The sequence below is a fragment of the Lissotriton vulgaris genome, chromosome 4_1 (genome assembly GCF_964263255.1).
Source record: "Lissotriton vulgaris chromosome 4_1, aLisVul1.2, whole genome shotgun sequence".
NCBI classification, from domain to species: Eukaryota; Metazoa; Chordata; class Amphibia; order Caudata; family Salamandridae; genus Lissotriton; species Lissotriton vulgaris.
Window position 1 is genome coordinate 2,031,811,910 of NC_141691.1, and position 144,179 is coordinate 2,031,956,088.

The 144,179-nt window shown below is 43.6% G+C and overlaps 1 protein-coding gene across 1 annotated transcript; it reads right to left on the minus strand.

The window, feature by feature from the left end:
- Window positions 1-3,048: 3,048 nt before the first annotated feature.
- LOC147724912 (lymphocyte antigen 6D-like) lies at window positions 3,049-114,977 on the minus strand. The gene is made up of 5 exons (XM_086918130.1): window positions 114,950-114,977; window positions 104,096-104,224; window positions 97,525-97,641; window positions 78,354-78,525; window positions 3,049-3,319 (listed from the first exon to the last, which is right to left on the minus strand). Exons 1-4 carry the CDS (start codon window positions 114,975-114,977, stop codon window positions 78,356-78,358), a joined length of 444 nt encoding a protein of 147 aa, XP_086774256.1. The 3' UTR covers window positions 3,049-3,319; window positions 78,354-78,355.
- Between the last annotated feature and the right edge of the window lie 29,202 nt (window positions 114,978-144,179).

Below are 144,179 nucleotides of genomic sequence, written 5' to 3' on the forward strand. Positions count from 1 at the left end.
CCGTAAAAAATCCTGGCGTTCTGCATCGCCGCCATATTTGAATGTCTATTTATATACAAGAATAGTGGGCGCCATCTTGTAATGGTCAAATTTTAGCGTGAATTAGTCTTCTCATGTATTGTTCAATCTAGTAGTCATGAACTTCACTTCTCTTGATTCGCCGCCATATTTGAATGTCTATTTATATACAAGAATAGCGGGCGCCATCTGGTAATGGTCAAATTTTAATGTGAATTAGTCTTCTCAAGTATTGTTCAATCTAGTAGTCATGAACTTCAATTCTCTTGATTCCGTATAGTACTATAGTTACCTTTCCCTTATATCAGTAAATAGCTTCTCATCCGAAAAAGTTTCGGCTTTTTATATCACCGCCATATTATGGTATCTATTTTGAAGAAATGAGCGCGGGCCATCATGTAATGGTAAATTTTCGCCGAGAGATTTATTAGTCAATTATTATACAGTAAAGTAGCTATAATTATCAATATTCCTATTGTAATAACTTGTTCCTATACTGACCTAAAATCGTTTATTTATCTCAGTGTATTTTAGTCATCATTAGAAGAGGAATCACGTTCTAAAGTCAGATATTCTGTGCCATTAGTACAAATTTAACGTCATAAGAATTGTTCTATCCGATATGCTTTCGTACCAGGAACCTAAGAGTAGTCATCCATGGGACTGTTATATCTCGTAGATGCACTAGAGTAGTGCCATGTATTGATACATTTCTATATATGGCTAATAAGGGCTCATCCTGAGCATATTTCATAATCTTAATACTTATATAGTAACCTGTAATATATATTCATGTTTCTTATTGAATCAATTGAAATCATATAGTTGTAAGAGTGGGGATAAAATAAATAATATTAAATAGATAAAGTATCTGAAAAGACCAGAAAAAAAGTTGAGAGGTTCCGGAGAGAGGAGAGATTCCATAAACATCTCAACATTTACATAGTTACATTTTTGTACAAAAAGGAAAATGGCACGCATTCATCATCAGGTTATTCAAATCTTACAGGATAACAACAATAGCTGTTATTTTTAGTCTTGACCAAGGTAATATTCCTGTTCATTATCTACATTCAGCCCCAGCTCAGCTTAGCTGGGGCTTGGTCAAGTCTAAAAATATCAGCTATTGTTGTTATCCTGTAAGATTTGAATAACCTGATGATGAATGCGTGTCATTTTCCTTTTTGTACAATAAGCTTGGATACAGATAACCGAGAGATACAAGTGGAGGACTATTATTTTACATACTGCAAGTGCTCGGAGAAACTTTTGTTGTAATTCAAGATCACCGGAGAGTGGTTGTATTTGGGGTTGTGGTAACTGACCCTATCTTCTTGGAGCACTATCTTGAGACTTGAACATTGTGACTTACCTATACCTGCTGTGCGCTCTTATCAAACTGTTACCCCCATTTTTTGTATCTTTTCCTGACAGTCCGGGATTTTTATACCACCCTGTGCGGCCCCTGATGGGTGCTTCGTTGCACAGCTGGCCTCCCCTGATGTTAGATTTGGACCGCTGCCTGCGCCGCTGCTGTTATCCAGAGCCGCCGTGGATGCAGGCTCCGAGCGTCATTGTACCAAACAGCATGCCGATCTCTGAACCCTTGAGGCTCCGAGCCAGTCCGCCGCCGTCTCTCTCTCAATCCTGGACTCAAAATCGGGCCACAGCATGCAGCAAGTGCCGCTGAGTTTGGGCCACGGGCACCTCGATGCCACCGGCCATCCTGATCCTGGTGCCGGACTGCTGTGTTGCACCGCCGTGGATGCTCAATCCCCTCTCAGCCAGGTAAGATCGAGCGGCCGCCGCTGTTTTCCCTTTCTGACTTGTGGAGCTCAATTGCTGGAAAAGCCAGGTATAGCGTGTTTCATTCCTGATGCTCGTTTTCTCTCCAGGTGGGCATTATCCTTATTTGTGTTTCCCCTTGGGCAAGGAACTCGCAACTGAGCTTTTCAGTCAGCCGCCATCTTCTCTCACAAGTAACGCTCTCTTATCGCAATGCAATCATGTTTTACTCCAAATCTGATTTTGTAGCACACATTTGAGAGATCAAAATATTGTGTGGGCTCTTTTTTGCTCTGACATAACGGATAGCAAGAGGTAAGCAAGGTGTAAAAAATGGTGAACCTCATGCCACAATCTCTGTTATTGACCTTCAATGGGTTGAAGACATCACAAGAACCATCGAGTGTAGGAAAAAAGTCATTTGCCCAGTCTTGAATCACTAACAATCACCAATAGTATGCTTTATTTGATGAGGCAAGCTTGAGGTTTGAGATCTAGTGTGACATCATTCACCGGATGGATTCTGTTAGTGAAAGGCAAATGGAAAATATGATTTTATGTCTAATATTGCAAGTACTGGACACACTTTAGAATTACACAATGGAAGTATTTTTAACTAGTAAATTGAATTTACACATATGATCTCAGTCATCTCTGATAAAGTAGTAGAACTGAATTTATGAGTAAAAGAAGATGCACAGGAGGCCTCATTACATATACTCTGTCCTTTATCTTTGTATTATCTTGCAAAGTGCAATTTCTGAGTTCTGCAGTTTTTCATCCAAAAAAATTCCCCCGAATTTTATCTAGTGAAACTTGTTTAAGGGAAAAAAACATTGCTATCATTGGATCTCCTGGAGAAATCTGAATCCTGATTTTTGCAGGAATTACAGAGAATCCAGTGTGTCTATAGGAATCCTAAATTTACCACCACAGCTTTGAAACCTAATGTATGGTCAATTTCACCTAACTCTGTGTGAACAGTCACATACTTCTAGTGCTACAGTTTTCATAAAAGAAGTGAACAAAACACCCATAACTGAAAGACATCTTTATTTCCAGAAATGAAGTGAATAAAATACCAATAGGTGAAAGAAAATCTTTATAACCAGAAATTAAGTGAGTAAAACCTCAATAAGTAAAACAAATCTTTATTACAATAAATAAAGTAAGTAAACACTAATAAGTGAAAGAACATCTTTATTACAAGACATGAAGTGATCAAAATGCCAGTAAGTGAAAGAAATTATTTATTACAAAAAATGAAGTGAATAAAACACCAATAAGTGAAAGGAAATATTATAAATGTCTTGCATAGGGACCATACATCTCCTTTCATGTACATTTGTTCAATGACAAAAAAATGGAACAATACATTGTTGCATATTATTTAATGACCAGGAGATATGTAGGTATATGATCCATAAAGATTGTTCGTCATCCATTTAGTAGCCAGAATTTTTGTTTATTAACCATGGAGGACGCCACTGAAGCAGAACATTTGAAAAACATTGGTCTGGGGATAGAGAGAAACATGATAAGGATATTTTACCATGAATGAGACAACAATGTAATATGTACAAATCAATAAACAGGCATTTTTATCATAAGATCAAAAAAGTAGGAAATCTGCACCCACAGATTTCCTTCTAGGTGCGGGTACAGATTTACTACTTTTTTGCAATTCAGCAAATGCAATTCTACATTTGGAGTGATGTACTTTGTATTTTCCTTTTCTCTATTGGGAAAATATTTTTTCCAGTCAGGATTGGCCTTTCCCTACCCTGCACCTGATTGGATGTGGGGTGATCTCTTCTCATACCCACCTTGGAAGATGAGCTACTAAAGCACTCTGCTCAAATAACTTTCAAACAATTATCACATGGACAATGATCAGATCTAAGTTGGAAATGCGAACAAAGTTCCATGTTTGTGGGCATTCACAGACTTTCAAGGTAAGTCACACCTTAAAATGCCATTCTTCAACCCTTTTGTGGATTTATGGCTGCTGAAATCCCTGCTTTATTGGAGGAGAGCTCCTTCCCCATAAATGGGCCTACACTTGCCAGAATACAATTTAAAAAAGCCTGGCTGGCACAGAAAAAATAAATATGGTAAACATACTTTTACTACCCAATTTACCTTTGTGATTAAGGCCCAGTGTTTTCTCAAATTACTCAAGGCACCGCCTCATGTATATCCTAAAAACATACGACAGCCATTCCCTCCGCCTGACGCATTTCGAAAATATTCTTTCTTCCTCAGTGGCTCATGGGTCTGGGTACGTGTTGCCGGATTTAGTCCATAACTTATAAGAATTACGCCCCCAGATGGGCTGGCCACGCGGACTGGTATACAATGAGCTGCTTTGTGGAACACAGGCACAGGATTTAAAGAGGACACTGTCTGCTGTGGCCCATCTGCACGCTTGAAAGGGTAACAGAAATTAGTGCTATCATCTGTGAGAGTAAATACTTCAACAACCATAATGCTTCGTAGTGATAGACCAACTCATTCTGGGGCGTAATTCCTATAAGTTATGGACTGAAACGAGACTCAAGAGCCTCTGAGGAAGAAAGAATACTTTCGAAATGCATCAGGTGGAGTGAATATATATATATTACCTACTGGCGGTCGCCAGTAGGTATATATAGTTAGGATTTTTTCCCTATGGGATTTCTGAAAATTCTATGCCTAATAACTTTTGCGTTTGTGGACGGAATTGGCTGAAATTTTCAGGAAAATGGCACATTTTGTTTCTGAGCAGCCCTTGAAAATTTGGGGGGGTTTTGTGGAGGGGGGGCCGAGAAAAAAGGGGGGTCCCAAAACGCCTTTTTCCCATGTTAATTTCCATAGGGCGGTTGGACTCACTTTTAGCCCGAACGGCTGAATGGATTTTCACGAAACTTGGCAAAATTGTAGGGACTGTTAGCCCGATGTGCCTTTGCTAGGTCTCAATATATGTGCTTCAGTGGATTTTGAGAAATTAACGTTTAAATCAAGATATATATCTGTAACAGCGCTCCGGGCAGCGATCCGGTTAGCGAACCTTTCGCGTATCGGAACTTTGCGATGCAAAGCTGATTGGCCCTCCGGTGTCTGTCAACATTCTAAACAGTCCGGAGCGGCCGCCATCTTGTCTCTCGGTAGGATCGAGAGACAAGAGGAGGCCAAAACAAAGGGGGAAATTACCATAAGGGGGCATAGTAGATCCTCGTTGACCCCCTAGGTTTTATGTGGAGGTTTTAAAAGGGCCTAGGAGGGTCCAAAAAAAAAAAAAAAAAATTTTTTTTTTGCGTGGTAAGCGCCAAGTTCGCGAACCGGAAAGCGTTCTGGGCAGCGAACTTTATGGATAAAAGAATGAAAGACTTTTTTAATACTGTATGTTAATTGTTTGTTGTTTTTCTTGTTTTTTTTGTTTTCTTTTTTTTAAAGTGTTTTTTTTATTTTGATTCTTTTTCATAATTTATTAAACTTTCTAACATTTCAGTGTCTGAAATGTCATTATTTTCTTGAAATATTGTTTGCAATCTGTGAGGTTGCAAAATGTCCTCATTTGCAAGGAGGACATCTACTGCTTGGACACATTGCAGCAGTTCATTATCCAAGCTTTCATCCATAAATTCCATGTCAATTTGTTCAATTAATTCCTGGCTGCTCTCTTGCAGGTCCATCTCAAAAGAAACTTGCTGCTCGCCTTCCATTTTGCCTGAAATTTGGATTAAAAAAATATATATTAGTAGAGATAGGGCACTGTTGGGATTAATTTTAGATAGGCAGTTTTTATCAGTGAATTTATCTTTTGGCAGTGTATAGTATGAGAGTGGAAATAGGACTATAAAAAAGTGTATGTGATTTAACCAAGACAAGCCTTACTCCATTCATAACTATAACAGAGAAGTCTATCTAAATACATTACTACTACAGAGGGATAGTGTATATCTAGCAGAAAAAGTCTACTATATTAAGTTATAGTGCACAATATATTAAATTTTAACTTACCTTCACAAAGAAGTTGAAGTTTTTTGAAGCTATTGAAATAGGAGGTACAACAAGAAGTAGTAGTCAAAATGGCTGTGTTTCTTTCTCTCCCTTTATATATATACAGGTATATAACCAATCAAATGTCAGGTAATAAAAGTAGAAAATGAAAGTAACATTTTCATTGGTTGTCAATTCCAACAATTCAGATGTGTTTTGTGAAGTAATTTACCTCACGGTACTTGGAGAGGTCTACAGGCTAAATGGCTAAATGAAATTTCAATGAAATTTGTGAGAATGGAAGGGATTGTTATGTAGTATGAGCTAATCTATATTTGGTGAGAGTGTCTCTAGTCGTTTTTCTGTAAATTACTTTCCCACCTTTTTTTAGGACCGCTTTCCGGAAAGCGGCCCGGTTAGCGAACCTTAAGCGTCACGGGAGTCCACCATTTTGTGTTTCGGTCGCATTAAGATACAAGATGGAGGGCAAATAATGTTTAGAATGGGTAGAAGGGGTCATGGTAGACTTATCTTGACCCCCTAGGTTTTCTGAGCGTGGCTGAGGAGGCTTATATGTGCGGGAAAAAAACTTTTTTTAAAAAAATCTGCGAGGTTAGCTTTCGGTTAGCGAACCGGGTAGCGCTCCGGGGAGCGAATTTTGTGGAAAATTAGTGAAAAAAGTTAGAGAAAAATAATAATTGTGAGTGATCAGATGTAGGGTAGCTCTGAGAAGAGCTTTTGGGTTTATGGTACATTTAGGTACTTATAAGTAGGTACCAATGCACAGTCTTAAATTCAGAATGAAAATTCTGTTGCCCTCATCTGAGAAGTGAACTCCATCTCCTCTGTAGATATCTTGCATGTAGTAACGCAAGTTATTGTTGTACAGAGAGCCCATTCCATGGTCTCTCATGTAAGCTGAAACAGATTTGTTTACATGCTTCCTCGCTTTCTCAATTTGTGGACAAAATTGGTTGGACCACCTCCATTTCTGTCTTTGGCATATATTGGAATATACCAAGGCAGTTTGAGGAAAAAGTGCCATTAATTGCTCAAAGGTGTCCTTTAAAAGCATTTCCAGACCTACCCCTGTCAAAGTGCCCAAATCATTACCTCCACAGTGCACTATTAACAGGTCAGGTTTTGGCAAATGCATAAAGGTTTTCACCAATGGTATCAATTGGTGACATTTTAATCCTCTTTGGCCCAACCACTTAATTTCCACATCTTGTAAATTGAGGTTAGGTAAATTTCTGCTCTCAGCATACCTTTGAGCCCAGTGGATGTAACTATGTCCAACAATCCAGACCTTAAACATGGTGGGAGAAGGTTGTTCTGCAGTCAGATGAAGTGTGGTAATGAAAGGGCAGTTGAAACAGTAGGAGTTTCTAAAGAAAAAAAACTGTGGATTTACAATGCTAATGATTCATTAGCAGTGATTGGTGCATTTCCATTTCTGAAAACAGAAAGTTAGGGTGCATGGATGTGTTCTTTGAAACATGTAATTTGAATGGTCAAGGAAGAAACATTTAATGAAAGATTGCTCTGGATACGCAGGTGCACTGAGAGTTCAGAGTTCAATTGAAACATTGTTGTGTGAATTTGCAAACATGAGAGGTCTTCCAGGAGGTGGTTGCTATGGAAACAAGGCAGAGAGGGCAGAGGGGGGAAGGGTTTTGATTTGAAAAAAGTGAGGGAAGAGGTATGATTGGCTAATATGAGAGATATGTGAAATGAATATCTGTATTTCTGTGCTTTCAATAGCTGCAGCCTTTGGAGTGCATCCTTTTTCTTCTGCTGAAGACAATTTGGTGTATTTCTGAGACTGTTTTCAAAACTCAAAAAATATTTGCTAAGGTGAGAAAAGATTTATTTAATTTAGATAGAGAATAGTATGATTTAAGGAGAAAATGATGAAGAAAGCTGTGTTTTTAAAATATGGTTTTGTCTCTAGTGATATACTAATAGAATTAGTTTCATAGAGAAATTGTAATTGCATATTTGGTGTAACATTCTGGCATGCAGTAACACAAGTTATTGTGGTACATGGAGCCCATTCCATGGTCTGTTATGTAAGCTGAAACAGATATGTTGTTTTTAAAAACGATTTAAGAAATCAACTACATTTCTGGATATGTACTGCTAGAGCTTCATAGGTTGTTTTGAGCCATATTTATAAGGTATTTGAGTGTCTAAGATGTTATGTTTTCCTTTTAAAATGTAAAGTGTTCCTCATGGGGCAAGTGTCTTGTAAATACGCTCCCACTTGTGCTTGGCAAATTTAGATTTTGATTATGGGAGTTACCTAGCCATGTTAATAGTGTCCCAAAAATGGTGCTAGGGCATTCCAGAAAACACTTTCATGTGTCTCAAGAACATTTTTTGTCATTTCTTCATGAATGCAGGTATACAATTGATTTATATGCTGTGTTTAAAAACGAATTTTGAAATCAATTAAATTTCAGGATATGTACTGTTAGAGCTTCATAGGTTGTTTGGGGTCATATTTAGAAGGCATTTTAGTGTCTTTGATGTTATTTTTCCCTTTTTAAATGGAAAGCGTTCCTCATGGGGCCCTGAGCAGTTCTTAGCCATGTTATTTAATAGGAAGTGGATAACATGGCTAAGAGCATTTGCTGGAAAATGCATGAATATCGCTGACTTTTCTGCGATATTCATGCATTGCGGCCTTTTTTTTCGCATTTGCGAGCAGTTCTTAGCCATGTTATCCAATGGGAGGTGGATAACATGGCTAAGAGCATTTGCTGGATAATGCATGAATATCGTTGACTTTTCAGCGATATTCATGCATTGCGGCTGTTTTTAATCGCATTTGTGATAAACAATTACATTTCTTGATATGTACTTTTAGAGCTTCATAGGTTGTTTGGGGTCATATTTAGAAGGCATTTTAGTGTCTTTGATGTTATGTTTACCTTTTTAAATGGAAAGCATTCCTCTTGGGGCAAGTGTCTTGTAAATACGCTCCCACTTGCGCTTGGCAAATTTAGATTTTGATTATGGGAGTTACCTAGCCATGTTAATAGTGTCCCAAAAATTGGGTTAGGGCATTCCAGAAAACACTTTCATGTGTCTCAAGGACATTTTTAGTCATTTCTTCATGAATGCAGGTATACAATTGATTTATATGCTGTGTTTAAAAACGAATTTTGAAATCAATTAAATTTCAGGATATGTACTGTTAGAGCTTCATAGGTTGTTTGGGGTCATATTTAGAAGGCATTTTAGTGTCTTTGATGTTATTTTTCCCTTTTTAAATGGAAAGACATCCTCATGGGACCCTGAGCAGTTCTTAGCCATGTTATTTAATAGGAAGTGGATAACATGGCTAAGAGCATTTGCTGGAAAATGCATGAATATCGCTGACTTTTCTGCGATATTCATGCATTGCGGCCGTTTTTTTTCACATTTGCAAGCACTTCTTAGCCATCCTGAAACAATCATTTAAAATGTTAGACACAATTTTATGATGGCTTTACATCTTTTTTGCGCTGCAATTGCATCACTATTGTGAGACATTAGCAGTGCAAAAAAAGCACCATGTTCCAAAATAGGCCTCAGTTCATCAACATCAAGATACAGTTTCTTTAAAATATATATATTTAGGATTGTGTAGGGGACGTAGAGAAGCAGAGACTTCTGTAAATGTCCAAGTTGTTGAAAAACTGTTTGTTCTTGAACCTTTTCCCTTGTCTTTTCTAATTTTTAAATACATGTTTTAATATTTTTGGAAATGTTTGTTCTCTGTTTTACAGATTGAAAGTATGAAAAAATATTTTAAAAAGGTAACAAGAATTATAAGGTACATGTTTTCTACTCTTTTTACCCGCAATGCACTGCTGATGATGTCACTGACACTATCTCTCATTTACTCTCTATAGCTGTCTTTCTTTTTACATTATTCTCTGTTTACTTCCCTTATACTAACTCTTCTTTTTTTAAAAAAAATATTTTTTTGGTTCGCTTCCAGTTCGCGAACCGGTCAGCGAACTTGAAGCGAACCAAAAGAAATAGAGCTTGCCAGAGTGATAAACATTCTAGCAATTTTATTTGAAAGGGGAGGTAGTTCTGAAAAGAACTTTTTTTTTTGTTTTTGTTGTTTTATATATATATATTTTTTTTCTGAACATTTTTTGATTTTTTTGTATTTTTAGAACAGTTTTATGTTTTTTTTGTGTTTTTTATGGAGGGGAAACAACAAAAAAACAGGCATTGAAAACGGCTCAACAGGAGCAAAAAAAAAATTACTGCTTGGGTGCATTAGGGCACTTATGGTTTTCGAACACCATATTAATCAAGTTGACGCTCATGTTCCCATACGACAACATAGCACCACAATATATACAAGTAAACCTCATATGTTTAAAATTGGGTTAAATGTTTGGCACAGTTTCCTGTGCCTCTCTTCCTGTCAAAGACATTGTTGAGGTAGATCTGGCCACAGGAATTGTCGGGGGATTGTCTTGTAGGTCCCTTAACTCAGCCCGGCTGTAGTTTAAGGGATGCCACCTGGTCATATGTCGATGCATAGTATAGTTGCCCATACTATATTTTTTCTCTGTGCCTCTAGACAATCTGTAATCACAGATGAGGCAGGTGGCATATTTCGCGTTCACCTTCTTCTCCCCTGGAGGGATGGAAAAAAACTGCCAGATGAAACTGGTTTTTCTCTTAGAAACACGGGGCAACTCCGGGATAAATTGTTGTTGATCTGTATCCTCTTCTTCTTCTTCCTCCTCTTCCTCTTCTCTGTTGGAGGTAAATTGACTTGGTGGTCCTCTCTTCTTATGAGGAGGTGGAGGTGGTGGTGGGGGTGCACCAGCTGCAGCAAGTATGGAAGCCATTGTTGAACTCCAGGTAAATGGTCTTTCTCTCACCAAGATGAAAGTCAGAGTGAGGAAAGAAAGAGGGGTTTACATGATTTGGGAAAAGCAAAAGTTCTGAACCAATGAAAAGTGTTATTTTTAGGTCACATGACCTAGTCATACATCATTTGGAAACCAAAAGTGAAATGAACCAATGAAAAGTTTGATAAACAAGTCACATGACCTGTTCCGCTTACGTTACGCGGTCCGCGCCGCGTCTCGGATCGCTTCCGGTTAGCGGTCCGGAGCACTTCCGGGAGCGCTAACGCAGCGCGTCATTAGACGCATTACGCGACAACGTGATACGTCGCGCTTCCGCGACGCGTCACAGTTCCGCTAACGTAACGTTGACCGGTTCGCGGACTAGTTCGCGGCATCAAGATGAGCTAACGGAAAGCTTCCCGGTTCGCGAACTAGAAGCGAAGAAAAAAAATATAAAAAAAAAAAATATTAATAAACATCTAAAATATATTTTAAGATTTAAAGAAGAATACATTTTACAGCTACAGATGTTAGCTTTTAAAAAACCAATGAAATTCACAGAAAAAACCATAGGTTATAGACCATATATAGTTAGGAATTTGCATTTACAAAACCTTGAAAATTCAGTGAAAAAACCATAGGTTATAGACCATATATAGTTAGGGATTTGCATTTACAAAACCTTATTTTACTCGCATAAAACCATTGAAATTCCATATATAGTTAGTTGCGCTAACTATATATCGCGCACCCGCAATCCACTGCTGATGATGTCACATATTACATCATTCATGACATGGTCAGTGACATCACTGATGACATCACTGATGACATCTCAAATGACATCACTGATGACATCACTGATGACAACTCAAATGACATCACTGATGATATCATTCATGTGATAATACGATGAACCTCTTCAGACTCTAATATAACCTTAGATACAATCAGTGTAAACAGACACTCACAGACTGTCACTCATCCATGGAGTTACTCACACACCTAGTCAGTCATGCAGAGAATCAATCACACCTCCATTTCCTCAACTATACAGTTATACAAACTTTACTTATTCAAACATATACTAACACATATTTACTCTCTTATACAATCCCTGATACAAGTTCACAATGATCCATACAGCCACTCACACATTCACTGGCTCTTATGCACAGTTATTTATATATGTCAACTCTCACATGTACTGTGTTTTACATATGTACTTACTTTGACATGTAGCACTGAGATATCCATTCACTCACCAATACACTCATGCACACAGTCAACCGCCCATACAGCTGTTTCCACATGCACTTTTGAAACCATACACCTAGGGAATCAACTGCTCACACATCTATGCACAGAGTCATACACCTCCCAGCCACCCACACACACACTCAGTCTCTCATACAAATACCTGGGCTACCAATCAATAACCCATATAGTTACTCATATAGCTACTTATCAACACATGCAGCAGTTTACAGAACAACAGACATAATAATGCACAAATTAAGACAGTTTAGTCACTAACCCATGCACTCAGTGAGACATATTTAATCACTCACTCATACAGTCAGTCATGCACCTACTAAATCCTTCATCCAGACACTTATACATCCACTCATTCTTCAATATGTAAGACATATTTACACTTTACAGAAACATACAGTCACTGGATGTTGTCATCAGTGATGTCATCAGTGATGTCACTGACCATGTCATGAATGATGTAATATGTGACATCATCAGCAGTGGATTGCGGGTGCGCGATATATAGTTAGCGCAACTAACTATATATGGAATTTCAATGGTTTTATGCGAGTAAAATAAGGTTTTGTAAATGCAAATCCCTAACTATATATGGTCTATAACCTATGGTTTTTTCACTGAATTTTCAAGGTTTTGTAAATGCAAATTCCTAACTATATATGGTCTATAACCTATGGTTTTTTCTGTGAATATATATATATATATATATATATATATATATATATATATATATATATATATATATATATATATATATATATATATATATATATTCAATGAAAAAACCATAGGTTATAGGCCATATATAGTTAGGAATTAGCATTTACAAAACCTTATTTTACTCGCATAAAACCATTGAAATTCCATATATAGTTAGCTAACTATAAGCGCTAACTATATATCGCGCACCCGCAATCCACTGCTGATGATGTCACATATTACATCATTCATGACATGGTCAGTGACATCACTGATGACATCACTGATCAAAACAACCAGTGATTGTATGTGTCTGTAAAGTTTAAATATGTTTCACATATTGAAGAATGAGTGGATGTATAAGTGTCTGGATGAAGAATTTAGTAGGTGCATGACTGACTGTATGAGTGAGTGATTAAATGTGTCTCACTGAGTACATGGGTTAGTGACTAAACTGTCTTAATTCGTGCATCAGTATGTTTGTTGTTGTGTAAGCTGCTGCATGTGTTGATCAGTAGCTATAAGAGTGGCCATATGGGTTATTGATTGGTTGCCCAAATATTTGAATGGGAGGCTGAGTGTGTGTGTGGGTGGCTGGGAGGTGCGTGACTCTGTGCATAGATGTGTAAGCAGTTGATTCACTAGGAGTATGAGTTCAAGAGTGCATGTGGAAACAGCTATATGGGCGGTTGACTGTGCATGGGTGTGTTGGTGAGTGAATGGATTTCTCATTGCTACATGTGCAAGTAAGTACGTATGTAAAACACAATACATGTGAGAGTTGAGATATATAAATAACTGAACATAAGAGCCAGTGAATGTGTGAGTGGCTGTATCGATCACTGTGAGCTTGTATCAGGGATTATATAAGAGAGTAAATATGTGTTATTATATGTTTGAATAAGTAAGATGTGTATAACTGTATAGTTGAGGAAATGGAGGTGTGATTGATTCTTTGCATGACTGACTAGGTGTGTGAGTAACTCCATGGATGAGTGACAGTCTGTGAGTGTCTGTTTATACTGAGTGTATGTAAGGTTATATTAGAGTCTGAAGAGGTTCATTGTATTATCACATGAGTGATGTGATCAGTGATGACAAATGAGATGTCATCAGTGATGTCATTTGAATTGTCATCAGTGATGTCATCAGTGATGTCATTTGAGATGTCATCATTGATATCATTTGAGTTGTCATCAGTGATGTCATTTGAGATGTCATCAGTGATGTCATCAGTGATGTCACTGACCATGTCATGAATGATGTAATATGTGACATCATCAGCAGTGGATTGCGGGTGCGCGATATATAGTTAGCGCTTATAGTTAGCTAACTATATATGGAATTTCAATGGTTTTATGCGAGTAAAATAAGGTTTTGTAAATGCTAATTCCTAACTATATATGGCCTATAACCTATGGTTTTTTCATTGAATTTTCAAGGTTTTGTAAATGCAAATTCCTAACTATATATCCACTATAACCTATGGTTTTTTCTGTGAATTTCATTGGTTTTTTAATAGCAAATATGAAAAGCTTTAAAATGTCAAGTACGTGATAGATAAAAACATTTTCGTATTTATGCACGCTGATGTGCTTTGAACGCTGCCCCCCCCCCTCCCCTCTTTTGCCTTAGTAGTACTCTCTCTTTGCAGATACAGAAGGGTAGTTAACGCAGGCCTTTACCCCCGTTGTAATCCGTCGTACCTCCTTGTCTCTCCATTTGATTGATTGTTGTCCAAGCATTTACTGTTTTAGAATTGGTTCTCTTTGGATCATTCTCTATTTACAAACAAGCACAAAGTCGCAATACTCTGTTTAGTCTTTGCAGATAGTGAAAAATCGTGTAAAAAAATAAAAGTAATCGAGCAAAATCAGTAGGCCACTAATTGGATCTCTTTTTGACCTCGCTAAAATAGAAATATTAGGAACAACCCTTCTTGAGAAATACGAAAATAGTGAGATGAACTGAGCTCCACACCATGAGGGCTGCAAGACAGCTCGGCTCCATCACCCATCCCGCACAAAATAATGACAAACCCTATGCAAATATTAAAAATATAGACAACACACCAGCAAAGAAACAGGGTAAAACATTTTATTAAAAAACTATTTACATAACGTTGGTTTATAAGATGATGTCAGTAGTGGACCGATGTGTGAATAGATCGAAAACAGCACAAGGCTCCAAGATCCGGATAGCAAGCTCCTGGATGTTGGGTGCCATAGTTTAGAGTTCTGAATTTCAGCCTTTTTCAATGCCTGTGCTTTGTTGAATCAAAATGGCGGCTTGACACAAAGCTGACTCAAGCGTTGTTACTGATGCTATGCAGACCAAAACTGGTTTTCAGTTTGTACATTTTTCTAGATTTTTCAATCCAAGTTTGGTTGACTTTGTAGAACGATGGCTTCAGATTTTCAACATACGGTGTGGTGGCGCTGACTGGGAGGGGGCGCTTCGCTCCTGCCCCCTCCCCAAGTAAGATTTTCATACGTGAAAGTACGTTAATGGTTTTGGTCCCTGAGATGCTTCGATGTCACTACCATTCTCAAATAGCATAAGTTCTGGATGTTGGGTGCCATAGTTAAGAGTTCTGAGCAGCGCTTGTAACACTGTCTGAAGCTTATTTCCACCTACTGCAGCTTCACTATTCTCAAAGTAAGTGAGTGTCGTTTGTGGACCTGACTGCATTAGAAAACAATGTGATATGTTACCTTCCTAAACAGCTTGACGGAGGCCCCTGAGGGGCGCTGTGATGGCCATGGACTCGGAGAAGACGCTTGGCTCCGACACCCTCCCCAAGTCTTATAGCACTGGTGTAGCCTGAGATCGCCCCCGACATAGGCGGCCGGCTCCCGGGGTCCGGCGGTACTTTTTGCCTTTTGATGACTCTTCAATTCTGGACCTTGTCCCACAATCCGTTTGACCTGAAGACAAGCTGTAGTGAGGCGCCCCTTTATCGTTTTAGTTGCCATTCCGCCCGCTTTTGCTACACTGTGCCTCTTCCGCCATTCAGCTGTTTTCCGCCCGCTCTTGCGACTACAGCGTCTCGCTCACCATGTAGTTGAGATGCGCCCGCTCTTGCGGTGCAGCGATAGGCGGCTGCCACAGGACTCTCAAAATGGCGGCCGGCTCTTCGGTTTTGGGCCTGGTCCACTAAAATGGCCCTGGGACACCTTGGAACTCGGACGCTTGTCTGCTAGGGCTTGGGTCCCATTCTCGAAAAGCGTCCCCTCAGCCGTGAAGATTCTACAAAAGTCTTGGGGGCCTCCGACTCCCGCAGGCTTCTGGTGGGGAGCGGCTGCCATGATTGCTCGTGGAATGGCCACGACGGAGCTACGAGATGGTAGTGGTCTCATGCTGACGCCAGCTTTAGTCTGAAACATCCAGAAACACTGTAGACTACCAATTCGATCAGTTCCGGTAGCGCCCCAACATGACCCGGAAGAGAAGAACTTGCCCTCCCCTCTTTGACTGATGGTTCTTGTTGCCTGTCCCCTCTGTTGTCATTTAACAGAACTTTTTGGACTGCTGAAAGGGGTTGTGTTCTGAACGCTGGTTGGTGGAGACATTTAGACTATATTCTTGACCTACGTTGTCGCGTAATGCGTTTTATGACACGCCGCGTTAGCGCACCCGGAAGTGATCCGAGGCGCGGCGCGCAGCGCGTAACGTAAGCATAACAGGTCATGTGACTTGTTAATAAAACTTTTCATTGGTTCATTTTACTTTTGTTAATTTAATGATGAAAAGCTTGGTCATATGACCTAAAAATTACGCTTTTTATTATTTTCGAACAATATTTTTTTTTCAAACATATGTTATAATATTCCAGGCTAATGTACTTTCCCGGAAAATTTACAACTGTCTTGCAAGTAAAATATATTCCTTTTTCGAGAAAAAGGGCGTTTCTTCCTTCCATGACGGAGCCGTTGAGTAAAAGAGATTCGGCCTGCTGTCTTAGTCGCCGATACGCCTGATTATCAGATTCTTATCGATCACTTTATGTTGCAGACATGAAAAACACAACTGCCCTTGACCATTTATCTTTACTGCGTTCCTACATATTATACCTTTTATCCGTCATGTAATTGGACTGCTTTATTTCACTTGCCTTTTACTGATTCGAAAACAGTCACTAAAAGTAAAAACTTTACAAATGAAAATACTACTACCGTGTTTTGTTTTAAAAACCTTTATTGTGAAAATGTCAGTATACAAATACGGGCCTATAACCACGTGGGCCGGCCACGGAGCAACCTCAAATCGTATATGATGAGGAGACATTTACACTGTAGAAGAACGTAACGAGCGGGCCATTAGGTGACAAGAACAAAGGTGTCTAACAGTTGCGGAATCGGTGGACGTACATTTTGTAATTAAAATACGACAGGGCCACTTACAATAACATTTTCTAGATATACATTTGCGGGCAAAGAGTTACGAGTCCCATTTATACCGGCGCCATTTTGGGCGAGGCCGGGCAGGTCCAAGATATAGTCAAAATGTCTCCACCAACCATCGGCCAGACCAGAACCCCTTTCGGCCCTTTATGTTACAAGATGGTGTCTTCCATTCAGAAAATATTGGTGGCAGCATTTTGAAAGGAAACAGAAACAGCCGTTCTCCTAGTGAGTTTCACATTGTTACATTTAGGAAGAATGTTGAAGAGTAGTATGTGGAAAATCTGAAGCCATTTTTCTACAAACTCTCAATCAGACTTGGATGGAAAAAAAAACCTGAAGAATGTACAAACTGAAAACCAATTTTTGTCTGTATAGCACCAACAGTAACGCTTGAGTCAGCTTTGTGTCAAGCCGCCATTTTCATTCAATCAATAGCGTCCCCCTGCACACATTCAGGGACCTGGTCGTGTCTTCAGATGAAACGCATTGTAGGAAAAGAAGCAGAAAGGAAAAGGAAAAAAGTTCCGCCGGACCTAGTGAAGCTGCAGCAGGTGCAAATAAGCTTCAGACAGTCTTACAAGCACTGCTCAGAACTCTCAACTGAGGCACTCAACATCCAGGACTTGCCATTCGGATCTTGGCGCCTTGTATTTTTGTTTTGTTTTTGATGGAGGGGAAAGAACAAAAAACAGACATTGAAAAAGGCTCAACAGTGCAGGGCACCTTGTGCTGGTTCCGACCTATTCACACATCGGTCTGCTACTGACATCACCTCATAAACCAACGGGGCACCCCACGCCGACTTTCGGCGCAGCATTGTAGGATGGCCACACCAGTGCGGCAATTTGCTGGACACCACCTCGGTGCCATCCAGATCTCGGCGCGTTCATTCATTCAATAGCGTCCCCCTGCACACATTCAGGGACCTGGTCGTGTCTTCAGAAGAAACGCATTGTAGGAAAAGAAGCAGAAAGGAAAAGGCAACAAGTTCCGCCGGACCTAGTGAAGCTGCAGCAGGTGCAAATAAGCTTCAGACAGTTCTACAAGCACTGCTCAGAAATCTCAACTGAGGCACTCAACATCCAGGACTTGCCATTCGGATCTTGGCGCCTTGTGCTGGTTCCGACCTATTCACACATCAGTCCACTACTGACATCACCTCATAAGCCAACGGGGCACCCCACGCCGACTTCCGGCGCAGCATTGTAGGATGGCCACACCAGTGCAGCCACTTGCTGGACACCACCTCGGTGCCATCCGGATCTCAGCGCGTTCGAGTCACTGTGCCGGAAGAGTGACCGGAACTCAGCTGAACACGCCGTCTTTCGGCGCAGCATTGTAGGATGGCCACACCAGTACGGCAATTTGCTGGACACCACCTCGGCGCCATCCGGATCTCGGCGCGTTCGAGTCACTGTACCGCAACAGTGACCGCAATTCAGCTGGACACGCCGTCTTTCGGCGCAGCATTGTAGGATGGCCACACCAGTGCGGCAATTTGCTGGACACCACCTCGGTGCCATCCGGATCTCGGCGCGTTGTGCTGCCTTCGGCCTATTCGCACATCGGTCCGCTACTGACGCCGCCTCACGTGCCAACGGATTTTCTACGCTTTTTGTAGCCCTATGTCGCATAACAGGTCATGTGACTTGTTTATAAAACTTTTCATTGGTTCATTTTACTTTTGGTTTCCTAAAGATGGAAGGCTTGGTCATATGACCTAAAAATAACACTTTTCATTGGTTTAGAACATTTTTTTTTCCCAAACGATGAAAGCCCCACCTTGTTTCTGGATCATTCAGACTGAAGCTGGCGTCAGCATGAGAGCACCACCATCTCGTGGCTCCGTCGTGGTCATTCCGCGAGCAATCATGGCAGCCGCTCCCCACCGGAAGCCTGCGGGAGTCGGGGGCCCCCAAGACTTTTATACAATCTTCACGGCTGAGGGGACGCTTTTCGAGAATGGAGCCCAAGCCCTAGCAGGCAAGCGTCCGACTTCCAAGGTGTCCCAGGGCCATTTCAGTGGACCAGGCCCAAAACCGAAGAGCCGTCCGCCATTTTGACAGCCATGTGGCAGCCGCCTATCGCTGCACTGCAAGAGTGGGAGCAACTCCACAACATGGTGAGCGAGACGCTGTGGCCGCAAGAGCGAGCGCAACTCAGCTAGATGGCCGCCACCTGGGGAGGCCCGTTCACGCCGCCTCCCCCCCCCCCCCCGGGCCGCCGCACGCCAATTTTCGGAGCAGCATTGTAGGATACCAAAACCAGTGCGGCAGTTTACTGGACATCACCTGGGTGCCTGTCGTACATGTTGTGTCAGCCATGTGACACTGGACACAGACCGCTACTGACGAGGCCTCCCCCCGCACCACCCGGGACGCCCCACGCTGTTTTTCTGTGCTGCATTGTAGGATCCCTAAACCAGTGCGGCACCCAGGCGACATCACCTGGGTGCCGTCCAGAACTCTGCACGTTGTGCTGCCTTGGGACTATTCGCACAACAGACCGCTACTGACGAGGCCTCCCCCCGCCCCACCCGGGACGCCCCACGCCAATTTTCGGAGCAGCATTGTAGGATCCCTAAACCAGTGCGGCACCCAGGCGACATCACCTGGGTGCCGTCCAGAACTCTGCACGTTGTGCTGCCTTGGGACTATTCGCACAAAAGACAGCTTCTAACCATTGTTGCTTTTTGTGTTAATAAATGTTTAAATGTTTTTAGTTTTTGTTCTGTTCATTATCGTTAAAAGTTAATAAAGTTTTATAACCTTAATTTGTTGGAGTGTTATCTATTTTTTGAAAAACGGGTGAATGGGGCCTTGAATCGGGTTATTGTCATGTGTGGGCTTTGGAAGTGTGCTGCTGCAGGATCGGACATTTCAAACTCAAATGCACGTTCTTTTTCTTACCTTTCCGAAGCATGGAGCGCAATAGCAGGCAGAGAAAGGGTGATGCACGTGTTGAACACTACCTGACCTGGCAAGTTGCTGGCAGTGCCCCCCCGCCCGCTCCTGAAAGAGGGCACACACACACCGCCGCCCCGAGTACTTCACAAATCTTTAAAAGACCATGCGCTTGTTCATGAGGCTTAAATGGTTTATCACCTCTTCTAGAACCCCTACATCGACCCTCTGAGGTTTCATGGAAAAATTACCATGTAACACAATACCAAGCCATGTCAGCTGAAACCCCCAAGGAATCGTGGGGCATATTATCAAGGGGGTTTATCTCCGCTTTTTTGGCTTTAAAAACCATGAAAGCGGAGATAAAATTATTTCCCTATTATCAAGCTGTCGCTAACACCAGTTAGTGACACCTAAAAGGAGATAGCGACCATCTTGGGCCCGGCTTTGCATGTCAGTGATACTTATCACTAATGACATGCAAAGTGGCGTGCCAAGATGTTAGCGACTGGAAACAGTCCCTAACATCGCTACCTTCTATTACCAACTTTTGGAGATATTCGCGCTAAGCGCGAATATCTCCAAAATCTAACACCTGCCCTGAGCAGTTCTTAGCCATGTTATCCAATGGGAGGTGGATAACATGGCTAAGAGCATTAGGTCGATAATACATGAATATCGCTGACTTTTCTGCGATAATAGCAAGGTTTATCTGCGATAAAAATCGCCGATGTGCGGCGATAATTTTTGTCTCTAGACAAGTTATAGACAAAAATTATCGCTAGTTGTTCGTAATATGCCCCCGGGTTTTTGCTTGCAGAAATCGGGAGGCGGGAGACTAGCACTGAAATCAGTACTCACACGCCTGAATCAGGAGGATTGGCATGTCTGAATTCTCTACAGCTGGGGCCATAAACTACATCCGCAGGGGTAGGTGATAGCCTGGGACCAGCCTGGCATCTAAAATGGCTGCCGTGCACGACAAAATTGTGGCATTCGAAAAAAGGCAAGATGGCGCAGCCGCTGGAAGAGATATATCAACATATATCAGCCTCCTCAGCCACCCTCAGGAAACATAGGGGATTAGGATATGTCTCCCGCACCCCCTTATACCTACTACTTTAATTAACGAAGCACAAAATGGCGAATTCCCGTTTCGCTACCAGTTTGCGGCCCAGTTCGCGGCCCGTGAAGCGCTTCTACCGTGAAAAATCTTTTTTTTTTTATTTTCCCCACGGGACCCTTTAATAACCCCAACAACATTCCTAGGGGGTCAAGAGGGGGATACCTTGCCCCCTTTCATTAAATTCCCCCTTAGTTTTTCACCTTTTCTTCTCTCTCGATCCTACCGAGAGACAAGATGGCGGCCGCTCCGGACTGTCACGCAGCAAAAAAAAAAAAAAAGCTCACGCACAGCCGCTGGAAGAGATGTATCAACATATATCAGCCTCCTCACCCACCCTCAGGAAACATAGGGGATTAGGATACGTCTCCCGCACCCACTTATAACTAGTAATTTAATTTACGAAGCACAAAATGGCGAATTCCCGTTTCGCTACCAGTTCGCGGCCGCGCTTCTACCGTGAAAAATCATTTTTTTTTTATTTTCCCCACGGGACCCTTTAATAACCCCAACAACATTCCTAGGGGGTCAAGAGGGGGATACCTTGCCCCCTTTCATTAAATTCCCCCTTCGTTTTCCACCTCTTCTTCTCTCTCGATCCTACCGAGAGACAAGATGGCGTCCGCTCCGGACTGTTTAGAATGTTGACAGACACCGGAGAGCCAATCAGCTTTCTGCGCGCAAAGTTCCGATAAGCGAAAAGTAAGCGGACCGGATCGCTGCCCAGAGCGCTGTTACAGATATATATCTTGGTTTGAACGTTAATTTCTCAAAAACTACTGGAGCACATATATTGAGACCTAGCAAAGGCACATCGGGCTAACAGTCCCTACAATTTTGCCAAGTTTCGTGCAAATCCATTCAGCCGTTCGAGCTAAAAGTGAGTCCAACCGCCCTATGGAAAACTCAATGCAAAAAACGCGTTTTGGGACCCCCCTTTTTTCTCAGCCCCCCCTTGACGAAACCCCACCAAATTTTCAGGGGCTGCTCAGAAACAAAATGTGCCATTTTCCTGAAAATTTCAGCCGATTCCGTCCACAAACGCCAAAGTTATTAGACATAGAATTTTCAAAAGTCCCATAGGGAAAAAATTCTAACTATATATACCTACTGGCGATAGCCAGTAGGTAATATATATATATATATATATATATATATATATAACTTTGGCGTTTGTGGACGGAATTGGCTGAAATTTTCAGGAAAATGGAACATTTTGTTTCTGAGCAGCCCCTTACAATTTGGGGGGGTTTCATCAAGGGGGGGCTGAGAAAAAAGGGGGGTCCCAAAACGCGTTTTTCCCATGTTAATTTCCATAGGGCGGTTGGCCTCACTTTTAGCTCGAACGGCTGAATGGATTTGCACGAAACTTGGCAAAATTGTAGGGACTGTTAGCCCGATGTGCCTTTGCTAGGTCTCAATATATGTGCTCCAGTGGATTTTGAGTAATTTAGGTTCAAAAAAAGATATATATCTGGGCAGAGCCTAACCACACATCTGATCTGATTGGCTGTCAGCACTTCATCCAAGAAGTGTTGGCAGCCATCTTGGGACCAATATACATGATAGCACCTCATTAAAAAGCATTGTAGTTAATAGAGGGTTTTAGGACTTTAGTTACATTATAAATCATTTGTTGATGGCACCATACTTGTTTTAGGAATTGTGGTGGGTTCTAAGGTGATTTTACCATGTGAAAAATCCTTCTGCTGTGATATCATGAATATTGTTTGAAAGAAAACTAATATCTCATGATTTTCTCACAGTGGTTTGGAAGGGGATCTATAAGCTAAACTGAAAGCATATTTTCTGTAAATTCACATTATCTTTCTCAGTCATGTGAAAATGAAGTCTGACATTCTCAGTAAAACATGTACATCCAACAAGGACAGAGACTGTCAGTTGACTCCTTTGTGTTCTACTGCAGCCTCCTAGAGTGTTCTAAAGAACAACTAGAGCGCTAACAGTCCTACTTATTACAAAGGTATGGCACACCTGAAGCCATCTTGATTGGAATAAAGTGGTAACTCTTAAAACATTTAATTTAAAAAGAAACAACATGAGGGGCTATATTTTGCCATAGAAAGTATGATTAGTGCTGCAGAATGAAAAATTAGGGCACATTTTGAGTGACCTCTCAAATCCTTTTCTATTTCATTAAAACATTCTGACATGCAGTCTCCCAAAATGGCCACCAGAGACAAAAGAGCCCAAATGTAGCCCAAATATCACCCAGATGTAGCCCAAGTATAGCCCAATGACAGAATGTCCCAGAGTGTTCTAAAGAGCAACTAGAGCGCTAACAGTCCTACTTATTACAAAGGTATGGCACACCTGAAGCCATCTTGATTGGAATAAAGTGGTAACTCTTAAAACATTTAATTTAAAAAGAAACAACATGAGGGGGTATATTTTGCCATAGAAAGTATGATTAGTGCTGCAGAATGAAACATTAGGGCACATTTTGAGTGACTTCTCAAATCCTTTTCTATTTCATTAAAACATTCTGACATGCAGTCTCCCAAAATGGCCACCAGAGACAAAAGAGCCCAAATGTAGCCCAAATATCACCCAGATGTAGCCCAAGTATAGCCCAATGACAAAATGTCCCAGAGTGTTCTAAAGAACAACTAGAGCGCTAACAGTCCTACTTATTACAAAGGTATGGCACACCTGAAGCCATCTTGATTGGAATAAAGTGGTAACTCTTAAAACATTTAATTTAAAAAGGTACAAAATGAGGGGGTATATTTTGCCATAGAAAGTATGATTAGTGCTTCAGAAAGAAAAATTAGGGATCATTTTGAGTGACTTCTCAAATCCTCTTCTATTTCATTAAAAAAATTCTGACATACAGACTGAAACATGCACTTTGAATACCAGCAGCAGACGTCCCTGGTGAGCAGTAGCTTTACTACAGTGATCTAATGTGCAACTAGAGTGCTAACATTCAGAATTTATGGCAAATGTGTGACACATCTGAATGCCTTCTTGTTGGAACCAAAGTAAACAAGCATTGAAAATGCAATAGATCTATTAGTGTTTTTTCAACTTTCATGTAAATAACATGCATCTGTATGCATATAAGTATATGTATGCATGCATTTATATTTTTATTTATATAGATATACAGATGATATATGTTTATATATGTATGTATATATATATATTCACTGAAAAAACCATAGGCTATAGACCATATATAGTTAGGAATTAGCATTTACAAAACCTTGAAAATTCACAGAAAAAACCATAGGTTATAGACCATATATAGTTAGGAATTAGCATTTACAAAACCTTGAAAATTCACTGAAAAAACCATAGGTTATAGACCATATATAGTTAGGAATTCGCATTTACAAAACCTTATTTTACTCACTCAAAACCATTGAAATTCCATATATAGTTAGTTGCACTAACTATATATCGCGCACCCGCAATCCACTGCTGATGATGTCACATATTACATCATTCATTACATGGTCAGTGACATCACTGATGACACTGACCATGTACACTCAGTGTATACAGACACTCGCACACTCACACACTGTCACTCATCCATGGAGTTACTCACACACCTAGTCAGTCATGCAAAGAATCAATCACACCTCCATTTCCTCAACTATACAGTTATACACACCTTACTAATTCAAACATATTCTAACACATATTTACTCTCCTATGCGATCCCTGATACAAGTTCACAATGATCCATACAGCCACTCACACATTCATTGGCTCTTATGCACGGTTATATATGTCAACTCTCACATGTACTGTGTTTTACATATGTACTTACTTTGACATGTTGCACTGAGATATCCATTCACTCACCAATACACTCATGCACACAGTCAATCGCCCATGCAGCTGTTTCCACATGCACTTTTGAACCCATACATCTAGTGAATCAACTGCTCACACATCTATGCACAGAGTCATACACCTCCCAGCCACTCACACACATACTCAGTCTCCCATGCAAATACTTGGGCAACCAATGAATATCCCATATAGTTACTCATATAGCTACTGATTAACACATTCAGCAGTTTACAGAACAACAGACATAATGATGCACAAATTAAGACAGTTTAGTCACTAACCCATGCACTAAGTGATACACATTTAATCACTCTCTCATACAGTCAGTCAAGCACCTACTAAATCCTTCATCCAGACACTTATACATCCACTCATTATTCAATATGTAAAACATATTTTAACTTTACAGAAACATACAGTCACTGGATGATGTCATCAGTGATGTCACTGACCATGTCATGAATGATGTAATATGTGACATCATCAGCAGTGGATTGCGGGTGCGCGAAATATATAGTTAGTGCAACTAACTATATATGGAATTTCATTGGTTTTGTGCGAGTAAAATAAGGTTTTGTGAATGCTAATCCCTAACTATATATGGTCTATAACCTATGTTTTTTTCAGTGAATTTTCAAGGTTTTGTAAATGCTAATTCCTAACTATATATGGTCTATAACCTATGGTTTTTTCAGTGAATTTCAATGGTTTTTTAATAGCAAATATCAAAAGCTGTAAAATGTATTCTTATTCTAATTCAAAAATATATTTTATATTTTTGTAATATTATTTTTATATTTATTTGTTAGCTTAATATGGTTCCGCGACCCGGTCCGCGAACCGGTAAACGTTCCATTAGCGCAACCACCGCGTTAGAAAACGACATCGTGACGCGTCGCGTAAGCGCGACGTATCGCATTACCACGTAATACGTCTTATGACGCGCCGCGTTAGCGCACCTGGAAGCGTTCTGGAACGCAAACCGAGGCGCGAAACGCAGCTACCCGGAAGCGATCCGGGTCGCGTAGCGGGACGCGTAACGTAAGCATAACAGGTCATGTGACTTGAAAATAACACTTTTTATTGGTTGAGAACATTTTTTTTTCCAAAATAATGAAAGCCCCCTCCTATTTTTCTCACTCTGACTTTCAACTTTGTGAGAGGAAGAACTATTTTCATTATTGGAAGATGGCTTCAATTGTAGCTGCAGCTGGTGGACCCACACCACCACCACAACCTCCTAGGAAGGATGGACCACCTCCCCAGTTTATTCCCAACCCTGAAGAAGAGGAGGAAGAAGAAGAGCAAGATGTACATCAAATAGAATTTTTCCCTGAAGAGCCCCGGAAATCACACGCAAGGACAATTTTATTTGGCAGTTTTTTTCATTTCCTGCAGGCCAAAAAAAGGTGAATGCACGTTATGTGACATGCCTGATATGTAAAGAACCTCTATCTCGAGGCACGGATAAAAAGTATAGCTTTGGTAACTAAACTATGCATCGCCACATACAAAGGTGGCATCCAATAAATTATAGTATGGCGGAGGTGCGTAACCTACGTGAAAATCCACCAACTCTTGTGGCCACCACCTCATCCCATGAAAGTCTTTCGGGACCAGTGGCGAGGGAGACGGTCCCTACTATTCAAACTAATTTTCAACATATCACGCTGGTGTGCATTTATTGTGGGGGTTTGCTTTCTTACGGCGAGATGAGCGTAACAATAATGAACAGAGCATATGAAAATCACAAGTGCTCAAAACGCCCCAGAAAGTGATTTTTTTTTTGTTGCTTCTGTTGAGCCGTTTCTAATGCCTGTTTTTCGTTCTTCCCCCTGAAAAAAAACAAAAAAAATATAAAACCTTTCAAAAAATACAAAAAAACTATAAAAATGTTCAGAAAAATAATAAAAAAAATAAAAAACAACAAAAATAATTTAAAAAAAGTTCTTTTCAGAACTACCTCCCCTTTATAAGAAATTGCTAGAATGTTTAGCATTCTGGCAACCTCTATTTCTTTTGATTCGCTTCCCGGTTCGGGCGTCGGTACGCGAACCAGAAGCAAACTAAAAAAAAACTTTTTAAAAAAAGAAGAGTAAGTAAACAGAGAGTAATGTTAAAAGAACGACAAATAGAGGGAGTAACACACAGACACTATTGAAAGAGGCCATATAGAGTAGGAGCCATTAGAACCTCTTGAAATTCCTCAGAACAAATCCCAAGATTCTTTCCCTAAAACTTTGGTTTTAAAAACACCAGGTAAGAATTTTTAAGGTCAAAAGGCAATTTTTGTGTGAAAATTAAAACAGAATCATTGCAGAATGACCAGCCATTTCTAGACTTTAAATAAGCTGTGTAATGTCCTGATGTTGTTGAAGGGCCGTCATTATATATAATTGCTGCAGTTACAAAAGTCCTTCCTGATATTGACAACTGCGAAGCCACAACATTTTTAATTAAAGTTGTCAATTTTGTTCCATCAGGCCTACATCGTTGGAACATTAAAATGACATACTGGCCATATGTTCGAATAAATGATGTGGACAGCATTGCTGACTTACATTGGCTACACTCCATGTTGTGATCGGCTGATTTTACTAGCTTATTAAAGGACACTGATTTACTGTCTGGCAAAGTTAAATATATAAATCTTTCTGAGTCTACACTACTAGTACTTGATACCCTACAATTCTCGCAGTCATGCTGCCATTGATAAGAAAGGCCAAACAGGTGATCTACATCTACACCTTCATCTTGTAATACATCAAGCATATACATTAAAAACTCTTGACAATCTTGCTGAATATTTTGAGAGAATTGCGTTTGACCTGAACATATGTCTAACAGATTTCGAATTTCAGACACACTTTCGATTTTTGTTCTATCAGTGCTACATTTCTCTAACACAGAATTCAGCAAGCAGCAAAAACTTTGATCCGAATTGATCACAATCTGTTCTTTTAAAGTTTTTAGAGAAAAGATAACATTAACCACTACATTAGCATAGCAGTTGACACCAGAACTGTTTTCAAATTGAAAACCAACAACATCTTCAACAGAATCCTTTTTCTTTCTGCTTATAATTTCAGGTTCATCGACTTTTTGTCTTTTTGCTACAACCTCCCGACTATTGGTCACATTTCTTCTTTTCCGGCCTACCACACGTTTCTCAAACAAAGGATATTGAGGCAAATGTGGGGCATACTCTCTTCATAACCTACTGTATTCCTTAACACAATCTAGATCCGCACAAATGTTTGTGACATCACACTCAATCAAGTACAATCCCGATAAAGTTCTGACTCGTGACAATGCCACATATGCCATACCCTCCTTGAACACAGAACTGCCAATATTCACCATTGCACTGTCTACACTTAAACCTTGCGATTTATGGATTGTCACCGCATAAGCCAAGCAAACAGGAAATTGCTTACGGCGAACATATAAGTCTTTTACAAGCAGAAACCTAGCTGTGCAATGACCAATTAGCTGTACTTCCTCAATGCCATCAAATTTAATTTTTTAAAATTCAATTCCATCTCTATTTCTGTATTTCTCAAAATCAACAACATTACCCATTGATCCATTTACCAGACCTCTTTCAACATATAAATTCCTTCTTAAAATTATACGACAATTTAAGCACACATTCAGAGTCTTTTCAAAACTTGCAGTTTTAGATATAGTCTTCTCTAATTAATCCAATTTAGATTTCAAATTCTCAGACAAAATAATTGTTGCTCCCATATGCTCTACTCTGTCAATAGCTTCCAGTTTCACAATCTCTTGGTTTTCTAAATTCAACATTTTGTTGTTGAAGATGGCACATTCTGCAAGAGTTGGCATCAAACATATTCCAGATTTCTTCTCAGTAATTTTCCGAAAAATATTCTCAGGCACAACGTCTTCTTCTGGATACAAATTTGACAGTAATCATGCATGTAAAGCTTCTTTCCCATGCTCGGTCATTTTTCCAATTCTAACATCTTGTAGAATATTCTTATAATCTTCATCCTTCACTTGACGCATATTTTCACGCAGTTCAGCATAATTGAAGTTTAACCATATATTGACGTTGCCAATACTCCCTACGCACTTCCTGGTATCTTCATGCGTGAGCATTTTGAAAACAGGTTGTCCTTTCACTGGTGTCAGCTGCAGAAAATCACCGAAAACAATGATGTGTTTGCCACCAAATAACACATCATACTCTGTTTTGAGAACTTCTTGCATTCTCAAATGCACAAAGGGAAGCATGACATTGGAAACCATGCTTACTTCATCAATGATAAGAAGTTTCATTTTCCTCAAGACTCTTGAAACTTCACAACAAGCATCTCCAGATAACTTGTGGTATTATAATTTGTTATCATGCTCCACTGGCAGCATCAGTAGACGATGCAAAGTAATACCTTTAATGTTATGTGCTGCCAGTCCAGTTGGAGCAGTGACAACACAAGACAGCGAATCTGCAAATAACATGAAATTGCTTTAATGAGGAAACTTTTTCCAGTTCCCGCTTCTCCACTCGCGTACAGTCGGACAGTCTTCAACGACGTACATGAGCACTATTTCTTCTCATGACTTAATCCATGATCAATTTGGTTGGTAACTTCGTCATATATTTTCCTCTGCTCAACGTTGAGTTGTCTTTCCAAGTCTTCTAAGTTAACCGCATACTCCTGATCATGTGCCATGGCTCTTTCCACTTCAATCATAGCAGTGGCAGCTTCATTTTCGATAACTGGTCCTCCTAGTGGATCCTGACTCAATGAAACAGAACTCTGACTGTCCTGAGAACTGTCTCTAGCAATCTCGGCTGCAATCGTTGCTTCCTGCTCGATTTCCGCATTCAACATTTCTAGATATTTGAAAAAACAGGACATTCTATGGTCTCTTTTGCTGCATTGAAAGAGTCTTCGTAACAGAGGAAATCTCCAAGCAGTTCTTCTTCTGCACGCCAAGGCTTGAAAAGTTGCAAAAGAGCTAAATAGAAAAACTCTTTTCTTTCAGGAGATTCACCACTCAATTTTCGATGATTTACCAATTGGCATTTTCTTTGTTTGACCAGACATCCCTCACTTCCAATTACAGCATACACTCCTTTTTCAATATCTTCTTTGATGTTCCTTTTGAATATGTAATTTTTAAGTATGGGCGGAAAATCCGCAAATTCGCACGCAGCAGATTTTTTTTTTCTTGGTGATACAAGTTTTGCGGCGCGCGGCGTTTATCATCGTTTGCTGAGTTGTTTTTCTCGATATTTTGCGAGTGCTGCGCCATTTTGGATCTTGCTGCGGGATCCCGCGGGAATCTTGTCAGTACTAATACTTTACATTATGCAAAATCTTCTTTGAAAACATAATGCAAACACTTGACTCAAAACATCATTTTAAATGCACAGCTGGCTTTCTTATTTTCTCCAAAAAGCATACTAGTCTCTATCTAAAATAAAGAAACAATATCTCACCTTTCAAAACAGTCTCAGAAACACACCAATTTTTCTTTAGCAGAACAAAAGGTATGCACTCCAGAGGCTGCAACCAAGAAAGGCACAGAAATGCTGATATTCATCACACATATCTCTCATGTCAGCCAATCAAAACTCTTCCCTCTCTTTTTTCAAATCAACACCCTTCCCCCCTCTGCCCTTTCTGCGCTTTTTCCATAGCAACTACCTCCTGCTAGACCTCTCATGTTTACAAGTTCACACAACAATCTTTCAAATGAACACTGAACTCTCAGTACACCTGCTAATCCACTGCAATCTTTCATAAAATTATTTTTTATTAACCATTCAAATTACATCTTTCAAAGAACACATCCATGCACCCTAACTTTCTGTTTTCGGCAATGGAAATCCACCAATCACTACTAATGAATCATCAGCACTCAAACTCCACAGTTTTTTTTCTTTACAAACTCCACTGTTTCAACTGCCATTTCATTCCCACACTTCATCTGACTGCAGCAAAACCTCCTCTCGCCATGTTTTCTATCTGGATTCTAGGACATAGCTACATCCACTGGGCTCACAGGTATGCTGATAACAGCAATTTACACAACCTCATTTTACAAAATGTGGAAATCAAATGGATTGGGCAAAGAGGATTGAGATGTCACCAATTGATACCATTGGTGAAAACCTTTTTGCATTTGCCAAACCCTGACCTCATAATAGTGCACTGTGGAGGAAATGATTTGGGCACTTTGACTGGGGTAGGTCTGGAAATGTTCTTAAAGGACACCTTTGAGCAATTGATGACACTTTTTCCTCAAACTGCCTTGGTATATTCCAATATATGTCAAAGACAAAAATGGAGGTGGTCCAATCAATTTTGTCCACAAATTGAGAAATCGAGGAAGCATGTAAATAAGTCTGTTTCAGCTTACATGAGAGACCATGGAATGGGCTGCATCTACAACAATAACTTGCGTTACTACATGCAAGATATCTACAGAGGAGATGGCGTGCACTTCTCAGATGAGGGGAACAGAGTTTTCATACAAAATTTAAGACTGTGTATTGGTACCTACTTATAAGTACCTAGAACTTGCACAGAACCCAAAAGCTCTTTTTAGAGCTACCTTAACTATAATTACTCTTTAAAAATTTCGAATTAACTAATTTTCACTTATGTTCGCTTCCCGGTTCGCTACCCGGTTCGCTACCCGGTTCGCGTACCGGCAGCTAACCGCGCGAAAAATTCAAAATAAAATTTCTTTTTTCTCGCACATATGGGACTCCTCAGCCACTCTCAGTAAACCTAAGGGGTCAGGATACGTCTACCGTGCCCCCTTCTACCCATTCTGAACATTATTTACCCACCATCTTGTTTCTCAATTCTACCGAAACACAAAATGGAGGACTCCCGTAACGCTGCAGGTTCGCATACCGGGACAAGCACTGAGAAGCGCTCGCTTAAAAAAGGTGGAAAAGTAATTTACAGAAAAACCACTGGAGACACTTTCACCAAATATACATTAGCTCATACTACATACCAATCCCTACCATTTTCACAAATTTGGTTGGAATTCCATTTAGCCATTTAGCATGTAGGCCTCTCTAAATTCCCTGAGGTAAATTACTTCACAAAACACATCTGAAGTGTTGGAATTGACAACCAATTAAAATGTTACTTTCATTTTCTACTTTTTTTACCTGACATTTGATTGATTATGAACCTGAATATATATAACGAAAGAGAAAAAAACACAGCCATTTTGACTACTACTTCCTGAAGTACATTGCAAGAACATTTTCACTGACAACTTAAACTTGTTTTTAAAAGGCAAGATGTTATTTTATAAATTTGACCGGAGAACTATGTTATACAATTTAAATTAATTTGGAAAACATTTTCAGATAGTTATATACTATCCCTCTGTAAGAGTTAGACATTGAGAAAGGCTTGTTTATGATAATTATGGATTGATTTACGTTTCTGTGTTATAATTATGAATTTACCTAAGCTTTTTCGCAGGCACTTTTTAATAGTACTACTTCACGCCTGAAACCATACAGTGCCCATAGATAACTTCTCTGTTATAAACTCACAAGTACCTGTCTGAACTTAAACCCAACATTGCCCTATCTCTACTGATATATTTATTTTTTATGCAAATTTCAGCACAAAAATGGAAGGAGAACAGAACGTTTCCTTTGAAATTGCCCTAGAGATGAACAATGAGGAAATCATTGAACGCATTGACTTGGAATTCATGGACGAATCACGAGACCAAGAACTTCTACAATGTGTAGAATCTGTGGATTTGTTACTTCTTTTTGAGGACGATAAAATGTGGGAAGTTATGTTCACTCAACAAGAGGACATTTCGGACAGTCAAATGTTAGACAGTCTATTAAATTTTGAAAAAGAATCAGAAAAATAAATTTATATTTAATATTCACATATTGTTCGAGTCTTTAATCATTGTATTATGTAATTCATAAACTAGTACCAAATTGATTATAATGTAAAGTCAGACTTAAAGTATACTGTGCAACTTTTTTATGTTACACAATAATTTTGCTCATAGTTACTTCCTTTCTCCAACTATATTATCTCCAATGTGTATTTAACATCTCTTTATCATCTCCTGCCTCCATATTGTTTCTACTTTCCTGACACACTATGATATGAATTCCATATTCCACAATAACTTCTGAAACAACATGCAAGATATCTACAAAGGAGACGGTGTATATTAATTTTTTGACTCTGCATTGGTACCTACATATTGCTACCTAAATAAAAAAAAACAAAGAAAAAACAACAAAACGAACAATCAATAAACATACAATATTTAAAAAGTCTATCATTCTTGTTTCCTCATAGTACGCTCCCCGGACCGCTTTCCGGTGCGCGTACCGGACGCACCCCGCGCAAAAAAACTTTTTTTTTTTTTGTTGCCCCGCGGGGCCTTTTAAAGCCTCCACATCAAACCTAGGGGGTCAGGGAGGATCTACTATTCCCCCTTATGGTCATTTCCCCCTTTATTTTGGCCTTCTCTTGTCACTCGATCCTACCGAGAAACAAGATGGCGGCCGCTCCGGACTGTTTAGAATGTTGACAGACACCGGAGAGCCAATCAGCTTCGCTTCGCGAAGTTCCGTTACAGATCAGGTACGCGAACTGGAGCGCTACCCGGAGCGCTGTCACAGATATATATATTTTTTTGAACGTTAATTTATCAAAATCCACTGGAGCACATATATTGAGACCTAGCAAAGGCACATCGGGCTAACAGTCCCTACAATTTTGCCAAGTTTCGTGCAAATCCATTCAGCCGTTCGAGCTAAAAGTGAGGCCAACCGCCCTATGGAAATTAACATGGAAAAAACGTGTTTTGGGACCCCCCTTTTTTCTCAGCCCCCCCTTGACGAACCCCCCCCAAATTTTCAGGGGCTGCTCAGAAACAAAATGTGCCATTTTCCTGAACATTTCAGCCAATTTCGTCCACAAACGCCAAAGTTATTAGACATAGAATTTTCAAAAATCCCATAGAGAAAAATCCTAACTATATATACCTACTGGCGACCGCCAGTAGGTAATATATATATATATATATATATATATATATATATAAAAATGTGTGTGTGTTTATTACCTACTGGCAATCGCCAGTAGGTAGTTATAGTTAGGACCTCGGAAATCCGCAACATTCTATTTGGAATACCTTTGGCGCCGATTGACGAATCTGTGCACAATTTTCCAAACTTTTGGCCAGCTCCGGTATGCTCCTATTCTAAAAGTTTCACTATGATCATCAAGCTGGGGCCGAGAAAAAAGGGGGGGTCCCAAAACGCCTTTTCCCCATGAAATTTCCCAAAGGACCTTTAGCCGCAGCTACACCCCGAACTGTTGAGCGGAATTACACCAAATTTGGCAAAGAGGTAGCTCTTGGTTCAGACTCATGCCTTTTGCTTCTTTGGTGTAAATCCGTTCAGTAGTTCCTAAGAAAATGACAGTTAAAGTAATTTATATATCTATGAGCGCGGTGGATCATTGTATCTATCCGTGTACCCTAAGCGCAGCCTACGCGCACCCTGCCAATGACAAGCTGTATTTTACTTGGCTGTCAACACTCCAAATCAGGAAGTGTTGGAGCCTCTGAGGAAGAAAGAATACTTTTGAAATGCATCAGGCGGAGTGAATGGCTGTCATATGTTAGTGGTGAACAGGAGTCCACTTATACCTTGATTAAAGGCTTACCACCTTGTGCCTATGTTTGAGTGCTGCTCAACATTTGGGTAACTATGGAGCTTTAATATATGTATGTCTGTGTGTGTGTGTGTGTATATATATATATTAGTTGCACTAACTATATATCGCGGACCCGCAATCCACTGCTAATGATGTCACATATTACATCATTCATGACATGGTCAGTGACATCACTGATGACATCACTGATGACATCTCAAATGACATCACTGATGACATCACTGATGACATCTCAAATGACATCACTGATGACATCACTGACATCTCATTTGACATTACTGATTACATCACTGATGATATCATTTATGTGATAATACATCTTCAGACTCTAATATAACCTTTGATACACTCAGTGTAAACAGGCACTCACAGACTGTCACACATCCATGGAGTTACTCACACACCTATTCAGTCATGCAAAGAATCAATCACATCTCCATTTCCTTAACTATACAGTTATACACACCTTACTTATTCAAACATATACTAACACATATTTACTCTCTTATACAATCCTTGATACAAGTTCACAATGATTCATACAGCCACTCTCACATTCACTGACTCTTATGTTCAGTTATTTATATATGTCAACTCTCACATGGAGTGTGCTTTACATATGTACTTACTTTGACATGTAGAACTGAGATATCCATTCACTCACCAATATACTCATGCACACAGTCAACTGTCCATACAGCTGTTTCTACATGCACTTTTGAACCCATACACCTAGGGAATCAACCGCTCACACATCTATGCACAGAGTTATACACCTCCCAGCCACCCACACACACACTCAGTCTCCCATACAAATACTTGGGCAACCATTCAATAACCCATATAGTTACTGATATAGCTACTGATTTAAACATGCAGCAGTTTACAGAAGAACATAAATATTGATTGCCAAATTAAGACACTTTAATCACTAACCCATGCACTCAGTGAGACACATTTAATCATTCTCTCATACAGTCAGTCATGCACCTACTAAATCCTTCATCCAGACACTTATACATCCACTCATTCTTCAATATGTAAGACATATTTTAACTTTACAGAAACATACAGTCACTGGGTGTTGTCATCAGTGATGTCATCAGTGATGTCACTGACCATGTCATGAATGATGTAATATGTGACATCATTAGCAGTGGATTGCGGGTCCGCGATATATAGTTAGTGCAACTAACTATATATGGAATTTCAATGGTTTTGTGCAAATAAAATAAGGTTTTTTAAATGCTAATCCCTAACTATATATGGTCTATAACCTATGGTTTTTTCAGTGAATTTTCAAGGTTTTGTAAATGCAAATTCCTAACTATATATGGTCTATAACCTATGGTTTTTTCTGTGAATTTCATTGGTTTTTTAAAAGCTAATATCTATAGCTGTAAAATATATTCTTTATTAAGTGACGTATCACGTAGCCCGTGAGACGCCTCATGATGCATCGCATAACCGTGACGTATCGTCTCTGCAGCGCAAACCAAACCCAAAACGTAAGCGCGCCAGAACACGCTTAAAGATATATATATATTTTTTAACCTTAATTAGACAAAATCCACACGTGCACATATCACAAACGTTCAAAAAACACAATATGTCGGACTCCCGTTACGCTGCCGGTTAGCTGCCCGGTTAACGTACCAGGAAGCACCTTTACCGCGAAAATCGCAAATTTTTTTTTTTCACCCCCCAGGGAACTTTAATAGCCCCCTCATCAATCCTAGGGGTTCAGGAGGGGTCTGCCTTACCCCTTTCATTCATTTACACCTTTTTTTTTCCCACCTCTTGTCTCTCGATCCCACAGAGAGACAAGATGGCGGCCGCTCCAGACTGTTTACAATGATAACAGCCAATCAGCTTCTCCTCAGACTCCCGTTACACTGCCGATTAGCTTCCCGGTAGCTTCCCGGTAGCTGCCCGGTTAGCTGCCCAGTTCGCGTACCAAGACGCGTCTCTACGGCGAAAAAATCGGATTTTTTTGTTTGTTTTTTTTTGGCCCCACGTGGTTTTATAATATCCCCCTCATAAATCCTAGGGGGTCAGAAGGGGTCTACCTTGCCCTCTTTCCTTCATTTCCCCCTTTGTTTTGGCCTCCTCTTGTCTCTCGATCCTACCGAGAGACAAGATGGCGGCCGCTCCGGACTGTTTACAATATTGACAGCCAATCAGCTACTCCTCAGACTCCCGTTACACTGCCGGTTAGCTTCCCGGTTAGCTGCCCGGTTAGCTGCCCGGTTCGCGTACCAAGACGCGTCTCTACGGCGAAAAAATCTGATTTTTTTTTTGGGTTACACTGCCGGTTAGCTTCCCGGTTAGCTGCCCGGTTAGCTGCCCGGTTCGCGAACCAAGACGCGTCTCTACGGCGAAAAAATCGGAATTTTTTTTTTTTTTTGGTTACACTGACGGTTAGCTTCCCGGTTAGCTGCCCGGTTAGCTGCCCGGTTCGCGAACCAAGACGCGTCTCTACGGCGAAAAAATCGGATGTTTTTTTTTTTTTTTTTGGGCCCGGCGTGGCTCTATAATATCCCCCTCATCAATCCCAGGGGGTCAGGAGGGGTCTACCTTGCCCCCTTTCCTTCATTTCCCCCTTTGTTTTGGCCTCCTCTTGTCTCTCGATCCTACCGAGAGACAAGATGGCGGCCGCACCGGACTGTTTAGAATGTTGACAGACACCGGAGAGCCAATCAGCTTCGCTTTGCAAAGTTCCGATACGCGAAAAGTTCGCGAACCGGAGCGCTGCCCGGAGCGCTGTTACAGATATATATCTTGATTTAAACGTTAATTTCTCAAAATCCACTGAAGCACATATATTGAGACCTAGCAAAGGCACATCGGGCTAACAGTCCCTACAATTTTGCCAAGTTTCGTGGAAATCCATTCAGCCGTTCGGGCTAAAAGTGAGTCCAACCGCCCTATGGAAATTAACATGGGAAAAACGCGTTTTGGGACCCCCCTTTTTTCTCGGCCCCCCCTTGACGAACCCCCCCCAAATTTTCAGGAGCTGCTCAGAAACAAAATGTGCCATTTTCCTGAAAATTTCAGCCGATTCCGTCCACAAACGCCAAAGTTATTAGACATAGAATTTTCAAAAGTCTCATAGGAAAAAAATCCTAACTATATATACCTACTGGCTATCGCCAGTAGGTAATATATATATATATATATATATATATATATATATATATATATATATATATATATATATATATATATATATATATAGATAGATATATAGATATATAGATATATAAGTGTGTGTGTGTTTATTACCTACTGGCGATCGCCAGTAGGTAGGTATAGTTAGGACCTCGGAAATCCGCAACATTCTATTTGAAATAACTTTGGCGCCGATTGACGAATCTGCGCACAATGTTCCAAACTTTTGGCCAGCTCCGGTCTGCTCCTATTCTAAAAGTTTCACTATGATCATCAAGCGGGGGCCGAGAAAAAAGGGGGTTCCCAAAACTCTTTTTCCCCATGAAATTTCCCAAAGGACCTTTAGCCGCAGCTACACCCCGAACTACTGAACGGAATTACACCAAATTTGGCAAAGAGGTAGCTCTTGGTTCAGACTCATGCCGTTTGGTTCTTTGGTAAAAATCTGTTTGGTAGTTCCTAAGAAAATGACAGTTAAAGTAATTTATATATCTATGGGCGCGGTGGATCAGTGTATCTATCCATGTACCCTAAGCGCAGCCTACGTTCACCCTGCCATGCACAAGCTGTATTTTAATTGGCTGTCAACACTCCAAATCAGGAAGTGTTGGCAGCCATCTTGTGCCTCGGTAGAACGAGGCACAAAAAAACAAAGAAAAAACATTGCAAAACGCAGAAAGTGTAGAAACACCCTGACCTCCTAGGCCTGCTCAGGGAATCCCACAAGGACCGCCAGGATCCAAAAAAAAAGAATCTGATCGATTTGTGCACCCAGAGCGAATTTTGGCTGAAAAAAAAAAGAAGCACTCCTGCGCTTCTTTGGTTTTTAGCCCCCGGGGGAAATGGACTATATGTAAAGGGGGGCCCAGAGGGGCCACCCAGCCCCGGGGACTGCCACCCCTGGGGCTTTTTAAAATCATGTATGGGGGCTCTCAGGCCGCTCCAGCCCTGGGGACTGCCAGCCCCCAGGGCTTATTAAAATTGGGTGGGGGGATCTCAGGCCCCCCCATCCCCAGGAACTGCCACCCCTGGGGGCTACTACAAATTAGGTGTGGGGGCTCCGAGGACCCCCAGCCCAGGGGACTGCCACCCCCGGGGCTTATTAAAATTGGGTGGGGCTCTCAGGCCCACCTAGCCCCGGAGACCGCTACCACCCGGGGCTACTATAAATTAGGTGTGGGGGGCTCTGATGCCCCCCCAGCCCAGGGAACCACCACCCCCGGTGCTTCTTCCAAATGTGTGAAGGGGGCCGCGCGGCCCCCCTCCTGGAGCCTTGTACAGGCCCTGGGGACCTCCACCCCCCAGGGTCGACTCCTGCAGTGTCCTGGGGTGCCCACCCCCAGGACACTGCCATTTGCAATGACAGGGCGAGCGCCTCGCTGCTCCCACCCTGTCATTGCGAACTGCTTTCCTATTAGGAATAGAGAGAGCAGGAAATCAGATTGCTTTTCCACTGGGGGAGCAGCATGTTAGTTGCTGCATCTTTTAGCCCAGCACTGATCCTGAAAAGTAAGTCGAAGCGTACTTACCAGTAATTTGTATTTCCTTCCATAGGAATCCATTGTGTGGTTTTCACCAGAAAAGTTTCTAAGTGTTGATTTTTGAAACGTACAAAAATTCCTATAAAATCAGGAGAACTATGAATTCTGATTTACTCACCTGTTATCAGGATGACATCAGTGCTGCTTCTTTAAGCCCAGTACTGATCCTGAAAAGTAATTCTAACCGTACTTACCAGTAACTTGTATTTCCTTCCATAGGAATCCATTGTGTGGTTTTCACCAGAAAAGTTTCTGTCTATTTCCACAAACTATAAACGCATCTCTTCGATTGTTTACAGAAGATGCACCCATGCTGGATCCAGGATCTACCACTGAGTAAGAAAAAGTAATGTTAACACTACTTACCTGATAAGTGAATTTCCTTCCATAGGATAACATTGGTGATTCTATGTGAAAAAGTTTCTAAGTGTCAACTTTTAAAATACAATAATATTCCTTAAAAGTCACTATTGTAACCAAAACGTTTTTACTCAACTGTTTACAGGAGATGTCCCAGGACTGAATCTAGGATACAGTCTTGTGGTTAGAAAAGTAATCCAAAAAGTAACTAATTGCATTTAACTAGAAATTCACATTGACTTCAATGTTGCATTGTGTCTGAAATTGTGTTGCACATTACAACAACTGTAACTACTGTACTTAGAAGACTATTGCCTATTTGAAAAGTATTTAAACTAAAGTAATTCATTCTGAGAAAGTATATTTTGTAATGTAATGTATAATGTATTTATAATGTAATAACAAAAAAATATCTAAAAATAAATTGTATAACAAATGTAGAAATCAGTAGAAAAAAAATAAAAATAACCCTTAATACATTTAAAAATTGTCATTTACAAAACCTTTGAAATTCACTGAAAAAGTCATAGGTTTCAGACATGTTATAATTAGGAATTAGCATTTAAAAAACCTTTGAAATTCACTGAAAAAACCATAGGTTTCAGACAAGTTATAGTTAGGAATTAGCATTTATAAAACCTTTCAAATTCACTGAAAAAACCATAGGTTTCAGGCATGTTATGGTTGGAATTATTATTTAAAAAACATTAGAAATTCACTGAAAAAAAAATAGGTTTCAGGGACGTTATAGTTAGCTGGACATTTCACCCATGCAAAACCATTGAAATTCCCCCGTTATAGTTAGGTCACCTAACTATAACATGCACGTCCGCAATCCACTACTGATGACATCACATATTACATCACTCATGACATGGTCAGTGACATCACTGATGACATCACTGATGACATCTCAAAGGACATAACTGATGACATCATCCTTGTGAAAGAGTGGCAGACCTCCTTTCACCCTAATATAACCTTTGATACACACATTGAAAAATAGAAACTAAAAATTTAAAAACGATGAGATACCAATACCAGTTAGAACAACCTATTCAGTAATTCGAAAACCTAAATACACATCCACTAATTCACTAACAGTTCTATATAGTCACTCATACATGTACTCACTCATCATATGTACTCATGTACTTAAACATCCTGTTACAGACCTGCACTCATACATAGAGTTACTCACATATATACTTATACATGCAAATAAACATCAAACATCCATACAGCTATACACACACCACTATACTTACTTCTACAGAAACGTACTCATACTTACTCTCTTAAACCATCACTTATAGAAACACATACTTATTTATACAGGAACTCTTCTAATCTCTTCCAATCTCTAACTCTCATATATAGTCACTAATATACATCAATACTCACATATACTACTATGGCCAGTGGAGGCCCCAGGGACCGGAGCCGTTATGTTTTTTTCAAATCTTTTTTTTTGGAGGGGGACCGCGTGGATCCCCACCCGGGACACTTGTAGCTCCAGAGACCCCATCCCCCGGGGCTGGCCCACTCCATTGGGGACCATGGGGGTCCCTAAACCCCCCACGGTCCCGCCGGCTCCGGGCCTCCTCCGGGAGCAGGCATTGCTTTTCCATATGGGGAGCAGCTAACATGCTGCTCCCCAAATGGAAAAACAATCTGCTTTCCTATTTGGAAGGGAGATCAGGCTTCCTGCTCTCTCTTCTAAATAGGAAAGCAGTTTGCAGTGGCAGAGTGAGAGCCGCAAGGCTCCCGTCCTGCCATTGCAAATGGCAGTGTGCGGGGGTGGGACACTGCAGAAGCCCGGCCCTGGAGGGTGGCAGTCCTCTGGGCCCTCGAGAGTGCCAGGAGGGGGCCATGCAGCCCCCCTCCCATGGTTTGAGAAGCCCCGGGGGTTGGTGGTCCCTGGGGGTTGGGGGACCCTAATGTACCACCAAATTAAAAATGTAGTGCCCCAGAAAGGTGGCGGTGCTTGGGACGTGTGGAGGGGCTCAGGCCCTCCCCACACAGGTTTTTTTATTAAAGTGATGTCATCAGTGGTGTCATTTGAGATGTCATCAGTGATGTCACTGACTATGTCATGAATGATGTAATATGTGACATCATCAGCAGTGGATTGCGGGTCTACGAGTTATAGTTAGTCGAACTAACTATAACAGGGACATTCCAATGGTTTTGTTCGAGTAAAATGCCCAACTAACTATATCACCTCTAAAACCTATATTTTTTCAGTGAATTTCTAAGGTTTTTTAAATGCTAATTCCTAACTATAACATGTCTGAAACCTATGTTTTTTTCTGCGAATATAAATATATATAGAAAGATATATATATTTGCTGAAAAAAACCATGAGTATTAGAGGGATGGACGCATTTTGTCTGATGCCTTACTCAAGGTGGGTGCGTGATTCTCCAAGTGAGTCTGTAAATGGGTGCATGCGTACCTGAATGGGTATGTGAGTGGGTATATGAGTATCTGAGTGGGTATGTGACTGGATGTATAAGTATCTGAGTAGATATGTTAATGAGGGTATAAGTGTCTGAGTGAGTTTGTCAGTGCGTACATGATTCTGTGACATTGACCGGCGAGAGTGTACAAATATATATATATATTTTTATAATTTCACCAATATTTGCGATGCCACCGCAATATTTGTGATGTCACAGCTACAGTACACTGGGGCTGCACAGGCAAATGGAGCACATAACTTATGTCACTAACATTTGAGATTTCATCAAAGATGTCATCAGTGATGTCACTGACCATGTCATAAGTGATCTTTTATGTGACGTCTTCAGTAGGGATTTGCGGGGCATGCATTATAGTTAGCTCAGCTAACTATAACAGCTGAATTTATCTGGTTTAGTATGAAAGAAATGTCAGCCTAACTATAACGTCCTTTGAAACTGAAGATTTTTGGTTGAATATCCAAGGTTTTTTAAATTCGAATTCCTAACTGTAACGTCCCTGTACCTTTGTTTTTTCTGTGAATTTTTTAAGGTTTTTTAAATGATAATCCTTAAATATAAAATCTTCGAAACCTGCTAATTTTTAACTATGACTACATAGGTAGAATATGTACAGAAAGAAAAAGAAAGACACACAAATTCATACAAAGTAGCCTAATCTTAAATCCCTCACCTCATTTTTCGTTTGAAGATTCACTAATCATCGACTGCTCAGAATGTTAGGTGTATCAAATGTAAAACAGCAATGCTAACCATATCAATGTTGTAAGTCTCACCACATTTGTGAAGGTACGCCTGCATATGTCTGTGCTTTTACCTAGTCACATATTACAAAAAATAAACATACAAATACTTGAATACCTATGTTTTAAACAAGATACTCTGTAAATTTGTGTTCACACATGTGAATATATTTATTTCCTCTCAAAATGCAGGACACATTGATATTTATTAGAAAATTTGAGGGGCGCTATCACACCTAGACATGTCTGCCTCTGCAACCCAATGATAGAGCAGAATTAGGAGAATTTGACCACCTACAGGAGAAGCTACCCACTTTAAACACCTTGGTTGCTAGGTGTTTTCCCCTCCTGTGCTGACTTTTTTTGATTATCATTGTACTATGACGAGCTCAGTTCGTCATCAGCACAGCTCAACCGTGCCTCATGACTAGCTGAGCTCGTCATGAGCATGGAAGGGGTTAAGCTACCATCTTCAGCTGCATAACACATGTGAGTCTACAAGTACAAGTAGACATATACCTTAGTCATGAGAACATGCAGACCTTTAAATTTGAAACATTGCACTTCCCATTTTAATAGAGAAAGAGGCAAGAGAAGTAGAGAACAAAGCAAGAGAAGTGCAGAAAAAAACAAGAGAGGTGCAGAAAGAGTAAAAAATGTGTAGACAGAAGCAGGAGAAATACAGAAAGAGGCAAGGAAAATGCATAAAAAGGCAAGAGATAAGCAGAAAGAGGCAAGAGCGGTGCAAAAAGAGGGAAGTAGGGTAAACAAAGAGGCAAGATGGGTGCAGAAAGAAGCAAGCGAAGTGCAGAAAGGAGCAAGAGAAGAGCAGAAAGAAGCAAAAGAGGTGAATAAAGAGGGTTGCACATAGAAGCAAGAGAGGTAGTGAAAAAAGCAATAGATGTGCAGAAAGATGCAACAGAACTGCAAACAAAGGCAATAGAGGTGCAGAACGAGGGGAGAGGGGTGCCAAAGGAGTCAGGATAGGTGCAGAAAGAGGCATGAGGGGTATAAAACAGGGAATAGGGCTGCAGAAAGAAGCAAGAATGGTGCAGAAAGAAGCCAGACAGGAACAGAAAGAGCACAAAGAGGTAGGAGAAGTGCAGGAAGAGGCAAGCTGGTGCAGAAAGAGGCAAGATGGTTGCAGAAAGAGGCAAGAGAACCACAGAAAGAAGGTAGATGAGAAAGAAAGAGGCAACAGGGGTGCAAAAAGAAGCAAGAGGGGTGCAAAAAGAAGCAAGAGAAGTGCAGCAAGAAGCAACAGGGATGCAGAAAGAGGGAAGAGAACTGCAGAAATAGGCAAGTGAGTTGCAGAAACAGGCAAAAAAGGTACAGAAAGAATCAAGAGAGGTAAAGAAAGAAGCACGTGAAGCAGTGAAAGAAGCTAAATGGGTGCGTAAAGAGACGAGAGGGGTGGAGAAAGAGGCAAGAGAAGTGCAGAAAGAAGCAACAGAGGTGCAAAAGGAGGCAAGGAAACTACAGAAAGAGGCAAGAGAGTTGCAGAAACGGGCAAAAGAGTTCCAGAAAGAGGGAACTGGGATGTAGACATAGGCAAGAGAGGTATAGAAAGAGGCAGGAGAGGTGCCGAAATGCGCAGAAGTGCTGAAAGAAGTAACAGAGGTATAGAAAGTAGCAACAGTAGTACAGAAAGAGGATAGTGAGGTAAAGAAAGATGCAATAGAGGTTCAGAAAGTGGCAGCAGAGCTGCAGAAGGAGGCAAGAGAGGTACAGAAAGAGGGAAGAGGGGTCCAGAATGAGGCAAACAAAGTACAGAAAGAAGCAAGGGAGGTACAGAAAGAGGGTGTAGCGCTGCAGAAAGAGGCAAGAGGGGTGCAGAAAGAAGCAAGACAATTGCAGAAAGAAGCAGCAGGGATACAGATAAAGGCTAGAGAAGTACAGAAAAAGGCAAGACTAGTGTAGACAGAGGCAAGAGAGGTGCATAAAGATAGAAGAGAGGTACAGAAACAGCCAAGAGAAGTATAGAAAGATATGAAAGAAGTGCTGAAAGAAGCAACAGAGGTTTAGAAAGAAGCGAGAGAAGTGCAGAAAAAGGCTAGTGTTGTGCAGGTAGAGGCAAGAGATTTGCAGAAAGAGGCAAGAGAGGTACAAAAAATCAGAAGAAGGGTACAGAATGAAGCAAGAGATGTGCAGTAGGATTCAAGAGTGATACAGAAAGAGGCACAACTAGTGCAAAAAGGGGTTCATAAAGATGCAAGAAAAGTTCAGAAAGAAGCATCAGAGTTGCAGTAAGAAGCAGCAAGGGTGTGGAAAGAGGCTAGAGGGATACATACAAGATGTTAGAGGGGTCCAGAAAGAGGCAACAGAAGTACAGGAAAAAGCAATGGAGGAGGCGAAGGAGGCAAGAAAACTGCAGAAAAAGGCAAGATAGTTGCAGAAACAGGCAAAAGATGTGCAAAAAGAGGGAACAGGGGTGGAGACAGAGGCAAGAGAGGTACAGAAATAGGGATGAGGGGTGCAGAAGAAGTCAAGAGAAATGCTGAAAGAAGCAACACATGTGTATAAAGTAGCAAGAGAAGTGCAGAAAGAGGCAAGAGAGTTGCAGCAAGGGAAAAGAGGGTACAGAAAGAGGCAAGAGAAGTACAGAAAGAAGCAACAGATGTACAGAAAGAGGCAACAAAGGTGAAGAAAGAGGCAATAGGAGTGCAGAAGAGGGATGAGGAGTGCACAAAGAGGCATGAGGGGTACAGAAAGAAGCAAGAGAGATGCATAAAGAATCAAGAAAAATGCAGAAAGAAACAACAGATATGCAGAAAGGGGGAAGTGGGGTAGACAAGAGGCAAGAGAAATACAGAATGAAAAAAAGAAAGCAGAAAGAAGGAACAGAGGTACAGAAAGAGCCAAGAGAGGTGCAGATAGAGGGAAGATGGGAGTGAAAGAGGCACAAGGAGTACAGAAAGAAGCAAGGGGTGTGCAGAAAGAAAAAATAGAGTTGCAGAAAGAAACAAAAGAAGTGCAGAAAGAAGGAACAGAGGTGCAGAAAGAGTCAAGAGGGGAACAGTAGGAGGGAAAAAGGGTACAGAAAGAGACACATGGGTTGCAGAAAAAAGGGACAGACGTGCTAAAAGAAGCAAGAGAAGTGCTGAATGAAGCAACAGAAATGCGGAAAGATGGATGAGGGGTGAAGAAAGAGGCAAGAAAAGTGCAGAAAGAGGGCTGAGGGGTTCAGAAAGAGGCAAAAGAGATGCAGAAATAACAATAGAGATGCAGAAAGAATCAAGAGAAATGGATAAAGAAGTAACAGAGATGCAGAAAGGGGAAAGTAAATGTAAATTGATACTTGTATAGCGCACTACTCACCGCAAGTGTCTCAAGGCGCTTGTACGAATACCGCTGTGGAACCCATCCTGGCTTTCCCTGTGAGACATCCACTCCTGGGCACCCCCAAGGTGGAGGCCAGGCATCCTTAGCGTTGTCGGGGCCGTTGTGGAGTTTAAGCAAGCTATTGCCCAGAGTTGCAGAGTGGGACTCCATGATTGGAATAGGCACCGAGCCGAGAATTATCAGGTTCGTGGAATTTTTGAGCCCAAGACCGTCCGAGGCGGGGAATTGACCCCTGGTCCCTGGCTAGACCTCTGCATCAGGGTCTGCCGCTCTAACCATTGAGCTACACTTCTCCAAGTGGGATGGAGAAAGAGGCAAGAGGGATACAGAAATAAAAAAGAGAGATGCAGAAAGACATAAAAGAAGTGTAGAAAGGAATAACAGAGGTGCAGAAAGTGGGATGAGGGGTCGAAAAGAGGCAAACGAAGTACATAAAGAAGAAACAGAGGTATAGAAAGAGGCAAGTAGGGTGCAGAAAGAGGGAAGAGGGTTGTAGAAAGATGCACACGTGGTACAGAAATAAGCAAGAGAGGTGTAGTAAGAAGCAAGAGGAGAGCAGAAAGAAGCAACAGAGGTACAGAAAGAGGCAAGAGGAGTGCAAATAAGAAAGAAAAGCAGTGCAGAATGGAGAATGGAAGGAGGAGAAAGAGGCAAAAAGGGTCCAGAATAAGCAAGATGTGCAGAAAGAAAAAAAGAAGTACAGAAAAAAAGGAATAGAGGTGCAGAAAGAGGAAAGAATTGTGCACAAAGAGGGAAGATGGGTGTGAAAGCGGCATGAGGAGTGCAAAAAGAAGCAAGAGGAGTGCAGAAAGAATCAACAGAGGTGCAGAAAGAGGCAAGAAAGGTTTAAATATAGGGAAGAGGGGTGCAGAAAGAGACACATGGGTGTAGAAAGAAAGCAGAGTTGTACGGAAAGAAACAATAGAAGTGCAGAAAGAAAGAACAGAGGTGCAGAAAGACGGTTGATGGTTGAATAAAGAGGCAGGGAAGTGCAGAAAGAAATAGAAAAAGTGCAGAAAGAAGGAACAAAGGTGCAGAAACAGCAAGAGGGGTGCAGAAAGAGGGAAGGGGTGCAGAAACAGGCAAAAGGGATACAGAAAGAAAACAAAAGAAGTGTAGAATGAAGGTACAACAAGATGGTTGTGGGAAGATGGGTGTGAAAGAGGCTCGAGGGGTACTGAAAGAAACAAAAGAAATGCAGTAAGAAGCAAGAAAAATGCAGAAAGAAGCAGCAGAGATGTAGAAAGTGGTAAGAGGGATACTGAAAGAAACAAGAACTGTACAGAAAGAAGCATAAGAAGTGCAGAAAGAAGGAACATAGGTGCAGAAAGAGGCAAGAGCAATGCAGACAGAAGCAACAGAGATGCAGAAAGGGGGAAGAGGGGTGGGGAAAGAGGCAAGAAGGGTGCAGAAAGAAGCAAGAGAGGTGCATAAAGAAACAAAAGAGTACAGAAAGAAGGAACAGAGGTGCAGAAAGAGGCAGTATGGATGCATAAAGAAGGAAGAGGGATGCAGAAAGATGCAAGAGGAGTGCAGAAAGATGGATGAGGTATACAAAAAGAGACACAAGGGGTGTAGAAAGAAGCAAGAGAGATGAGGAGCGAAGCAAGGAAAATGAATAAAAAGAAACAGAGATGCAGAAAGTGGTAAGTGGAATGGAGAAAGGAAAGAGGGATACAGAAAGAAACAGGAAAGGTGCAGAAAGAAACACAAGAAGTGCAGAAAGAAGGAACAGATGTGCAGAAAAAGGCAAGAGGGGAACAGAAGGAGGGAACAGAAGTGCAGAATGCGGCGCAAGGTTTGCAGACTGAAGGGACAGAGGTGTGAAAAGAGAGATGAGGGGTGAGAATAGTGGCAAGAGGGGTGCCGAAAGAAGCAAGAGGAGTGCAGAAAGAAGCAACAGAGGTGCAAAAAGAGGGATGAGGGGTGAGGATGGTGGCAAGAGGTGGAGAAAGAAACAAAAGAAGTACATAAAAAAGGAACAGAGGTGCAGAAAGAAGCAAGAGGGATGCAGAAAGAGAGAAGGAGGGTACAGAAAGAAGCACGAGTAGTGCAAAAGGAAGCAATAGAGGTGCAGAAAGAAGCAACAGAGGTGCAGAAAGAGGCAAGATGATACAGAAAGTGGGAAGTGGGGTGGAGAAAGAGGCAGGATGGATACAGAACGAAGCAGTAAAGTTGCAGAAAGAAGCAACTGAGGTGCATAAAGAGTGATGAGAGGCACAGAAAGAGGCCTGAAAGGTGCATGAAGAAGCAAGACAGATGCAAAAAGAAGTAATAGAAATGCAAAAAGAAGCAACAAAAATGCAGAAAGTGGGAAATGAGTGCAGAAAGAGGCAAGAGGGATACAGAAAAAGAGGTGCAGAAAGAAGAAAAAGAAGAGCAGAAAGATGGAACAGTGATGCAGAAAGAGGCAGGAAGGTGCAGAAAGAAGGGACAGAGGTGCAGAAAGAAGCAAGAGATGTGCAGAAAGAAATAAAAGAAGTGCTGAAAGAAAGAACGAAGGTGCAAAAAGAGGCAATCAGGGTGCAGAAAGAGGGAAGAGGAATGGAGAAAGAGGCAAGGGGTGCAGAAAAATGCATGAGACCTACAGAATGAAACAAAAGACGTGCAGGAAGAAGAAACAGAGACGCAGAAAGAGGCAAGAAGGGTACAGAAAAAGTCAGGAGAGGTACAGAAAGAATCAAAAGAAGTGCAGAAAGAAGAAGCAGAGGTGCTGAAAGGGGCAGGAGAGGTGCAGAAGGAGGAAAGAGGGGGTAGAAAAACACAAGAGCAGTACAGACAAAGGCAAGCGGTTTGTACAAAGAAGCCAGTGAGGTGCAGAAAGAGGCAACAGAGGTGTAGAGAGAGGCAAAAGAGGTGGACAAACTAGAAGAGATTTGCAGAAAGAGGCAAGAATTTTACAGAAAAAAAGAAAGATGCATAAAGAAGCAACAGAAATGCAGTAAGAGGCAAGAGAGGCGTAGAAAGAAGCAGGAGTGGCTTGCACACCATTAGTACCAATTTAGCACCCACATTTAGCAATAAGTAACAGCTGACCATTCTAGGTTTGAAAGGACCTTCCACCATGCTGTAACACATGTTGCTGCATTTCTGGTAACGTTTGAGCCGTTTGAGCTAGAAACAAGGATTTTTTTTGTTCAAATCTGCAAATAAGGAAGCAGATGATGGATTATGTAGCTAATGCCGAAAATGTATAATGGTGCGAAAGTTGGTGCAGCCAACAGTCGCATAATTCCAGTGGCCCTACTCATACCTCTGACTAGGTCCAGAAGTGCTCCTCAGTGATTCCTTCTTTTTTTATCTCATTGAGTTCATAGTTTAGCTTATATGGAAATGAGGACGACTAAACATATGTCACCACTCCACAACACAGACTACCATACCACTTAATTACTCTCCATAACACATAATAACACTCTACATAATTCCTATACTCTAAATGCTGCATACTTTCTTTCCACATAATTTCACTGCACAACATACCAAATATTTCCACTCAACGTACATCCACTCTACTCCAAAAAACATTAGTAAAAACCCTTTACATTTACAACACCATTGCTCAGCAATTCTGCTGTGTAGAACTTACAGGAGATACCAGGAGGGCTTCTTGGCCCACAAAGTACCCCAAGAGTAAAGTGCACTTCATCCCCCAAACCATAGTGTGCTGAGAGGCATGACTGCAGAGTGGTGGAGAAAAGGGTCGTTGCCTCCAAAGACCTCTTAGCAATACCCCTGTGTGGGGCTTACTGGGCATAACAAGAGGGGGAAGTGGTGGTCCCAATGGCAGTGTGGGGGGCTTGTGCCCCCCATAATTAGGTAATGCCCTCGGGAGGTAGCAGTCCCCAGGCGTGGCAAAGCCTGTGAGACCCCCTAAATAAATAAAAGCCCCAGGGAGGTGGCAGTCTCCAGGGCTTGAGGGGGTCCATGATGCGCCCTGCATAATATTATTCATGCCCCAGGTAAGATTGTTCCCAGGGCATCCAGGGTTACAATGGGCCCCCACGTTCCCCTGCATATATTTTACTTATTGCCCTGGGACATTGCCTACCCGGGGGCTAATTAAAGTTTTAAAAAAAAATTCTTGGCAGGACTCACAAACCCAGCATGAATTCCTCCCCAAAGAAACTGTTTAATTTTGGCCCTTGGGTCCCTTTGGGATCGCCTGCGCAGGCCTGGGGTGTCAAGCTGTTTCTACCCTGCCCCTTTTTATCATTATTATCTTTTTTTGACCTTTCTTCTTGTGACATTGCTTTACCCAGTCACAAAATGTCTGCCAACACTTCCTGGTTTGGAGTGTTTGGCGCCACTCAAAATGAAGCTTGTGATCGGGAGGGTTCACAAATCCTCCTTGGTCACCAGATATCAATAGTCTTTCATTTTTACATTTCTCAAGAACTACTGAATTGATTTACACCATTCAAGCAAAGATTGCCTACTAAACCAAGACCTACATTTTTGCCAAACTTGGTGCAATTCCATGCAGCACTTCAGGATGTAGCTTTGTCTAAAGTTTCCTATGGAAATTAACATGGAGAAAATACGTTTTGGGACCCTCCTTTTTTCTCTGCCCCCACTCGATGGCTCACCCCGAAACTTAAGGTAGTTATAGTTAGGACCAAGTTTCCATTGGAAAAGTGTTTTTTCATTTGCCAATATCTTTTGCATGGTTTGACGAATCTTCACAAAATGTTCAAAACTAAATTTGCTCAGGTCAGCTTCTGTCTTGAAAGTTTTGGGGTTGTATATTATATATCGCCAGCAGGTAGCTACAGTTAGGATCTAGTTTACATAGTGACATAGTAAAAGTGTTTTTTATAACAGTGGCGTCATTTGACAAATCTTCATGACATTTTCCCGAAAAAGTGTCAGAGTAGGTTCTGTGTGTCATGAAACGTTTGGGGGTGACCTGTGCAGTGGGAGCTAAGAAACAGGGATATAAAATATGGGTACGTTTGTAAGATCAATTCCCATAAAAACATGTTGTTGAACCTACAGCCCGAACCACTGGACGGAATTACATCAAATGTAGCAGTAAAATTATTGTGATATTTCATGCTGTGGATATTTCATGACGACTATGTGGTAAATTGCGAATCCTGTCACTGGTTGGATGCATCCTGAACAGACCTTTCCCATGGGCTGTACATTTCTGTGAAAGCTAACATAAGGGGTCGTCAGAGTGGAGGTACTCTAAGCCCATGTTTGAGAAAGGGGGGTGTTAGTGGCACAAGTTATGTGTCCAAAATAGATTTTGTTATTCACATGCTATATTGGCGATGATGCTGTGACCGCCAGTGCAGCCCCACCCCATGTGCAATTGTAGAGACTATCAAGTGACACAGCGAATATTGATTGAAACATAATAGAAAAAGTAGCTATATCTATAAACAAACACTCACAGGTCACATTTACATACTCAAGCACCTACTTACATATTTCACTCAGATACGTATACACTCGCTCACATACCCATTCAGACACTAATACACCTACTCTTAGACTCACTTAAAAACCCATGTGTGTACTCACATAAGCTTTTATTGGCTTATGCACCACTTAAAAATGCAGTCAGAGACTCCTGTGCCCACACATATAGATAGTCATAGACTTACAGCCAGTCACGGTCCAACTCAGAGACTCATGCAACAATTCACAGACTCACTCAGACACTCATGCCTCAAATCACAGACCCACTGAGAGATGTATGCTTCCACACACTCACTGATAGACAGAACTATTCAGACACCTCTGCACCCACTCAAAGATCCAGTGAAAGACTCATGTTCCCATACACATATCCACTCCCGACACAACCACTCACACATCCACTCACATACCCATACAACCACTCACACAGCTACTCACAGAACCACAAAACCACTACCACACAACCACTCACAAACCCATTCACAAACATTTTACAGCCACTCACATTTCCACTCACAGACCCACTAAACCACTCTAACAGCTACTCACAGACCTCTACAGCCATGCACACACCCACGCACATGCCATACACCTACTTTCACGCCCATATAGCCATTTTCACACCCACTCATACATCCAATCACACACTCACACTAAACCAAAGGTTACATGTATGGTATAGTTAGGAAATAGCATTAAAAAACCCTGAAGATTGGAGACGAGCGAGTGCGTCAAACAAGATGGCCACCGTCATTAGAGCTCTGTGAATTCATCGGCCCGTTTTTGCAAAAACGACAATTTTTGTGTAACAAATTATGCGCAAATGAGAGCTGTGCACCCGTAGTTTTGAAGACTTTTTCAGTGCTCTCTTCACTTACTAACCCATTTATTCCACATTTGTGTGTTATTTACGACTAATTGTGGATTTGTTTTTCACCTTAAAATGGAAAATAAAAATCCAGTCAACAATAAAAGAAGACAGCAAGTTGCTCCTCCTCCAGTTAAGTCCAAGGCAGTGGAGTAATCTGAACCTTCTCTTTCATTAATTTTGGAAGAAATTCAAGCATTTGGTATTAATACTGACACTATTGCATCAGAAGTTAAAAGTGTGCGTAAAGATATGGCTTCTCTGTCAATGAAAATTTCTGACAATTCCATCAAAATACAAGATAATAAAAACAAAGTGGATGCTTTCACACCGTTAGTGGCTAAAATACTTCCTATGCATGTTCATCTGTTGGATATGGAAAATCGAAATAGACAGTACAACCTTCGTATTTTTAATTTGCCTGAAGAAGATGAGTGTTCTAATTGTCGATTATATCTGGAATCTCTGCTCCCTGGTCTTTTGAATATCAAGTTTCCAGAAAAATTTGAAGTGGATAAAGCCCATAGAATCCCTTCTCATCGTAACCCTAGAAATACTAAACCTAGCCAAATGATATTCAAAGTACTGCGTCATCACCATCTTGTCTTAATAAGGAAAGCTGCAAGAGAAATTCCCTCACTAATGGTGAATGATAATGATGACAAAATTTGTATTTACCAGGACTTTGCTAAAGAAACGGTTGCTATACGTAAGGAGTTCTCTGCTTGTCGTCCACAGCTCAGAAACCTTGGTTTCAAATATGGACTTTTTGATCCCTCTACAATGCGCATATGGAAAGACAATTTTTCCAAATCCTTTCAATGTCCTGAAGAATTGAGGCACTTTCTTGACCAACAAGCTCCACCTTCAATGGATACTCATGACCCTAACCCTTGACTCCTTCTAGTCAGAAATTAAATGACACATATATAAATGATCTTATATTTATTGGCTTTAACGGTTCTGGCCATGCTTGTAGAACGTGTGTGCGTTTCTATGTTTCTATTTATGAATCTTTTCCTCCTATTCTGTTCTTAAATATAGCGCTGCTATTTTAATCTATAATTCAATTATGCATTTCTTCATCTCTTCTTGTTTCCGTTTCTTATTCATAAATGCTACTGTTCACAATATCAAAGTTATTTCTCTTAATGTGAAAAGTTTGAGACACCCAGTCAAACGTACAAACATTTTGGATTACTTAGGTAGTTGTAAATCTGATATTTGTTTTGTTCAGGAAACTCATATTGATGATAAGATATTACAGTATATGAATAAAAAGTGGGTTGACACTATTGTATCTTCTCCTGCTAATGGAAAGAAAAATGGGGTTGCTATTTTCTTTGCAAAACGATTACATTGTCAGGTTTTAAATAAAATTTCAGATTCTGAGGGTAGATATATAATAGCTAAAATTAAAATTCATGACTCTACTTTATTTTTGCTTAATTTGTATGGTCCTATGGCAGATAACCCCACTTTTTGGTCTAATATCACTACTGAAGTTGTAAAGTTCCAATGATTGTTGGGGGTTATTTTAATGTTATTGCAGACCCATTGTTGTAGAGGTTATCTACAACTAGATTTCGTCCCCCTAAAGTGTTTCATGCCTTTAAATCCTTTATTCAAACTACCAAATTAGCTGACATTTGGCGGCTGCACTTCCCTACTGAAAAATGTTTTACATTTTTTTCCAACCCCCTTAATTCCCATTCTAGGATTGATTATTTTTTAATTTCCCCATCTCTTATCCAAGCTGCAACTACTCCGGTCATTGGAACTATTGATATATCAGATCACACTTTAATTTCTTTTGTTTTAAATATTTCATCCACTTTCACTAAACAAACCAGATGACGTATGAATACTGGTATCGCCCTCAATGAACACCATAAACCTAAATTATTGCAAGCTATTCAGGACAATTTTTTGTTTATTCCGGAATATTTCTACTTCTATAGTTAATAGATGGGACGCATTTAAAGCTTACATTAGAGGTACTACAATCTCTATTATGGCTCATAAGAATAAGCTGTTCAACATTAATATTAAATACCTAGAGAAACAAATAGCAAAATTCGAGCGATTATTTATTACATCCAATAATCCCCAATACAAAATTAGACTACAAAAACTTCGATATGAATTTAATTCTATCCTCAGTAAAAGAGCTGGGGTTCAACTTGCTAAATCAAATGCTAGATTCCGTTTCAATTCCAACAGGTCTGGGAAATTCCTTGCAAATTACTTACGCATTAAAAGAGATAAAACACAGATTACCTCTATTCATGGTCCTCAAGGCAAGATTGCGTTGTCCCGTAATGATATTGTCAAAGGATTTCTAGATTTTTATTCAAACTTATTTACCAAACCAGATCTTTGTGACAGTTCATTAATTGATGCCTTTTAAAACACTTGTGATTTACCCCAAATTTCTCCTTCAGATAGACTTGGATTAGATTTGCCCATTACGAATGATGAAATTCTGAAAGCCATCAAATCACTTAAAAAAAATAAGTCTCCAGGCCCTGATGGTATCCCTGCTGACTTTTATAAAGAATTCCAACCTCATCTTTTACCTTATTTATTTCAACTTTTTTCATATTTTGGCTCTTCTGGAACCATTTCAGGCTCTTTCGCTGATGCTTTAATTATTGCACTCCACAAGTCTGATAAAGATCCTGCCCTAGTTTCTAATTATCGTCCTTTATCCTTAATAAATGCGCTAAAATCCTTGCCTCCAGATTAGCTACTGTACTTCATTCTATTTTCCACCCAGATCGATCAGGATTTATTAAATATAGATACTCTGCTAATAACACAAGAACCCTACTACATGTCATTGAACAGAGTCCTACCCTTCTTGTTCCTGCAGGAGTTATGGCTTTAGAAGAAGAAAAAGCCTTCAATAAAATTAATTGGCAATTTATATTTAGAACGCTGCTTTCCTTTTGGACCTGGCTGGAACTGCTGCTTGCTGCTAAGGGCTGCCATACACCCACGACTTGCGGAACCCGCTTCGCGGGTCCCGCTGCGGTACTAACTCACCGCTCACCGGCTGTTCGTGTTCTCCTGCCTGGCTGCTCTGTGGGGGCGTGTGAGGCTTCAGGGCTGCGAGCGTGAGGCTGAGTCACCTGGCCCCGCTCTCCCTGAACGCCCCGCCCCCACCTTCCAACAATTAAAAAGGCACCTGGACTCTCCCCTCTTGGGACGCTGCTTTCCTTTTGGACCTGGCTGGAACTGCTGCTTGCTGCTAAGGGCTGCCATACACCCACGACTTGCGGAACCCACTTCGCGGGTCCCGCTGCGGTACTAACTCACCGATCACCGGCTGTTTGTGTTCTCCTGCCTGGCTGCTCTGTGGGGGCGTGTGAGGCTTCAGGGCTGCGAGCGTGAGGCTGAGTCACCTGGCCCCGCTCTCCCTGAACGCCCCGCCCCCACCTTCCAACAATTAAAAAGGCACCTGGACTCTCCCCTCTTGGGACGCTGCTTTCCTTTTGGACCTGGCTGGAACTGCTGCTTCCTGCTAAGGGCTGCCATACACCCACGACTTGCGGAACCCGATTCGCGGGTCCCGCTGCGGTACTAACTCACCGCTCACCGGCTGTTCGTGTTCTCCTGCCTGGCTGCTCTGTGGGGGCCTGTGAGGCTTCAGGGCTGCGAGCGTGAGGCTGAGTCACCTGGCCCCGCTCTCCCTGAACGCCCCGCCCCCACCTTCCAACAGCACGCCCCATTGGTCTTGGCCCATAAATATCGGAGAGAGACGCTGCGCGGGAGCGCGCGGGAGCGTCCGGGGCTAAGACCGGGCAAAGAGCGGGCCGTTTGAGGCCGTTCGAGGACTGGACTGGCCCACCCCCCTTGGCTCAATATTTTGGTAACCAAATCATTACCTGAGCGGGAATAGATCTACTCCCGTCACAGTGCCCCAGTACTATGGATCCAAGGGTAACCCGTAGCAAGTCGTCTAAACGTGGGTCACTAGTTAGTGGCCCCATGGATGACTTTATAACCCGCACTAACATAGCTATAGACAAGGAAATATCTAAGCTCCAAACCCGGGTGTCGCTAGAACTAGATGCCGCAAGAAGAGTGTCCCAAGTAATTGCACTTACCAAGAAATCCTCCCTAGGCGACAAAGCAACCTCTGTTACCCCTGAGCGCCCAGCACGCCCACATTGCATAGTCGCTCAGGCAGATATCCATCATTCACCGATCCCGGCTAATCCCATATCTGCATCAGGAAGTAAGGTTGAGGATACTCCACTGACACCTCTTAGTGTGCAAATCCCTACTCCCATTGTATCTTCCCCGAACCTGTCCCACAACATCTCCAGTGGCAAACAACCAAAGAGGAAACGCAATTCTCGCTCAGCTTATTTTCGTAAGAAAGCGAAAATTGCTGTTCCCAAAGATCTGCCCATGAATAACATCACAGCATCGAATGCTGGAGCTGAGTTTACCCCTAATACCCAGTCTTGTAGTGAGGGACAGGGAAACAATGCATCTATTCCCCTCCTTAATACCACATCAGGCGAGGACCCTGAAGTAGACGGGCTAACCAATAACAATAAAGAATTTATAGAGGTGGTTTGGGACACACTTAAAAAACTTTTGTCACCTCTGGACCTAAGACTATCAAGGATAGAAAATAATTTGTTAGAAATGGAGAAGAGCATTATTGCATTGGCCACTCTTGGGTTCAAAAGTCTGGAAAACCAGGGCATTATTGCAGCTGACCCAATGCCACAACCTACCGCACCCCTAATCAATCTAGCTTCCCCTTCAGCACCACCTACAATAAAACCTGTTCCCAAACCAAGGACAGTCACGGTGGAGCAAGCTCGTGTTAAACCAAGGGCACCTCCACGAGGCTCCACACGTAACTCGCAAAACCCCAAACACGAAACATCAACTAGACCGGTCCCTAGTGAAATTCAGGTCCCCCCAGTTAAAGACAACTTTAGAGGTGGCTATATTGACCTCCCCCCAGAGGCAAACGACTACGTCGTTGTACTGACGGGTGTTCCAACGTTAGGTAATGGCCAATTTGAAAACCACTGGTCACTTAAAAATAAAATAATGCACTGGTTAGATGTCAACAGACCTATCCCCAATGGCAGAAAAAGTAGGGTATTGATGGTACGCAGAACCCCCTGGGTAGGGCCAAAGTTGAAATCCAGTCCGGGGGACTGCATAGTAGTGACCTTCGAAGATCCACACACGGCGCACTACATTTGCAGTTGGCCCAGTAATGATGACTCCTTAGTCAAACCCAAGCCACCATCCTTTTTCTATCCTCCCCGACCTAGCTGTAATCAGGGGGACAATTGGACATTGGTTCAGCACCATCAACGGCCGAATAAGTCCCGGGGCCACAGGGAGACCTTGCTACACTGGAATCAATCAATCAATCAATCAGTGACACTTATAAAGCGCGCTACATACCCGTGGGGTCTCAAGGCGCTGGGGGGGGGGGGAGCCGCTACTGCTCGAACAGCCAGGTCTTCAGCTTCTTCAAAACAACTGGGAAACCAGAGGGGAGCGACCACGGCGTCAGCGAGGCAGAAGGCAGGCAGAGGGGAACACACGCAGCAGCTGGTGGCCGTGCGGCGCGGGGGTGTCCCCCGACCTAGCTGTAATCAGGGGGACAATTGGACATTGGTTCAGCACCATCAACGGCCGAATAAGTCCCGGGGCCACAGGGAGACCTTGCTACACTGGAATGGCCTCTCTACCTACAACAGATTTGGTGGTCTAGAGGAGGTGGATTGACTCCTTGTGCAAGCAGCCAAGCAACCCCGAAAGGTATTCTTAACTTCGCGAAGGCATCATTCCACTGATTGTGCTGCCCCTGAATCTGTAACAAGCCGAGCAGGACGATCCAGCAACGCAAGGGTTGATGGTGTGACAATGTCACTGGACATAATAGCAAATTGTAACAGGGAAGACTGGCCAAATCCGCTTTGCGCGACCCTCCCTGCACCCACTTCTATTGAACAATTGGATCCTTCCTGCCCTGCCCCCTATGTGTCCTCCAATCTCCCGCAAACCGAGCCGATTGTGAGGTCTTCAAAGTCTGTGGGTGCGACTGTTTCTCCTATGCCGATGACTATTGACCACACCAGGGCTTTTCCACCAGCTGACTCTGTCCTAAAAATTCTATCTTGGAATGTGGCTGGTCTTGGTCGCAATTTTGACATCCCCGAATGGAGTAACTTCCTGGAACCCTTCCACATCTGCCTCTTACAGGAAACCTGGTGTTTGGAGCCAAGACACCGAGTGGGATTCTCCACTTTTTTTATCCCCGCAGTCCAGGAACAAGGATCCAAAGGTCGTCCGTCAGGCGGCCTTATAATATGGATTAGTATTGCTTTAGGCTTTAGGGTAAAAGAAAGAAACACCCAATCTTCAGATCTCCAGTGGCTAACGGTAACACACAAAGGGGGGAAAAGATTGGAAGTCTTTAACATCTACCTGAAGGGTGCCAAAGGCGGTGCATCCCATCTACCATCCACAGGCCTAAACCGCAACCTGGCCGCCTGTGATGCGGATTCCCATATATTGCTTGTTGGGGATTTCAACTGCTGTTTCGAGCCCTTGGCCAATGAAGATATCTTGGACACTTTTGAGGAGGACACCAGGAGAGGCATTCCCATTTTGAATCTTGCCCCGATCCCCAAATTGTCAGGTTTTAAATAAAATTTCAGATTCTGAGTGTAGATATATAATAGCTAAAATTAAAATTCATGACTCTACTTTATTTTTGCTTAATTTGTATGGTCCTACGGCAGATAACCCCACTTTTTGGTCTAATATCACTACTGAAGTTGTAAAGTTCCAATGATTGTTGGGGGTTATTTTAATGTTATTGCAGACCCATTGTTGTAGAGGTTATCTACAACTAGATTTCGTCCCCCTAAAGTGTTTCATGCCTTTAAATCCTTTATTCAAACTACCAAATTAGCTGACATTTGGCGGCTGCACTTCCCTACTGAAAAATGTTTTACATTTTTTTCCAACCCCCTTAATTCCCATTCTAGGATTGATTATTTTTTAATTTCCCCATCTCTTATCCAAGCTGCAACTACTCCGGTCATTGGAACTATTGATATATCAGATCACACTTTAATTTCTTTTGTTTTAAATATTTCATCCACTTTCACTAAACAAACCAGATGACGTATGAATACTGGTATCGCCCTCAATGAACACCATAAACCTAAATTATTGCAAGCTATTCAGGACAATTTTTTGTTTATTCCGGAATATTTCTACTTCTATAGTTAATAGATGGGACGCATTTAAAGCTTACATTAGAGGTACTACAATCTCTATTATGGCTCATAAGAATAAGCTGTTCAACACTAATATTAAATACCTAGAGAAACAAATAGCAAAATTCGAGCGATTATTTATTACATCCAATAATCCCCAATACAAAATTAGACTACAAAAACTTCGATATGAATTTAATTCTATTCTCAGTAAAAGAGCTGGGGTTCAACTTGCTAAATCAAATGCTAGATTCCGTTTCAATTCCAACAGGTCTGGGAAATTCCTTGCAAATTACTTACGCATTAAAAGAGATAAAACACAGATTACCTCTATTCATGGTCCTCAAGGCAAGATTGCGTTGTCCCGTAATGATATTGTCAAAGGATTTCTAGATTTTTATTCAAACTTATTTAACAAACCAGATCTTTGTGACAGTTCATTAATTGATGCCTTTTAAAACACTTGTGATTTACCCCAAATTTCTCCTTCAGATAGACTTGGATTAGATTTGCCCATTACGAATGATGAAATTCTGAAAGCCAAATCACTTAAAAAAAATAAGTCTCCAGGCCCTGATGGTATCCCTGCTGACTTTTATAAAGAATTCCAACCTCATCTTTTACCTTATTTATTTCAACTTTTTTCATATTTTGGCTCTTCTGGAACCATTTCAGGCTCTTTCGCTGATGCTTTAATTATTGCACTCCACAAGTCTGATAAAGATCCTACCCTAGTTTCTAATTATCGTCCTATATCCTTAATAAATCAAGACTGTAAATTATGTGCTAAAATCCTTGCCTCCAGATTAGCTACTGTACTTCATTCTATTTTCCACCCAGATCGATCAGGATTTATTAAATATAGATACTCTGCTAATAACACAAGAACCCTACTACATGTTATTGAACAGAGTCCTACCCTTCTTGTTCCTGCAGGAGTTATGGCTTTAGATGAAGAAAAAGCCTTCAATAAAATTAATTGGCAATTTATATTTAGAACGCTGCTTTCCTTTTGGACCTGGCTGGAACTGCTGCTTGCTGCTAAGGGCTGCCATACACCCACGACTTGCGGAACCCGCTTCGCGGGTCCCGCTGCGGTACTAACTCACCGCTCACCGGCTGTTCGTGTTCTCCTGCCTGGCTGCTCTGTGGGGGCGTGTGAGGCTTCAGGGCTGCGAGCGTGAGGCTGAGTCACCTGGCCCCGCTCTCCCTGAACGCCCCGCCCCCACCTTCCAACAATTAAAAAGGCACCTGGACTCTCCACTCTTGGGACGCTGCTTTCCTTTTGGACCTGGCTGGAACTGCTGCTTGCAGCTAAGGGCTGCCATACACCCACGACTTGCGGAACCCACTTCGCGGGTCCCGCTGCGGTACTAACTCACCGCTCACCGGCTGTTTGTGTTCTCCTGCCTGGCTGCTCTGTGGGGGCGTGTGAGGCTTCAGGGCTGCGAGCGTGAGGCTGAGTCACCTGGCCCCGCTCTCCCTGAACGCCCCGCCCCCACCTTCCAACAATTAAAAAGGCACCTGGACTCTCCCCTCTTGGGACGCTGCTTTCCTTTTGGACCTGGCTGGAACTGCTGCTTGCTGCTAAGGGCTGCCATACACCCACGACTTGCGGAACCCGATTCGCGGGTCCCGCTGCGGTACTAACTCACCGCTCACCGGCTGTTCGTGTTCTCCTGCCTGGCTGCTCTGTGGGGGCGTGTGAGGCTTCAGGGCTGCGAGCGTGAGGCTGAGTCACCTGGCCCCGCTCTCCCTGAACGCCCCGCCCCCACCTTCCAACAGCACGCCCCATTGGTCTTGGCCCATAAATATCGGAGAGAGACGCTGCGCGGGAGCGCGCGGGAGCGTCCGGGGCTAAGACCGGGCAAAGAGCGGGCCGTTTGAGGCCGTTCGAGGACTGGACTGGCCCACCCCCCTTGGCTCAATATTTTGGTAACCAAATCATTACCTGAGCGGGAATAGATCTACTCCCGTCACAGTGCCCCAGTACTATGGATCCAAGGGTAACCCGTAGCAAGTCGTCTAAACGTGGGTCACTAGTTAGTGGCCCCATGGATGACTTTATAACCCGCACTAACATAGCTATAGACAAGGAAATATCTAAGCTCCAAACCCGGGTGTCGCTAGAACTAGATGCCGCAAGAAGAGTGTCCCAAGTAATTGCACTTACCAAGAAATCCTCCCTAGGCGACATAGCAACCTCTGTTACCCCTGAGCGCCCAGCACGCCCACATTGCATAGTCGCTCAGGCAGATATCCATCATTCACCGATCCCGGCTAATCCCATATCTGCATCAGGAAGTAAGGTTGAGGATACTCCACTGACACCTCTTAGTGTGCAAATCCCTACTCCCATTGTATCTTCCCCGAACCTGTCCCACAACATCTCCAGTGGCAAACAACCAAAGAGGAAACGCAATTCTCGCTCAGCTTATTTTCGTAAGAAAGCGAAAATTGCTGTTCCCAAAGATCTGCCCATGAATAACATCACAGCATCCAATGCTGGAGCTGAGTTTACCCCTAATACCCAGTCTTGTAGTGAGGGACAGGGAAACAATGCATCTATTCCCCTCCTTAATACCACATCAGGCGAGGACCCTGAAGTAGACGGGCTAACCAATAACAATAAAGAATTTATAGAGGTGGTTTGGGACACACTTAAAAAACTTTTGTCACCTCTGGACCTAAGACTATCAAGGATAGAAAATAATTTGTTAGAAATGGAGAAGAGCATTATTGCATTGGCCACTCTTGAGTTGAAAAGTCTGGAAAACCAGGGCATTATTGCAGCTGACCCAATGCCACAACCTACCGCACCCCAAATCAATCTAGCTTCCCCTTCAGCACCACCTACAATAAAACCTGTTCCCAAACCAAGGACAGTCACGGTGGAGCAAGCTCGTGTTAAACCAAGGGCACCTCCACGAGGCTCCACACGTAACTCGCAAAACCCCAAACACGAAACATCAACTAGACCGGTCCCTAGTGAAATTCAGGTCCCCCCAGTTAAAGACAACTTTAGAGGTGGCTATATTGACCCCCCCCCAGAGGCAAACGACTACGTCGTTGTACTGACGGGTGTTCCAACGTTAGGTAATGGCCAATTTGAAAACCCCTGGTCACTTAAAAATAAAATAATGCACTGGTTAGATGTCAACAGACCTATCCCCAATGGCAGAAAAAGTAGGGTATTGATGGTACGCAGAACCCCCTGGGTAGGGCCAACGTTGAAATCCAGTCCGGGGGACTGCATAGTAGTGACCTTCGAAGATCCACACACGGCGCACTACATTTGCAGTTGGCCCAGTAATGATGACTCCTTAGTCAAACCCAAGCCACTATCCTTTTTCTATCCTCCCCGACCTAGCTGTAATCAGGGGGACAATTGGACATTGGTTCAGCACCATCAACGGCCGAATAAGTCCCGGGGCCACAGGGAGACCTTGCTACACTGGAATGGCCTCTCTACCTACAACAGATTTGGTGGTCTAGAGGAGGTGGATTGACTCCTTGTGCAAGCAGCCAAGCAACCCCGAAAGGTATTCTTAACTTCGCGAAGGCATCATTCCACTGATTGTGCTGCCCCTGAATCTGTAACAAGCCGAGCAAGACGATCCAGCAACGCAAGGGTTGATGGTGTGACAATGTCACTGGACATAATAGCAAATTGTAACAGGGAAGACTGGCCAAATCCGCTTTGCGCGACCCTCCCTGCACCCACTTCTATTGAACAATTGGATCCTTCCTGCCCTGCCCCCTATGTGTCCTCCAATCTCCCGCAAACCGAGCCGATTGTGAGGTCTTCAAAGTCTGTGGGTGCGACTGTTTCTCCTATGCCGATGACTATTGACCACACCAGGGCTTTTCCACCAGCTGACTCTGTCCTAAAAATTCTATCTTGGAATGTGGCTGGTCTTGGTCGCAATTTTGACATCCCCGAATGGAGTGACTTCCTGGAACCCTTCCACATCTGCCTCTTACAGGAAACCTGGTGTTTGGAGCCAAGACACCGAGTGGGATTCTCCACTTTTTTTATCCCCGCAGTCCAGGAACAAGGATCCAAAGGTCGTCCGTCAGGCGGCCTTATAATATGGATTAGTATTGCTTTAGGCTTTAGGGTAAAAGAAAGAAACACCCAATCTTCAGATCTCCAGTGGCTAACGGTAACACACAAAGGGGGAAAAAGATTGGAAGTCTTTAACATCTACCTGAGGGGTGCCAAAGGCGGTGCATCCCATCTACCATCCACAGGCCTAAACCGCAACCTGGCCGCCTGTGATGCGGATTCCCATATATTGCTTGTTGGGGATTTCAACTGCTGTTTCGAGCCCTTGGCCAATGAAGATATCTTGGACACTTTTGAGGAGGACACCAGGAGAGGCATTGCCATTTTGAATCTTGCCCCGATCCCCAAATGGTCGCAAAATGCAATAGAGATCAATGCCCTGTGCATGGAGCATAACTTGCGACCGACAAATGGCCGATCCAAATCTGACCATATGGGCGCCCACACCTATAACAGACAAGATCACACGTCTAGGATTGACTATATCATGCTTAATTATAACCTCTGGCAACACCACCTAGATATGGAGGTTATAGTGTCGGGTGATAGCGACCACAACCCCTTATCGCTATCTATTTCATCCCCTTGGCAGGCTGAAAGGCAAGGCCTAACCGATCATAAGTGGAAATCCTCCCATGAAATAGTCCCTACAAATTGCAGCAGGCGGTTAAAGTGGGCCAAAGTCTTAGCAGATGATACAAGAATTGCCCAAGCCGGAACAATTTTGGAAGAGGTGGAGTCCTGGATGATCACTTCTAACCAAAACAATAACAAGATCCTACCCCTATTCACTAAGACTGTGCCGGCGCTAAGTGACTTATTTATTGTTCCCCAAACCACACGAAGGGGTATCTCAAAATCATTGCCTAAACAGTCAGACAAGTGGTATACCCCAAAATGTCGTGAGGCCAAGAAGGAACTTGTTGTGACATTAAAGACTAAAGATGCGGTTGCTATTAGGGCTGCTAGAAAATTTTATAAAAAAATCATAACTGAAGCCAAACAGATTTATGATTCTAATAAGAGATTTTGGGACCTATTAAGATCTAGGGAAAAGCCCATAGACCAGCAGCTAACTTGCAACATTACAGGGGGTGCATGGTTCGAACACTTTTCACAACTGTACTCTGCTCCCTCAGGTCCAGCCCAGGTAGCTTGCCCATCTATGGGTCTTACAACTATCCTCCCGTGCTATGATGGCCTATTTACCAACTTAGAAGTAGAAAGAGCAATCCAATGCATTGTCCCGAACAAGGCAGCGGGTCCGGATGGAATCCCAGGAGACCTAATTAAGAACTACCCATCTCCTTGGAGTAGACTAATCGCCTTGCTTCTGAATGAAGTGATGTTGGGTGGAGTCTTTCCCGACTCTTGGAGGGGCGCTGAGGTCGTACCTATTTTTAAAAAAGGCTCTAGGGACGACCCAGCGAACTACCGCCCAATTAGCTTATTGGATTCTTCTCAAAAGGTAGCAGGGAAGGTGGTACTGGGCAGGATCATTGAGTGGGCAGATGAAAATCACATCCTGTCAGATCTCCAAGCAGGCTTCAGAACAGGAACAGGCCCAATCGAGCAGACGTTCCGCCTTCTAATGATCTATTGGAAAGTGGTGGTGCTGGGAGGGGGCAGTCTGTATCTAGTCTTCATTGACCTACGGACTGCCTTCGACCTGGTACCACGCACGCTCCTATGGAACGTCCTCGACGGGTTAGGCCTCCCCCCCCTATTTGCTGTCGCTGCTTGTTAAATTCCACGATAGGAATTTTGCCCAAATTAGATGGGGTAGACAGGGAGAGAAAACATCTTGTATCCCCGTGGACAGAGGCGTCCGCCAGGGGTGTGTGCTTGCCCCCACTCTGTTCTCTCTTTATATTAACGGAGTGGTGGAGCATCTCCTACAACAACCATCAGATGCACCCACCCTGGCTGGAAGGAAGATCCCAACGCTTCTGTTCGCCGACGATACCCTCCTAATTTCAAAATCACCGATGGGCATCCAATCGTTGCTTTCTAGGTTTCAAACCTTCTGCAGCGAAAGGGGTTTGGCAATAAATATCCTTAACCCGCCAAAAAAATCTGTTTATCCCCCGGTCCTGGATTCCGTTCCACTTGATCGCGTGAAAGAATTTGACTACCTGGGTATACGCATCAGTGATACTATGAGCTGGAAGTCACACCACCAAAAAGTCTTCCTTACCCACAAAAGGGTGGCAGGTGCGCTGCTCAAGGAGCAGCGAGCATCATCATCAAAACCTATTGGGGCTCCCCTAGATATCTATAGGGCAAGGGTTGTAAGTGCGGCACTTTACGGTGCTGAGCTGTGGGGCACTCAAAAAGTTGACACTCTGGCCCACCTTGAGAACAACTTTCACAAAGATCTAATGGGTTTGCCCCACAGCACACCAACAATCCCATTGCTGATAGATGCAGGTACCCGGGCAATCTGCGACCAAGCGAAACTACGCCCACTCCTGTTATGGTCCAGAATCTGGAATGTGCAGGAATTAAGTAGTTACGCAGATGCCTTATCCGACATTTTGTCATTACCGGGCTCTCACAAGATCATCTGGCTTAGGGAGGTTAAAAAGCTGCTCTACAAATTAGGCCTAGGAGAGGCTTGGTCCACTAAATCTGCACCCACGAAACAACAGCTAAAAAAGGTCTATTGGGCATGGGTAGACAGTGAGAGGGCACGATCCACAACCCATTGTAAATCTGTAGTTTTGTTTTTGTCAGCCAAGGAGTTACCGCTAAGGGAACCTTATCTAGACACCATTCAGAACCCGAGGGACAGAGCATTGTACATCAAGTTCAGGTTGCGGGTGCTTCCATTATGTGAGTTTACTTCCACATGGAAACCGCCCGCTCAAACTGTACCCTATTGCCCCTTTTGCGATCTAAGGGTAGAGTCTGTGCCCCACATGTTGTTTGAATGCAGTGTCTATGTAGCCCCGAGACGTAGGTGGTTGAAGCCCCTCTGCAGAAGTTTGGGAACTCGCTCTCACTTGGAAGCCCTGCGTATTTTACGTACAGATGCTAGACCCTTCTTTTCCATTTGCATGGCAAAATTCTTGGGGTGGGCTTGGCGTCTAAGAACTGCAAGAAAACTGTTAATCCAGTAAATGGGCCTATCCACTCAATATGCTGTTCTGGATATGAAATGTTTTTATGTTGATGATTGTCGTAAAAATGTTTTTTTTTAAAAATGATGTGTAAATGCTTTTATGATATGTTTTTATCGAATAAAGCTACTACTACTACTATTTAGAACTTTACTGTCATTTAATTTTGGGCCCTCTTTTATTCGTATGATTTCTGCCTTATATTATGCTCCCATTGCTCGCTTATTTATCAATGGCCAAATTTCTACTCAATTTTCCCTTTTTAGAGGAACACGACAGGGTTCTCCCCTGTCACCACTTTTATTTCTGTTGGGAATTGAACCTTTTCTTAATTCTATACGTAATTGTGATGATATTCAAGATATTACAATTAAAACTTTAGCCTATGCGGACAATGTGTTATTGTTTATTAGTAATCCAATTTCCTCAGTCCCATCATTATTAGACATTATTACAAAATATTCTTTAGTCTCGGGATACAAACTTAATGTTAGTAAAACAGAATTTTTCCCTTTAAATATTCTTTGTACGTCTGATATGTTACCTGTGACAGATATTATTTGGCAAAAAAACAAACTGAAATGCCTGGGTATTTTATTTTCATCATCCTTACCATCAACGTTAAAATTAAATAGTAATTTTATATTTGAATACGTTAAAAATAAAACTTCTAGATGGTCTTCCCTTCATCTCACTTGGTGGGGGAGAATGGAACTTATAAAAATGAATATTGCTCCTAAAATGTTTTACTCCCTTGCTATGATCCCCACTCAATTTTCACTAGAATTCTATAAAGATATTGATAAATGGTTATCCAAATTTCTCTGGAACAACAAGCCTCCTTGAATTGCTTACAAAAAATTAAAAATACCTAAATGTCATGCAGGATTTAGCCTTCCTGACTTTTTCTTTATCATAAAGCTTTCATACTGAAACAAAGCTCCTTATGGTTTAATGCTTCCCCTGTAGTTAAACCTCATATTTCGTTTGATATAGAAAAATCACTTGTTAATCCTTTTCCATTACCCTCCTTGCTTACAATGTCTCATAAATCTACTGTTGTACACCATTCATCCATAATCAAATCTTCAAGATTGATACTTAATGATTTAGATTTACATTTTGCTACTTTCTTAAGTTCTACAATGGATTTATCACTATGGCATAGTGCTATTATTAAACTGAATAGAAATATGAATTTCTGGAATTTGTGGATTCTTATTTTTTTTTTTCTTTTTTTTGCTCCTCCCATACCATGAATTACCACTGACACACACTGATAAGGGAATCCCCAATGCATTCCTATGGGAGGGCAGACTAATCTGACGAATGTACACAGAGAGTGCATGCACTTTACACTGTACCACAGTGTAAATTGCCCAGAGGCCTAAAATCACCAACACCTGGTCACAGAAAAAGGCAAAAAGTTTAGGGGTGAACTTGCCAAAAAAGGCCAAGTCCAACAACCACTGTAATTTATTTCTGGATGACAAAATATGACATTTTCGAATATAAATCTTTCCAAATGCAAAACAGACATTCTTAATGTCTTTCGATTTTGTCTTTCAGTAAAAGTTGCCTAGGTTCTCCAAAAATCACATGAATGATTGCTGCTTTAAAAAAGATAAGCATTTAGAGTTTAGTTTAGCTTTTGAAGTGCCAGAAAACACTTTGGTGAGCTGATGGTCCTGCAGTGTGACAGCATGGGTCACATAAACATATAACCTCAATTTGGCAACTGTCAATGGTACTAAATATATAACTGAACACAGATCAGTGTGTGTCTTCCTTTTTTTTTTAATTTATTTTTATTGAAAGTTCATGACAATATCATATCAAATACATAGGAGAAAACACACACTAACATGACAATACCAAATAATTATACATACAGAGATATAAATATGGCTAACAGATTTTCAACTTCTAATAAGAATGTTCGAACTGATTAAAACCATTAATATAACGGGAGATACAAATACAAATAATATGTTAAGATCGTAAGGGGAGTAGCGCTATGGATGTTAAAAAGCTATAAGCCCAGGGTTTTTGACCGCCTCCATGATGCCACGGGGGCCCAGAGCCTTAGTCCCATATCCCTGGATTTCACTCCCTTCAGTGCGTACAGCTCTGACTCAATGTTATGGATCCCTAGTAGCCTACACATCCACATCTGAAAGGTTGGGGCCTCGGTGTCCTTCCATGCGGCAGCAATTAATATTCTAGAGACTGCTGTTGCTATGAAAACGAGTGCCTCCATCTCTACGCTCAAACCCATTTTGGCGTCAACCCCGAATATTAAAAGTGTTGGGGATAGATCAATCCTGACATCTAGCAGCCCCTCTAAAAACTTTACAATTTAATTTTTAATTGGCCCTAATTTCTCGCAGCCACAAACATGTGAAGCAGATCGCAGGGCCCTTACCACATCTAGGGCAGTTGTTATCTGCTCTCTTGCCGCAGTCAAACAGTTTTGCCGGTGTGTGATATAAGTTAAATAAAGTTTTAAAATGCTGCGCTCTTAGGTTTGAAGATCTTAGAAACCTTTTATCCATAAGAATGGCTCTATCTAGATCAATATCGGGGTCATTCAGTTTCCCAACCCAGGTAGCTTCTGTCTTAAGCATATCATCCAGCAGTGTCCCCAAAAATAATACATACATTTTCCTTATACGGCGGCCGCCTCCCTTCATATAATCTAAAAGTGCACATTCTTTAGATACATCTATGATAGGTCTCTTGGATTTAATTGTGTTAGTCAATTGTATGTATTTAAACTCTTGAGAACCTTGAAGTGCATACCGTGACATCAGGAGATCGAGGGGCCTCAGAACATCCTTTACGATCACTTGACCCAATGAGGTGATTCCCTGTCTTTCCCAATGTCTCCAGGACCCATCTGTGCTCAAGTGAGGGAATAGCCCTGAGTTCCAAAGTGGAGTGTGCTTATTAAACTTCGGAATACTCTGGTTCTTCTGTATCGCCAACCATATCGTACGGATATCTTCCAATATTTTGTACCCTTGGGACTTAAAGAAACGTTTATCATAGTTCCTTAATAGTACCCCATAAGCTTCATTCCCTAATAGTAACTTATATATGGACGGAATACCGCTTTGACAATTTATCATGTTAGCAGGGAAGAAAATTATAGCCATATCTGTAAGGAGACAAGACCAGTGGTAGAATTTTAGATTTGGTATACCCAAACCGCCCTTTTCCTGAGGTAGAGACATAAATTTGATTGATCTCCTCACCTTACCATATTGCCAGACAAAATTAATAAAAATTGCCTCCATTTCCCTGATCAAAATATCATCAATTTTAAAGGGGATAGATCTAAATGTATATAAAATTTTTGGAAACATTGTCATTTTAATGACATTAGCCCTGCCTATAATTGATAAATGAAGAGTATCGATCCGCTTTAGATCCTGTTTAATTTTCAACAATAATGGTGAGAAATTATCTTTAATAATTTCCTGTGTCTGGGCATTGATTGTGATTCCCAAATAGACAGCAGAGTCCACATATCTATCATCCAATTTGACTGTCTTACTGGAGCATAGAACCTGTGTTTTTGCCACATTTAATCTATATCCGGATGCACTCCCAAAATCGGAAGTGATGTTAATTAATTCCCTCATAGCACTAGCAGGATCCACAGTGGTAATGGCTATGTCATCCGCGTATGCGAGGATTTTGGTTGCAAATCCGTTAGTGATAATTGGTTTTATATTAATATTACCCATAATGTGGCAGATCAGGGGATCGATATACAGAGCAAATAGGATAGGCGAACACGGGCACCCTTGTCTTGTCCCTCTCGAAATATGGATCGGATTAGAACCCTCACCCATTAGCTGGATACTAGCTGTTGGAGTGTGATACATGGCCTGGATTGCCTGGAGAAATCAGGGACCAAATCCTCTGCCCTCCATCACTTTACATAGAAAGCTCCACTTAACCCGATCAAACGCCTTCTCGGCATCGAGGAGGATCATTGCGATCTCCTCCCCTTCCCCGGCATGCATATCAAACAGAGTTATAGCTCTTTTTATATGGTCGGTAGTACCCCTTCCGGGAATAAAACCATGCTGCCAGGGAGAGACGAGGCCCGCAATAATTCTCCCCATTCGTGTGGCCAGTATTTTAGCGTAGAGTTTGTTGTCGCTATTTATTAATGATATAGGCCGGTAAGAACCTGGGCTCTCCTTGGGTTTGCCTTTTTTATGGAAGACCACTATATTGGTTTTAGTCCAGGATTCTGGTATAATGCCTGTATTAATAACCCCGTTAAATAGATCTAATAGGAGAGGAGCCGTCTCTTCACTCAGGCATTTATAGACTTCCAAGGGTATGAGGTCAGGCCCTGCTGCCTTTCCTGCTGATAAATCTTTCAGTGCCTGCCAGAGCTCCTCCATAGTGATATCCTGTTCTAAGATTTCCCTCTCATTGGGCAACAAAATATTTTCTGTATCCTGCCAATTCTTACTTGGATAGGTTGTATCTGCATCCTCCTTATAGAGAACCTGATAGAAGCGCCTAAAAACCTCTAGGATTTCTGTTGGTTTTTTATAGGTATGCTCCCCCTCTTTAATTTCAGTAATAATATTTTTTGAGGTGCCTTGTCTTATCCTTAGTGCTAAGGCCCTACCTGCGTCCTCACCTGTTTCATACATTCCCAATCTGCGAGTCTGATATTCCGCTGCAGCTTTCTTTGCTAATTGCCGCTGAATATTTGCTTTTATAGTATTTAAGCTATCTAGACTCTGAGACCCCTGGATCCCGCTGTATACATCTCTCCTATGTTGTTCCTCAGCCTTTGCCAACCTATTCAGAAGACCCTCCCTGTCTTCCTTTATATTTTTCCACAACCGTGCAGAAAAGCTAATAGTCTCTCCTCTTAAACCAGCCTTGAAACTATCCCAAACCATACCACGAGAAGCGCTATATCTATTGGCATCAAAAAACGATTGGGACCACCCCTTTATATGTGCGATGTAGTTACTGTCTAATAGAAGTTTTCTATTAAAGGACCACGGTCTCACTTTTTCCCTTGGTTTAGTAATAGACAGATTCAAAACAAGTGGATTGTGATCCGAAATTAGCTTTGGGAGCATTGAAATTTCTACAGTGCTGAGATGAGTGGCTGATACTAAAAAATAATCCAATTTTGTGTATTTGTTAAATGGGTGTGAAAATTATGTGAACCCAGGATCATCTTTCTTTAGATTACCCCAGACATCCTTCAGGCCGTAAGAGTGGATTATCGAGGAAACCGCCCTAAATACCCGGGGTTTTCGTCCTTTATATTGGGTATTGCCTGTAAAATCTGCCGAGATATTGAGGTCACTACAAAATTCCGCAGGTGATGGCCAGTTGGTGAGCTCCCTTTCAATGTAATCCATCACCCCTGGATCGTCCAGATTGGACCCATACACTGAACAGAGAGTGATGCCTAACCCCAGTTCACATATAGCCCATCTTCCCAACGGGTCAGCTTTTGATTTTTTGACCCCACCCAATCCAGCCCAACCAATGATGGCTACCCCCCTTACAGTTGAAGTCTGTGAGGAACAAGAGAATATTTCATACCCCCTTATATTTAACCAATGTTTCTTTTTCCATGGCAGATGAGTCTCTTGTAGGCAGACAATATCGGGTCTTATTAATCTAACATACTCCTCGAACTTTTCCCTTTTTTTCCAGTCGTTCAATCCTCCAATATTAAGGCTAATTATCTTAATCCTTGACATAGCCCTGGAGAGAGACCAGCCAACGAACTAACCAATCGCATTTTATCCTATATCTAGCAATATCAAGTATAACCACTTTCAACATCTCCAATACATGTTTAATGCATGAACTTTCTTTTTGCTTCTTTTTCTTCCCCCTTCCCCCCCCCTCCCACAAGAGACCCCCCTCCCCCCCCCTGACCACAACTCACCCCCCGGTGAGGCGCGCAGACGGTGTCTGTGCATGTGATGGGTGCGGCAATGGACACAGTGCAATCAGTAGATCCAATTTCAGCCTCGGCTTATGTACACCCACAATTTTCCTACAAATCTCCCACAAATCACCCCACAAATCTCCCTAACATGACACACTTTACTATGTGATATTTAAACTGAGCCTTAAGCTAAACTAAACCTAAGACTTCATTCAGTAACGACACATGCTAAATAGAGTCTAAGAACTCCTGAGCCTTGATTTCCGAGGAGAAATACATGGTCTTGCCTAGGTGGATAATCTTTAGCTGGGCAGGATTGATGAGGTAAACCTGAACCCTTTTGTCCTGGAAAGGTTTGATTAATTGCCTTAATCTCCATCTTTGTTCCACGGTGGAGTGACAGAAATCCGGCCTGACAAAGAAGGACCCTCCTTCAAATGTTCTTTTAGCGTCAGGCCGGGCTTTCTCTGAAATGGACTGGCGAAGAAGAAAATTGCCTATATAAATTTAAATTGCTCTAGGCTTATCCCCTTCTCTGGTATTTTTTCTCATTCTGAAGGGTGTCCTATGTGCTCTCTGTATTTCAGTGGTCCAGTTCCAACCGGCGATGTCAGGGAAGGCTTTCTCAAATGTTTTGACTATAAACATCTTAGCATCCTGGCCCTCTGCCCCTTCCGGAATACCCAGGACCCTGAGGTTGTTCCTTCTTTGCCTGTTTTCAAGGTCCTCTAGCTTCCACTGGATGTCAATTGCTTGGGCTCCAAGAGTTTCCACTTTAGTCGTGGCTGCAGCCGCCTAGGCTTCAGTGGCGACCACCCTCTCTTCTAGATTTGAGACCCTATCGCCCACACTTACCCAGGCTTTAGAAAGCTTTCTGACCACTGCTTTCATCTTTCTTATCGCCGCCTGGGATTTGATGCTGTCTGCCCGGGTTTCCTCTCTATGAGCAGTTATTCCTTGGTGGATTGATTCCATCATCGTCATCATTGACAACTGTGTAGGCTCATTGCAGCTTACGTTACCCGACGCCGAGTTAAGATTCCCTTGAAGGGATGTTGTAGGAGAGTGGTCCCAAGCCAGCGCATTATGGTCTCTTTGTGGAGGTGCGTTTTTTATGATAGATGATGGTAACCCTACTTCACTATCGCTCGCTGTTTCCGGGTTGCTGCCATCAATATCTGAGCTATGTAGCTCATCATCCTCTTCTGACCAGTTGGCCTCCTCTGTAACAGAGAAGAAGCACTCGCTGGGGGTCTTTTCCTTTTCCATTTCCCTCTCACCGTGAGTGACCCCAGAGTAGATAGTTTTAACTTTAGGATTGGCAGGTAGACCTGTATAGTTTTCAGAGCCTGTTATAAGACTGGTACTCTCTTTAAATAGATCAGCTGTAGATAAGCCTTCTTGAACGCCCTCGTTAGTTAATGAGACTGCTGAGCCTTCTGTTGGAGAGAGCAATATATCTTGTGAGGGCACTGACAAGGGTAGTAAGGTGATGGTCTCATTGTTGCTGGAAACACCAAGATCGCCAGATCCCAATCCGACATCTAGAGACTCTGAGTGCGTCATTACAGACTTGTCCCCACCTACTATGTCGTCCCTGGCTGCCTCCGATTGACATGATTGAGGGATCTGTAGGTCTATGCCTGGATTTTCCGCTGGAGTGCTGGCTGGTAATAGTAATGGTAGAGCAGTGGACTCACATGTTGCAGAAAGTTCAGGTTGCACAGGTATTACAGATAGCACCGACAGCCCAGGATTCACAACTTCTAGGGCTGGCTCAATATCCTTCAGCTTTCTTTTTTTTCTCATTCCGATTCAGCATTTCAACCACGCTGACCGTTGCTGTGGCTGTAGCTTGACGGGTTCTGATCTTAGGGGAATTCTGACCTGCAGATGGCTGCAGCTTTGCCCGCCCTGACCCAGCTTCTAACGCTGCCCCCTCTAGCCCGATGTTTGCCCCATTGTCCATACTTGAGCTATTGGCTGAATTGCCAGGTACAGGGGCACCATCCGCCACACCCTTTTTCTTTGTCTTTCCACCGGTGTTGACTTTAGGGGGCATAGATACAACTACTATTAGCAGGGAGATCCCCTGCCTCACCTCAACTGGTGCACTGCAACACGGAGCCTCTCCACAACTCCGTATCGGGCCGTTGGATCTGCTCAGTCCGACAGGTCTGCTGGAGCTGCAGCCGCTTCCGCCCCGTCTTGCTGGTCCCGCCGGTCCTGTGTGACTCCGCCTCCAGGCTACGCGAGCTCCGCTAGGGCCAGCTGAACCGACTCCCAACACCGCTGCAGCTGTAACCAGGAGCCTCGACAGATCCGAGCGAGGCAACCCTCTGACGCGAACACTTGAAAGCATCAGAGTCTCACCGGGAGGTAGTTTTCCAGCCACTTGTGTGCCGCTATGCTTCTGCGGTGTTTTACTCTTCAGAACTTTTTAGTTATGTCTCGCCAGTCTCGCCAGTGCGACTGAGGTTTCACGCATGTCTTGCGAGTCAGGTGGCCTCGAGGTTTTCTGTAACCTTGTTTCTCTTGTAAATTCTGTGCTGCGCCGGCCTTACAGAGAAAACGTAGGTTCGGTGTTTGACACCGCTGCTTTGTTCCGCTTTGTTCCGCTGTGTTTTCTACGGCATTCAGTATTTGATTAAGGGTCAGGTAGACTCATAGAGATTTTTATGGCCTTCTTCTTTACTTTCCCTTCTCAAGTGGTTCTTTTAGTTGTTCCGTATTGTCTACTGTAAAAGGAGAGAGCCTGGATGCCGAGGTCGCATCAAAGAACATCATTCCATCCCTGCGCTGTGTCCAGTGCTGCCGCTCAGCCGCTGGTCACGGCCGCCATCTTGCCTCCTCCCGGGAATTTGTGGATTAATGCGGGCATATTGTACCTTAAAGATATATTTTGTGATAATGCTTTTATTCCTTTTGACAAATTACAATCGAAATTCAAGTTACCTAATACTGATTTGGTTAAATATAAATTTCTATGCAACTCAATTTTAGACTCATTCCCGAATGGTATTCCTTCTACGGTTACAACTGATTTGATAATTTATCTTCACGCTGTTTCTACATCTTCAAACGCTGTTTCTATTTTGGATAAAAAATTTCAACTTCAATAGGTACCAATATTAATATATTTTCAACATTTTGGAACACTGAACTTTCCATTTCTATATCTAAAGACTCTTGGAAAGTGTTTTGGCTCAATAGCATTTCTGGTTGGTTACCGGTGTCTCTTTATCAGACAAATGCATATATTTTGTTTAATTCCTTATGCACACCAATACGTTTGCATCGTGCTAAATTACTTCCATCAGATATTTGTTGGCACTGTAAATTACATCCTGGGTCCTTACATCACATGTTATTTGATTGCCCTATAATTTCGAAATTTTGGTCTGAAGTTTGGGACATTATATTGAAAATATTACCTATTCAAGATGTTCTTTCTTATAAATTGTTAATTTGTAAATCAGTTGTGCTTGTACATCCTCTTAATGATTCTGAAGCAAAGTTGTTTAATTTCTTTATTTCGGCTGCTTTAAAATCAATCACTTTTTGTTGGAAAGACTCTTCTTCTCTATCTGTTCATGCTTGGTGGTCATGGATCATCTTTACAAGAAGAGGTGCCCAATTATCACTACATGGAATTAATCATAATCTGCTTTCTTATCAATCCTTCTGGTCTCCTATAGATTCATATTTGTTGTTATGACAATTGTTTTCACAGTTATTCTGTTTTAACTTCACAATTTGCATATAAGCAATATTTATATGTTAATAGTAACTCTACGTTCCATATAAGATGATATAATATGTACCCTCCCTCTCTTCCCCCTTCCCTTCTCCTTACCATGAATTTATTTTTCCCTTGATTGATTATTATTTTATTGTTATCTAATGATCTATTATAATTTGTTAATAATTTGTATTACTCAATTGATTAGATTTTATTGCTATTTTATGTATTTTTGTATTGTCTATTTATGTCACTTTTTGAAAATTCAATAAAGTTATTCTGAACTTAAAAACCCTGAAGATTCACTAAAAAAACAAAGTTTACAGGGGCATTATAGTTAGGTTCAGATTATATACACTCAAACCATAAGAAATCAGCAGTTATACCTATAGTTATATCTAGTAACTATAATTCATCCGCCAAGATAACTAAAATTCACTCTCACAATGCACTGCTAATTACCTCAAATATTACATCATTCATGAATACTTCTATCACATCATTGATAATACAACTGCAACAAATTATTGATTAGAAGACTTTGCATGATGAGGGTGACATCAGATATAGAAGACCTGATGATGATGCCAACAGCTGCTGGTATGTCTGTTGCAAAGAATATACCATTCACCGAAAGTAACTCTGAATGGTCCCACAGATTGTTTCAAAAGGTATTCCTCCAGAACATACAATACATTCTCTTTTGATTTCTGTTAGTACTACAAGGGTAAGTCACACCTACTCATGCGCCAACCTTTGTGAATTGGGTCCATCCTGGAAATATACAAAGATACACACCCTCAGGAAGGTAGCTCAGAACAATTGTGTCAAAGCTTGCTTAGAGAAAAGAAGAGTTGAAGATCATAGAAGCCTTTACCACACCTAGCAACAGATTTTTATTAGGGACGATGAGAGGCTTGGGTTATTAGAGATGTTACGGAATGGGTAGGTTGGACACTTTTCCGACTGTATAAAAAGGAAAGACTTGGTCTTCAAACTTGGATTTTGAAGACTGAAAAATCCTGAGAGAGTTGACACAAAACTTACCAGTGGATGTTAATGATCAAACACATTCTCAGTGACATAACACTGTAGCGAAAGTAAAATCTGATATGATAAAAATTGGTTTTCAAATATGTCATGCTATTGTCAATGTGTAACTCTTTCTTGCAAATATTTGTGTTTATGTTACAAGCTCAAACCCTTGTGCTTCTCTCATAAAGCTTTGCATATATTGGGTCTGGAGAATCTACAAGTCAGAGTGGAATTCCATAAACCCACTCGCAAGCTGACATTTTGTAATTTGGACCTTGCTAAAACCAAACGTATAAGGAAGGTTAGATCAGGAGGCGGTTCCTTCTCGTACCAGGCTGCTGCTCAGTGGAACTCTCTACCTATGGACATTCACCTCATCGATAAATATACCAGGTCTAGAAAAGAATTAAAAACCTCTTTTCAGGTTAATGGACTGTATGATATTTCTATTCTGGTTCAATGAAAATCTCTAAGTGGATGGACTAGGCAACTATTAAGTGCTGTAACATCTCCCAGGAGATAAATGTTGTGCTTTTCAAATACGTAAAATAATAAAGTAAAATAATGAAAGAATTAAAGATGGTCCCACGTTTACTTCCTTACCTTTAAGAGCCAACTCTGAGCAAGAGTCCCTCGTTCTGTTGTTTTTCTGCATGGTCTAAGCTCTTGAAAGGTAGTGAGTTGCACAGGTAATCATTACAGCAAGAGATAGTAGTCGTACGGCTCATGACTGGTGTACATGTAGATGCGCATGACTTGACCATGTGTAAAGCCCCTGTTAAGGAAAAAAGAAAAGAATGTAATGGAAATAATAGGAGGTTCTGTTACTTTCCATGCTATCTCTAATTTGAAATTCTGTTAACAATAAAACACTGTTTTTCTTACCTAAAGCCAACAAATCTGCCTACCTACAAAAATGTCACTATTTCCAATTCCATGTTCTGTAGGATCAAAATTACTTAAGCAAGACTCAAAGACTGATACACTATTCCATGTGAAGCCATTATTAAGGAAAATACCCCACCTCTCCACATATTTGTTTTATGAGCTTTGTTGAAGGTTTAATAATAGATAGAGGAAGATTCCTACAGCTAGTAATAACCACACAATCACACATAAGCTCCAGTCAAGCCTTAATAAATGAATCTTTGCTCAACCCTTGGTAGTTTGGCTTCTGAACATTCTGGCTTAATTTAGGATACAGGTGTGAAAAGCATAAAAAAAAACAATACAGCAAATAAGACACAGCATTCAAATACATCCGACACAAATTTATAAAACAAGGACATATTTTTATGTTTATAATTACACCAAAATGACACAAATTCAATGTAGGAACTGTGGAAATACATGTTTAAAGATTAGATGTAAAGCTAGTGTTTGGAAGCAAAGAGCTCTAAAAGGGTTGTAAAGGGTCACACTGGACCTGGACAAAGTCAAGAGTTAAGGCTGCTTGCGATGTAATACTTTTACAGTTACTTCCAGAAATGATTCTTGATGCAGGGAAGTGGTCCACAGCACCAGTAACGCGTTCAGAAACTCTGGTTTCCCTCTGGGGGTCTGAGAGTAAAATTCCTATAATGCACCGGATCAATCAAAATACAATCCAGGTAAAGCTTGTCAGCTGAAGTTGTCCTTACTGTTGATGTTGCAGGTAGCCCTTGCAGCATTTTTCTATCTGATGCTTGTGAAGCCTTGAACGAGCAGTAGGTGAAGTCCTTATGAGTGCAGTCCTCTTTTTGGCAGTCATCGGGTCCAGCAGAGCAGTCCTTCTTCTCCAGGTATTTATTTGGGGTCTTTGAGGGTCAACAATACTAGCCAAGGCTCCAAAAGCTCCGATTTGCCTTTTGGAGGTGTGGGAGTAAAATTCCTAAAATGCACCTGGTTTAATCCTTTAAGATCCAGATGAAGCTGATGGAGTTGAAACAGGTGACTTTTTAAATCTCTTTTGTACCAGTTGCTTTGAATAAGTCAACTCCTTAATCCTTTTGAAGTCAGGCAAAGTGTGCTTTTGTGAAGCCCAAAGTGTGCAGCAGGTGCAGTCATTAAGAGTGCAACCCTCTAACAATGCAGACCAGGGGTTCAGCAGGGCAGGCCTTCTCTTGATATTTCTGGGAAGGGATGTGAGTTTCTCAGCAGCTCTCCCATATTTATTAAGGTGTCTGGGATGGCAAGAAGAGGGGTACTCCTGACCTATGGGGTAGAGGATGCCACTCTATGTAATGACCATTTCCCCAAAAATGTGCCATTTTCTTGTCCCAGAAATCTCTCTTGCGGATTCAGGTCTGGCTGAACTGGACAACGTGTAAGTTTAGGGCCTGGCAGCAGCAGTGGGTTCTTGTTGACTCTTGGCAGTGAATGCACCCTGTGGCACGTGACAACTCTTTTCACTCAGGCTCTCATAAATCTCGTGTTTGGTTGAATAACTTTCTAAGCTTCTGACTGTCCATGGTGAATATCTGTGCTGTTTCAGATCACAATCCTGGGTTAGTCTCTCTGAAATGGGGCGTGATCGCCCTTACATTCCTATTTGGTGTTTAAAGGTAGAGGCCCTAGATGATGTTGTTTTAAAAAATTATATTGTAGAGGCTATAAATGCTTACTTTAATGAAAATGCTGTAACAGCTACATCCTCTTTGATTAAATGGGATGCATTTAAGAGAGTGATCAGGGGTCAATGCACTGCAGAAGTGGTTGAGGAGCATAGATCTTTGGTTGGTGAGGTGGAAACCCAGGGAAAGGTACAGAGAAGCTGTGAGCACCATGGTCCAGGTTAGCTTGCTATTAAATTTCATTGCTTGAGGCAAATGAATTAGTGGCAGCCTGAGTTGAAATATTATGTTGTTTTGATTATAACAAATATTTTACTTGTGCTCATGCTCTGCATGATAAGGCAGGATCCCTTTTGCCGTGGCTCATTAATCCAAAATTATGTGAATCTTTGATTCTGGAGCTTGATTCTGCTGCAGTTGAAGCATTATATAATCAAGCTGCTATAAATGCTCGCTTTCTTGAATATTACACTTTCCTACATGCTCCAGTGCCAAGAGCACCACCTTGTTAAGAGAACTGAAATCACTGCTTATGGAATTATTTTGGGAAACAGGTAGTCATAGATTATCACTAAGAAACTACAGCACCCTGTAATAAAGGGAGGGTTGGCTGCTCCTGATCTTGAATGTATTATGTAGCAGCTCAACTACATTGTTTAAACAACTGGGTTTACTGTCAAATGAACCCTGAGTTGGAATTTATTGGCTCACTGCCAGATTTGCAGAACTTCTTTCCTCAGGCTACCTGAATTTTTCAAGAGCTTCTAGTGATATAGCAGTGCTGGAAATGTTGCCTGCAGCAAACCAGGTGCCCCACTCCGCTGAAATGCCATTAAAATGGTTGAGAATAGAGACCCAGTTAGGAGAGTTAGCAGGGATTGAAAGGTGGACAACATTTGGGGTTCACAGTGTTGGGTATTTATAGCAGGATGGATTATTTGAAGACCTGACTGAAGAATGTGATATACATAAAGTTCAATTTGTAGTATACAGGGCATTGTTTGTAGCAATAAGGAAACATTAGAGAAATGAAGATGCTGAACGTGTCTGCATCAGATGTGTGAACAGTTCTGTGCAACAATAGGGTGTGCAAGAGCGGTCTTGTAGCTACATCGCACGATTCAGACAAATATACTTTCTCTTCTTGCCAAGTTGGAAATAAAATGGGAGGGAGACTTAGAGCTCCAATGTAATGATGCAGACAGGGATAGGATTGTAGCACATATACCAGCTGTCTCTAGAAATGTAATGTTCTAATTAATCAATACTATATCCTGCATAGAGCTTATCTCAGACCTAGCATGATTAAAAGGTTCTATGTGACTTGTGCAAAAAAAATGCCCTAGATGTGGGAAGTTGGGGGGAGGGGGAATTCCACATTACACAGTCCTGCCCTTTATTATTGGGGTTCTGGAAAGAAGAAATAGAATATAATAATGGATTAACTTACAGGCTATCCCTTGTACACTATTTGTCTGCCTCCTAGGGGCATACTCTCTGAAGGAGAGTAGGGTCTGCTATCCTATGGTCACACCAAATTTTTGCTTTTTGCTTCACTGGTTTATGGAAAGGGAAGACCACTCGGTCCCCCCGAACGTATGGATGGGTGCCCCGCTCCCCCCGGGAAACCGTTTTGGGCGGGGGGCGTGGTTCGGCTGGTATGCCCAAAGCGGCGTAGCCGGAGCACGCCCTTCCCGCCCAGAAGGGGTTGTCCTAGACACCCGCCCGGAAGACCGCGCCCAGATGGGCGTACCCGGGGAGGGCCCCCGCCCTCCCGCAGACAGATAAATACAGCGGGAATGCAAGGAGGCGTCCTCTTGTTCCAGTGCTCTGAAGGCTGGACTCGCTCCTGCACGGTCGCTCCCCTCCCTCCCTCGAACCTGGAAGCAGCGCTGGTATCGTTAACTGCTCATTATTACTCCACATGGCGCTGCTAGCATTGTCTGAATTCTGCGCTCCTGCACTGAACTATCTGCTGCTGGCTGCTGCACATACGATATAACATAGCGCTTCTGCACGCATTTAGATTGTGCAATTACATGCGAGCTGCCTGGCATTAATTTTAATAGCGCTTCTGGCCGGTCCCACCAGTGGTGTTTATTTTTGTGGCAATAGCTCAGGCGTAACTCGGACTGTGTCCCGGTTTCATTTTCAAGCAGCCCGCCTCCATCTTGTTGTTGTTTTCAGCTCTCCTGGCCCGCCTCTACCTCCCCGAGACCGCCTCCCAGCGGCCCCTCCCACCCACGAACAGCAATCTAGCCTCCTCCCTGGTGCAGCTGTGACCTCCTGGACTCGCTCCTGCACGGTCGCTCCCCTCCCTCCCTCGAACCTGGAAGCAGCGCTGGTATCGTTAACTGCTCATTATTACTCCACATAGCGCTGCTAGCATTGTCTGAATTCTGCGCTACTGCACTGAACTATCTGCTGCTGGCTGCTGCACATACGATATAACATAGCGCTTCTGCACGCATTTAGATTGTGCAATTACATGCGAGCTGCCTGGCATTAATTTTAATAGCGCTTCTGGCCGGTCCCACCAGTGGTGTTTATTTTTGTGGCAATAGCTCAGGCTTAACTCGGACTGTGCCCCGGTTTCATTTTCAAGCAGCCCGCCTCCATCTTGTTGTTGTTTTCAGCTCTCCTGGCCCGCCTCTACCTCCCCGAGACCGCCTCCCAGCGGCCCCTCCCACGCTCCGCCCCCCCCACCATCCATTTATGGCCAATGCCCCCACGCGCAGCGTCCACGCGCTTCGGCCGCGCCGAAGTTGCGCCAAAGGTAAGCCCGTCTACGCCCGTCCGCGCCTGGACCGCGCCCAGCGCCAGACCCCCTGGCCCCCGTCCCTCCCAGCCCCCCCGCATTACCTACGATGCCGCCACCCTCCTAGCCCTTAACCCCGGTCGCGCTCCCACCTGCGTCCAAGCCGCCCCTGGACAAACCCATGGACCTTTCTCCTGCTTCTCCTGCAAATTCAGCGGCACCGACAACATCTCCGCTACGACCACACCACAGATTCCCGACCCCAATCACCTACAATGCATCCTTCTCAACACCCGATCGGTCCACAGGCACGCCATTGACCTATGGAATCTACTAGACACCATTTCTCCGGACATCGCCTTCCTTACGGAAACATGGATGAATGCTTCCTCCGCACCAGACATCACCATTGCCATCCCTGAAGACTATAAGATCACTCGCAAAGACCGCACCAGCCACACAGGAGGAGGAATCGCGATCGTCCATAAGAAATCAATCCGCATATCAACCAGCTCTGACGCCAACCTCGCCAACTCCGAACATCTTCACTTCCAGATCCACATCGACCCCAAAACCACACTCAGAGGCACCCTCCTCTACAGACCACCAGGACCCCGTGCAAAATTCAGTGAAGACATCACGGACTTCATCACCCCACACGCGCTCCCCTCCAAAGACTACATCCTTCTGGGAGACCTCAACTTTCACCTCGAAAAGATCAACGACCGCAACACCGCCACCCTCGTGGACAACCTCGCCAACCTCGGACTTAAACAACTAGTCACCTCCCCCACCCACATCGCAGGTCACACACTCGACCCCATCTTCACATCCAGCAACCATGTCTCCTTCAGCCACACCACGGACCTCCTCTGGACTGACCACAGCTGCGTTCACTTCACCTACAACAAACCAAAACCCAGCATCCACCTCCAACCTACCCTGCAAAGAAACTGGAACAAAATCACCACGGACCAAATCTCCGCATCACTCCTTCAAAACACCCCAGCCCTCTCTTCTAACGCTAACGAAGCCGCCGCCAACCTCACCCTATGGTTATCCAACACCGCTGACACCTTAGCACCACTGAAAAAACGTCAAAACAAACCTGGCAGCAAGAAGGCCTCATGGTTCAACGATGATCTCAAGAAGTCCAAGAAACTCTGCCGCTCCCTTGAAAAGGCCTGGAAAAAAGACCCTACCACCAGCACCAAGGACGCCTTCAAAAACGCCACACGCACTCACCACCAACTAATCCGAAAAGCCAAGAAAACAGCATTCAAGGATCGACTTGACAACAACGCCCACAACAGCAAGGAACTTTTCAACATCGTCAAGGAATTTTCCAATCCCTCGGCCAACTCCAACGACATCACCCCCTCTCAAACCCTCTGCGACTCCCTAGCCTCATTTTTCCACAACAAGATTGCAGACATCTACAACAGCTTTGACAACCAACCCGGAAACCAACCCACCCTACCATTTGCTGATCATCTCCCCCCCGTGAACACCCTTAACGACTGGAACCCAATCTACTCTGAGGACACCATCCACCTGATGAATTCCATCCACTCAGGATCCCCCACAGACCCATGTCCTCACCACATCTTCAACAAAGCAAATCATAGCACCGCACCTCCGAGACGTCATCAACTGCTCCTTCAACTCCGCCACCTTCCCGGAAGACTGGAAACACGCTGAACTCACCGCCCTTCTGAAAAAACCCACAGCGGACCCCACCGAACTCAAAAATTACCGCCCCATCTCGCTTCTTCCATTCCCGGCCAAAGTCATCGAGAAAGCTGTCAACAACCAGCTTGCCGCCTTCCTCGAAGCCAACAAATCCCTCGACCCCTCACAATCTGGCTTCCGAGCAAAACACAGCACTGAGACCGCCCTCATCGCAGCAACAGACGACATTCGAACTCTACTGGACAATGGAGACACAGTCGCCCTCATCCTCCTTGACCTCTCTGCAGCATTCGACACAGTCTGCCACAGCACCCTTTTACAACGCCTCAATAATATCGGAATCCAAGGAAAAGCACTTGATTGGATTACCTCGTTCCTCACCGGAAGAACCCAGAGAGTCCGCCTTCCACCATTCAAGTCCGAGGCCTCTAAAGTCATCTGCGGCGTACCACAAGGATCCTCACTCAGTCCCACCCTCTTCAACATATACATGAGCCCCCTCGCGGCCATCGCACGCCAACACAACCTCAACATCATCTCTTACGCGGATGACACTCAACTGATCCTTTCTCTCACCAACGACCCCAGCACCGCCAAAACTAACCTACACGAAGGAATAAAAGAAGTTGCCGAATGGATGAAACAAAGCCGTCTGAAACTGAACTCAGACAAAACAGAAGTCCTCATCCTAGGTACATCCCCCTCTGCATGGGACGACTCCTGGTGGCCGGAAGCCCTCGGAAAAGCACCCATCCCGACAGACCACGCACGGAACGTAGGCGTCATCCTGGATTCTTCACTCTCAATGAACAGACAAGTCAGCGCCGTATCCTCTTCCTGCTTCAACATTCTTTGCATGCTCAGAAAAACATTTAGCTGGATCCCCTCCGAAACAAGGAAAACAGTCACCCACGCTCTGGTCACGAGCCGACTGGACTACGGAAACACCCTCTACGCAGGTACTACCGCAAAACTCCAGAAGAAACTCCAACGAATCCAAAACGCCTCAGCCAGACTCATATTAGACATCCCACGCAACGAACACATCTCTGGTCACCTTAAAGACCTCCACTGGCTACCCGTCAACAAGAGGATCACTTTCCGACTGCTTACCCACGCACACAAATCACTCTACGACATCGGTCCAGAATGCCTCAACTCACGACTGTCCTTCTACACCCCCTCCCGCCAACTACGTTCTTCCAGCCAAGCCCTCGCCACTGTACCTCGCATCAACAAGACCACCATGGGAGGCAGATCCTTTTCTTACCTGGCTGCTAAAACATGGAACTCACTCCCCGCTTACCTTCGCCTTACCCAGAACCACCTAGCATTCAGAAAGCAACTTACAACGTGGATATTTGACAAGTAATCCTCCTCCCCTTCCTAAGCGCCTTGAAACCCTCTGGGTATGTAGTGCGCTATATAAATTCTATGACTTGACTTGACTTGACTCGTTGCTCGTGAGCCCTCGACGGAACAAGCAGCAATTTTGAGAACTTGTAATCTTTGTTGTTTCTCTTTCAGTATCAGGCGTGTGTAGGATCTAGGACCTCGTCGATCAAGTCGAACGGAGTGAACAAAGTCATGTCCGTCAAAAAAGCGGGAAAGAGCTCCGAGTTGGAGAATATACTACGCACTTTGTCGAACCGAATGGCGGTGATGGACCGAAAACTTGGTAAAGTGGATTCGATCGGTCGTGGCTTAGCAGAGGTTAAAAAGCAGATAGCAGCCCAGAACAACCTCTCGGGGCGGCCTAAGAAGGTGATAGGACCGGCCTTGCCGGGAGTCGCCCCAGAGGGTAGGAGGAAACGTAGTAAGAAGAGGGCGGGTTCCGGGGAGGGCCCAGTCCCGGAGGTACCCCCAGCAGGCCCAGTCACACCGGTGGACAGCCCAGTACCAAGTCCAGATGTGGGTTTACCAATCCCCGTTGTAATAACTCCGGTTGAGGATGATCAGATGCCCCCAGAACTGGCCCTTCAGTTAGCGGCAGTGTTACCTTGGCTTAAGAAGAAAACAGGGGGGGCAGTGGCTGCGGGGGATCCGGCCGAGGAAGCCAGATTAATATTCGAGCAGTTACGGCAGTCAAGAGAAGCCGGGACGGTGAATGTTCCTTCTATTCCCCCACAGGTGGCACCGGGAGTGACGGTGGTTGGCCGAGAAAAGACAGCAGACATGGCGGTTGAACCCGGTAAGAACCCGTTGCCAATGGTAGGGGAGAGTTCAGTGCCTTCGAGGCGCGAAAGGTTGGCCCAGCACATCCCGGCGGCCACGAAGGAAATGATATGGGGGGACAAATATGTTAATATGTTTTCACTGTTGACCGACCATCGTGAGATAGAGTACGCAAAGACCCAGAAAGATTTATGGCACCCCAGCGTATGGCGGGCCAAGATGGCGGAATTTAGGGTCGACGAGACCATAGCAAACTGGGTGAAGGCCTTCTCTATATTTACGGCAGTAATGGGGGAACGTAAACCTGAAGTGTTGCCCGATCTATCATGTTACCAGAACAGGAATGGATTTTTTATACAATGTACGGGGGGAATGAATGGTAAGGTTATGATGTTCACTTTCGAAAATCTAAAGAGTTTGATGTAACTTTAACGTGGGATTGCCTCGACACGGTGTCATGGCACAAACAGCTCTTGCCTTTATCGGCGGGTACGTCCTCACCGGGCGGGAGCGGGTCTGGGACAGTTCAACAAAGGCCGGCGCAGCCCTTTCGAGCAAGCGCCGGTGGGGAATCACAGCCCAAGACCGGCGGGAATGGGGGCAAGCGCGGGGTTTTTTGGGGTTTCAACAGAGGTAACTGTAACAGGCCCGAGGGAACATGTAGGTTCCGGCATGCTTGTGCGGGCTGTGGGAACTCCTCACACCCGGAAAGTAGCTGTAGGTCCAAGAGCGGTAGTTCGGGAGGAAAGGGGGGATCCAAGCAGGATTGATGTGATGCTTGGGAAGCAATCATCTTCACCCATCGACATCATGGCTTTGACTCCCTGGCTGAACAAATACCCTGATCATGTATCCGCCGGGATTTTGAGGAATGGTTTCCTATATGGCTTCAACATCCCGGCGGGGAATTTTCGGGGGATCCCCTTTTGTAAGAATCAGCTATCTGTTCAACACAACCCGGCAGTGGCAGCCAAGAAAATTACCAAAGAGGTCAGCTTGGGATGGGTAGCAGGACCTTTTCCATGTCCGCCAGTGGCGGATTTCGTGTGTTCACCTCTAGGAGTGGTTCCGAAGAAAGACCCAGGGGAGTATAGACTCATTCACAATCTGTCAGCCCCGAGGGGGGCCTCGGTGAATGAAGCCATTGACCCGGAAGTCTGTTCAGTTCGATACGCATCGTTCGACGATGCCGTTGACCTACTGAATCACCTGGGCCCCGGTGCTCTGATGGCAAAATCAGACATCAAATCAGCATTCAGGTTGCTCCCGGTACACCCGCGGGACCAGCGCTTGCTAGGATTTACGTTCCAAGGGAAGTATTACATGGATAAATGCATGCCCATGGGCTGCTCAATTTCTTGTGCTTATTTTGAAATGTTCAGCTGTTTTTTAGAATGGGCGTTCACCGAGGCCACTGGGCATAGACAGGTGATGCACTATTTAGACGACTTCCTGTTCTTAGGGCCGGCAGGCACTACGAAATGTGCACAGGCACTGCAGGACTTCTGCATTCTCATGCAGGAGTTTGGGGTCCCATTGGGACCAGGTAAGACAGTGGGGCCATCTACTTCACTGGAGTTTCTGGGAATTGAGCTCGATTCTGTGGAGGGATGCTTCCCTCTGCCAATGGAGAAGGTGGCCAAGTTCAGGGCTTCCTTAATACAATGCCTGGGCAAAGAAAAAGTGACCCTGCACCAGTTACAACAAACAGTGGGCCAGGTTAACTTTGCCTTGAGAGTAATACCGATGGCTCGCCCTTTCTCACGTTCCATTGCACAGGCTATGGCCGGCCTCAAGGAGGGACACCACCGCACGAGACTGTCGGCAGAGGTTCGCCAGGATATGCGCATTTGGTTGGCATTCCTGGCGGACTTCAACGGTCGAGTGGTGTGGAACAAACCCCCAGCATTGTCGGACGAATTGGGTTTATGGACCGACTCAGCTGGGAGCGTGGGATTTGGCGCAATCTTTGGTAACCGATGGTCGGCACAATTATGGCCGACGTGGTGGCACTCCAGTGGCCTAACAGGTAACATTGGGTTCTTGGAGCTATTTCCCATTTGGGTGGCTCTGTTGGCATGGCCAGAGGATTTTAGGGACCGCTCAGTAGTGTTTTGGTCTGACAATATGACACTGGTCCAGTGCATTAATCATCAGGCAGCACGCTGCAAGTGGATCTTGAGACTGTTGAAGGAAATTGTATTACGTAGCATGAGATTGAATGTACAGTTCAGGGCAAAACATGTGCCGGGTGTACTGATGCACTCTCTCGTTCACACATGCAGGCTTTCAGGGGCTATCTACCTACAGCGGATCTAGTGGCGGCACCATTCCCCGAAGCACTATGGCTGATCGGTACCCCGGATTACAGGACCTCGTGGCAGCCAGCTTAGCGCCCAGGACGAGGAAAGCCTATGAGGGAGCGTTTCGTTCTTACTGCGCCTTTTTAGGGCCGGCAGGGGGACATAGCTGGGGGCAGGAGAAATCCTTCCTGGGTTTCTTAGTGGCGCTTCATAGAGAAGGCCGATCAGCCGCAACTGCCAATAGACATAGGGAGGCCATATCATTCATGGCACGGCTCCACGGCATACGGGACCCGACGGGTTCCTTTTTAGTCAGGAAGGCGCTCCGCGGTTGGCAACGCCTGGAGGGTCGTAAACAAGATACAAGGCACCCGATTGGTTTAGAGAGATTGTCTCTGCTACTAGCAAAACTGGATGAGACATGCTCCTCCCCTTCCGAGGTAGTTCTGTTCCGAGTGGCTTTCGCATTGGCATTCCATGGGGCCATGCGGGTAAGTGAACTCGTGGCGAGGAACAAGAAGGATATGGAGGGAGGCCTATGCAGGGATCACGTTCAAATATGGGGTGATTATATGCTAATCTCGATAGCCAGGTCCAAGACAGACCAGGAAGCTATAGGGAGTAGTGTTGTTGTGCAGCGCGCTCGAGGGAGCCCCAGTTGTCCGATAAGGTATTTAGAGGACTACCTGGCACAGAGGCCGGCGACATGGGGAGGGAGCCTGCTTAGACAAAAAGATGGCACCCCGTTGACGAAATTTCAATTTCAGAGGGTGCTGGCACTTACGATTGCTGCGGCGGGCTTGAACCTGTGCGATTTTGGGACCCACTCATTCAGAATAGGGGCTGCTACTGAGGCTACGGCCCGGGGTCTGGGTGCGGAAGAAGTAAAACAGTTAGGCCGTTGGTCCTCGAACTGTTTCAAAAGGTATGTGCGACTGCACATGTTGTAAAAGACTGATGAAATGCACTCACGCTTGTTGTCTTTTGTTTGAATTACAGTTTCGCAAGCCTGTGACACGGGCGGAATTTGGGATCAACCCATCACCAGAGGACCAGCGGTCGAGGATCACCGACTGGAGAGCAAGTGGTATGGGTCGTGGGCCACTCATACGTGAGGCGCGCCGGGGACGTATTTATGGCAGGTGACGCGACTCACGCATCTGGGGAATACGGGTTCAGAGTAACCTTCCATGGGAAGGGAGGCCTCTGTTTTGACCAATTTCAATCGTTTGTGGAGGGTCTCTTAGGGCGGCAAAGGTCACCGCCGTCTGTAATCATAGTGCACTTGGGGGGCAATGACTTGGTAAGACTGGGAAGACGAGTGTTAGTGGAACACATATTGTCGGCAGTCAGCTGGTTGGCTAGGAGGCTCCCGGGGTGCACAATTGCCTGGTCCCACATGATCCCCAGGAGAGTTTGGTGGGGGGGTTTCTCTGTGATGGCGTTGAACCACTTGGTAAAGAGGGTCAACAATAAAATTTGGAAATTGTTTCGCTCCGCGCATTTGCAAAGCATTCCCCATGGGTGTATTCGGGGTGATCACTTTTACTTGAATGATGGGGTTCACCTGTCCAGGGCGGGAAATGATTTACTCATAGGAGACTTCATAGCATGGCTAGTGGGATTGAGGAGGCATGACCTTTAGGAGGTGTGGGGGGGCCGGATAGTCGGTCAACTATCCGGCCTGTGGCGGTAAGGTCATGATCGGTGAGCAGTAATTTCAAGGTCCCTAGGGGGGGCACCACCCAGTATGGATGGGAGCGCCCGGGGGTAGGTGGCCATTGGCCTCTCCCATGGGGAGGCGGCACCCACGACGGATGGGTCGCCTAGGGGGAGACGGCCATAGGCCCCTCCCAGGGGGAGACGGCTATATGCCCCTCCTACGAATTTCCCGGGGGGCGGATATCCGCTCCGGCGGAAGAGAGTGTGGGGCAGGAGGGAGTCCACGCTGTCCTTCTTACAGATACCTCACACGGGAACTCGGATGACCTTTAAAATGGCATCGAGTGAAAGGGGGCCCCCACGACAAGGGATGTTACAGTTGGCAACGAGGGTAAAGTCCTCTGCGCATGCGCCACTCACACCGTGAGGGCGGGAGTTTGGTAGTAGGGATCTGACACCGGTTAACACCTTGCCGTTGGCCCTTAATGCTAGGATGTACAATTTTATTTTAGAATGTATGCATTTTCAGGATGCTAGACTCGGCTAGGAAACCTTTGTATTAGAGATCTGTTAAGGTTAGCCAAAGAACATGTCTTTATCAAAATGTAATGAAAGTAAAATTGTACATAATGTATGAAACGTTTTAATTTAGTTTTAAATTTTGTTTCATATTTTAATAAATACGGCCTGGGGGGTAACTCCCCCCGCCTTCCAAAAGCTCAAACTTGTGTCTGTCTCCTCCCATGGGGAATTGGTGTTGGGAGGGGGTGGCGGGCATCCCGGCCATATGACTTAATGTGGCTGTGGGCCTGCTAATCAGACCCACAGCCTGCTGTTCTCTCTCTAGATTAATACCAATGCACTCTAGGTGCATTACCAATTGGAACCTGGCCTAGCTATTTGACACAACTGGCTGTTCACTCAGCTGGGGTATGTTGGTGTAATCACCCCTTACTTAGATATAGTATATATATATCTAACATATATGGACACATGGTAACCTATAAGTCACTCCTATGGTAGGCCTGGACCATCCTGGAGGCAGAGTGCTTGGTTTCATGTGAGATGGTGCTCTGGCATGAGCTGAGCCTGTCTGCAGCTTTTGGAACCACGTCCTTTAGCTGTGTCATCATATTGCCATACCATATACTCTTAAGTGCATTATGAACCTCGCAGTTAAATGCTATCTTTGGTTTGGCTTTATCAAAACATGTCGAGTAAGGTGTAATACGGCTTGGAATACTACCCCCTCGCCAATTCTGGCGACGGGGGTAGCATTCCACCCTTCTAGAGGGAGACAACATGTACCTAACCTGAAACCCGGGTAAAGTTAAACATGAGCCTCAGCATCACAAAATGGATGCTGCCACCACAGACACGAGTCTGACCTCCTGCTGCTGGGAGTCCTTCCAGCTTGGGAGGCCTGGACAAAGGGTTTCCTGTCAGGATAGGTGCTTGCACCACTCCAGACAGGATTTTGTGTAGTGGGTTTGGGAGGGCTGAATAGATTGAGACATGCCTGGGGCACATGAGGTGTCCCTGTGCACATAATGTTTTGAATTGGAGAAGCGCTCCTGTCTGTTTTTTACTGAAAAGCTTTAGACTTTCAACTGATTATTAACTTTTTTAACTAAGCGTGCTGCGGAGGTAGCCTGTTTGTCCCAACCGTGCCACTACTTAAACCTCCTATCTTAAGTGAACAGAACACTTAACCTCCGTGCACTGTTGCTGGTGTGGATCTATCTCTAGAACAACACTGGGAATTTTAAACAGTTTCACAAAATAACACATTAAACACATAAATACTGCTTATGTTTTTTGTGTATTTTCCAATTTTCACTATGACTTTTGTTTCAAAGGCATTCCTATTTGTAAACAAGATTTAACATAAATGTACAAAAATTATCAAGATTACAATGATGTATACAGTTTTAAAGAACAGAAATTTTTGTCAACGTCCTAGAAGAATCTTCTTTATGCCCGATGCATTTCGAGCTCTAAGAGCTCTTCCTCAGGGGCCTGTAAACTGAATGTATCAATCAATTACTTAAACTGCTGTGATAGATGTTCAAGACATCTTTAAAAATTCACTCTGTGCAAGGCTTAAATTCGACTTAAGTCATAAAAGTTAAAGAAAAAGAAAAATAAAACATTGAAAGAGTGCATAAAATACCCCTTTCCACACCGCTATGTTTGTGCTCGAAAAGAAATAAAACTCACTATTTCTGTACTCGCTTGCCGTATACATTCCTCTTCAAAACACCTATATACAAAAAACGGGTTCGGTGTGACCATTTCAATAAATTTTGCTCTACGAACATTATGAGACAGGCCTTCAAGACCGTCTTACCTTATTATGAGTGGAACTAAGACTCGCTGTTCATAACTTCAAAAACCCCAACCTCGAAATGAATATGCCACCTGAAACGTGGTAGAAATGATATGTACACTAAACTCATTCTCTAAAACATCAGAGTTCAATACTGATTTACCGCTCACTTAGCGAGCGTGATGCGCTCTTGTCTTACCTCCATCTCTAGGTTTCTATAAACGGTACGACTTCCTCCAACTTTCCGCCTCACCCAGTGTTCAATAACAAACTGCTGCCATTGCCTCTCAAAAGCTACTACATCTTCACAAGTTATTTAAGAAACCAACAATGGACTTCCAACTACACTATTGCGAGCGCCATCTTGGAATGGGGCTCGTCATCACTACACTGAACCGGACCTAGTGAAAGAACTTAGAGTGAGTGTAAAGAAACTTAAAATGAGTGTGAAAAACATAATGAGGGAGAAATGAAGAAGGCAGATGGAGAAAAGAAATAATGAAATATCTTCACCTTTTGTTGAATCAATTCACAACATACATATGACAATATAACAACATGAGTATAGCAATCTCTAAGAAGCAGGCATCATTCCTACAGTTACAGAGTGGACATCATAAGAAGCAAATCAGATCTAAATTTTTCATTGAGCCCCCTTGGCTCCTGTGTTTCTAATTTCCTGATCCAGTAAATCTCTCTTTGAAGGAGGGATCTGGTCAGATCAACCCCCTCGTACATTCTAACTATCTCCAGTATTGAAAACCTGATCTGGAATATGTTGTGATTATTTTCCAGTGCTTAGCTAAGTTGCTTTTCATATTTTGGTTCCTAGTGGTGCTTTTATGTTCTGAGATTCTAGTTTTCAGTATCCTTTCTGTTTTCCCTACATACATTTTCCCACATGGGCATTTTATGTGAGAAATCAGGTTTTTAGAATTACAGTCTCCATCATAGTGTAAAGCAATTTCTTTCCCAGTTTGCGGATGATGTAAGATCCTTCCTTCTGTGACATTGGGACAATGCATGCAATTGTGGCATTTTTTCATTACTTTGTAGGTGACTTCTGCTGTGTACTTCTCATTGTTTAAAGCAATGTAGGTAGTGCACCTCATTTGAGATCTGTAATATATACTTGTCGCTATAGCACTAAAGTCAATTTTATTAAACTAATACAAATTCTTCAAATGTAACAAGGTCTGGCTAAGACAAACCCACATGTGTGGCTAACTTTCACTAACACTCCCTTCCAAAATCTCTACTGATTCAATTACGGCATCTCCCACCAAGCTGGAGGTGTAGGAAGTGGAGGTGGACCTGGTTTTTGTCTTTACTGTCTTCTTCCCTTGTAAGACCAATTTGGCTACCCAGCCCCCTTCCTGCCTTTTACTCTGCGGCTACAGATGTACTCCCTCCAAATGTTTCTTTGTTTCCTTACAGGCCACTTCACACCTCATCTGAGTAGTTATGCCCAGTCTATCAAGGCTGGCCAATAAGGAGAGGCAGTTCTAGAGCTGGATTCAGAATAGCAAGTTATACAACTTATTTTCTGTCATAGTTCTTATAATTTAAACCCTAACATGTGTTTGGGTTTATTCTATTATTTTAACACTATGAATTATTATTTTAGCTCACTCTTGTCAATAGTTAGGCTTTATTAATGTTAAATAAAGCCTGCACATGTTACCCTATGGAGCTAACGCACTACAATGGGGAAGAACAAAATTGGTCATTTTTCCTACACCAGTGCAAATATTACACCTTTACCACAGTCCCTGATCATTTTAACATTGCACCCTACATTTTGGCTATCTCGGGTTGGTCTTCATGGTGACCTACTTGTAAGAATAAGGTAGTTTAAGACTTTGGAGTACCTTTAATTGCAAAGACAACTGTTGATCTAATTGTACTTTAAAAGCAACATGAAAGGCAGGGCTGGCGTTTAAATGACAGCCAGCACAACAGCTGTGCACACTTAAGTGCATCACATCTACTTGGGCCTCTAAACCTAGATACCCTACCATATCCTCAAGACTTACAGGTAGGTTATCAGTACCAATTGCAGTTATACCTAATGACTTCATACCTTTTAAACAGGGCACTGAGCCCAGTTAACTGGCCTAGGGCACTATTACGCCCAAATATCAGTAAAAAAAATGAGGTCAAAAAGTGGGGTACAGCACAAAAAGCACTGTATACTCGCAAGTTACACCCATGAGATGATGTTTGCGCATATATAAATACAGAAGTGAAGTAGGACATCCATTATCCTGCATTCAAGTGGCTACCACCACAAGTTCCTCCAAAGCTTTCAAAATTTAATATATGAATTACTGTTTTTTTCTTGTAAAAAAGGAGGTTTGGGGTATATAACAAAATCACATGGGATCTTTCCACCAGTTCTACTGCAGTACATATAACGCAGTCTCTAAATCTATAAACAGGGGTAAACAACGGTGGTGATAGGTCTCTGTCTTCCACCTCTATGAGATACAATCCTCCCTAATACAACTTCAAAGGCTTCCCACATGAGTTCAGGGTCCTTAACAGGGTGTTAATTTTCCTTCAAGAAATTGGTTGTGGTCTTCATTTTTACATTGCCTAAACGACTTTCTAGCAAATCAGTAGTTCTCAAACATCTTGCAGGGATTCATGCTAAATATTCCCTGAACATATAAGCATAAATCAGAGGAGCATGACTTAAAACTATTTTCCTTAAATATTCTGTGCTTCCCACTCAAAAAAAATGATAATTTCCTATGATCATATACTTACTTACGGTTTGGTGTGTAGAATATGGGCATATGAATAACATGTTATTATCACTGAGATATATGTAGCAACTTTAAGAGATCTACAAAATCCAAGTTTTCAATTAAACCCCTCAGCCCTCTGGATGACATACAGTTATCTTGTAGCACCTGTGTCAATACACATTCTAAACCACTCCCCTCTTTCCAATTCAACAACATAGTCACCTTCACACTATTCTTGGCTCTAATATTTTCTGCAACACACTTGTGGGATCATTCAGCAGCCAACTAAGACAGATCAAAAACCCTCTCACAAGGTCAATGTATATCACCCACAATGTCCTTGTTCAACTCTGCTTTCATGAATTATGTTAACATCTTTCTCTGGTAACATCTTGGTACCAGATTAGATTCACTAAAGGCCTCCAAGCTGGAGCAGACTTTAACCAATATTCCATGGTTTCCATGACTGCTGCAGTTGATATCTAGGTTTTCATGTTTAATTCCTCAAATTGAACATTTCTTCAAGCTATCATATTTTTTCTATGGCAACATCCACTGTGTAACCCCACAGCCAATAAATTGGTGAATGTTCAATATGCCCCCTTGGGACACTTTTGACAGCAGATGGTGTATCTTTGCACCATGCTTACACTCCACAGCAAAAGCTGTTATAGGCTAGTTGATGCAATCTTGTACACTAGTGCTAAAACAATTGGAATCTTTTCCTTTCAAGGCCTCTAATTGCCCAACCACAATAAGAATACTGTGTTCCAAGCCATCCTTTGATTAGTGCTGCTGATTCTTAGTATTACCAAGAGATATCCAGGCCGCCATTTAATGCAACCGTTTCTTGAAACCTCTTGCAAATGGTCCTTTATGAGGGATCTACTCAATTTCCCTTCCCCAATCTTGGTCTCCAATTACTCAAATGAATACCTTACTAGATAAATGCCCTCATGCATGTTTTGCATTGCATTCCCTCCTTGCTGCTGCTTTTGCCTGGTTGACTGCACATATTTAAAACTAGTTAATTTTCTGTTGCACTGAATTTGTCCCTTTAGTACAACAACTTACTGCAATGACTCAACCATTCTCCTTCCTCTCCCTCTCTCCCATCCTCATCTTTAATTTAAGGTTAATCTACCCTTTACTATAATTCTTATCAAAATCATTTCTCAATATATTTCCTTCAGTGTTGTTTCTGTTATCTCATGGTTTTTGGGTGCTAAGTGTGTTTGTTTCAGGATTAGGACACCACCTGGGAGTACCCCTAGATCCACTATATGGTCTCGGATTAGCAGTACTCGCTCTGTTTCTTTCATATATTTTTTCTTATGCATTGCCATACACACGTGTTCGAAATTCATATTCATATAAACAGTATGAAGGCACAATATAAGTGTGACATCATAAGGAGGCACAGAGAACATGTAATAGACAGTAGATAATTAAGCCTTGAGGACGATTACAGACTCCCTGTAGATGGTTTGTGGGAGGCAATTTACAGTCCTGAAAAAGATACATCTCAATCTCTGAATGTATTCCCTTACCGTCTGAAATAGTGATGTTTGTCTTACAGAACAGCTTGTCCTCCTTGCACTTGATAGGTGTCGCACATCCAACAGCGCTCCTTGCATCAGTACATGTAAAGCACTCCAAAGCACGTGCTGTAAAAAAGAAATAGGATCAAGCCATATAAGATATAGTCCTGCATCCTCAGACTAATGGTTAATATCCAGTGGCCATATTATGGGAAGTGCTTTGGGGGTGATATGGGTGTGTGTGCCCGCTTTTCACACCACAAGGCACTTTGTTATTACAGAAAGGGCTGCAGACGCTTGTGCAGCCCTTGCTGTACTCCCTCATTTGCATGGAGGTGTGGACCCCGTGCAAATGAGAGAGTACCTTTGCCTCCACGCCCCCACTTCAATATAGATGCTGGCACAGAGGCAAAGAAGCTGTCAGGAGGAACACTGACAATGCACCACAGAAAAGTGGCACACCGTCAATGAACCCCTGATGGCAGCCCTTTGGATGGGGAAAGGGAGGCCTATGGACCACAAGACATCCCCTTGTAGTCAGATGCAGTCTTTCAATGTACTCACCTGCAAGGGGATGTGTCTGCCCTCTTGAAATTGAAGGCAGGTTGCCACCTGTATACTGAAAAAAGGAGTGGCTGCTTCAAAGCCGCTCTGTTTTTTACTGAAATGCGCTGCCCCAGGGCTGCATGACTTAGAAAAAATGGCTTCACTGGGGGAGCACATTCAATGTAATAGGATGCACTTTCCCTGTTTACAACAAGCACACCAATTTTAAGGTGTGTTGTGATGTATACAGGGAAAGTGCACCCTGTGTGTAATAGGGGCCCAGGTCTCAACTGCAGAAATAGTTGAAAAATGATGTTGCAAGTAAATTAGGGTTGAGCGGAATTGGTTGCATTATTTTAAAATAGGTCAGATAAGGTATTATTGAGAAGTAGAGCCTGGAATTGGAACTAAGTGGACTGCCAGCAGAACACAAACAGGTCTCAGGATAGTTAAAGAAAAGTTAGCAACAGTGCAAAGTTGTCTGAATGTTATAGTGAATAACAGGGTGGTATTCTGCCTATTGAAACATGAACACACATTAAGAATATTGGAAAAAAAACCTGTGTATCACTGACATGAAACCCAAGGACAAGGCAGGCCTGCATCCATATATGCAAAATTGAGAGAGTAGGGAGCATAGGGTGCTTCATGAGCAAGACAAGGTAACCACGGTTTTGTACAATTCATCAGAGTTTGTAAGCTTCTGAAGCTACCTAAAATGAATCATGCCCAAAGTCCAAGGCCTTTATTGTGGGCCTAGAGGGCCACCTGCCTTAACTGTTGGAAGGCAGAGGCACTGCCTCCCCAGTCCAACCTCAGACAGCCCACCCTATTGAAAGCATCCTGGCAATTCAGTAAGCTTCTACTAAAATATGCAGATCCATCTATGCACCAATGATCTAGAACAATATCCCTGTATTTATAGGAACTGCCTTAAAGCTGAATATTCACCTCTTTAAAGAATAATACTTCATAATGCATTAACCACCCACAAACCACTCCCTTTCCTATCACTCCTTGACGTTATACTTGTCTAGGACCCTTTACAGCACTCCAATGCCATTTGGCTAGGTTTGAGGTATACATGTACCACCTACACAACTTTAGTTTAACACAGCTGGAAATCCTCAGCCTACCACAAGCCCATGTCCGCATCCGTGCTTGCTTCTTCAGGCAGCCTGCCTGGCTTCTCCCTTCTATTATTCCTATTTTAAACAAAAATCTTTAGAACTCTCCAGTAACTGCACAGAGCTGGTAATACATTTGCTAAATGTTTCACGCTCACTTCCGGTACATTTTCCTCTTAGCTTTTGTGAGGACGACAAATAGTGCTAGAACATATCTCAATGGTGTACAACAGTTCTCTTACCGGTAGGTAGGTAACATTTCATATTTCATTGTTTAACTCAGGACAGTGCAAATACTAAGCCTGGGCGTAGTTCGCGTAGCCGCACTCCGCGAAGCTACGCGAAGATGCACTTGCACTCCGCGAACTACGCATAACTCCGCGAACATGCGTAGTAGCTTGCTTGACCTGTTCGCGAGCTGTTTTTAGTCTTCGGGAGCGCCGTGGAACTCTGGAACCTGCTCGACACCACATCTCCAGAGGTCGCCTTCCTCACGGAAACATGGATGAATGCCTCCTCAGCGCCCGACATCGCCGTCGCCATCCCGGACGGATACAAGATCACCCGGAGAGACCGCGTCAACCAGACAGGAGGAGGCATCGCCATCGTCCACAAGAACACCATCCGCATCACGACCAACTCAGACGACACCCTCACAGCCGCCAAACATCTGCACTTCCAGATACACACTGACCCCAAGACCACACTCAGAGGCACCCTCATCTACAGACCCCCAGGACCTCGCACACAATTCAGCGAAGACATCGCAGACTTCATCAGCCCGCACGCCCTCGCCTCCGCTGACTACATCCTCCAATGGGACCTCAACTTCCACCTGGAGAACAACAACGACAACAACACCACCACCCTGCTGGACAACCTCGCCAACCACGGACTAAAGCAACTGGGGAACACCCCCACCCACTACGCCGGACACATGCTTGACCCAGTCTTCTCCTCCAGCAAGTACATCTCCTTCAGCCACTCCACCGGACTCCACTGGACAGACCACAGCTGCGTCCACTTCAGCTTCAGAAAGACCACGACTCACCACCACCCGCAACAGGTTCCCCGCAGGAGCTGGAACAAGATCACCACCGACCAGCTCACCACTTCACTGAGCCAGAACCCTCCCGCCAGCTCAACGGACCCCAACCAAACAGCCAACAACCTCACACAGTGGATCACCAACTGCGCTGATGACCTTGCACTTCTGAAAAACCATCCCAGCAGGCCCGGCAGCAAGAAATCCTCCTGCTTCAACGACGACCTCAAGAACTCCAAGAACTGCCATACCCTCGAGAAAGACTGGCGAAAAAACCTAACTACAGACAACATGACCGCCCTCAAGCACGCCACCCGCTAACACCACCAGCTGATCCACACCACAAAGAAGACAGCATTCAAGGAATGTCTCGACAACAACGCACACAACAGCAAGAAACTCTTCAGCATCGTCAAAGAGCTCTCCAACCCAAGCGCCGGAAACAACGACATCACTCCCTCGCAAGACCACCGAACCGACACCCCCCACGACCACCCTCCGCGACTGGACCCCGGTCAGCACCGAAGACACCATCCACACGATGAACACCATCCACTCCGGATCACCAACCGACCCATGCCCCCACCACGTCTTCAACAAGGCCGACTCAGTCATCGCACCCCAACTCTGGGACATCATCAACTGCTCCTTCAGCACCGCCACCTTCCCGGCGAGCTGGAAGCATGTCGAACTCAGCGCCCTCTTGAAGAAACCATCAGCGGACCCCGCCGACCTCAAGAACTACCGCCCCATCTCGCTCCTCCACTTTCCTGCCAAAGCCATTGAGAAGACCGTCAACAGACAGCTTGCTGCCTTCCTCGAGATGAACGGATCCCTCGACCACTCGCAGTCCAGCTTTCGCGCCCACCACAGCACCGAGACTGCCCTCATAGCAGCCACTGACGACATCTGAGCCCTGCTCGACAACTGGGAAACAGCGGCCCTCATCCTCCTGGACCTCTCCGCAGCATTCGATACGGTCTGCCACCGCACCCTAGTGCAGCGCCTCAGCAACATCGGAATCCAAGAGAAGGCACTGGAGTGGATCATCTCGTTCCTCACCGGAAGAACCCAGAGAGTCCGCCTCCCCCCGTACAGATCCAAGGCCACCGAAGTCATATGCGGTGTACCACAAGGATCATCACTCAGCCCCACCCTCTTCAACGTCTACATGAGCCCCCTCGCAGCCATCGTACGCCAACACAACCTCAACATCATCTCCTACGCCGACGACACCCAGCTGATCCTCTCCCTCACCAACGACCCAGGAACCGCCAGAACCAACCTACACGAAGGGATGAAAGATGTAGTCGAGTGGATGAGGAACAGCCGCCTGAAACTGAACTCAGACAAGACGGAAGTCCTCATCCTTGGATCATCACCCTCCGCCTGGGACGACTTCTGGTGGCCCCCTGCCCTGGGCAGCGCACCCAAACCAACGGACGACGCACGCAACCTGGGCTTCATCCTGGACTCCTCCCTCTCGATGACCAGACAAGTCAACGCCGTCTCATCATCATGCTTCAACATCCTACGCATGCTCCGAAAAATCTTCCGATGGCTCGCCACCGAAACCAGGGAGACGGTCACACAGGCACTCGTCACCAGCCGACTGGACTACGGAAACACCCTCTATACCGGAACCACAGCCAAACTCCAGAAAAGACGCTAACTCATCCAGAACGCCTCCGCACGACTCATCTTGGACATCCCCCGACACAGCCACATCTCCGGACACCTGAGAGACCTTCACTGGCTCCCCGTCAGCAAGAGAATCACGTTCCAACTCCTCACCCACGCACACAAGGCCCTCCATGACCTGGGCCCCAGGTACCTCAACAACCGCCTGACCTTCTACACTCCCACCCGCCAGCTACGATCGACCAGCCACGCCCTCGCTGCCGTGCCACGCATCCGAAGATCCACCATGGAAGGAAGATCCTTCTTCTACCTGGCAGCCAAGACTTGGAACTCCCTCCCCATCCACCTCCGCCTGACCCAAGACCACCTCTGCTTCAGGAAGCAACTCAAGACATGGCTGTTCGAGCAGTAGCGGACCCCCCTCCCCCAAGCGCCTTGAGACCCTCTGGGTGAGTAGCGCGCTATACAAATATCCTGATTGATTAATTGATTGATTGCCTGCATGCTCGGGATGTGTAGCGCGCGAAGTTACCCATGAGGATTGTCCCGCCCGCTCGCGTCCCCTTATTTCCGGTCACTACTAACGTGTTCGCGAGTTATTCTGTGCCAGATTGCAGTTTCTGCGTGTTCGGCAACTCGATCTTACCGACAAGCATCCTCGCGCACGCGAAAATGCTATTGAGCGCGCGAGAACTACGCTACGCAGCAGTTTGCGGAGTATTCGACAACTTCGCGTTCTCCGCGGAGCGCGGAGTTGCCGAAACTCCGCAAACTCCGCAAACGGAGCGTAGTTCTTCGCCCAGGGCTAGCAAATACAAACATAACTTCTCACAAATGTGATCATAAATATGTATGCTCTCAATCTTGGACCACTTTATCTTCTGTATGCAATGGTTTTAATTAATGAAGCATAAACAATAAACTTCAAACTTCAAACTATTGCGTTATCCGGTTTCATTCACTGTTTTTTATTGAAACATCAAATGTTTCCAGGAGGTTGCCTGCTCTGATATATGTGATATATTGAAAAAACTAAACATGAGAAATCCCACTAGAGAAAGTCAAATAATAGAAAAGCAATTTTATAGAAAGCTACTTTTAAGCAAATAGAAACAAGTTGAAAATTAAACGAAATATAATTTGAAGGAAACATCCAAAATTGTACACTTCAGGGTTTTGATGATTAGAATAGAGTTCAGGGATGGGTGATGTTAGGGGTGGTGACGGGTTAAGAGATGGGCAACATCTAGGAGTAGAAAGGTGCTAAAGACTTCAGGAATGGGTAAAGTTTAGGGGGAAAAGGTAGTTGTAGTGTATGTGTGATAGGGGTTTTATGGTTCCGGGATAAGTTTAGTTTAGGGGTCAAGGATGGGTGGAGTTAATGCGCATGAAAGAATTTTTAGGGGGAAAAGATTGATGGTGTTTAGGGTTAGATAGTATTCAGTGAATTAAAAGTATCCAAAGTAATTGATTGAGAGTGTAAATGATACGCATCCAAAATATTTGTCCCTTAACATAAAGGATGAAAATAAATTCATTTGTCAAACATGTTTCTGAAAGTAAGGCCTGCAACCTTTTCAGATACATCTTTACAAATAAATATGCAGAAGAAAATATTTTATTTTAAAAAATGCCTTCTATATGTCTAAGTAAACACTGTGAATCAGTTTCTATGAAATGATAAATGCTATTCATCCTGAGCTTTTCAAATAAACAGTTTAGATAAAATAGTTTCTCAGTAATCGCGTTCTATTAAATTGTTTTTCCATGAAATTACATACAACCTTTCCCCTTTTTATGTGCATGGTTGCGAAGTTCTTTCTTATCATCCAAATACATCACTCCATCCTATATCCTCCATATCTTTTGATTTCAACCTTTTTGTCCAGATGGTTCTAATTTCTGCCACATGAAACCATGTTTTAACTTTTACTCCCCACAGATCACTCTCTGCCACCACACTCTTCTCCCATCCACATTGCCCCCCTCATCTGTGAGAAACATTCATGCATCCTTCTACTCACTTCTATCCGCATTATGCACCAAATAGATTTTCTCAAAAAATGTCAATTTCCCTGCCATGTTACAGGGGCTCAGGCTTTTCAGCCAGAAGCAACTCTCATTGCTCCATGACAATGCTCCTCAAATATCTTTCCTTCTTGTTGCTCAAATGATGCTCTGCCCCCAGACACAAACTCACTTTACACAATCTTGTAATTACCTAAAGTGGTAGCAGCAATCGAGTCTTCCAACATTTGTCCTGCGGTCATCTTCCCAGCTGCCAAAGAAATTCGGGCATCGGCATGGGTTTTTCGCTCGCCTCCGGAGTCAAGCCACAGAACCTTTCCCACTTAGAATGAGATATCGTATCAGCTATTTTGTTGGACACACCAAGAAAATGGTGTGTGTGAAAGCAATATTCAGACCCGAGTATCGCAGCACAAGACCTCGCAAAAACCTTTACTTCCAATTGTCCTTTGCTGGCATCTTTTATAAAGCATACACCAGTGTCACATTATGCAGTGCAAATATCGCTAGCACACATGAAAGAACTCTAAAACTGAAATGATGTGCTTTTTCTGCTCAGTAGCCGCTGAAACCCAAAGAGCCTGCAGAATCTGAGCATACTCATCAGTGCCAATGTCTACAATTTCACTCAATGAATGTCACTCTCAAGGAAAAGTCAACTGCCAGCTTGATATCCAGTTGGACTTCAATTTGGCACTTGATTCACAGGTGACAAAGGCAGGAAATACATGCTTCAGCAAATGACCTTTCATCAAAAGATCCTTCTCTGTTTTGTACATTAACTTTCACCTTCCAGTTGTAAGTGCTCTAATAAAATGTAAGCTAGACTAGACATATCTAAATATTAACCAATTCATTAAAAACTGTTCCATCACTGTTAACTGGCAAAAGAAATTGCTTCATGGAGCAAATTATCAGAACTGTTCTTACCTTTTTTGACACTGAAGTTGATTGGTTATTGCCTTAGTACATCAAAGCAAAACCTCCACATGGTACTAAACACAAGATCAGTAACCTATGGAGGCAGGGTTTTCTACACAGCCCCTGTCATATTAAAGAACTCTTTACCTTACAATATGTAATAAAAACAAAGCTGATTATATTCTTAAAGGCCTAGCTCTCCCAGATATTGCTGACATACTGAATTTTCTCTAAGCCATTTCTAAAGAAGGTAATGTTTTACCAGGGTCCTTTATCAAATTTCTCACTGGAGATGCTCTTCTACCTCTTCTTACCATTGTCAATACACCCATCACTCAAGGCATCTTCTAAGAAGCTCTCAAGATAAGCCAGATCATCCCAGTCCTAAAGAATCCTGCAGCAGACCCTCATGACCTCTCCAGCTGCTGGCCCACCACTCTTACTATTCATCAGCAAAATCAATGTTTAACTCTAATCCCACATCAGGGCTAAGCATCCTACCTGGCTTCTGATTGAGCAGCAACATGGAAACTGTTACGCTACATTAAGAAATAGAGGTATTAATGTGAGTCCTTTACAAGTAATACGTCTGTTATTGTCTTAATATTGGGATCCAAGTACCCCACTGTAGTAATTGTATATCCCAGGGTAGCAAAGCAGAGCAGTTCCTAGTTTTACATGGGGTAGATGATGTGGGCTCGCTATCCCAATGTGCTGGCATGCAACAACAAAAGTCAATAAATTATTGTCAGTGCTTTTACTTACATGCACACAAGGTAAATGGAAATATATTTGGTGAGACCCTCCACGTAAGTCCCGAGCTCCATCATCCCAATACCCTACTCATAGCAGATGTAACATCACTCTATAAGAGAGTTTTCATTATTTATTAGGCAGGTCTACTGGTTTTGTCAAGGGGGCAACTCATCAGAATATGTAAGGCAGGTCTATTGGCATTGCCCAGGCTGCCAACTCATTAAGAACATTAACCACATGTTGAAATTCATCCTAAATACGAATGGAATCAATAATCATATTATATCGTATTCATTAATAATGTAAGCATTGCAATATTCATCAATAATCATCGCAATAGGTATTATAAACAAAGTATTTTAAGTCAAATCAATCAGAAACCTGTGTCAATGTATTTCTTTTACACTGCTCAGCCTATATAATGCCGCTATGCAGCCAATGGCAAGAATTCCCCACACTCCAAAGCCTGTGAGGAGCTGAATCAAAGACATATTATAAGTCTTAAAGTCCCATTAGACATTCATTTAGTGTGTTACGAATTGTAAATTCAAACTTGAGGTTCATGTTTTACCCAAGATTGTCATCCTGCTGGGCTGTGGATGGACCACCACTGCGTCCACTTCTCCTTCACCATGCCCACCGAACATTACTGCACCCCCTGCTACCCGTAAAGAAGCTGGAACAAGGCACCTGAGGAACAACTCACCACCTTACTCAGCAAAACCCCACTACTGACCTCCAGGGACGCCAACGCTGCAGCACGCAATGTCCACCTTTGGATCTCATTAGCATACTTTCTTGCAAACGGCCCTCTGAGAAAGCCAGCTCACCCTACAAGAGTCCAGGGGCACCTTCAGATAATCGAGAGAAGATGTAGGAGCAGAAAGACATTGGCAGATGACGCAGCCTTCAAAGCTGCCGTCACCATAAAATATCGCTTATCAGAACCACAAAGAAAACTGCCATACAGGAATGTATCAATGCCAATCCACACAAAAGCAAAGAGCTCTTCACCTTGATCATAGAATTCACCAAAAACAGCACAGATGCCACAGACATCCCCCTCCAAAGATCTCTGTGACAGCCTTTCCCCTTTTGTCCAGTGAAAGATCATAGGGATCAACAACAGCTTTGCAACATGGGCACCACCCACCCCACCCACAACCCCTGCACCTACAAGCACCAGATCCTAGCTGACTCTGCTCAACTGAAGCACCCTCACCACTGACACAACCTTAAGGATCCTGAAAAAAATTTCTCTGGAGCTCCTTCAGGCCCCTGCCCCCACCAAAGGTTTAACCGAGCCGATGCCACCATCACCTACTAACTCTGCCGCATCATCAACTGCACCATTGAGTCTGCCATCTTCCTTGAAGACTGTAAATAAACAGAGATCAATCCCCTTCCGAAAAAACCCTCAATCGACCCAAAGGACCTCAAGAATTACAGACCCAACTCTCTTGTCCCCTTCACAGCCAAAGTAATCCAGATGGCCTTAAACTCACCAAAGTGATCGAAACAAAGCACACCCTGTATCCCCTCCTAAACCAAGCTTCAGAAACAAACCACAGCACCAAGACTGGACTCCTTGCCGTGACAGGCGACACCCACACTCTCCCTTACCAAGGCAAAACTGCAGCCTTCATTCTCATGGTTCACTGCAAAGCCTTAGAGTGGGTCCTCTCCTTCCTTACTTGCTGAACCCAGAAAGTCATGCTCTTGCTGTTCTCCTCAGAACTTTTAGAGATCAGCTGTGGAGTTTTTCAGGTCTCCTCTATGAGCCCTACCCCTTCAACATTCACATGGCCCCACTTGCAACCATCACCAGAAGCAACAAACTCAACATTGTCTCTTACGCTGATGACACTCAGCTGATTCTCTCCCTCACCGACGAACCTATAGCCACTAGTAGCAACTTACACAATGGGATGAAGGCAGTCACCGTCTGGATGAAGGAGAGCTGCCTCAAACTCAACTCTGAAAAAACTGAACTTCTCATCCTGGGTACCACTCTCTTCACCTAAGATGACTCCTGGTGGCCTGTGCATGGACCATCAACCATGCACACAACCTAGGCATCACCCTTGATTCTTTCCTCTCAATAACTTTCAAAATCAATGTTGTCTCATGCTTTTGCTTCCACATGATCTGGAAAGATTTTCAAGTGGATCCCTTTGGAGTCCAGGAGAACAGTCACTTAGGTGCTCATCAGCAGCAAGCACATTTATGGCAACTCTGTATGCCAGTGCCACCTAAAAACTCCAAAAGAAATTACAGAGCATCCAAAACTCTTCTGCCAGACTTATCCTGGAGATTCTCTGCCTTAGTCACATCTCCAATCGCATGAGAAACCTTCGCCGGTTCGAAATCAATAAAAGAATGACCTTTAACCTCCTCACGCATGCCTATGAAGTCCTCAACAATACCGGACCTGCATACCGCAACTACCGCCTCCCCTTCTACAAACCCACCAGACATCTCTGCTCTGCCAGACTGGCCCTGCCCCCTCTCCTATGGATGCGCAAGACCTCAACCGGAGGAAATTCCTTCTCCTAGCTCTCTGCGAAGACCTGGAACTCTCACATCTCAGGCAATCAACTTCACTGCCTCCATTGAGGAAAGGCTTTAAGACCCTGCTCTTTGACTGAAGTGCAGAATACCACCCCAGTATCATGAGACCATACAAGGTGATTAGCCAAGGCCCATCAGAACTCTGATTGATTGATTGTAGTCTTACATTGCGCAAAACTGAACTTAAGGGCAGGTTTTACCTAGAAGTATACTGCTCTGAAAGCACTACAGATTTTTCAGTAAACCCTACTGACCTAATAATAGCTCTAATATTATTAGTTCAACAAGTACTAGGTGATGGATGGAATGCTTGAATAAATCTCAACCACTGGCACTCACTCTGGCCGCATCGCAATTGATTATTTTTCATCAACCATGTCCCCTCAATTTTTACACAGCCATATGCAAATCAGTTGTGACCCTGCTCCAATAGGAACAGCCCAGTCCGAACTTCCATGCCATATCCTCTTTGAACCAGAATACAAGCAACCTAGGACTGATTTGATCCTTAATATGGGTATTATAGCTTGATTTAGGGGCACAGTGAGCATTGGACTGATGTCCTGGCATACCAATTGCACTTAGGGCATCAGCTGCAAAAACAAGGCGATGGATGGCATCAAAATCCCTGAACTAATCTCAGCTCCTTGCAACTGCTCAACCACATCCAATCCACTGTTTTCCGCCCACCATGCCACCTCAGTTTAGACCCAGCCATTTGCAAATCAGTCTTGACCCAGCTCAACTGGAAAAAGTCCATCCCGAAAATAATGATGGAATGAGATACAGCCTGAGTAATTACCAGTAGTTGAGAATAATTCTAGCATTCCATCCCTTACTTTTTGTGTAGCCTAAAATGATAGGGCCTACCTCAGGTCAGGACCTATTCTTGCAGAGTCCCTTCTGTACCAGGCTACCTCAGCACAATTACTTGGTTGTACACAACAATAGTCGCCCCAGTTTAGCCTGCACGTGCATGCACACTTGTTTATGTGTAACCAGCTTAGTACCACTTATCCTAAATGCATCACAGCAGCCTCATCTCAAAAAGTGGACAATGGTGATAAACATGCTCTGTCAAATTACAGTGACTCTATAGTGAGTCAGACTCAGGTAATGAGATTCACTGACAGTAGTGGTCCAAAAACTAGTTAATCATGAGCCAAATGTCTTCGTGGACTACATGAGAAGAACCCACTGGCTACACTTATACATTGTAGACAATGCCCTCTTGCCCACAGATGAAAATTACCTCTGCTTTCTGATATTGCTGGACAACTCAGCTACCTTGGACACAGTCTACCATCTCACCCTCATATGAACTCTAGAGTCTTTCCTGGATTTCACCTGCCTTGATACAAAGAGGAATGGGGAGGTTGATAACATTCATCAAATATACTCTCTAGACTTAAACCTATATCAAAAGGTGTGATGTTATGGATAGATTACTAAACTAGATTGGGGTCGAGAACTACAAACAAATATAATGGTTTTATTTATTTCTCCGGTGATCACAGGAATATCCTTTTTAGAATGCAAGGCCCCTCCCCCACCTAGGTGGCATGCATCATCCTTGCAACCCTTCTACACGCCAGGCATGCAGAGCAAAGCCTTACGGGCCTCTCAAGTGGGGGAACTTCGGTAGAGATTTCTTTCCATTCAGTTAACCACTTTAAATCAATTTTACCAAACACTAAATTGTGATCATACATGAGCACATTGTGCAAGTCAATCATCAGATCAGCAAAACATGGTTTATTCTACTACTCGCTTGATTCATGTTAAGGAACTTTTTTTATGTTTTGAACTGTGATGATAATAAAAATGATTGTTTCATGTCTCATCCCTACCTTTGCAGAGCCCCCATGGGATGTGGAAATCACTTTAATCTGGAATAATTTCAGAATGAAGAGTGCTGTTGTGCAGAGGATGTGACCATTATGTCCTGGCACTGGCCCATGGGAAAGCGCTGCTGTTTCCCCGTGAGACACCCACCTATATGTACCCACTGGGACTGGCAGAGGAAGAGCTTCAACTGCCACCCTCAACCCCTTCCTCGGCAATCCTATGATGTCGGGCCACTCACATTGTGCCGATGTCACCATAGGCTGCTGGGGACAGGCTGGAAGCCATTTGTTTCCCGCGAGCCAGAGAGAGGACAGATTTTGGGTGAGTCTTCCTCTCAGGGGGAGGTTCTTTAGGTAAACTGGGGAGAGAATGCGGAGAATACATGATGGGTTGCTTTGGCTGGCAATGTGTGAGTGACTTCAAAAAGTGAAAGAGAGTCAAAGTGTGAGTATGACAACAGAAGACATTAGGACTCTGTGTACTTTACCACTGCTAACCCCCAGTAAAGTGCCTGTGATCGCTCTGAAAAACAAGGTAGCATAGACTCATACCCAAGTGGCATATTTGATTTACTATAAGTACTAATGAAAAGTGAATTACATGTGCTCAAGGCATGTAAATTAAATACTACAGGCGGACCTGTGGCACTGATTGTGCCACCCACATAATTAGCTTCTTAGCCATGTCTCAGGCCTGCCACTGCAGAGCTTTGTGTATAGTTTCACATTGCCATGTCAGCATGACAAGTAAACCCTCTTGCCAGGTCCACACCATCCCTTTTTATACATTTACGTCATCCCTAACAAGGGCCCTGTATGACCCACAGGGCAGGGTACAGGGGCACTTATTTATGAGCCCTTGCATCACTTTTGCCCTGCCAGTGCATCACTTTTTGTGGCGCACTGCGGCGTAAAAAAATGCACCAAGTTGCGTCATATTTACAGAGTAACGCATCTAGGTAGATGCCTCACTCTTTAAACCTCTGCACCACATTATACCGGTGCCAGGTATAATGTATGCAGGGTGGGCGTTCTGACGCAACTAAGCCTCGTAGAAGTGACGCCTTGAAATCTATGAGATTTCACTGCGCACTTCTAGGATGCAAATGCGTCAATATCCTATGCCTGCCTCACAGCAGGCGTAAGACTGATGCAGGCACATTGAAATGGGACTTGCCCGTGTTAAATGACCAATTGCTGTAGTTGCGTCACTCTTGTGACACACTCCAGCAATGCGTCAATTTTGCGCCTACAGATATGTCAGAAATACTGACGTATCTGTAACTCTTTGCACATGACGCATCATAATGTATATATGACGCATCCAGCGTGTCGCAAGGAGTACACAATGAAAAGTTAGGTATCGCTGTTTTCATGCAGCGATGCATCACTTTTCATAAATGAGGCCTTGGGTATTTAAAAGGCAGGGATTGTACCTTTGAACTTTACATGTCTTGGTAGTGAAGTGCTCCTAATTTCATTTTTCACTACTAAAAGGCTTATCTCTCCCATTGGTTAACATTGGGATTAACGCGTTTCATTTTATAGGTGTAATTTCTAATTGGAACAAGATAGATATTTTGTGTTTGGTGTCCCTCAACTAAAATTTTTAAATTACAACCTATGGTGAAGTTGGACTTTTAGTTGCAAGTCTAAAAATTCATTCCCTCTAGACAGCCACCCAAAAAGGTATGCCTAATGGGCCATTGCCTGGTTGATGGGTCTTCCTGGGCTGGATGGAAGGCAGGATCTGACACTTCCACCTGAAGGGGCTGTGCCTGTCCCCACACAAAGAGCTGTATACCCACTTGTAGTGAGTTTGGAGCACGGGCAAAAGGGCCAGAGAGATTTTACACTTTAAATCTGTGAAGTGTCTCCCACTACAAAGGCACACATGTGTATATATACTGGACCCCTGACACCACAAACTCAGTAAACTGTGATTAAGACCTGTAACTAGTGTGCCAAGGAGAAGAACTGTTGTTCCGCTGAAAGGACTTTTACTCTGCTGAACTGCTGCTTTGCTGAACACTGGCTTGCTATGCTCTTGCCTTGCTGAGCTGCCCTGCTGCCTGCTGTTCCTCTGCATGGATAAAAAGTATTGAACCTGCATCATTTGAACCCAAGGTGACTCCAAGGATTTGCCGGATTGCCTACTGTTGCCTAAGTTCCAGGGACACAAAATACTTAGACCCCTACTGTTCCAGCCCGTGGGCTTATCTGTCTGTGAGTCTGTCCTGCCAAGTGGTGCCAACCCAGTCCTTGACCCTTGGAAATGGACAGAGAGGTGCTCTTCTGCTGCGAGAGCAGAACCAATGCATCACTGCTGTTGTAGGAATCGGATCGACACATCACACTAAAAATCACTGCATTGCTTTCTGAACCACTGCTCCAGAATTGATGGGTTGCTATCACTGCATGGAGAAGATCAATGCCTTGCATCTACATGGTGGGGAAACCTAGCAGCTTGCCATAGAACTGATGCATCGCCGCAGCTGTGTGAAATGAGTGGGGATCATCAACGTATCTCATGCTGCAACCAGGATTACAGTACTTTTGCTCAGGGGGCCCTGTATGGGTCCTGTATATGGCCTGCCCGCCATCGTGGGCAGCCTGAACTCTTGACTTTGTTCTGATCCATCCAGACCAATGAACTCTTTGAGTGATGTTTGCTTATAAGTGCTATACTTGCATTTAATCATTAAAAACTCATATGTCAACCTTCACCGGAGTATTTTTGTGGTGTTTTCACATTGTTACTGATTTAAGTGTTGCACAAATACTTTAAACATTGCCTCTTAAGTTAAGTCTGACTGCTCCGTACCAAGCTATGAGAGGGTGAGCACAGGATAATTTAGGGTGCGTTGCGACTTACCCTGATGGGGATTGTGTTCCCTATTTGGACAGGGTGCACTATACCAGTTCTCCTTTTCTTCTTTTTATATTTTGGCTTTCACTCAATCAAAGCTATCCTCCACGAAACGGTGAGAGATTTCCTGTATGCTATATATGCACCCATAAGACCTAATTCCTAATATAGAATTATCTCTTCCCTCCCCTTTTTTCAGATAAATTCCCGAAAAGGCGAGGATTCTACATATATCATTACTACACAAATGGTGCAAGTAATTTTCATTATCTGTTGTTTGTATTGTACCTGTCCTGACGAATGCTCCGTAGACCCGTCTGGGCGACATGGAGCAGAAACATGTTGACGCTATCGCTATAGTTAAAAAGGTTTAAAGAGATCCATTAACCCGACCTCCCATTATACCGCAACTAATTTTATTAGCAATATTTCACCTTTTTTAATAAAATTTTCACCGGTGTAGTATTAGCTTCTTATCTTTCTTTTTGGGTGCCCTACCTCCCCCTACCCTTATCTCTGGACACTGCCACTAACGCCAGAGGTTGCCTCGGGTTGAGGCTTGGCATACAGCACGTTATTGGAACACTCGATGATAAATGCCATAACGCGTGTGAGGGGCGGAAGAAAGACATACACCGCACGAGTAACACCGCGTTTATGAGAGTGTCCAATCTTAACCAATGGTTAAAGTGGTAACAAGTGTCCATTCTTCTTTTGATTACAAAATCATTGCTACCGGGGTGATGAATGGACCGTCTACCCTACTCCCCAATCTTTGATTAATTGCAATAGAAACTTAGCCAATCTTTGAGGAGTCCAATACAGCCTGTGGATGACAAAGGTAATGTTGTTTGAAGTTTGCAGGCGTGACTATTGAATATTACAAATTTAATGAGTCCTTCCAAAGAGATTGTGTATTCATCTTCATCTAGTATATCCACCCAGTCTGCATGAGGAGCCAACAGTTTCTTTTCCTCTGCCTCCAGGAATTACCAATACCACTTTACAACCTTTTGCTTTTTGTAGCGACTTCCTAAAGGTGGGCCTCAAAATCATATAACCGTCCTATCTCAATGGAAGCTGTTGAGAGCCACGACATAACCTGGATGTATTTAAATCTAGATAATCTATTGCCTGTTTTCGCACTCAGTAACTCCCAAGGCGGAAGACCTTCTGCTGACATCAAGTCTCCCCGCTTAGATAGTCTGGCCCGATTCAAGGGAAGACTCAACCCATCCTTCAGACATACTGGTGTCCCTGAAGATTACCAGATTGGTGAACATTCTGAATAATACCAATTAACCATGGGCGAATTATGCGAATTCGCGGTTAGCAATCCGCAAAATCCGCGAACTCTCTCAAATTTGCGGACTTTTTCTCTTTTTTGTGTTTGCAAGGGTTTCTGCCAGTTCGCAAGGGTTTTGTACCAGTTCGCAATTGTGAACTTACTTGTCGGCTCGCAACCGTCACGACTATGTTGTTTCTACGTCTGGTTCATCATCACAGGTTCACAGCACCCTCTGTTTCACCACTGCCATCCTCTGGTTCACCCATGCCACCCTCTGGTACATCACTGCCACCCTGTGGTTCATCACTGTAGATTATGGGGGGGGGGAAAGCAAGCACACCTGCCCTGCTTCAACTGACATGAATTAATTTTGGGTTCATTAATGTGTCACTGTATTTAAACTTCCAGTCTGGCACCTGCTTCCTTATCTGTAATTTGCCTTCTGTTGCAGTGCAATTTTTTTCACAGGACCTTTGTGACCTACTTGTAGCTATTCTATGAGCCTGCTGTGAGGGTCAGAGCAGGGTCATAGAATAGTTGCAAGTAGGCAACTGAACTCTGGAGGGGCCCCTCAGGAGGCACAAGAGGGAATGGTTATTAATGATGAGTTTGAACTTTTGCACCTGCTGAATGCTTTCAGTTTTGCAAAACTTATTTTTCTGCAATTTCGCTGGATTCGCGGGGCGCAAATTTGCGCGAGATCGAATTCGGAAGCCGCAAATTCATGCGAATATGCGATTTGTTTTTTTGCGGCGTGTTAGTTTGCAAGGTTTTAGCGCAACGGCGCGAAGTTACCCTCACAGTCGTTCACAGGCACGGCCATCTTGTTTGCATGACGAATTTCCGTTTCCGGGCGCGATGTGTAATCTCGCAGTGTGCGGCTCGCTAGTACAATTTCGCATGTGATCGCGAGGTAAATCTCGCACAAACTTCTCCTCTTATTCCCTCCCCCTTCCTGAGGTGGACAACTTGCTCGTTAGCTTGGAAACTGACGCCGGTGCCCTCACATTCCTACTCTTATACCGGCCTCCACATCCAATGCCATCTTTCTCTACCATCATGAGCGAACAGCTGTCCAATCTACTAATGCAACACTCTAGTTTCGCCCTCTTCGGCGACCTGAACTACTGGTTCAGTGACACCAACGCTGGTCCCCATGCTATTGAGCTCTTCGACACTCTCAACAGCTTAAACCTTACCCAACAGGTCACCCAACCCACTCATATCAAGGGCCATATCCTGGACCAGATCTGGACCTGTAATGTGGCTCTGTCCCAGCTAGCTATATCCCCTTGTGTCTGGTCCGATCATTATTTAGTTGACACTGCCATCACTGTCGCCGGCCGGATTCCTGCTCCTCTGAGGGCTGCAGGCTCCTCCCGGAAATGGAGCACAAATGATTCCTAGTGCTTTCTCACAACCCTGGCCGACACCCACCCAGTCTTTAATCCCACTGACAACATCGACATTATAGAAAATGACATCGGCTCCTGGCTGAGGTCGGCCAGCGACCAGTTCCCAGTTCGCCCCCCTCACCAAATTCCCCCGCACTATGCATCACAACTCCCACCGGTGGTTTTCTGACGACCTCAAGCAACACAAATTCAAAACGCGCCAGCTGGAACGAACATGGAGACGTGATTATTCTAACTCAGCCAGGCTGTCTTACTTGGCTGCACGCAGAGAGTACAAAACTGCCATTACCCTAGCAAAATTGGAACATTTTTCCAATAGGATCTGGTCTGCGGCTAATAAGTAAAAGGAGGTGTTCAGAGTCATGAATGAACTTACCACAGACGACAGAACCCTCCCAGCCCAGACCCCCACCCAAGAAACATGTGACACTCTCAACCTCTTCCTTGTGGAAAAGATCATAAAAATCAAAAACTCTATCCCTTCCCCACCCCAGCCACACTCATCGGACACCTCCTCTAATAACCCCCCTGACTCTTACTACCTTCCCGACTCTGAACCATATCTTATTAGCTGAACTAGCCACAAATCTGGCTCCCCTAATGACTGCTGTCCGCCATTTGTCTTACAGAATATCTGCCTCAATCTACCTGATTGCATTCTATCCCTGCTGAATAGTTCACTCAGCAGCGGCATCGTCCCTAGCTCTCTCAAGGAGGCCATCCTAGTGCCCCTCTTTAAGAAACACGGCGCCGACCCCGCGGATCCATCCAATTATCGTCCCATCTCCCTCCTTCCCTACTTTTCAAAATTAATGGAGGTTCACGTCACTTGATTCCTGTCAAATGTTTTCGAATCCTCTTGCCACCTTGAGCCCAACCAAGTTGGCTTCAGACCTGCCCACTCTACTGAGCCCGTCATTCTAGCAGTCCTGGACACGCTTAGGAGTAATGCGGATGCGGGGATCCCCCAAGCCCTTGTACTCCTGGACCTGTCAGCCGCGTTCGACACGGTGGCCCCTAACATCCTTCTCCACTGTGTCGGACAGGCAGGCATCCAGGGTACCGCCCTTAACTGTGTCGAGTCCTTCCTGACCGGAAGAACGCAGGCTGTCTGCCTGGGCCCCTATACCGCAACAAAAACCCCCACGACCTGTGGAGTCCCCCAGGGCTCCTCCCTTTCACCGCTTCTGTTCAACCTATACTTACGGCCCTTGATCCACTCACTTCAGAAATGGGACATTATTGTCTACAAGTATGCCGACGATTTACAGTTTGTCCTCCCTCTTAACTCAACTCATGCCATCAATACGTTTCACACTGTCATGATCCATATCCAACATTGGATGAACCTGAATCAACTAAAGCTAAACCCCGGGAAAACCGAGCTCCTCCTCCCTGGACTCAGCCATGCTCACTGGGGTCCGCAATTCTGGCCCCCTGAGCTAGGTCCCCCCCCAGTCCCGGTAAAATCAGTGAAGAGCCTGGGTGTGATTATCGACACCGAATTGTCCCTCAAAGCTAAAGTGGTTGCGGTCATCTCATCTTGTATGTACCAGCTCCAGAAGATCCGCAAAGTCCGCCACTTACTTCTGCCCGCCGTTCTTACCCAGGTTGTCATCTCGCTGGTACTTTCCCGCCTGGACTTCTCCAACTCCCTCTACTACGGTCTCCCACAATCTCTGCTGCACCGCCTTCAGGTTGTCCAGAACCAAGCGGCCCGCCTCATTCATAAAACCCCCAGATGGCAATTGGCAAAACCTCTACTTCACAGACTGCACTAGCTACCAATAGGCCAAAGGGCAGCTTTCAAGGTGGCCTGCCTCACATTCAAAGCCATCCATTGCACCGGCCCCGCATTTCTCAAATCCCTAATCATTCCTCATCGACCAACGCGCAACCTTTGATCAGCCCACCTTCATCTGCTAGTCACCCCCAAAGCTAAAACCAAGAAATTCGGTGGTCGTCGCTTCTCCCACCTAGCTCCCGGATTTTGGAATCTCCTCCCTCTTTCCATCAAATCCAGCCCTTCCCTCCTGAACTTCCGAAAATCTCTCAAAACCCACCTCTTCCCACCCCTTGGTTAAAACTTCGTCACTCACGCTCCACCCTCACTCACTCTGTCTTAAAGCGCCAGGAAGCCTTTGGTGTTAGCGCGCTCTATAAGTTGCATTTAACATAACATAAAATGAACTTACCCACGCAGTCGTGAACGGGCGCGGCCATCTTGTTTCTCATTCATTGCTATGATTCTGGGCATGCTTTCTGTATCCTCTCTGAATCACTGCCATCCTTTGCTTGTTTGAAGTTTTTTTTTAATCTATTTTACTTATTATCTATCCCTCTATGTTTGTAGCTCTATATTTATGTGTTTTCTGCTACTTGTGGTTAATTTTAAACTACTTTTCTGAACTCTTTTCTTTTCTTCTTCCCTATTCTATTTCTTATTTATTATTTACCTTCCTTTCTGCCCAAAGGGAGCCGGGAAGCATCCTGAGAAGGGTAAGGGTCCCGCACCCCGTGCCCGGCTCCTGTGCGGTCATTTGAGGGAGGAGCAGGTCACAGCCCGGGAGATCTTTAATCACGGAGGAGGTGGCCGCAGTCGTTTTTTATGTTCAGCGCCGCCTCCCCAGGACCATCATGGCAGGCGGAAAGATCGCTAGCGGGTACGGGATCCAGGAGCGCCGGAAGCGGTGGGAGAAAGTGTGCCGGGCCATGTACCAACACTCTCGGGTCCGGCGCACCTACAACCAGGCCACCCACCGCTGGACGGATCTCCTGGACCGGGAACGCGACTTGATCGACCTGCTCGGCCTCGAGATCCCCAGGCTTGGTCAGTAGTAGTAGCTATTTCTTCACTACTCTGTTTTCTCCTGCTCTGTGTGTTATTATATTGAACATTTTTGTTTTTTACCAAGAGCAATAATGCTGCTGAATACATTGTAGGTAAATTATATTTCAAAATCTTCTGTGCATTTCAGGTGCACTGCTCTCCTCCTGAGTAGCGTTGCTTCTATGCTTTTTTGTTTTCGATTTTGTGTTCATTTCATTGGCCTGAGAAATTATGTATGAGTGTAGTTTAAAGAACTGCGTAATGCTAGACACTAAGGGTCAGATTTTTAATTACCGGCGCATCCCTGCAAAGTAGCAGGGATGCGCCATTAATTGTGCGCCACGCCACCACCACCCATGGTGCGCCGTATTTACAATGCGGCGCACCATGGGCCCAAAACGTCACCGAAGCGTTACGCATCTGTGCCATAAAGGCGGCGCATTGCTGGAGTTGTGTCGCAACGATGGCGCAGCTCCAGCAATGCTCTGGGGTGCCCTATCCCTCCAATGCTGCGTCAAGCCATACGTCTGGTTCAAGCAGGCGCAGGGTTTGAGTCACGCATTATTGTCCTACGCGGGAACGCCTCCTGATGGCGCAGGGCTTTACAACGTGATGCATCTCCCATATGCATCACGTTGTATATATAGGCCGCACCATGGCGCCTATTTTGTTTTGCCGCTGTGTCACAAAAGTCACGCAACAATGGAGCAAAAGAGCTGCAAGGGTCTTCTAAATCTGCCCCAACAGATTCAAGTCCAGTCCTTTCTTTGTACACCTGGCAATAAGAAGAAATAGTGGTGGTGGATTGATAGTTTGAGTATTTTAATGACTGCTTAATGTAGTAGGAAACATTTTAGTGTTGTCGCTGATCTGCAATCACAATGGACTTTGTCTGTCACTTCGCGTGGTGCGGACTGCTGCGTGCCAGTCCTAGGCGAACCTTTAGTAGTTTGTTTAGTGAGTTACATAACTTTCCAAGTCGATGGTTTGCAAATCAAGCAATACTAATATCGTAGTAGACCACATGAGATAGGTCAATATATCCCATGGAATAGTTGTCTATTTGCTATTTCGCCAAAATATTTTGTTATTGTTCTTTTGAAATGTTTGATTTGGTTGACAAATATCATCCATGTTTTCTGGTCTTTCTTTCTTTCATGTTGTACATCAGCTCCCCTCAGGGGCAAGAGGACATTGGAGGAGGCGGTCAGGCGAGGGCTCCTTTGCTGGCCCCGGTAAGTTTTAATTTTAATATAGAGTACCTATTTTTTCCTAGCGTTCCTCATTCGATTTTTTTTAAATCGTCTTTGATCTTCTTGTAGACTGTATCTAAATTCTTATCCTGCCTCGACTATGACTCCCTGTGGTATTACTAGATTATTCTTAATATTCTGTCTGTGTAGCTAACTAAGATTGCACATATGGCAAAAGGTGTAAAACCAAACCCCCATTCTAGTCAGCTATAGCTCTATGCACTGAGTGCAGTCCTCTGGGATTGTCCATAATGTCTTTTCAAGTCTTCTAAATGTTTATGCTTTGACAATTACCAACAATAAAAATGTGAATGACCACCAAGAAAGAATAAGATACTACTTTACTTTTGGTTTGGATAGGAGGACAATCCATACTACTACTGTTGCAGGGACAAATCTGCACAAACAGAACTATGGACACTAAATAGTGTTTATCAAATAAAATAGGCACAGGTAGACTTTCCACATACCTCAGTGATATTAGACTTTGAAGAACCCCCAATCTCCTTACTGACTAGATAGTGTGACAGATTCAATTAGCTCCCGAATTCATCGATGATTGATCCCCAATGATGATTATTCAACGCAGGACAAGAGTACGGAGTCAGAGTCCAGAAGTGTCCGAGGCACGGACTCATGCTTGCAAATTGCAAAACCTTTTGCTCATTCACTCATGACCAAAAACCACAGAGTCTATTTAAGTTTTAAAGCTTTATTAAAAGTAAAAATATTTATTAAAATCAAGCTTGTCATAAAACATAAACGGTTGATTAAAAATTGAAAAGTGCTTATAGTGATTTATTTCACTCATTTATTATGGGCGAGCTGAGCCCTCAACTGGTTTGAACTTACATTTTTCTTTTTGGTGCTGAATCATTGGTCCCTTCGTCCTAGTTATGATGATTTGGTCTTAGAAGTGAAGCTTCTGTCTGTTATGAGAAAAATTGTGCATGTTAAAAAGCAAGCATTCATCAGTTGTGCCAAAAAGTGCAGCAAGACAACACCCTTCCCTGGAAAAAGGGACATTTTTACTTTAGAGTAGACAGTCACAAATTATTAGATTGGTTTCTGTATTCACATTTCTTCATTCCTAGACAAAATACCAGTGAGTGGTGTATGTCTATGAAATCTAACATTCTTAAATGTACTTTGTAGGTGGAACATCTGGTGCTGGGCCCAGCGCGGAGGTGGAGGAGGAATGCTCTGGGGAGGAGGCGGTGCAAGTGCCGGACCAAACTGCTGTGCGGGTTGCCACGGTAGTTGCGGCAGTGGTAAGCTCTTATATTCCTTACTTATTGAGATTGCAGACTGCATAGTGTGCTCCCCGTGAGAAAACATAAGGTTTGTCGAGATGAGAGACATGAAGAAGAAGAATGATTGACATATAGTTTGAATGGATGGATGCCTGGATCATGGTACTATCTGACTCTTAGATAGCATATGTGTATCTAGAGAGAGTAGACGGTCACTGGATGAACTAAGTGTTACTTTGAAGAGCATGTAACACCACACCCGCACGTCCGTCCCAGTGTAGGAAAGGCAAGGAAAAGAAGTTGTAATTTTGTCTGAATACTACCATGAAGCATGTAGCAGTAGTTTGTATTGCAAGCACAGCATATATCCGGCTATTACGATGGCCACTCACTACCTCTGTTAATAGGTTTAGCAGAACTCGGTCATTCATGTGTGCTGTATCACTGTTCACTCAATAAAAAGCAAAGCACCTAAAGTCATCCCATATGTAAGCAAATACATACCATGTGCAGTGATAATCAGATTATTTATCTTCTTCATTTTCCTTTTCTAGTATTCATTGGCACTGTAGGGTGAAAGTTAAATTAATTAAGCAGTAGCCCTTGTAACAAGTTTTCTCAGTGCCACCCGTAATAGAAAAGTAAGAGCATCACCACCTGCATGTACTGGACTGGTACAGTAACGCAAGTCTGTCTCACTCATCATGGCGGGCGTCTGTTTTTCTCGGGTGCAAGTTGACTGCGCTGGCATTATGCCGGCTTGCAGAAGTTAACGTACCAAGAGAGAAGAAGAAGAATAAGACTGGTGTACTGTCATCGTCGACTCTAATGGAGTGAGTCCATAGTGCTCATAGAATTGATTCCTTAAACTCCCACTAATGTTAGAGCAAGGATGAAGAAGTGGGAGGTTAGATAGATACTGGCCACAATAGTTATGTACTGCGCTTGCAAGTTGCTAGTTCTACTGTGACATAACTTTCTGCTGAATCATTTTGTGTTAATCTTAAAGAGCATTGGTTGCAGACTATGTCTTTTTCTTTCTTCATATAGATGCTCCTTCCGAAACCAACACAGAAGGAGCTGGCTAGATGGGCCCGGCAACGGAGGCTGGAGGCCACTGTCTCCGAATATCGGCCGCTGGTGCCCTAGGAGGAGGAGGGCACGCAGAGTATGTCTACAACATCTACGGCGACACCTGCATCCTCCTCCGCGCTCCCTGGGTCAGCCAGTCAGCGCAGTAGGTCTCCAGCGGTATGGAGCCGGGGTACCGCAGCCACCCGCCACCGCCGAGTAGCAAAGAAATCAGCTGCCCCCCACAGCAGTTGCAAAAAAAGGATGCACCACCTTTCCCTGAGGGTGTCCTACCTCGAGCAGGAGCTCCTCAACACCAAAACCCTGCTCGAGACCCTCCGCAAGGAGCATGCCACCCTTGGCCCGGAAAGTCAACAGCAGCAGCCAGCAGTAGGAGGAGACTGTCCCTTGCCCCTTTTTTAAAGACTTCTGGGGGGTGGGAATTGGGAGTTGAGTTTTTTGGACTTTTCACGGACATTCGTTGGGGTTTTTGGACTTTTCACGGACATTCGTTGGGGTTAGGGAGTGGGGGGGGGTTGGGTCTTGCGGGAGATTATTTTTGTTAGGGATATAAATATACTTTAAACTTTATCTTAGCATACGTGATTTTTTTTACTGCTTTTGAGGCTGGTGGGTGGGGGTTTAACTGTAAGTTTGTTTTCCTGAAACTTAAGTGGCATCTTGATTCAAGTTGTGTAATTAATTGCCCAAATGTTTTCAAAACTAAGTGCCTCTCACAGAGTAAGTGAATTCAATAGTCCTAGGACTTAACTAGTACTAGCGTCAGTCTCTCGTCTCTCCTAATACTCCATTATACTACCTCCCCCCAAACGCTTATCTTAACTGTAATTTGTGTTTGGAAATAGGGCTAGGCACAGGGCTGGCTGCACGGCAAATGGCGATTAAGGTTGGCAATCCTGGGCGGATGAAATGTCATCATTGCGGTGGTACTAGTGGTGTTACACAGTGGCAGTTGCAGCATCTGAACAAAAAAAAATGAAACCTTGTTTGTCCTTACTGTAGCATTAGAGCAGTACAATAGAGAATATAGCAGGTGACAGTACACTAGAACAGTGCCACAATGTAGCCTAACAAATGGTAAAGTATAGAAAGTATAACTAATACTTGCGTTGAATTTTTTTGACATTGGCTACTACTAAAAGAAATAGTACCGAAGGTGAAGGACACAGCAGCGTAATAATTTGTCACGTCTAGGAGGAGGATGTTCTTGATGACCAATCAAGTTAATGGCGCACATGAAAATCTGCTTTCATTTGCCAATAGTGACTGAGTGTCAAGCTGAGTAAGAATAGAATATATCCTCGGATTCCTTCACCAGCCAGTTGCTATGACCTTATCCTCCCCAGCAATTGTGTGGAATTATTGCTGTCATTTAGTTACACATCAATCAAAACCCCACAGCCCGAGGGTTAGGGTTTGGAAAATGGATGGGAATGGGGGATTTTGGGAAAGTTTTGTTGAGAGAAGAAAAAAAAGCACAGCATGGACAAACAATAATTGAAGATAAAGAAATCTTTGGGTACAAAGCTAACCATAAATCTTTTAAGTGACATTAAGAAAGTGCATGCACTACTGCATGCATGGTTACTGAAAAGTAAGTAGTACTTTCAACAACCGTGAATGAAAGAAGGAGACAGTACAGGGCTGCAGTACTAATTATGCGTTTTTACTTGCCTATCTCTGCACTCAGAGAAACACTTCTTACATTAAATTAGGTTTAAAAAATAGCACAAGTAAAACCTATAGAATGGCTGTGGGGATGAATTTAGAAGCAGAGATCAAAGAAATGCAGAGTCACACTCATAGAAGTACACAGCAATAACATTACTTAAAAGATAATTAGGAAAGAACGGATACTGTATCTGTATGTTGTTGTTGTAGTTGTCCTGCTGAATTTGGTAAGTTGCATGCATCAAACCATTCCTCTTAATAGCGGGACTCCTCCATTACTGCTGATGCTCCGTCCATCAATGTTGGTGACCGGAAGACACCCTGTCCACTGCCTGCCTGGCGGATGCTGAATTGCGGCTCGCTAATGTGAAGCCTGACTTCATCCTTTTTTTCCCATTGCACAGACTGAAACCCGGCCCATAATTATTGATGGAAAAACAGGAAGTGATATTAGAACACCACTGACAAATAAATATAAGGTATGTACGGCAGTGTAGTGCAAAAAGTCACACTTTGAGTTTCCTAATAGACAGTAAAATATTTTTGAAAGTGCGTACTCTGTCTGAGTCTCCTTTTGAAGGATAAATAAGTATGGGCAAATTAATTTAGCAGATCTTTCCCCTCAAGCTAGGTGTACTGTGAACTGTGTTTTAAAACAAAATTAGACCTTCCAAGCAGTGCTCCCAGACCCTTACTAAACCCAGTCGCAAAAATGTAGAAGACCCCAATCAGATCTCAAAAAACGAGGCCTAGTAGAAAAATGGTGACAAAACGTACTTTGAAAGTAAAGTAGGCCCAAATCCCCCCTTACCCACCGTGGATTGTATTCAAACCACTTGCAAGCAAACAAAAGTATCCATACCCAGCATCGCTCCAAGACTCGCAAAACCCCCCACAAACAGCCCCCGCCCAAACACATGCAATACAATACTGCCTACCCTAACGAGCCTTAAGTTAAGAATAGTGGCAAACACTTTCTTTAACTAGGCCCAATCCCCCTTTTCCTACCATGGATTTTCTTCAAATCACTTGTGACCAAAATTACACATTCCCACGAGTGCTCTAAGACCCCAGAACCCAGGTGCAAAAATCTAGAACACCCCCAAACACATGGAATCCTGCTGCTAGTGCTAACCCTAAGAACCCTAAGGTACAAAAAGTGCAAAAAGGATTTTCTCCAAACCACTTTTATCCGGTATTAGACCTTCCCAGCAATACCCCAAGGCCCGCCAACCCACCCGCAAAAAAGCACAACACCCCCAAACAGGCAAAAAGCAAACATCGAAAATCTCATACTTACAATAAATTTCGGCCTTCTTTCAATTCTGTCCAAAAGCGCTGTGCAGCTAGGCCCCTAACTCCCCTTTTTGTCCATGGATTTCCTGAAAAACAAATGCAATCAAAATTAGACTGTGCCAGCAGTGCTCCCAGACCCCGAAACCCACCCACAAACACCAGGAAGCCCCCCAAACAGGTCCCCGAAAACGCTAAATTTAGCGTAATATCAGAAAATGCAAAACCTTTTTCCTCATGGATTTTGTCCAAACCACGTTTATCCGGTATTAGACCTTCCCAGCAATGCCCCAAGACCCGCTAACCCACCCGCAAAAAAGCACAACACCCCCAAACAGGCAAAAAGCAAAAACTGAAAATCTCATACTTACAATATTTTTCGGCCTTCTTTCAGTTCTGTCCAAACGTGCTGTGCAGCTAGGCCCTAACTCCCCTTTTCCACCATGGATTTCCTAAAAAACAAATGCAATCAAAATAAGACTGTGCCAGCAGTGCACCCAGGTCCCAAAACCCACCCACAAACACCCGGAACCCCCCCAAACAGCACCTCAAAGACAAGAAAGTCAGCAAAAACGCAAAAAAAAGAATTTGTCTCCGATTTTGTCTAAACCACTTTTATCCGGTATTAGACCTTCCCAGCAATGGCCCCAGAGCTGTCAACCCAGGCGGAAAGTAGTAGAAGACCTCCAAACAGCCAAAAAGCAAAAGTACAAAAATGGGGACTTAGTAATTTTCAGGCCAATTTCCAAAATCACTCCACGCGCGCTCTGCAGCTTGGCCCTACCTCCCCTTTGCCACCATGGATTGTCTTCAAACCACTTGCAATCAAAAGTATCCATACCCAGCAGTGCTCCCAGACCCCGAAACCCACTCACAAACACCAGGAAGCCCCCCAAACAGGCCCCCGATAACATGATAGTGAGCAAAAAGGCAAAAACCTTTTCAAGTCTGATTTTTGCCAAACCACTTTTATCCGGTATTAGACCTTCCCAGCAATGCCCCAAGACCCGCCAACCCATCCGCAAAAAAGCACAACACCCCCAAACAGGCAAAAAGCAAAAATGGAATATCTCATACTTACAATATTTTTCGGCCTTCTGTCCAAACGCGCTGTGCAGCTAGTTCATAACTCCACTTTTCCAACATGGATGTCCTAGAAAACAAATGCAATCAACATTAGATTGTGCCAGCAGTGCTCCCAGACCCCAAAACCCACCCCCAAACACCAGGAACCCACCTAAAAAGGCCCCTGAAAACATGATAGTGAGCAAAAAGGCAAAAACTTTTTCAACTCAGATTTTCTCCAAACCACTTTTATCCGGTATTAGACCTTCCCAGCAATGGCCCCAGAGCCGTCAACTCACCCGCAAAGAAGTAGAACACCCCCACAAGTGCAGAGTCTTTCTTCATTGGGCGTAATCCAGCCATCTACTTTGAGGGAAATAAGAGTCTGGAGGAGGAGGATAGAGGAGCATGTTCTTGTGAACTTGTGAACCTGAGAAATGCAGACTGCGGCACCTTCAAATCAATAAGCAAATAAGTGAAGACAGTTCTGCTGATGGGCTTGTTTTTGTGATTAGGTGATTAAAGTTTTTATTTAGATTGACTTTGCAAAGCAAAGACAGACAGACACACAGGAATAAAAGTGAATAAGAAAGTTATTGATTCATTGGCTAATTTTCAGGGCTCGGCGTCAGGGAAGAATAGTTTGTCCTCATACTCTGCGAATTCAGGCGGGAGTAGGTCACTAACAGAGAAGAAATTCCCTCATTTAAGTTGGTGTCCTCCTTGTCTTCTTTCGGCGTGTATTCTCGTACTTTGTAATCTGGTGGTATGAGGTGCTGATTCATCTTGATCATTGTTAACCTCTCCACATTTTTGGGCGAGAGGCGGGTTCTTTTGCAAGTTACAATGCCACCAGCAGCGCTGAAAACACGTTCAGAAGACACACTTGCGAGTGGGCAAGACAAGTAGTTTATAGCCAGGTTGGAGATCTCTGGCCCCAATTCGTTTTTCCCATGCCAATACGCCAATGGGTCATCATGAACATAGACCTCTGTTGAGTCATTCAGATAGTCCTGCACCATTGACTCAAGGTTCTCCACGGTTCCTCCACTTTGCTTACTTTTTGCTGGGACCTTTTGAGAAGCAAACCCAAGCTGAGTTAGCCAATCCTCTTCTTCACACAATGTTACTGTTGTGTCTGGTGCAGATGATCCGGTTGCTGGTGTCTTTAACGGCTGAGAGGGAAAGTCACTCACTTCTGCCACAGCCACAGGTGCAGAATTGGATTCTTTTGACTCCGGATGGCCTGCTGATGCTGATTTACTGCCTTTTATTTTAATTTCCTGCCATTCTCTTTCAAACCTAATGGCTGACAGAGCTAGTTAACGTTTGTACTTTGAAACTTCTGCGTCACCAAAAGGAAAGAATGCTCTGCCTGCCAGTGCCTTTTTGTAGCGTGGATCCAGAATAGTAGAACAAATGTAATGCTGCTCTGTGTGGATCTTTTGAAGACGTTCATCGCAAAGTAGGCACTGTAATAATTTCTCCACCAAATCAAAAGCTTCTTGCTTTTCTTCATCTTTTTGAAACGTAGAAGACACCGCCTTCAGTTGGTGCTCTAGCATGCTCAACAATGGGATAGCTTTTCCCAAATTACAGTCCTCCCTGCTGACTGCACGCCTGAAGACCTCGAAAGGACGAAGCATGTCTGTCAGGCTTTTAACTAGCTTCCATTGCTCCGCATGTATCCTCAGGTCCTTAATAGCTGTACCCTGTGTAAAGAAATACTGATTGACTACCGTACACTGCTCATACAGAAGCTCAAGCATGTAGAAGGTTGAGTTCCAACGTGTTGCCACCTCCTGGATGAGTGCTTTCACTGGCAATCGACGTTCATGTAGCAGGTCCCTCAGATGCTTCCAGGCCTTAAAAGAATGGCTGAAATGTGTGCACATTCTTCGGCAGGTGGTCAGTAACTCGCACACTGGACTTTCTTCACTCAAGAATTTTTTAACAACCAAGTTTATACAGTGCGCCAAACACAGCACTCTGAAATAGTTACCCATATCCATGGCCTTAACTACATTGGCAAATCCACAAAGGAACCCTTTTACCGATTCCACCAGGTTGCACAGCCCTGACTTGGTTTGAATCCAATGAATCAAATTCATTCTTTACTCTCATTTATTCTTCTTTTTAACGTTTAGTTTAAGCCACTCTTGACTTATGTTTAATTCATTTTACTCAATCTTCGTCTTGACCAAAGTGGGTTTCTCATACCACGACATTTATTATATGAGCCTAATGCATTTTGGGAAGTACTTTCCCTTCTTCAGAGGCGTCGTGGTCTGTCATTTCACCTCGATCATTTAAACTAAAATGTTCCATCCTTTCATTTCCTGATGGAAAAAAATGCTTGTCACCCGTTTCTGTGTGTGAAGTTAAGTCTTTAAATGCAAGAGCGCTCTTTAAAAGATCGGGGTGAAATGACAGACCACGACGCCTCTGAAGAAGGGAAAGTACTTTATCGCACTGGTGTCTCACTCTCTCCCACACTCTTAGTGTGGATCACAGGGGGTGTGCTGCTGACAGGGGTACTGGGTGTAAGTGAAGTGTTTGACGCTTCTTTCTCCTCATCATTATCAGATGAAACATCAACGGATAGAGTTTGTTGACTTGCAATTCGGGCTTCCTTGATCTCCTTTAGGTGCGCATGCCATTGGACAGTGTGCTGTCTCTCAAGATGACCTCTCTGGCCTCCGGTACCATAGTTGGTACCAAGCTTACCACGACTAACAGCAAGCTTACAAATGCTACAAATGGCTATGTTTTCCCTTGTTTTGCAAACACTAAAGAAGTCCCAAACTGCAGACTTCAAATGTCTGTGGGGGGTGGAGGAGGCAATACTGGTCATGCTGCTAATGCCAGATGAATTGGAGGATGTGTTGCCGAACTTTACTACGTTGTGCATTTGCAGCACCACTAATTGAGGAAATGGAGGTCGAGGTGGATGGAGGTCCCTTCTGGTGAGAAAATATGGAAGTGGTAGGTGGTGGTGTACTAGTTAACTGCAATGGTGGTGGTCCCATTGCCTCGTCGACAACATCACACTCAGCAGCTTTTCGGTCTAGGGTAAAAATGTCTGTTTGCTGCATGCCCGCCGAGCCTGGAGTGACCTTTATGATGACTGCGTCGTGAGAGTCTTCATCAGCAGGAGTAGTATACGCCACTTCTTCTTCAGCGTCAACATCACACTCCATAAGTATGAGAGTTTTGGAGACCTTCCTTTTACGCTTAGCTACCTTTGTCAGATCATGGTGTGCCTCACTCTCAGATGGCTGTGGTGGTTCCCAATTTAGATCCATATCATCAGAAGGAAGGGGGCTTGAAGAAGATGTAGACACCATCCTTGATCTTTTCCTTGCTAGGGATGTGGAAGACAATGTATGATCAGGAGGAGTGGCTTCCTCAAATGATACCTCGGCTTGAATGTCGATTTCCTGATGTGCCCCTACTTCTGGAGGAACAACTATTGTGGGCACTTGTGCCGCTCCATGCACCTCTGCTTGCGCATCTCCTTGCGCTGCCTCTCCTTCCACATGTACTTGGGCTTGTACTTGCACATGTGGTTGTTGTTGCGGCTGTGGTTGTTGAACACTCGTCAGATGAGTTACAACAACCTGTGTTGATTGAGGGACATTGCCGCTACTTTCTTGCGATGAGCCAACGTCACTGGTCAATGGTGATTGAACAACTAGACTGGCTCCCTCTAAAGCACTCAAGGGCTTGGGCTTAGGTTGGCGTGGTGGTGGTGGCACTGAGCCCAATGGAGCGGGGGTGCTGCTCCCAGCTTGGTCCCCAGCAGACCTCGCTGCTGTTACAGGCATACTTTTTTTCCCAAAAAATGCAGCGGTCGGCACACCAGTCTCCTTGGTAAGTGGTGCCACTTGCTTCTTCTGCTCCTTACTGGCAACTTCCTTGCTAGAGGAGCTACAGGGAACTTTTTTTGGGGCCATCTTCTTCAGATGTCAGAACAGCAGGCCGCAGTTGCACGAGATGCAGAGTTGTCTTGTCTGCGGCCACACGTGACGTTGCGTGACGTTATGCTGCACACACAGACTTCTTCCTGGCACTGGTGGTTGTGTACCTAAAAGCAATGAAAGACAGAGGAACATCAGTTATACAGCCCAAATAGTCGAAAAACACACAAAAATCAGCACAATCCCATGCCATCCATTCCCTCAATGATATTTAAATTCAAGAAACCCCACAGAAAAACTAGGCCCATGCACCACTCACTTTCCCTGGGCATAAACGATGAAAACTAGGCAAAATGGGTGCAGGCCTGAAAACACTGCCTGCCTTAAAAATGGCCCTTGCCCCCCAGCACATGGCCAGGGCCTGCCTGTACAAGAACTCAAAATGGCCCCCACCCTCTTGGCAAGTCCCCGTCAACACCCCAAAAAATCGAAAAACACACACAAATCACCACAATCCAATGCCATCCATGCCCTCCATGATGTTTACGTTAAAGAGACCCCACAGAAAGACTCAGTCCATGCACCACTCACTACCCTTGGGCAAAAGGCCCCAACAGCAGCCAAAAAAACAGAAAAACACACAATAATCAGCACAATCCCATGCCATCCATGCCCTCCATGATGTTTACATGAAAGAGACCCCACGGAAAGACTCAGTCCATGCACCACTCACTACCCTTGGGAAAAAGGCCCCAACAGCAGCCAAAAAATCGAAAAACACACAAAAATCAGCACAATCCCATGCCATCCATGCCCTCAATGATGTTTAAATTCAAGACACCCCACAGAAAGACTAGGCCCATGCACCACTCACTACCCCTGGGCATAAAGGATGAAAGCTAGGCAAAATGGGTGCAGGCCTGAGAACACTGCCTGCCTTCTAAATGGCCCCTTGCCCCCCAGCACGTGGCCAGGGCCTTGCTGTACCAGCACTCAAAAGGGCACCCACCCACATGGCCAGTCCCCATCAACACCCCCAAATAATCGAAAAACACACAAAAATCACCACAATCCAATGCCATCCATGCCCTCCATGATGTTTACGTTAAAGAGACCCCACAGAAAGACTCAGTCCATGCACCACTCACTACCCCTGGGCAAAAGGCCCTAATAGCAGCCAAACAAATCGAAAAACACACAATAATCAGCACAATCCCATGCCATCCATGCCCTCCATGATGTTTACAATAAAGAGACCCCACAGAAAGACTCAGTCCATGCACCACTCACTACCCCTGGACAAAAGGCCCCAACAGCAGCCAAAAAAATCGAACAACACACAGAAATCAGCACAATCCCATGCTATCCATGCCCTCAATGATGTTTAAATTCAAGACACCCCACAGAAAGACTAGGCCCATGCACCACTCACTACCCCTGGGCATAAAGGATGAAAGCTAGGCAAAATGGGTGCAGGCCTGAGAACACTGCCTGCCTTCAAAATGGCCCCTTGCACCCCAGCACATGGCCAGGGCCTGCCTGTACCAGCACTCAAAATGGCCCCCACCCACATGGCCAGTCCCCAACAGCAGCCAAAAAAATCAAAAAACACACAAAAATCAGCACAATCCCATGCCATCCATGCCCTCCATGATGTTTACATTAAAGAGACCCCACAGAAAGACTCAGTCCATGCACCACTCACTACCCCTGGGCAAAAGGCCCCAACAGCAGCCAAAAAAATCGAAAAACACACAAAAATTATTATTGTGAAATTTATAACGCGCTCAGTTACCCAGGGGCATCCCGGCGCTGGACACAGCGAAGGAAAAAGACTCAAACTCAGCGACTACACCGGAAACAGATGGGTCTTGAGGAGTTTCCTAAAGTGCAGGATGTTAGGCTCTGAGCGTATCTTAAGGGGCAGGGAGTTCCACAGTGCCGCCACTTGCACCGAGAAACGCCAGCCACCCGAACGAGCTCTTTTAACTCTGGCTGACTGAAGCAGGTGTTTTTGGTCAGAGCGAAGAGCCCGTGTGGACTTATATGGACGTGCCATATTAATCCCTTTGAAGACAACAAGGGTTCCCTGTATACAAATTAACAATACAACCCCTAGGTCAGGGAATAAATCAATGAACAGAAACTACCTAGGCAGTCATTTACACGTTAAACACACACTGCGAAAAAGGACCAACACTGAGAGTGAACAGCTTCCAATTAAAAACATAAATTTATTACATTCACATGAACAATAATTAAAAAGTACATTTCATAAAAAGTTGAAATTTCATGAATCATAACATAAAAATTCTTGAACATAGGGGGATGAGTTGTAAGTCGACGCGTTTCGGCGGCCAGCGCCTTTCTCAAGACAATTTTTACAACTATCACCAATGGGTAATGTCAAAAACGATTGATAGTATAGACGTTTAGAGCGGTTTCATCTATTGATTCTGAACCAGGAGCAGAATTGATACAGGACTGATTCAGAATTGTTGACAACTATTTTAGAGACTTGTCGAGTCCTATGATCTTGCTAGTTGGTTGATAAATATTTCAATCTGTAGTACTAGGATTAAAAACTACCCAATAATGAGCTTTAGAAAAATGTCACCTCCACACTATAATTATTTATTAGCTGTGTCTCAGGATCTGGGATGTTCACGGAATCAGGTTTTTTATCACAGGGTGACCGTCATTGATAGGGGGTCAGAGGCTGATTAAAAATTCCTGTGTATGTGATGGCCTCACGTGTAATCACGTCTGATTCCGGTATTTAATAGTTGGTGACTTCTCTGCGTAATGGCAAGATGAAGTTAGAGCGTGGAATAGCAATTTATCCAGCTTTCCAGATACCTGTAGGTGCAGGAGATGAGGTAGTGTGGAGGCGAACGTCTGCTTCGGGCGTAGTCCCGGACAAAATGCCATATTAATCAAAATGGAGGGGCCCCTCCAATGCAGGATTTTGTGTGCAGTGCATAAGGATTTGAATTTCACCCGCTCCTTAACATGGAGCCAGTGAAGAGTTTTCAGGGCCGGAGCAGCTGATTGTCTCCTAGGGACCATCATCAGCAGTCTCGCGGCTGCATTTTGAACCTGTTGGAGGGTCTTAAAAGTCGACTCCGGGGCACCAAGGAACAACGCGTTCCCATAATCGAGTCTAGACAAAATAAGACCACGGATCAGAAGTTTCCTTGATGAATCAGGGAGCAACGGTAACACCTTGCGAGCTGACCGCAGCAGGCCAAAACAAATCCCCGCTGTCTTCCTGGCGTGTGTCCTGAAGGACAGATCTTCTTCCAACCATACTCCTAAGCTCTTGATCTCCTTCTTAGGAGATGGTGGAACGCCCAAGGACCGGGGCCAACAACTAGCTATGAGTGAAGGCCTGGATTTGCCAAGCAACATCAGCTCAGTTTTTTCTCCATTGAGCTTCAAAGCAGAGTGGGACATCCACCGATGTACATTGGCAAGACAGTCGTGGAGAACCTCAGGTCGTTCCGCCAGCTGGGTCAGACCTACTACCAGCTGAGTATCATCAGCGTAGCTGATGATCTTCACACCTGAAGGGGAGACCACTCTTTTAAGTGGAGTCATATAAACATTAAATAAAGTAGGGCTCAAAGATGAGCCCTGGGGGACTCCACGTTGAAGAGAAAACGAAGTCGACTGGTCTGCCCCTTCCCAGACTTGATAAAAACGGTCTGAGAGGAAGGACTCAAGCTACTTCAGGGACATTCCCGTAATGCCCACCTCTGACAGACGTTGGAGGAGGACCTGATGACTAACGGTGTCGAAGGCAGCACTCAAGTCCAGGAGGATCACTGCCACTGACCCCCCTGAATCAAGAATGCTCCTTGCTTCCTCCACCACTGCCAATAAGGCTGTGTCCGTCCCCTGACCAGGGCGAAAGCCAGTCTGGGAGTCTCCCAACAAACGATGGAATTCAAGATGGTGTGAGAGCTGGCAATTGACCAATTTTTCTGCAATTTTGGAAAACCCGGGCAAAAGTGAAATGGGCCTAAAATTGGGCAAATTGAAAGGGTCCAAGCCCGGTTTTTTCAGCAGTGCTTTAACAACTGCTTTTTTCCAACTCTGGGGCACCGTACCCTGAGAGAGGGAAAGATTGATAAGGTCCGTAAGCGGGGTGGAAAGAATGTTGGCCACTTGTTTGAGCCATTTCATAGGCACCGGGTCACTAGGCGACCCACTCTTCATAACTTTCAGGACTTTTACAACCTCTTCCTCCGTAAAAGGACAAAAGGAGGACAGCTCAAAAGGGCATGTTACTGGGCCAAAACCCACCTCCAAATTCTGTGACGTCACCGGCAAAGAGGACAAGATCTTCTCTATTTTAGAGTGAAAGAAGTCTGCCAACTCCTCACATTTTTCCTGAGGGTTACCATGCACGACTGGAGGGACCGGAGCCTTCAGAAGATCCTTAAAGATTTTAAAGGGTTGTGTAGAGATGACTAATGTGGAATGTTAATGGTTGCCTAGCAACTTAGAATGTTATCTCTTGAGAGATGAAACTGAGCTGTGAAGCAGGCTGTGGATGAGCTGGAGGTTCCTGTACCTACTCTTCAATAAAGACTACAATTTTAATATTTTCTTGGACTCATCTTTACATAGGGGACGAGGATGGAAGTTTATATACCTTGATGTCAAAGGAAATGTACATTAAGTCATGGGGAGTATCTGCTAATATAAATAACTGGGATCCATCAGATATCAGAGCTGTAGGCTATGGGGGAAAGAACATTGACATTTTGGGTTTAAAATGGATGGTAATTGAATTTGATAACAAGAAACTCTATGGTAGAGTGTACCTAACTGAACAAGGTTCAAATTTATTGGGATGGCGTCACCAGAGAGATTTAGGTATAGTTTTAAATCCTAATGCCACTGTTCCAGTTCAGTCTATATGCTTAGTAAATAGTGAGGGTTATGATTCCTTAATTATGGGAAAGTACTCTGATGTCTTTTGTGATGAATTGGGAAAGTTGAGAAATTTTTCTCATAAAATTATTCTCAAAAGTAATGCTACTCCCGTAGTTCACAAAGTTAGATCTGTTCCCCATCTCATGATAGGTCCTTTACAAGTTGAACTTGATAGGTTACTGAATTTGGGTATAATTGAGCCTATTGAGGCTTCTGAGTGGCTTGCGCCCATTGTCGTCGCTCCCAAGGATGGGGGAAAGAAGATTCGTTTATGTATTGATCTTCGCGATCTAAACAAGAACATTTGGGTTGATCGCCAACCTCTACCAAACATTTCAGAGATGTTGACGGCAATGGGCGGGGGGTGTGTTTTTAGCGTCATTGATATGTCGTCAGCATATCACCAGATTGATCTCGATGAAGAATCTAGACATTTGACATCATTTGTAACACCGCTGGGTGCTTTTCGTTACCGTAGGATGCCATTTGGTCTAGCTTCGGCCTCAGCGGTGTTCCAAAGGGTCATGGGAAAAGTTCTTCATGGTATAAATGATGTACTTTGCTTCCAAGATGATGTGTTAATTGTCGGCAAAGATTTTGATCATCATGATCAAGTGATGGAAAGTGTATTGTGTAGAATGAGAGAACATGGGTTGACTATTCAGAAGGAGAAATGTCAGTTAAGGAAGGATGTAGTTAATTACATTGGCCACGAAATTTCCAAGGAAGGAATCAGACCAAAGAAAAGTATTGTCTCTGCCATTAGAGATGCTCCTGTTCCTTCTACTAAAGATCAGTTGAGGAGTTTTCTCGGTTTAGCGGAGTATTGCTCCAAGTTTGTGAGAAATTTTACTAATATTGTGGAACCATTGCGGATATTAATGAAAAGTGGTGTTGAGTTTGTATGGAGTGATGCTTGTGGAAAAGCATTCCAAGATGTTAAAGATGGAATATTGTCTTCACCCAGCCTTGGACACTTTGATGTTAGAGCAAAAACTTTTATCACCACTGATGCGAGCGCTATATGTATTGGTGCAGTTTTAACGCAAGTATGTAATGGAGAAGAAAGAATTATTGGGTTTGCATCTAGAAGACTACAGGGTGCTGAGAGGTCATATTCAGTGATAGAAAAAGAGGCCTTAGGATGTTGTTGGGGCATTAAACATTTCAAATACTTTGGATGGGGTTTACCATTTAGACTTCGTACTGATCACAAACCTTTAGTTCATTTGTTTAAGGGGGGCAAAGGTTTAGAAGGGAGTGTTACTCCGAGGATATCAAGGTGGATTTTATCAGTTTTAGAGTACAATTTTGAAGCGGAATACATGAAGAGATTGAAGAATATAGTAGTGGATTGCTTGTGGAGAATACCTGTTGTTGTGAGTGATATTGAGTCTGAAGTTGATGTTGAGGAAGTGAGATATACTGAAGAACAAGCTTTTGGGTTGGAGCAATGGGATGCTGCAATGTTGGAAGATGAAGTATTGGAAAGAGTTATGTTTTCTATTTCTAATGGATGGGATGCGCAATTGTGCAATGATTTACGGTTTAAAGGTTTCATTAATGTTGCAGAAGAGTTAAGTGTAAGAGAAGGGAAACTGTGGAGGAGAGACAAATTAGTACCACCGAAGAATCTTAGATCTAAAATTCTCATCATGGCACACGAAGGTCATTTGGGGAGAAATATGACTAAGGGATGTGTACGTCAGTCATTCTGGTGGCCTAGTTAAATAATGAGGTTGAAGCAGTTGTCAAAGATTGTTATGCTTGTGCTGCTAGTGACAAGACCAAAGTTTTACGTCAACCTCCTATTTCTTCTGTGAAGTTTCCTGAGCGCCCTTGGGAAAGGTTGGCTTTAGATTTCATTGGTCCTATTTCCAAGTTGGGAACAAATTGCAAATTCTTAATGGTTTTGGTGGATTATCACTCCAAGTGGTTTGTGGTTGAGACATCTGAGAGTATTACAACTGAAAAAGTAATTAAGTTTCTTGAGAAGGTTTTCTTGAATGAGGGGATTCCAAAGGTCTTGGTGTCAGACAATGGTCCGCAATTAATTTCTAGGAAAATGGTGGAGTTCCTGTGTGGGAAAGGGATTAAACATGAGAGAGTGGCTTTATTTAGGCCACAAGCCAATGGCTTAGTTGAGAGGATTAATCGCCTGATCTTGGACAATATGCAACTTTCTTTGTGCAATGGTTTGTCCTGGTCTGAAGAATTGAAGAAGCTGATGTGGTCTTATAGGCTAACACCACATTCCATGACTGGAGTGTCACCTTTCATTTCTCTTAAAGGAAAGGAACCAGGTTTGAAAGAAGTACCAGGGTGGTTGAAAGACAGGGAATGTGTATGGGTGAATCGTGATGAGGTTGGAGATCAAGTGCTTAACAAACAAATCATTGCTTCCAAACATTATGATCACTTAAAAGGTGTCAAATTTCCTAACATAAAATCTGGTGATTGGGTTGTAGTGAGACGTGGAGGTTTTATTGTCAAGGGTGATAGCAAGTTCTCTAAACCTGTTCAGGTGAAGGAAGTGAAGAAGAATGTGGTGATTCTGTGTGATGGGACTACTTGGAGTTTGGGAAATGTATCTAAGTGTTTTTCTCCTTGTAGTTAAATTGATTTTCACTCATCTTTCTGTTCTGTATAATAGTTTCCTTCAAGTTTTTTTTGTGGGATATATAAGGGGGAAGGTGTGTATAGATGACTAATGTGGAATGTTAATGGTTGCCTAGCAGCTTAGAATGTTATCTCTTGAGAGATGAAACTGAGCTGTGAAGCAGGCTGTGGATGAGCTGGAGGTTCCTGTACCTACTCTTCAATAAAGACTACAATTTTAATATTTTCTTGGACTCATCTTTACAGATTCCCCTGAGGAGTTACTCGCCCTATCAATCCTGTCACTGAAGTAGCTAATTTTAGCGTCCTTCAAAGCGACTTTGTATTTCCTCATGGCTACCTTATAGTCTTGCCGGCTCTCTTCATTCCACTCTCTCCTCCATGCCCGTTCCAATCTTTTACAGATTGTTCTCAGACACCTAAGTTCAGGAGTGTACTAGGGAGCGGAACCAGTTCTTCTTTCCCTGGTGGGCCTTTTCTTTTTTGGTATTATTAGATCAAGGGAACTAGTCAGCCAATTTTCCACGTGCTGGTCAGCTGTAATTGGGTCAGAGACAGGGGGGGACAGGTTCTCACCAACTCAACCGCCCAGCTGTCCACTGGCAGCCTAGACCATAGCCACTCAACTGTATACCGTCTGGGTACAGGATCTCTCCCCTTCTCCAACTGCCACCTAAGGGGGACTAGGCAATGGTCTGTCCAAGGAAGCGCCAGGGCGGCAGGGCCTGTAGGTTCTCTGAATTAGAGAAAGCCATATCCAGCTGGGGACCCTTGTTGTGGGTATCTCCGATGTTAACGAGCTGCAGATCAAGTGCTCCCAACATGCCTCGTAGGTCTCTCGCCACTGCATCGCTCGGATCTTCAAAATGCAGGTTGAGGTCCCCAAGGACTATAAAGTTGGAAGACGCGGCGGCTAATTGTATAACCGACTCAAGAAAAGAATCAGTGAAATTCCCTATCGCTGCAGGAGGCCGATAGACGAGAAGGCCCGCAATAGAAATGGTGGGAGAGATAAGTAGCGTGAATTGACAGCCTTCACAGTTGTCAATACCGCTATCTAAGGCTTTACACGTAAATTTATCTCTGTACAAAATGGCCACTCCTCCCCCTCTCCGACCGGCCTATCTAAATGAAACATAAGATATCCAGGAGGAAGGGCTTGGACAATATCATGTCCTGAGCAAGGGGTCAGCCAAGTTTCAGTAAGAAGCAAGGTGTCTAAGCTGTGGACCAGAATCAACAAATTAATTTCCGTGGCGTGACAGGGCAATGACCTGCAATTAAGCAGAGCCATGGAAATTTGAAAGCGATCTTTTGACGAACTACCGGAGCAACATAAGGAGCAGTTCTTAAAGGGGACACCTTCTGCCTATTGGTAGCCGCAACTAGGGTCTCTAGGAACGCGTAGCGAAAGTAAAGTGTTACTGGAGTTCATGCGAGTAGGATCCGCGAGTCCGGTCGAGCTGGGCAGAGTAATGCGCCCTATGCCCGTCTGGGCCCGGACGGGCACAGACGGGCTTAACTCTGGCGAGACTCTGCCGAGACTCTGGCGACGTTCCGGCGATGACGCTGCGTGATGACGCTGTGCGTCAGCATGACTGGCTTTATGTTCGCCCAGCATCAATAAACTAGAGCGCTGACCGCGCCACCGGTCAGCGCTCTAGTTTATAGAGTTTAAAAATCAGCACAATCCTATGCCATCCATGCCCTCCATGATGTTTACATTAAAGAGACCCCACAGAAAGACTCAGTCCATGCACCACTCACTACCCCTGGGCAAAAGGCCGCAACAACAGCCCAAAAATCGAAAATTCCAAAATTGTAGTTGCAGCAACTGTAATGCCCCAAACAAACTTACTTGTGACATTTCTAATCCAAAAGTGATCCAAAGAAAGTCAAAAAGGCCTCAAATCCAAATATCCAGTAGCATCCACAAAAAAGAATCCTTCCAGGTCAAGATCCAAATGAAAGTGACCAGCACATGAAGAAAGCACTGGGAGGAGCCTGTTGAACAGGAACAGGAAGTTGGAGACTGTGGGGCACTTCCTCCCCCCCCCCCCCAAAATGGACTCCTTGCAAAAAAAAGCGCAGGCAAATGTCAACCTGAGGAGTTATTCTGATAACAATCATCATTTTCAGAAGGTTTATGCTGCTTGCTGCTGGATTTCTTGTGCAGAATTGCAAACTTTGCAATTTCGCAAGTGCGAGATTGTTGCTGCCCGCCGCATCTATGTGTTCGCAATTGTGACCTCTCGCGATGCGTGCTGTACAAGGTGGCAAGCCGCGATAACGTAATCCCGGTCGCCAAACTCCCGCGGGATCCGGCAGCAAGATCCAAAATGGCGCAGCACACGCAAAATATGGAGAAAAACAACTCTGCAAACGCTGAATGACGGTAAGTGAACGCAGCGCGCCGCAATATTGTATCAGCAAGCAAAAAAATCTGCTGCGTGCGAATTTGCAGATGTTCAGCAAATTCGCGAGGGTTCGCGGATTGCGAATTTGCCGAAAATCCTCAAATTCCGCGAGCGGAACGGATTTCACGCCCATGCTTAATACCAATATTACCCCATGTTTAACATCTTTCTCATCCCACACCAACGACTTAATGCTGTCTTTAAAACCTTCAACCTTACTTTTTTATAGAATTTGTGTCCCCCAAACTTATATAAAAAATCTGCTGGTCCGAACTCGTTTATTATTATCCCCAATATTGTTCCCAATGTAGAAAAGTCGGACACCCCCAGAATCATACCAACGTTTTAAAATTGGAATGCCATACTGTATAGGTTAAGATCTGGGAGGGCCAGCCCGCCCTTCTTGAGAGGACGCCTTAGCTTTTGAAAGGCAAGCCTTTCTCCATGGGATGCCCAGATAAAGCTAGTATTTTCCCCTGTATTTTATCTTTAACATATTTGGGGTATTTAAGTGGAATACCATTAAATAAATATGTCAACTTTGGGAGGATCAACATTTTTACCCTCCCATACGTGGTAAATGATAAATCTTCTACCTGGATAGTTACCTAGCAATCTCTTTGACCACCTTCTTGAGATTACTCAATGGGATCCTATTGATTTGATTGACTATGACAATCCTTTAGTATTTTATCTTTGCCTCTACAATCCTCCATATTCCAGCACATTACCTCTGTCTGAGATATGTTCACTAAATATCCTGCCCCTGCCCCAAATTCCTTTGTCAACTGGTCCACCCTAGATAATGTTCGGGCAGGATTGGAGTTAGAGATTATCAGCTCATCAGCATATAATGCTATTTTTCTTCAAGAAGGAAGTAAGTGAATAGGGGCAATCAGGTCATTTTTCCTTAGAAGATGTGCCAATGGTTCGATAGATAGACCAAACAGGAGGTTGACAGGGGGCTGCCCTGCCTCATTCCTCTTTGGATTATAAGGCTCCTCATTAAGGAGCCATTTAAAAAGAATGTTGGCTATAGGGCTCTCATATAGCCTTTGGAATGCCACGATATAACAAAAGTTAAATCCCATTGATTCCAAAACTGCCCAGAGTAATGTCCAGCCAACACTATTGAATGTCTTGGCAGCATCAATTGTGATCACTGCCAAGGGAATCAAAAGCATAATTGCAAGATCTATAGTCCCGATTAGTGACAATGAAAGTTTTTGAAACTGCCTTTTTGGGACAAAACCCTTCTGATCGGCATGGATCAATTGAGGGGCCAACTTTGCTAATCTCCCAGCCAAAATACCAGTAAATATTTGAAAATTTAACAAGAAGATTGACCAATATGAGCCAGCCTTTCAATAGTCCTTCGCCGGTTTTAGGATCAGAGCAATTGTGGTCTCCCTCCATGAGCTTGGGGTCCGTCTTTCCCCCTTATAGATTGAATTGAATAACAACTTTATTTCTGGTACTATTTTGTCTATGAATAATTTATTCCCGTCCTTCATATACGAGAGCTGATGTCTGATTTCTCCCTCAATGATTGGGGAATCAATACTCTTTCTAACCTCTGTTGTGAGCACTGGGAGTCCTGCACTACTTATCCCTGTCTTTAGACTCCACTCATCTGGGCACACTTCTTCTGTATATAGTTCAGAGCAAAGTAAGACCAGCCTGGCCTGCATTTCCTCCACCCTATTTGAGGTGTCGCCCTGAGGGCTCATAATCAATTCCCTGATTTAATTTTGTGATCTTCTGCCCTCAACTTCCATACTAACAATATTCCAGTCTCAAATTGTTGCATGCATCCTGTTGTCCACCACTCTCAACATTTTACCTCCAGGTTGATCTTATAATTTAATCTAGCATCTAGCTTCCTCCCGCTGGTTCAATGTATTCTCTCTATCCCGGTTGTTCCCTTCCATTTGAACTAACTTAGCCTCTAGCGTCCCCACTCTCTCCTCCAATCTTCTCAACGAAGCTCTATCAACCATATTCTTGTAGGTGACCTGAATTTGTAAAACCCCGTGTACGATTGCCTTAAAAGTATCCCAGATTACTCCAATAGAGGATGAGCTGGAATTATCCAGGAAGGATTCTATGCTTGTTTTTTTTAAAAAAGAATGGACACATCTGGGTCTAATAAGATAGATCTTTTCAATGTCCTTGTTGCATTGTGGCTCACTCTATCTCCCATTAATGTAACATAAAGCACAACATGATCTGAAATATGTCCTGGAGATATAGTGACGTCTTTTAAATTCCCAGCCCAGGCTCTATCCACTAATTGATAATCTAACCGCAAGAAGGGGTTATATTTTTTGCTGTGGAAGGTGTATCGTCACTTTTGCTACCTTAGGTATCTCCATGTGTCCACTAAACCCATCTTGTATATCATATGCTTAAGAGCCTGTCTGGCCTTAGCGCTTGAGCTTGGGCTCCACTCCTACTAGTGGACCTGTCTAAAATTAGATCAAAATTAGATCAAATAGGGTGTTACCCTCACTATGGTCAATTACAGATCCAGTATATACTGGGAGTCATCTATGCACAACTAGTCTTTGTCTATTTTTAGATCTAGGGCCATTTACATACCAAGTTAAATTTGTTATCATTTTATCATCCCCACCCAGCATTCTTAAGTTGGATGATCTTTATGTTATCTGCTAATCTAGAGTGATCTCATTCAAAAATAGTCCAAGATGATATAGACGACTTATATTTTTAGTATTTTTCAACTGCTCCCCACCCAGTGCCCTACATCCTCCATCCTCCCTTTCGTTCCCCTGGGTACCCACCCCTGACTATCAGGCATGCTGCCGGTAGGGCTACCAGAGAGGGAGAAATACCTCAATAAACTATAAACTATAACAGTAAACCCCATCCATGCCCCTGCAGCTCATCCAACATCGATGTACCTGCTCCATCGCCTCCTACACCATCACCTTCTAATTTAGGGGCAATTCTCCTCAAGATAACCCACACTTTTTTATAGTTTCTATCAAACTGCCTGCTTTTTCTACTGTCTGAAAATTATGCATCTGGTTGTTCCACATAACGTGGAGCATCACCCTAAATTTCAATTGGTCCCTCCCCCGAGCCCATTCCACTCCTCAATTCTTTTGCCCAACTCCCACTGCTTCTGATCAATTGTGCGACACACATAAGACCTGATATTAATAGTAACATTTTGAGCAGTGTATCGGCCATTGCTCAAGGCTTCTGTTAGGATGGTCTATTTAACCACGTATGAGAGGAAGTTTACAAGTTTTTTTCCTTGGTTTCAGTCTTTGCATATTCCGCTTAAAGGAGTCCGGGTGGACACGTTGTTTCCCATTGTCCTAATTGTTATCTGATCTATCGTTCAAGACATAGCAATTTGATTATAAATGCCTTAAAATTAGTACCCTGTTCAGCTTCTGGGACATTAAGGACTCTCAAGTTATTTCTTCTTAAGTGGTTCTCAATACTTTCCTAGTCCTCCCTGAGTCCTAAGTTTTTTTTACCCAGTGCTCCCAGCCCATCGCTGTTTTTGGCTTTGTCCTTCCTCATCAGTCCTACCGCCTCCTCTAATGCTCCCGTTCATACAGCTTTATTGTCCAGTTGGTGGCCAAGGGGAAGCTATTGAATCATTCCCCCTGTATCAACTACCTGGTGCACTTCATATCTTTGTCTCTCTACGCAGTCTTCTTTGTCTCTCACTGCTAGCACACTAAAACTGTTCTGTGTTTGTATCTGGTAGGTGCCACCTTCCTCTAATCCAGGTCCACTTCCTGCTTCTGCACACCCAGTGGCCCCCTGAGCTTTAAGATCTCTATCAGCATGGAGTTAACATTCTCCATTTCAGGCTCCTTCTGGGACACAATTACTGCTTTACCACGCTCCTCCCTCAATATTGTTAATTGGGTCAAGACTTTTTTAATGTTTTGAGGGAGGGAGTGACCCTAACCTAGGGAGGTGAGATTTTTTTCCACCTCCCATGTGGACTCTTCTGAGTTGCCTTACAGACTTCCCAGCTCTCTCCAGCTTCATTGGAGTGGATCCCCCTGCCTTACCAATACCCTTATCGCTGGGGGCCACAGTGCCAAGGGTAATTCTGATTCAAAGCTTACCCCAGTCAATTTCCCAATTGCCTGAGTGTGCAAAGTATATCTGGAGATAATCTCGGGATGCACACCTACGTTCTCCAGGGATAATTGGTTCTTCTCCATAGGTAGGCACCGTTTTGCTCGGTAACCTCCTCTGCC

Excerpts from the sequence above, each read along its gene's own strand:
- LOC147724912 (XM_086918130.1), bottom strand. The coding sequence starts at position 114,977 with ATGGCCGTGCCTGTGAACGACTGTGAGG. Across the intron at positions 104,225-114,949 it reads GCCTGTGAACGACTGTGAGG|TGGGAAAGGTTCTGTGGCTT; the intron begins GTAACTTCGCGC and ends TCTCATTCTAAG. Across the intron at positions 97,642-104,095 it reads GATTGCTGCTACCACTTTAG|CACGTGCTTTGGAGTGCTTT; the intron begins GTAATTACAAGA and ends TCTTTTTTACAG.